The 122827-nt window shown below is 32.9% G+C and overlaps 4 protein-coding genes, 2 long non-coding RNA genes and 2 pseudogenes across 12 annotated transcripts; 6 read left to right on the top strand and 2 right to left on the bottom strand.

Moving 5' to 3' along the window:
• Positions 1 to 13674: 13674 nt before the first annotated feature.
• LOC137828690 (putative U6 snRNA-associated Sm-like protein LSm4) lies at positions 13675 to 16025 on the top strand. Its single transcript, XM_068635370.2, has 7 exons — positions 13675 to 13829; positions 14054 to 14095; positions 14195 to 14293; positions 14387 to 14464; positions 14577 to 14616; positions 15081 to 15248; positions 15800 to 16025. Exons 1-7 carry the CDS (start codon positions 13827 to 13829, stop codon positions 15820 to 15822), a joined length of 453 nt encoding a protein of 150 aa, XP_068491471.1. The 5' UTR covers positions 13675 to 13826; the 3' UTR covers positions 15823 to 16025.
• Positions 16026 to 18537: 2512 nt separating this feature from the next.
• Positions 18538 to 26913, top strand: LOC150025929 (uncharacterized). Its single transcript, XR_016522926.1, has 3 exons — positions 18538 to 18833; positions 20288 to 20530; positions 26539 to 26913. It is a non-coding gene; the product is annotated as an uncharacterized LOC150025929 (long non-coding RNA).
• Positions 26914 to 63725: 36812 nt separating this feature from the next.
• On the top strand, positions 63726 to 72469 carry LOC137828685 (ABC transporter C family member 4). Of its 3 annotated transcripts, none has more exons than XM_068635362.2 (12): positions 63726 to 64211; positions 64344 to 66528; positions 66620 to 66940; positions 67200 to 67286; positions 67393 to 68022; positions 68180 to 68344; positions 68609 to 68903; positions 70615 to 70829; positions 71277 to 71582; positions 71699 to 71762; positions 71861 to 72100; positions 72179 to 72469. In XM_068635362.2, exons 2-12 carry the CDS (start codon positions 64450 to 64452, stop codon positions 72277 to 72279), a joined length of 4503 nt encoding a protein of 1500 aa, XP_068491463.1. In that variant the 5' UTR covers positions 63726 to 64211; positions 64344 to 64449; the 3' UTR covers positions 72280 to 72469. The 3 variants fall into 3 exon arrangements, with proteins under 3 accessions (XP_068491463.1, XP_068491461.1, XP_068491462.1); XM_068635360.2 differs by having other exon boundaries at positions 64295 to 66528; XM_068635361.2 differs by having other exon boundaries at positions 63773 to 64211; positions 64336 to 66528.
• A 14033-nt stretch (positions 72470 to 86502) lies between these two features.
• On the top strand, positions 86503 to 87889 carry LOC137829757 (uncharacterized). The gene is made up of 2 exons (XR_011084079.2): positions 86503 to 87388; positions 87504 to 87889. It is a non-coding gene; the product is annotated as an uncharacterized LOC137829757 (long non-coding RNA).
• An 8187-nt stretch (positions 87890 to 96076) lies between these two features.
• On the top strand, positions 96077 to 97167 carry LOC137828679 (nucleolar-like protein). The gene is made up of 3 exons (XM_068635352.1): positions 96077 to 96489; positions 96645 to 96766; positions 96850 to 97167. The coding sequence occupies exons 1-3, from the start codon at positions 96225 to 96227 to the stop codon at positions 96964 to 96966; spliced, it is 504 nt and encodes a 167-aa protein (XP_068491453.1). The 5' UTR covers positions 96077 to 96224; the 3' UTR covers positions 96967 to 97167.
• A 1891-nt stretch (positions 97168 to 99058) lies between these two features.
• Positions 99059 to 100419, bottom strand: LOC137829280 (uncharacterized; annotated as a pseudogene).
• A 1309-nt stretch (positions 100420 to 101728) lies between these two features.
• On the top strand, positions 101729 to 103449 carry LOC137830008 (uncharacterized; annotated as a pseudogene).
• An 8415-nt stretch (positions 103450 to 111864) lies between these two features.
• On the bottom strand, positions 111865 to 119458 carry LOC137829557 (E3 ubiquitin-protein ligase NLA). 5 transcript variants are annotated; one of them, XM_068636383.2, is made up of 7 exons: positions 119370 to 119458; positions 119048 to 119228; positions 118459 to 118703; positions 118084 to 118338; positions 113199 to 113336; positions 112483 to 112541; positions 111865 to 112180 (listed from the first exon to the last, which is right to left on the bottom strand). In XM_068636383.2, the coding sequence occupies exons 2-7, from the start codon at positions 119184 to 119186 to the stop codon at positions 112075 to 112077; spliced, it is 942 nt and encodes a 313-aa protein (XP_068492484.1). In that variant the 5' UTR covers positions 119187 to 119228; positions 119370 to 119458; the 3' UTR covers positions 111865 to 112074. The 5 variants fall into 5 exon arrangements, with proteins under 5 accessions (XP_068492484.1, XP_068492485.1, XP_068492483.1 ...); XM_068636384.1 differs by lacking the exon at positions 119370 to 119458 and having other exon boundaries at positions 113183 to 113336; positions 119048 to 119355; XM_068636382.1 differs by lacking the exon at positions 119370 to 119458 and having other exon boundaries at positions 119048 to 119355.
• Between the last annotated feature and the right edge of the window lie 3369 nt (positions 119459 to 122827).

Below are 122827 nucleotides of genomic sequence, written 5' to 3'. Positions count from 1 at the left end.
GTTCTGCAACTTTCGCCTGAGCTAAAATGGGCTAGCTTGAGCTAGAGCAAATATGTTGCTCTCGGCAAAACTTTAGCCTGAGCTAAAATGGGCTAGCTTGAGCTAGAGCAAATATGTTGCTCTCGGCCAAACTTTAGCCTGAGCTAAAATGACCAAGAGCAAATCTGTTGCTCTCTGCCAAACTTTAGCCTGAGCTAAACTGATCTAGCTTGAGCTAAACAAATCTATTGCTCTCTGCCAAACTTTAGCTTGAGCTAAAACGGTCTAGCCTGAGCTAAACAAATATGTTGCTCTCTGCCAAACTTTAGCCTGAGCTAAAAAAATCTAGCCTAAGCTAGTGGGATTTCTAAAAAAAACGTAAAAAAAAGTAAAAAAAAGTAAAAAAAAATAAAAAAACTACAGCATTTATAAAAGTCACATTTTGAAAACCCTGCACCCTAACTCAGTTTCAGAAGCGCTCTCTGTTCTAAAAAAAATCCCAAAGCTTTCATCTACATAACCATTCTCAAACATTTCATCTACTTTGTCATTATCAAGGTAAGTAATCACTCATCTCCATAATCATTTTCATTGTCATTTCCATTCAACCAAGTCCAATCATTTGTGTTTCTACTTCCATTTCACAGTTTCGTTTTTAAATTGAAAGATTCAATTTTTTTGAAATTTCAATGTCTTGATGTTGAATAGGATTGTGGAATAGGATAATTAAAGTTCAATACGGTTTCCATGGATTAATACCAAAACAAAAAGTACTCATTCAATTTCATTTTATACATTGCATATCAAGTGTTTGTTGAAATGCCAATCAAATAAAACACTTTGATTTTGAGAAATGTTTATTTTTGTATGTGCAGAAAAATGGGTCGTACCAAAGCTACACCGGCTATTAACCCAACACGACCTAACAAAGGCAAAAGAGCTAGAGTTGAGTCACCTAGCCCACCAAGAAATATTAAGCCAACCAAAGACAAGAAGCAAAGATATGAAGAGCTGAAAAGTTGGGCCTTTATTTCAGAAAGGAAGGTAATATTTTTGCCTAAACAATTTGATTCCTTTTTTAATGGACTACTCAAAGAAATTGGACAAAGTTGGCAGACTCGTGTCCAAAGTATGATCCAAACATAATTCTGGAATTTTATAAAAATGCTTGGGTTGAAGATCAAAATGATTTGAGGGCCAAAGTCAAGGGTAAATGGATTTACTATGACAGGAACGCAATCAACCATTTTTTAGGAAATCCATTACCAGATAATGCGGAATGTGCTTATCAAGCAATCAAAGATTCAAGAGATGAATGGTTCAACGAGAGAGATATTGTAGAAAAATTGTGCATTCCAAAAAAATCATTTCAGACAGGATCCACTAGGCACTCATTAAGGATCAAAAGAAAAGACATGAAGACTCTAGCTTAGGTTTGGATGACTTTTCTGTTGGCTAATATTATACCTTTAGGACATGTTTCGGATATGAATTTACCTAGATGCCAATTGCTATATTCTATCATGAGAGATGACTATAAGGTTAATGTGGCTCAAATCATATCTCATCATATCTATAAAACTGCAAGGCTGGAAATAAATAAAAATAATGAAAAAGCTAAAGGTTCATTGGGGTTTCCAACACTCATTACAACTCTATGTGAAAGTCAAGGGGTGGCAGTGAATCCAACAATAAAAATTAGACCTGCCATTGACAAAAAATTCATTGATCATAATTGTATCAATCTTGAAGAAGCTCATCAACAACCACATCCTCCGCATCCAGCTCAACATTCTGCAACTCCAATCACAATGGAGCATATCATGGAATATATCAGAGCCTCAACAGAGCACATCAAACTAAAGAATGCCTCCAACCATAAGGGCATTTTGTACATTCAACAAGGCCTTTATCATGGTTCATCTCAAGGTCAAAATAATCCATGGATGACACCCGCTGAATTTAATAATTATTTTTCTTGGCCTGGGGACAAGCACAATTTTTCAGGGGAAGTAGAAGCGTCTGGAGTTGGGAATAGAGTTGGAGGTGAATCTGAAATGAGAGCTGGAGGTGAATCTGAAATGAGAGCTGGAGAGGAAGATGTTACTGGTTTCTATGCAAAGGATGCACAAGAAATGAGAGTTGGACCATCTAGAGCAACAGGAGATGAAGATCCAAACCAAGTTCAGAATGATGATGTTGGCACAGAGCGGAACAAAGTCATAAGAGGAGATTGATACTTCTCATGCACAATGATCAGAAAACTGGTTTTATTTTTTCTTTTGTTTAACCTTAATTTCAGTATTAATTTAGTTTAAGTAGTTTAGTTTAGTAAGTTGACTTTAGCAGTTTAGTTTAATATTTCTTACTTTAGCTTTTGTTGATGGCAAGCTTAAGTTAGTATAATGGTTGATGTTTGCATATTTTGTGAAGTGAAATCTTGTATATAGATAGATGATGGTATAATTTTTTGGAAAAAAGAAATCAAACCATAGTTCTAAATTAGAACAACTAAATGGATTGATCGGGGACTTAATTTGAAAAGGAATTTGTGGCTGAAACCATCACTCAAATTGAGAAAGGATAGTAATTTGTAAAAGTTGGAACAAGGTAAACGGTTGAAAGCAATGACTGAGAACAAATGAGAAATTGAAATTAGTCAACCACAAGGTAGGACAATATATGTATATCAGAAGTTAGGGTGCAATAAAAAAAATTTAAGCTCAAAAAGAGTTATTTTTCTACACATTTCATCATATATTGCAAAGGTTAGTTGTTTGGCTCTGAGTTTGCTCACCTCCAACTCTATTAAACATGCCTCAATCATCTCCATGTTTGGTTTTGTGATGCAATTGACTAGAAAATTAGGCAACCTCAATTAACTCTTCACTTAGTGAAAGTCTCTCAAACTGTTTAAAGGTTTCATACTCTCACTTGGTTGGCTAATTTCAATTCCTCATTTGTTCTCAATCATTGCTTTCAACCGTTTACCTTGTTCCAAATTTTACACATTACTATCCTTTCTCAATTTGAGTGATGGTTTCAGCCACAAATTCTTTTTCAAATTAAGTCCCCGATCAATCCATTTAGTTGTTCTAATTTAGAACTATGGTTTGATTTCTTTTTTCCAAAAAATTATACCATCATCTATCTATATACAAGATTTCACTTCACAAAATATGCAAACATCAACCATTATACTAACTTAAGCTTGCCATCAAAAAAAGCTAAAGTAAGAAATATTAAACAAAACTGCTAAAGTCAACTTACTAAACTAAACTACTTAAACTAAATTAATACTGAAATTAAAGTTAAACAAAAGAAAAAATAAAACCAATTTTCTGATCATTGTGCATGAGAAGTATCAATCTCCTCTTATGACTTTGTTCCGCTCTGTGCCAACATCATCATTCTGAACTTGGTTTGGATCTTCATCTTCTGTTGCTCCAGATGGTCCAGCTCTCATTTCTTGTGCATCCTTTGCATAGAAACCAGTAACATCTTCCACTCTAGCTCTTATTTCAGATTCACCTCCAACTCTATTCCCAACTCCAGACGCTCCTGCTTCCCCTGAAAAATTGTGCCTGTCCCCAGGCCAAGAAAAATGATTATTAAATTCAACGGGTGTCATCCATGGATTATTTTGACCTTGAGATGAACCATGATAAAGGCCTTGTTGAATGTACAAAATGCCCTTATGGTTGGAGGCATTCTGTAGTTGGATGTGCTCTGTTGAGGCTCTGATATATTCCATGATATGCTCCATTGTGATTGGAGTTGCAGAATGTTGAGCTGGATGCAGAGGATGTGGTTGTTGATGAGTTTCTTCAAGATTGATACCATTCTGATCAATGAATTTTTTGTCAATGGCAGGTCTGATTTTTATTTTTGGATTCACTGCCACCCCTTGACTTTCACATAGAGCTGTAATGAGTGTTGGAAACCCCAATGAACCTTTAGCTTTTTCATTATTTTTATTTATTTCCAGCCTTGCAGTTTTATAGATATGATCAGATATGATTTGAGCCACATCAACCTTATAGTCATCTCTCATGATAGAATATAGCAATTGGCATTTAGGTAAATTCAAATCCGAAACATGTCCTAAAGGTATAATATTAGCCAACAGAAAAGTCATCCAAGCCTGAGCTAGAGTCTTCATGTCTTTTTTTTTATCCTTAATGAGTTCCTAGTGGATCCTGTCTGAAATGATTTATTTGGAATGCACAATTTTTCTACAATATCTCTCTCGTTGAACCATTCATCTCTTGAATCTTTGATTGCTTGATAAGCACATTTCGCATTATCTGGTAATGGATTTGCTAAAAAATGGTTGATTGCGTTCCTGTCATAGTAAATCCATTTACCCTTGACTTTGGCCCTCAAATCATTCTGATCTTCAACCCAAGCATTTGTATAAAATTTCAGAATTATGTTTGGATCATACTTTGGATACGGGTCTACCCACTTTGTCCAATTTCTTTGCAGTAGTCCATTAAAAAAGGAATCAAATTGTTCAGGCAAAAGTATTACCTTCCTTTCTGAAATAAAGGCCAATTAGAAATTGAATTACAAATATGCTAATCTTTTGTTAAGTGTGCATTTTGTTATCCTGGAAAAACCAAATTTTCTTTGTATCCCAGCCTCATTACAACTTGAAAAGACCTCAATATCTATGTTTGTGAAAGTGTTTGTAATCAACTGGAAATGAAGGGCAACCTTAAATTAGCTTGGAAATCAGTGAAAAGAGAGGGAAAACACTCACCAGTGAGGAATGAAGAGAGAAATTTCTTAGTTTGATTCTCAATGAAGAGTAACAATTGTTTACCTTGGAAATTGAATACATTCTTATCCTATCTTGGTTTGAATTGATAAGAAACACCATAATTTTTTTGAATTATCTTGTGCTGTTTCCATGAAGTTGTTTCCTCCTCATACATATTGAAGCAGAACAAAACATCTTAACCAAAAATTCATAAACTAAACCCCCTAATTAAACCTACCCAATTGGCCCAGATCATCCACAACACTAAACAACCCACTAGGAACTAAACTCATTCTGCTTGGAAATAAAAATTATGACATTACTAACAAAATGTACAGCTTGCAAAAGTCCTCTATGGAACATTGGTTGCGATGTTTAACAATTTCATCATAAATCATTTTCACAGATACATCAGTTGTTTGGAAAAAACTCATACTCTTACAATTCTTTTCTATTTTTGCTAAGTTTAATTTCTCTCCTACAACTCTAAGACCTATACCTAAACAAACATCTAATACAGTGAACAAGAAAAGTGTAGACCTGACTACAAAACCATCACTCCTCTCCATCCACCTATTACATAATGTTGAAAAAGAGCATTGATGATTCCAAATCTCCATGGATTGCTTGAAGGCTGTTTTTAGCTTAGTTGGGTGTGTTTTGGGGTAGTTTGAATTTGTTAAATCACTCTTAGTTTGAATCCAAAGTTGGTTTAATTCAAATCTTTTTAAAAAGAGTGTTTTATGAAGAAGTAGAAAAACAAGCAGTTGTTTTATTGTTTCAATTAGTTGTTTCATACTTAAGATTATTTAAATTGGTTTTGACAGATTTAAATTTGGTTGACTTTGCTATCAAACCAATTCAATCGGTTATTTCGACAAAACAACCGACTTTTTTTTAACTGCCTTAACAGAATTTTGTTAAATCTACTTTAAATGATTTGAAAGTGATTTGTCTTTTATAATAAATGTTTTCAACTACTAATTGGACTATAAATGTTCTATTATACGCTCCTAGCAAATTACTGATAAATGCCAATGTGTAGTTTCTTTGATTGAGAAAATTGAACACTTTGGAACTTAATTGTTGCTTAATGTAAGAAAATTACCTAAATCTGAGAATTATTGAATCTGATTATTGATTTTGAACCAAGAAACAAATGAAGAAATTTAATCTCAATTTTTGTGTAAATTGCAGATGAATATGAAGCATTGAAAGAAAGAAAGCAAAAACTTAATTGGATCACAAGAGGATTTAGCTCAAGCTAGAAGATTTAGCTCAAGCTAAATCTGTCCAGAGTTGATTAAAGGTGCAGTATTAATCTAGCCCAGGCTAGAATTGCTAGCTCAAGCTAAAACTGTCCAGAGTTGATTAAAGGTGCAGTACTGATCTAGCCCAGGCTAGAATCGTTAGCTCAAGCTAAAAATGCACCGAAAGATCTAGCTTAAGCTAAATTGGCTAGCTTGAGCTAAAGTTGATTATATAAATTTTGAAACACAACTCAAAAGAAAGTGGTGGGAGAAAGATTGGACTTTTATAGAGAGATATTAGTGAGAGAAAAAGAAGAAACCTTTGTTCTTAGGAGAAGAACGTGCTCAGATCAGCCCTTCTTATGCAATCTAGATCAAGAATGAAGATTGGAGGAGTAGTCATGAGTGGCTAAGTTCTTTCTAACTTGTGATTGAATGTAATTTACTTTGATCAAATGTATTCTTGGTGATATATATATATATATATATATATATATAATATTCTCTTTTCTACTTGTTCTTGGTATTTTCGTTTCATGCTTATTGCTTGATTCTATCTTTCAATGGAGTCTTGATTTTGATCCTTAAATTTAACTGGAAAGTACCTTTAAGGATTTGAAATAGACAAAAATATTTGATAACTTGTAATGCTAGGAATAGATTCCAGGTTATTGATTGCATCATAATTTTATTCCTAAAGTTGGATGATTTGTTAAATATCTAAGGAATCAGTGTTTGAGAAATTATCTTATGAATTTCATCTGTGAGGAATCAAGGTGAATGACTTTAAATTAAGCATCAAGAATAAGTAGTTTTGAGTATTATGTATTGTATTATTCCAAAATACAGATGATTGAGATAAACGCAATTCAATCCTAAGTATCTTTTTATATAATTGATAAGTTAGTTTTGTTTTGGTTGAATCAAACCCTAAATCTTTGAGTTACTTGTAGAATCTTTAATTTGGTTATGTTCTCAAAATTATTTTCTATACTTAATGAGTTTTATAACAAATTATCTTAATTAGAATTGTTCCTTGTGGGTTCGACATTCGTACATTAAAGAGTACTATATTATAGTTGATTCGGTACACTTGCCGAGAAAAATATCAACAATCACTTACAAGATCAGTTTTTGAAATCAAGTTTTTCCAATATTGCTTAAGGCTTTGGATATTTCTCTAAGAGTCAAGTATGACTTGTTGTGTACTTTGATTTGATTTGTACCCGGTGTGATCAATACTATTTTTTCTTGATTTTTAATTCTGTAAAGTACTGGTGTTCATATAGTCAGAGGGTGTTCTGATCTGTGGTGTGTTTGTGGTGTGCCAAAGGAAATGTGTGTTCTTGAGGGGATCAAGATCACTTCTTTGGTGGTTGTGTGTTTGTAATTTGGTTTTTGATTACTTAGTGGATACCCAGAGGTTTCTGGGAACTGGATGTAGCTCTTGGTATAAGAGTGAACCAATATAAAATTGCTTGTGTGATTCTTTCTCTCCCTTAACTCTTATATATCCGTGTTTTAGTTATTTTTACGCTCTGTTGATAAAAACAACCGGTTGAATTTTTGGAATTCAACTAAAACTGTTTTCTATGTTGTGTTCTTTGAATTCTTTGGTTGTGATTCTTCTTTGACTTTCTTCATACCTTCAAAACTTTTGAAAAACTTTTGAAAACAATTCCCCCTCCCTCCCACTTGTTTAAAGCCTTCAATTTTTAATAGGCAGCGACTCAATTTCAACTTCTCATCCAACACAATCAGCCAACCAAAGGGGGTTAACTAAATAACACATTTTTCTTCAGCACTTAAGGTTTTGTTTAAACTTCCCAAAAACTTTGGTCTGCAATAATGCCTAAACACCTGCATTCATAAAAACATATACAGTTTACTAAGTATGTGATGTTATAGTCTACCTTAAAAAATTAATCATCTTCTAAATCAAACCTTATCATCCACAACTGATTTCGCATGATTACTTTCCTCAGTTTTCATATCCTAAAAAACATATTAATTTAACAATGAATACGTCATTCAAAACCCAATAAGAATGAAACAACATAAATGATACAACCCAAGTCGCTACGAAGATGACCAAGGAAGAAAAAGACAAAGCACATGGTGAACAGTCATCTCACCGAACAATTCATAACCCCACCAAAAAACCCAACAAGAATGAAACAACATAAATGATACAACCCAAGTCGCTACGAAGATGACCAAGGAAGCAAAAGACAAAGCACATGGTGAACAATCATCTCAACGAACAATTCATAACCCCACCAAGGATCACATGGACCTCACCAGAGGAGCTGAGCATAACCAGCACACCAACTATTCTTCCTTTTGGTCTTCTTATAAGATACAAATATGTTGTAAATAATTTGGGTTCTCTTCGGGGGACAAATAGCAAAGATAGGTTAGAATAAGGTACCTTTAACATAATAGGGGGTGTAGCTAGCATTTTAGCTTGTTCCTAGCCCTTTAGGAAGGGATTTTGACCTAGTTTCTAGAAAGGCAAGCTTAGGGTGCGGGTTTGACTTAGTCAAACCCTAAGGCTTCCCCCTTTTTCCCTTTTCCCATCCTTCCCCTCTTGCTTGTTTTCCAAGGCTTCTTCACTTATAAATAGGAGGCCTACTCGTTGTATTTTACAAGTTGAATTTGAATGAAGTAAAGAAACTCCACACAAAGTGTGTGAGCTCTTAGTGAGCCTTATGTCCTCTTAAGTTTGAGGTCTTATCTTAAGTGATTTGGGAAGCTCTCAAGTGGCGGCCAACACACACATCTTGGAGCAAAACCACCCTCCAAGTGGCGTGACATTTCTCACCCACCACCATATGTTTTCTCATTCCATTTGTCCTTCCATTTCTCTATTCCATTTATGTTTTTGTCTCTTAGTCTCTTATTTTTTGCTTTTTGGTTTCACTCTTAATCATGAGTATGGTGCATCATTTGGGAGGCTATGACCATCATTGATGTTTACCTTGTGCCCATTTCAATTCCGCAATTGCATCTCATCCTCACCATATCTTGTTTTTCATCTTTGCCTCTATGAAGTGAACCTTCACACTTACTTAACCACTTGGTTAAGTTTGTGTCCAGTGGGAATCTTCCTTAGGTCCTCACTCATAATTGTTAAAATCCCAACCTTAAGTAAAAGTGTCACCATAAATGAAAACATCTAAAAAATCAACTCACATCAATAAATCTTTAAAAAACAAAATAATTCAGAGAAAATGTATTCTATAAATGTGGTTATGCAACACAAGGCAGATAACAGAAAAAAAAATAGATTATTCCCCACCCTAACCAATAACAACACAGACTTAAGATTTTTAGAAAACGTTTTCCTGGGTCTGTGCAAGAAAAGTAATGTGGATCACCACATACCGTCACTCTCTAAGTTGAGTGAATTTTGTGGTTACTCCACACTGCCATACACTCATTGATGTGAGTTTATTTTACGATTGTTCATTTAGGTGACACTTTAGTTTTAGGATTGATATTTTTAGGCAAATATGAGTGAAAACCTAAGGAAAATCCCCATTGGACATTAACTTAACCAAGTGGTTAAGTTAATGTGAAGGTTCATTTTACAAAGGCAAAAGGAAAAAGACAATTATAAAGTGACAATGATGCCAAGATAAGGTGCGGAATTAAGCATGAAAAGCAATTACAAAGACAATAACCGAATGGACAAAAGGAAACCAAAAGAAGAACATATTTATGAATTTAATGGAATAACAATGGAAGGAAAAAAATGAAGGAAAATGAAGCTTATGAGAGTGAAGTTTGAGATGATGAGCACGCCACTTGGAGGATGAAATTACTCCAAGATAAGTGTTGGAAGCCGCCACTTGAGAGCTCTCAAATTCTCACAAGATAAGACTAAAGACTAAGAGGAACAAGCCTCACTAGCATCTCACAAAAAAGGTGCAGAGTAACTTTTCTTCTATTCAATTCAACTTCTAAATACAATGAGGGAGACCTCCTATTTATAAGAAGAGGAGGCTTGGAGAACAAGGAAGATGGCATGATGGGAAAAAGGCACATATGGTGCGGCTAGGGTATTGACCTTGGTCAATGTCGCACCATCCTACATTTTAGAAGGTAGGTTTAGCTTCCTTCTCTAATGGACTTCTCATAGGCCCAATTTGATAAGTACACCTCCTATTTATGCTATATGGACCTACTCTTTCTTATTCTACTATTTGGACCCCTTAAGTGAGCCCAACTTATTTACAACATTGTCTAATCATTAAGAACACCAGTGGGAATAACTTTAGATGCTCTGGTCTATGTCCAATTCTCCCTCTGGTGAGGTCTCCACTTTGAGATGACTTCTCATTGTGTAAATTAGCATCCTTGGGCATCTTCTTGTTGACTTGATTTGCATCACTCATGGCCTCTAAACACCTCATTTAACTCACTTTCTTCCCACCATGACCCATCCCAACCAACTAGAACCCTCACTTGACATTTCTAGAAAAAGTTTCATTGGGTTTGTGCAGGAAGTGTAATGTGGGTCACCAAATATTCCTACTAGGGTCACCACTTACTGCCACACTCTAAGTTGAGGGAATTTTGTGGTTAATTGATACTGCCCTACACTCATGGCCTCTAAAACCCTCATTTAACTCAATTTTGCCCCACCTCATGCCCCACCCTAACCAACTAGAACACTCACTTGACATTTCCATTAAACGTTTCATTGGGTTTGTGTAGGAAGTGTAATGTGGGTCACCACATATTCCCACTAAGATCACCACATATTCTTACTAGGTGACCACCACATATTGTCACTCTCTAAGTTGAGTGAATTTTGTGGTTACTTGACCTTTCCTTACACTCATGGTCTCTAAACACCTCATTTAACTCACTTTCTCCCCACCTCATGCCCCGCCCCAACCAACCCGAAAACTCACTTGACATTTTTAGAAAAAGTTTCACTGGGTCTGTGTAGGAAGTGTAATGTGGGTCACCTCATATTCCTACTAGGGTCACCACATACTACCACTCTCTAAGTTGAGTGAATTTTGCGGTTACTTCACATTGTCATACATTTATGGCCTCCAAACACCTGATTTTACTTATTTTCTCTCCACCTCATGCCCCACCCCAACCAACAGGAACACTCACTTGACATTTCCATAAAATGTTTCACTGGGTGCAGGAAGTGTAATGCGGGTCACCACATATTCCTACTAGGACACCACATACTGCCACTCTCTAAGTTGAGTGAAATTTGTGGTTACTTCACATTGCCCTACACTCATGGCCTCTAAAAAACTTGATTTAACTCACTTTCTCCCCACCTCATGCCCCACCCCAACCAACACGAACACTCACTTGAATTTTTAGAAAAAGTTTCTCTAGGTCTGTGTAGGAAGAGTAATGTTGGTCATCACATATTCCTACTAAGGTTACCACATACGACCACTCTCTAAGTTCACAGTCATACCTTCATGGCCTCCAAAACACTTAATTAACTGACTTTCTCCCTACCTCATGCCCACCCCAACCAACCGGAACACTAACTTCAAAATTCCATAATAATAATTATTACATTTGTTTACCTAACTATGAATATTTTTTAATCGTTTTGCTGCTAACACTCTCTTTTTACCTCTCTTATCCATGTCAAGATTAAACAATTTCCTTAAAAATTTTGGTACCTGGTCAACCTAACACTCCAAAGAAAGACTCTGCATTATTTATACACCAAAACACATATATGCAATAATCACTCACAAGATTATCTATCCAAAGAAAGACTTTGCATTATTTATATACCAAGACACATATATGCAATAATCACTCACATGATTATCTATCTACAATATGAGTATGTAGTGACCTCTCTCTTTGTCTATATACTCAATAGTGACAAAATTCACAATATCATAACTCAAAAATGTCCTTTTTTGGAGAAAAAAAATACTAAAAACCATACATACTTACATAAACTAAGTACACAAAAATATATATTGTTAACAATATATTCCACAAAAAATCAAGTCATACTAAAAAAAAAAAAGCAAATAGTAAACACAGACAACTATAATCACATCAGATGTAGTTCTTTGTATATTATAATTCTAACCAATTCATCTTCTTTGTGTATCCTAACATACTACTATCAAATAAAATACCACAATAACACTGAAATGTAGACCTACCAAGTAACCCCTAACATGAAATACGAAAATATATTGTCTTAAGTGTGTGTGCAAGAAATTGCAAGAAATTGATTTTCGGTCATACAAGAGTCACCACAAGAAAAATAACAGGGATCACCCAACAAAAATCACACAAGATCAATGTTTCACTTAATAAACCAATGAATAGAAAATGTATTACCTTTGGTCACCAATAACGCCACCTAACCACCATGAAAAGAGATGCACAAGTCCCCTTACAAACACCCATGACAAGAAGGTGGAAGAGAAAGCTTGAGGAGAAGGTGGAAGAGGATGCTGGAGGAGAAGACCACGACAGTGGAGAAATGAGGAAGAACCGAGAAGAACGGTGCAAGAGAACGTATTAAGCCACAAGTTCTTTTAACCTAAATTCACAATGTAACTTAAACACCCAAATTTTAAATTCTTTTAGAATATTTTCGTAAACCCCACAATAAAAATAAAATATTATTATTTTAGCAACGTGGGCAGTTGTATGATGGAGCAATTCATTTGGAGTTGTCCAAATATCGAAACTCTTTAACATTTATGCTAAAATAATGGTTTGAAACTCTAAAGAGTAAAAAATTCACTTTACAATCCTTTATAATAATATTTTAAATTAAAAAATAAAATAAATACATTTAAAATATTGATTTGTTAAATTGTTAAGTGAATTTTATATTAAAAAAATTGTGTAAGGAGAACAATAATTGGTACCTAACTTCACGTATTTTAGTCTTATTCTATTAAAACAAGACAAAAGAAGAAAGAAGGGAATATGCCTCAAGCTTCTATGCAACTATTTTGAAAGTTTGTTCCTATCGATAAGTTCTTACTTATATAAAAATGTATTGCATACGTTAACACACACAAAAGTAACTAATTAAAACGACTAATTTATTATTTTCTCAATAGTAATAATTGTATTTCCCATAAGCTTTCTTCTCCTACAATTTCTCACCATTTTTTTGAAAAGAAAACAGGATTTGTGTGAATATTTATCATATATAATACAAAAGTTAAAATACTAATTTAATAATTTTCACTCAGTACTTTATCTCTTTTATAGAATCTTTTTCAATTTATATAACATTGTAATTTATAATATATTCTGTCGAGATTTGTCTTAATTTTTAATATAATGATATAAATCAATCGAGGTCAACTTAAATAAAATCAAGTATAATTTTGTTAAAGTTAAAATAACACGAGCGTGGTTAAAAAACAGAATTGTTGGTGCTAAAACAGATAAACTGTATCTTTTTAAGATTTTATCTTCTAAAATGAATCTTGGATAAAAAAATTGAAAATTGAAAATTGAAAATTGAAAATTGAAAAATCAAATATCAATTTCTTTTTCGATTTGTTAACTAATTCAAATTTTGACGTGAATTTCACCCTCGGTGTATTTTTCAACCAATAATTATGTTTCATATGAATTTAATGGAATAAATTTGATTTCTTTTAAGATATAAGATCAAAATAGATATTAAAAATAGATAAATAGGAATAAAAGAGAGTATAAAGAAACTAACCTGTTCATACAAACGAGAGCACTGATTCAAAGTTTTGTGTGAAATCGCAAAGAAACCAAAACAAGTGGCGAGACGAGGCACTGACTGAAACACACCATCTTCAACCACCGATTCCGCCATGGTATTTTTCTCTCTTAAAGTTTCTTGCTTTCAAGAACTAACACTGATAGTGAATGGATACCTAGATCTCGTCAAGTTCATTCCTTTTACTCCGATATATTATTTTTAACCTAAAACCTTAAAACCCAATAGGTTTCAACTCCCCTCAGTCTGTAATCATGGAGACCAATTCCCAATTGGTTACTATTAGGGTTGCATTGTCTCACGATTTTCACTTTCTTGCAGTTGCCCCTTTCCCTTCTCAAGACTGCTCAAGGCCACCCAATGGTGAGTCAATCCCTTTGTTTTATTTTACCCTTTACTTTTAGGGTTATTAACACTTGTGTTAATACTGTTTTATTTGTAACTTGTGACATATTGTAACAGTTGGTGGAACTGAAAAATGGTGAGACTTATAACGGCCATCTGGTTAATTGCGATACATGGATGAACATCCATCTCAGAGAAGTCATCTGCACATCTAAAGTATTCTTCTATTTCCTTTCATTCTCAGTTATCATTTTCTCATCAGTGAATGTCGTTGCATCTTACAATGTTTCTTTGAAATTGGTAACTTAGGATGGAGATAGATTTTGGCGTATGCCCGAGTGCTACATTCGTGGTAATACCATTAAGTACCTTCGGGTTCCTGATGAGGTAAGTTGGGGTGGTTCAATGTTTTTTGTTTATAACTTGTTAGTGAACGTCTGAAGCTCTTAGCCATGCTTACATCTATCCACTAATCTTGCTTCATTGATTGTTGATTTAGGTTATTGACAAAGTCCAGGAAGAAACAAAGAGCCGTACTGGTAAGCCTTGTTTTTTGCAACTATTTGCATGTTCATGTTGGTATTTAAATTGACTGGGTGATCCAAGAGTTTGAGAAAAAGACATGCCGTTATGCTTAAACTAGCTGTTAAGGTTTTCGCGATTACAAGTGTTAGAAATACACGTATAATAATTTTCTTCAGTTGTACATTTAATTTTTCCACCAAATTACCATTTCATTTCATCAACCCCCAAAGCACAATTCAAAAATTGGCTAGTGGTTATGAAGTACCTCAGCGGCTGAATAGTTCTTTTCCTTTGATTATATTTACGGTGCATATGATTTGTCCTTAAGCCTAACAGTTTAAATGTATACTTGTTTCTTTTATAAATCAGGTAACAAATGTTTCATCACTGTGGATAATCTATTGTTGTGCAAATACCATTACTTATTCAGTTAACCAAAAACTAGAAAGTTCTGTGATTGATGTGATGATTTTTTCAGATCGCAAACCCCCTGGTGTGGGACGTGGGAGGGGAAGAGGTAGGGAGGATATCCCCGGAGGACGTCAACCAAAAGGAATTGGGCGTGGCCTTGATGAAGGTGGACCAAAAGGACAAGGAGGAGGTCGAGGCAGGGGTGGTCCGGGTGGAAAGCCAGGTGGAAACAGAGGTAAATCATTCTTTACATTTTGAAATGCAAGTATTCATCTATACCAATTATTCATTGTTTATAACTGTCTATCTCTCAAATTCACCTTGAAATATATTATTGCTTTTGTGCTTTTATTTTCACTTGGATGATCTTCTGTTGGAGCAAACATTTTTTTTAAATGTAAAAAGTAAGTTATTATTGAAGGAGCTTGGAGAGTCTTATTCCTCCTTATTTCTATATGGAAAAGGAATTTGGTGTTACATATTTCAGAGAGGTGTTATAGTTCAATAACTTAAATTTCTAAATTCTGATATATTCCATGTTGTAATTTTGTATGAGACATAGGGCATTACTTTTTTTCTAATGGTTACCCCCCTATTCAAATCTGAGGGGAAGCAGTGACTTCCCTTCATGTTTTTAAAATTATTCCCGAAACAGTGTTTTAATGTGCGTCTTCATCTTTAGGCCACTTTTTCATTTGCATCTGTCTTTACCTTCCATCCAACACATATCCTGTAACAAAGAAACTGTGATTGAATCTCATCCATTGCTTTTTCTTCTTGTTGTAGGTGCAGGGCGAGGTAGAGGTTAATTGGGTAATGATATGGAGAATACAGAAGGACCAGTTGCTGCTTTTAGAGGCAATGGTGCCCATTCTGAACACTTACTGTTTGTGATTTGTGTCCTGTGCATTATTTAATTTTAGGTTTCCAATTATTTTGCTGCATTTATAACAACAAAAATGGTGATATTATAGACCTCACCAAAGCTTCTAATGCAAACATTGTTTTCTAATGCCTTTCTGTTAAAATTGCCTTATATCTAGTGATGAGTAAAATTACAGTCTGTTCTCACATGCCCGTAGCAGTTTAGGCTGCTGATCTTACGTTGCTTTTACAGCAAAACAGGGATGTGATGGAAAATATACAGCATGATTTACTGTTATGTTTGTCTGCATTTCATCACTTATCTCGTATTCGAATCCTCGACTCTTATTTATGTGATTGGTTTGTGTTTTACAATAAACACTGAAAATTAAGCGATCAATAAAATATAAAAGGAAAAAGTTAATAAAAAGAAATGATTGTCAAAGTAATGAAGATTTTTTTATTGGCAATGAAGTAATCCATGACATTGATATTATGATGATTTTTCATAAGTGTTTTTTGCACCATATTGTCACCTCCAAAGTATTATTTAGTTCAAAATACTTTTGGATAGGACTCATCTTGCCCAGGAAGTCACTAAAATAGGCCTTGTTTATTTTATCGCTTAAAATTATTCAAACGTTTTTAATAAAAAAAAAATAGATATATAAATGTACTACCTCAATGATCTTATTTATGAAAAATCAATTTTTTATTAAACATAAATAAATTTTAACTAGTTTTTTTAAATATTTGGACTTTAATTAATGTTTGAGATTAATGTTTTAGTATATTTTTATTTTACGAACAGTTTGGAAAAAATATTTTAAAAAATTATTATTTAAATTTAATAGAGGTAATTGGTTTTCTTACATGAGTTTTTTCCTTAATAGAGGTTGTAATTCCAAAATTGATTCAAATCCTTTCATCATTTTCCCCACTCATGTCTGACGTCTGCCACCCCCCAACAATTCTCTCTTCATATACACTTCCCACTTTCTTCCAAATTACATCAAACTAATACATAACAATTCATAGTTTCTCACTTTCAAGAAAATGTCCTTTTTTGTCATAATTGTTTTTATTTCAAGATATCATATTGTTTTAAAAAAATCGAATTCTATAATATTATTTTCTATATATTTGATACAAAACAAATTGAACTTGATTTTCAGAGATAGAAAATATTCATTATTTTTATCATATTTACTGTGAAAGGTAAGTTTCTTACATTCTCGTAAAAGTGGAAGTTACTTCCTACAATAACTACTTAAGTCCGTTTGGTTCTTCAATAGTTCCATATTCATTTTCTAATTAAATAAGTTTTAATTTTCTTTCTGAAATTCCTAAGGGCTAACTAATATGTTCACGAGAATAATATTTTTGAAAATTTGATTTTTGAGAGTGTAATTTATTCTTTTAACAAACACTCTAAATAAAAAAAGTCAATACAGGATTGACTAGCTAATAAGATGACAAATGAATATGTGAGTAATGTCCGAATCTGTATTTATTTTGAATAAAAAAAATCCACATTGATTGACTATGGGCATTAATATGAGTATTAGTAGCAGAGAATCTCTCTAATACCCTATTTTTAATTTTTAATTAACTATATGGACGAATGAATATCTACCTATTCTTATATTTATCTTAATATTCATCGTTCTTGTTTTAAATTATTAAAATATTTTTAATTTAGGTAACTTAAAAAACTTACATAATTTTTTCTTTTATTCTTAGCTGGGTATCTTCTTTTTGTTTCTGTAGATAATACATTTACACTTTTGCTCTTTTCTATAATTATTTGATCTTTATTCAACAATTATTTAATATTTTTATTTGATATTTATCAATTATAATTTATATTTTCATGTTTGATATTAAAAATAGTATATGTCTTTTTTTATATTAAATACTTGATAATATCAAAATTTTTATTAATATTTTTATTTTTTATAAAAAAATATTTAATTAATATTGAAATAAATAGAAAATCAGTTACATATACATGTATACAGAAATGGGAATGAGACAAAAAAGTTGAAATGCAACTAGATGAAGATGAGAATAAAATTTATTTTAAGGATGAGATAATCAGTCCGACATCCATCCATTGTCATCCCCAAAGAAATGTAAAAAAAAAAAAAAAAAAAAAAAAAAAAAAAAAAAAAGTTAGCCTAATGGATAATCCAAATAAAATTTGCATCATTAACACAATACACATAAAATTAATCCCATAAAAATTAAATTGAAATAAGTTATATTACAGAAATATAAGTTGAAATAATTTTTTTTAATTCCATAAATTTGAATAGAGAACATAAATATTTAAAATCAATATTCTAAATAATTTTTCAATTATTGATGATTAAAATCAATATTCTAAATAATTTTTCAATAATTCTTCATCATTAACTATTATTTTTAAAAAAAATATTAAAATATTTTTAAGAAAAATTGAAATTAAATTCTAAAGAATAAAATTTTGAAATTTGATATGATATGTATGCTATAAAAAGTCTCTACAAATATAAATATTATATGATATTCAAAATACTCATCTATTATCCACATGTATCTATCAAAATACTGCATTTATATAAAGAGTGTGATAGTTGACACCGTTTGACAAGTCATTCCCACTTAACAAAAGTTGATGTGGCAAAAATATGGCAAGTTTAATAATTTAATATTTTGGTGTGGGATTGTGTATTTTTTGGAAGAAAATCGATTTTGAATTTCAATTTTTTCATTCCTGCTCTGTTTCACTTTCTTTCTTCCTGTTGCCTCATTTGTAGGTTTTCTATTTTATCGTTCTTCTATTTGTTGCTTTTCGTTGTCTTTGTTGCCATTTGTGTGTGGTGTGGTTCGTTTGAAGGTTGGTATTGGAAGGATTGTTGGCTGAGACGGTGGAGGCAATAAAATCGTGGAAGACTTGTTCGTTAAAATCAAGGTAAATTTTTTGGTTGAAATGAAGGTTGATATTAGGTTTTTTTTTTTCGTTTTAGGGTGGTGAACTTCGTTGGTGGATTTGGAAGAGTTGTGTGTGTTTAGTTGGGGTGGAAATTCTAGTGTGAATTTGTTGAAGCAATGGTTCTATTTTTTGAGTGATTTTGGATTGGTGACTGTTTTTGGGAGTGGTTGTGGATTGGAGAGTGATTATGGGTTCGTGATTGGTTCTGGTTTCGTCTAGGTTTTGTGTTGATGAATGATTGTAGATTTGTCAGCAAAATACCCTTTTCCATAGTGTTGTCAAACGAACATAATTCTTATATCAATAACAAATTTTATCCACAGAATCTGCTCTCAATCGAGAATCAAATAAAACTATCAATAGTCAAAACCTACATTTTTATAAAATCAACTTTGACACTCAATCAATTTTTCTCACTTCTATCATCCAACCAAACACTCTTGATCAAGTCATTTTTCTTAAGCTCTATGTGAGCTTGATTGAGTTGAGATCCCCAAGTAAACTCTACAACCAAAGTACAAGCAGATAAAATGATCGAAAACTTGAAGTCATTGAAAAGATTATGGAAAGAAACAAGCCTTTAGATTCACCCCCAGGATTAACTATTTTTTAACTCATATAATTAATAATTTCCCATCATATAAATAGAACAATGTCAATTATAAACATGTAGCTTATGATATTAATATAGATTTAAACAACAATTTCACCGTATAATTTTAAAGTAACTCCGAATGCAACTGAAGTTGATAAAAATATAGAAAGAGTATTCATTTGATGTTTAAATGACACGGGGTAATGTTTCCACACACAAAAGAAGAACAATATAAATAATGTCTCCATTTAAACAACTTTCAGCTGACTTCATAATCTGACCGAAAATATCACTGCGCATTTGTAAGGCTTCTGAGTTCAAGATTTTGATGTGTGCAAGGATATTACGTGCTAGCTGCAACTTTCTCTCTGGTGTTATTGCCAGCATCTTCTCCTTCAACAGTAGAAGCTCCCTCCTTATTGTTAATATCTTGTTTTCCAGGCTCTCATAGTTCTATCCCTTTACAATTAGCAAATTTATAACTGGAGGCTCTATCAATAAGACTAATATTGATTCTGAGTAGTTTAATGGATGCATTATTGCTAGTAAATTTTATTCCTCCATCACTTATCACGCATTTTGTTATATTACTTGTGTAAGTCAAAATTCTCTAATTCCATAGCATATGCCACTCTTACAGCAATGACCACAAGCCCAATAGACATAAGGCCCAACCAACGTGGATGAAAGATTATAGGTTGATTCTCCTGCACCCAATTAATTTAGACTGACACCTAATTGTGTATCCGAAAATAGTAAAATGTCCTTAATAAAATTGAAATTAAGTTAAGTGAAATCTGCACCCAATCACAGCACTCAACCCCCTTCATTTTCACAGGCAATGCAGTAGCCGCCACCGCCTCCTTCGTTTTTGTTTTCGCAGCACTCTACCCAGGAGCCACCGTCGTTTTCTCATTCTCCTGTTCGCATTTCTCCTCTGAGGCAGCGAAAACTTCACTTGAATGAGCCCTTCAACAAACACAAACCTAGGAGCGAAGGACGTCCATTGTTGTGGTCACTGAGGCATCGTCTGTGAGGGAGTTTGAAAGCGACAGAGAACAAAGCCACCAAAGAAGACAAGGTGAGTTTTAACATGTCCTGTGCGTTCCGCATACTTTTATGCGGAAGTGATTTATGTGCTTCGGATGGTTTCATCCGTAAGGTTGTGTGTATACTTTCACATCCCCATATTCAAAAACACATTTAACTCTTTTGGATATGTACATCCGAAATACAAAACCCTATTCCGGATGATGATATCCGTAAGCCATTTTCCTTCTACGGACATGGGCGTCCGAAAGCTTCAACTGCAAATGTTAAATAAGACAAAGGCAAAATGGGGTTTTAAAATGTTTGTCGGGTGCAGGAAGCAATTGATTGGGTGCAGGAAGTAATTTATATTGTGTAATAGGTCATGCTAGTTTTCGTAATTTAAGTTTGTAATAGGGAATCGGGGCCCATCTACGTGTATCAGCCCAAAACATCACCTATTTAGGTGATGCCAACCATGAATAAATTAGGAATGAAGTATTCTCTAACCCTAGATAGTGTCCTTTCTTGAGAATTTAGTACCATAAGCCTAACATTGGTGCTTTCGTTTGGCGTCCTCCATGCCTCCCAAACCTTAATCTAAAGACCTTGAGGAAATCCTCCAAGTCATCCAGCAACGTCTCTCAACTATACAAGCTCAAATGGAGGTCACTGAAACCAGACAGACGAATATAGAAGTCAGGAATGAATTTCTGCAATCATCACTCACATCTGTAATAGACCAGGTTTCCTTTCTCCCACCTCCTAATTTTTTCCAGCATATTTTTACACAGGATTAATCCCACACTCATCCCCTGCCATTACCCATCTTAAGACCATCTAAACTACAACTTACATTTTTTGAAGTCACGAACCTTTTGGACCGGTTATTTCAAGTTGACCGATATTTCACGTTCTACCAAATTCCCTTAGAACAAAGATTATCCAAGGCTCCCTTTCACATGAAAGGGGAGACTCTTAGCTGGTTTAAGTGGATGCATCAAAACAACCTCCTCACTGGTTGACCTTCTTTTACCCGTGCCTTAGAACTCCGTTTTTTGTCCATCTTCCTACACCAATCATCAAGCATAACTATTCAAATTGCAGCAACACTCTTCGATTGCAGAATATTAGGCCAGATTCGAAAAAATATGTAATTGTGTTAAAGGCTTGTCTGCTGAACCATATTAAATTGTTTCACCTCAAGCCTCCACCCAAAGATTCGTAGGGAACTAGCTATACTTAACCCTTACTCCATATCCCACGTCATTGGCCTAGCCAAACTCATTGAGGACAAAATAAAGGACTCCAAAACCCAAATCCTTTTGTTCCACCAACTTTACCATGTCTCAGAACCACACCACTAATACCATTCGCCATTTTGCCAACCCTCCAACGGTCATAGCTACACAAAACAATAGTGATAGTTCCATTACCCACCACGTACCACATCCCACTCTGATTCCTTCCACAACCCCTAAACTACCCATTAAACTCCTCACAATTGAACAACTTCGGGAAAGGAGAGCATTGGGGTTATGTTATAACTGTGATGAGAAATTCTATCTAGGCCACAAATGCTCCACCTCCAAATTTTTGCTACTCCTTGACAACCTAGATTATCCTCTAGAATCCTTTGATGACACGATGACACCATCGAACCAACCCACATTGAGGGCATGATCCATTTCCATCACTCGCCAGAAACCCTTAATGACAACCTTTTACCACAAACCCTAAGATTCACTAGTCTAATTCAAAGCCTCTCAGTCACAATATTAATCGATTCAGGTAGCTCCCACAATATTCTACAATCCTTATTGTCCACTTCCACCATCTACCCATTTCTCCCAACCCCCCTTTTACAGTCATGGTAGGAAACAAAGTCGTTATCAAATGCCAAGGCATCTGCCCCTCAATAGATATAACTCCCCAAAACACTACGTTCACAATTCCCCTATACCTTCTCCCAATTGAAGGCGCATATGTTGTTTTAGGAATTGAATGGTTACACACCTAGGGCCCTGTTATAGCTGACTTCTCTATTTCCAGCATAGCCTTCAACCACCTAAATCAACCGATCATCGTAAAAGCCACCACAACCACCACACCAACCCAAGCCACCTATCATCTATTCTGCCAACTCATCTCCATAAAATCCATGGCATCCCTCCATGTATTATCCATTGGCACACCCTCCCACTCCTCCATTCCTTTAGAAATCAGCTTACAAACGTCATCCTCTCCTTTATACTCTTTTCCATTCTCAATCCAATCCATTCTACTCCAACATCCAACCATCTTCCACAATCGCTGAGGTCTACCACCTCCTCGCCCACACGACCACCACATTCCCCTTTTCCCTAACACTTCCCCCATCATTGTTAAGCCCTATTGGTACCCTCATTCACAAAAGAACACCATATTTATCCTCATTCAAGAAATGCTCCAAGAAGGAATTATTGAACCCTGCACAAGCCCATTCTCCTCTCCATCCTCTTAATAGAAAAAAAGATGGTACATGGAGGTTTTTGCATAGATTACAGAGTCTTAAATACAATCATCATTCGTGACCGCTTTTCCATACGTACCATTGATGAATTGCTAGATGAATTAGGCTCAACTACTATTTTCACTAAGATTGATGTATACTCTGGATACCACCAATTCGGCTCACCCCACAAGACACACACAAAACAACTTTTGGAACCATGGATGGACACTACGAATTTCTAGTGATTCCATCTGGATTGACAAAAATGCACCATCAACATTTCAAACAACTATAAATGATCTTATAATACCAAAGTCATTCAGAGCTTATTTTGGATTTATTAGAAAAACATCAATTTTTTGCTAAGTTGTTTAAATGCAGTTTTGCTACCACACAAGTTAGCTATTTGGGTCACCTAATTTCACCTACAGGTATGACACTTGATTCACAAAAAAATCGAAGTAATAACAGAATGGTTGCAGCTACGTTCTCCCACAAATTTTAGAGCTTTTCTCGGCGTCATCGAATTTTACAGAAAATTCGTACAACGTTATACCACTCTTGCCTCTCCACTCACCAATTTTCTACAAAACAAATAGTTTACATGGACACCAACGACACAACAGGCCTTTAGAACATTACAAATAAAAATAGTAAAAATAACTACACTACGACTTCCAACAATCCTTCACAATGGAGACAGATGCCTTTGTTGTCGCTGTAGGGACTATCCTCAACCAGACCAACCTCCCCATCCCCTTCTTCAACAAAAAGATGTCTCCTCACCTCCAAGCAACATCAATTTATGTTCAAGAAATGTATGTCATTACAAAAGTAATTAAAGTGGCGTCAGTATTTATTAGGCACTACATTTACCATTTATACTGACCAAAAAAAGTCTCAACATCCTTTTATCTCAAACAATTCAAACCCCAAAACAACAAAAATGATCTGTTAAACTACAAGGGTGTGACTTTCAAATAGTGTACAAACCTGGCAAAACCAATGTAGTGGTTGATGCCCTTTCCCAACATGAATCGTTGTCCAAGTCGTGTTATTCGTCATCTCTTCCCCCATACCCACAATCCTCCAAGAGCTCAAATAGTATTTTCCCACCATTGACGACCTCCACATAATTCAGCAGTACACCCATAACCAGCCAACACCATCATTATTCCATATGCGTAAAGGACTATTGTTCTTTCATAATCAAATTTTTCTCCAGATGCTAAGGGTTTTTGAAAACAAATTCTCCGCGAATGTCATGAATCCTCCACAACAGGGCACTCACGTTTAAAACCCACCATGGCAAGAGTCGCAACCTCATTTTATTGTCCAGGATGGACCCGTGACGTTAAAACCTTTGTTTAACATTGCTTCACGTGCCAACGAAGCAAATACCTTCCAAAAAAACCCAACAAATTACTCCAACCGTTGCCAACACCAACACAAGTTTGGGAAGATTTAACCATGGATTTCATCACCCAGTTACCTTCTTTAGCAGAGCACACAATGATCTGGGTCATATGTGACCGCCTAAAAAAATATGCACATTTCCTCACGCTTCCAACTCACTACAAAGCTCAGGGCATTGTTCGTAGATTCTCCAGTGAGATCTTCCGCCTTCATGGACTCCCAAATTCTCTAATCTCCTACCACGATCCCATCTTCATTAGCAATTTTTAGTGAAACCTGTTTCAAGCCTAAGGAGCCACTCTCAAATTCAATTCATCATATCACCTAGACAAATGGTCAGACAAAAGTTTTAAATAGGGGATTAGAATCATGCCTTCATTGTTTTACCAGTGAGCAACCCAACTCCTGGTATCAGTTCCTCCACCTCAAAGAACTATGGTACAATACATCACACCACTCTGCCATTGGAACATCCCCATTCACGGCGCTCTACAGTCGTCTACCACCATCCACCTTAGGCTTACTCCACACCCTGCAGTTAGGGATTAGTTTTTTATATGCTCAACCAAGACAACCACATTTTGCACGAACTAAAGCGACACCTCCAACGCACGCAAAAATGAATGCGCGATCAAGCATATCACCACCGCTTTAACGTGTCATTCAACACCCACTGGGTGTGGCTCCGCCTCCAGCTGTATCACCAACACTTTGTTGAACGACGATCATTCCCTAAGCTCGCGACACTACTCCGAACTTTATCAAATCCTCTGCCGTATAGACATGATAGTATACAAACTACGACTGCTAGTGACTTCAAAAATCCACCCCGTTTTTCATGTTTCTTTGTTGCGACTCTTCAAAGGCTCACCACCCTTCACACCTTTCCAGCTCAAACTCCAACTCTCTGCCCATCAAAAAGCAACCAAACCCCTCTCACCAAACTCCCTAACAACACCTCCCTAATCCACCAATACACACCAGCCACATCAAAAGGCTCATGTTCCTCACTCCCTCGAGCCACTCAATCCACCAATGTTCCAGAACACTCCTTCCACACAATTCACTAACCCTAATATTCTCAATGAGGACCCACAAACCACAAGCCTAACCCAAGTCCATCAATCTCCCCACTTTGATGACAAAGTATCTTCCCAAGAGGATGGTGTTGTTACAACAAGGACCAACAATGACCATAGGCCCAATAGACATAAGGCCCAACCAGCATGGATGAAATATTATATTGTGTACTTTATTTTCCTCAATAACACTTATTTGTGTCATGGTGAGATTAATTATGTGGTGAATGAATTCTCAGCATGACACAAATCAATGTTATTAAGGGAAATAAAGTTAAAAAAGTGTTACTATGAGAAATAATACCCCAATTATTGCTATCGAGAAAAAAAGTCCCAACTTAACCTCATAGAGGTTGTCATGAGCACCAACATTATTAGAAAGATGAAAAACGCCATCAGGGGTAAGGTAAACTTTTGCGTTTGTCGAATCTGGCAACTAAACCGTGAGATAGACCTCATCTAACCTCTAAACCCACTTTACCTTAGGATGACAATTGTGTCATAGTGAAGTTAATAAATACATATATAACATTAACATTGTTATTTTAAAAAATGAATGTGCCACACAGAACAAACAATGTGAACATTAAGCAGTGACACGTGATTGATAAAAGAAAAAAAAATGAGGAATAACGAATTGTCTAGTACCTTATGTTTGGTTGAGAGAAGTGGATTTGGACCCTAGATGTCTTCCTCGTTTCCAACTGTCTACTCCCAAATCCAACCATAGTTATTCTTTTTTTCGGATTTTGAATTTGAGGATATTTGTTTAAGAACTTTCTTTTTTAATTCTTTTTCTTTGTTTTAGGAGCCACACAAATGTTACACAAGTTTCCCAAAAAAGTTGTTCTCACTATACTTACAAATTTTGGAGTTTCTTCTTACACCTCTATGTTTTTCTTTCTGCACCCACACAATGTTTTGCAAAGACAAAATTATCCTTATTATTTTCTAAAACCATAAAATACATTATCCACGCTCTTTCTTCTTCTTCCTTACACACACCACAAACCTACATTTCCTACACTTCTTGGCCTTTATTTATGCACGACGAATCATCTCATTGCACAGGAATCATGAGGAATATTTTGCTTGGTGGTGGTTCAATAGTGTCTTCGGCGACTTGGTGGTGTCTCTTCTTCTCCTTCCTATTATTTTTGTTTTCCAGAATCGTAATTTCGTAACATAGTCCTAGATTGAGTCATCCAAAAATTTCCTGGATGAGTATGTCCAGAAGTTATCCAGATTAAAATGCATTTTGAACCAATTCGTAAGCCAAAAATTGCATTCCGGTTCCACCAATTCGCAACTGAAAAATTGCTTCCGGACACAACAATTTATAAGTCAAAAAATTGCTTATGGAACACCCCCTCATCAAGAAAACATAAAGTTTTACTTACGAAATGACCAATCCATAGATTATATTTTCACTTCCAAATTGATCCATCCATAGCTCAATCTCAAATCCCAATTTTCAAAAATCTAAAAATACCATAAATATCCAACCTCTTAAAAAAAACTCAGTTGTTACCTCTAAAAGCTATCTAATAGTTTGGCAACGCTATCCACTCCTCTATCTTGCTCCGTGCAACTAAAATGAGTCTCCACCGACGTCACTGATGAACGAAGAAGAAGAACAGTGACAAAGAAACTCAAATAAAAGGACACAACTAGTTTAAGAATTTTAAAAATTGTAAGGATGCAGGAAGAAAAACGTAAGATACATTAAAAAAAACTCTCTACAAATTGAAGCACATAAGTCACAGCATGGCCCGGATATTAAACTGTCAATGAAAGACTCTTATTTAATATTTTTTTTAAAATAAAGCTTTCATGTGACTCTTATCTTATATATCCATAAGGAATTTAACCATTTATCATTTCAAATATTTTGTTGTTCTAAAATGATAAATTAAAAATATTGAAGAGATCATTTAAAATAAATTTAATTTTTTTTTCAATTCTTTAATTTTTTTTAAATATTTTATTTGAACAAACAGTTTTCGTTTACTGAATTTTCGTTTTTTTATTTATTTAGATAAAGTATTTTAATTACTATTAAATATAAAAAATATTTAAATATTAAAAAACTATTAATAATTACAAATAAAGTATTAATAATTATTTTAACCAATATTGGTTTATATTCACATCAATCGGAATTGTTTTTAATTAATATTAACTATAATTATTTAAGCTAATATAAATTAAAATTATTTTAATAGTATTTTTTGTTGAGAAATTTTTGCCAACTTTAATAAAAAAAATTAATTTTCTTTTTAGTTAGAAAAAAAATCACAAAAAACTATTGTAAAAGAAATAACATTGACGTTGATGACAAATTTTGTTTAATAATTGCATATATCAGGGGGAAAAATCCATAAGAGATGTCAATTGAAAAAAAATTATTTACATTCCTCAAAAACTAGTCTTCCTCACATTGGTAAAAAAAAACTCTAGCTAATATAAAAAAATAAAAATTACTAGCACAAAATGTATAAACACTAAAAAAAAGAGTTTTATTATCGTGGACAAAAAACGGAGGCTAAGTATGAAAAACCTACACAAAAGGGTGATTATCGTTGGCATAGCGTTAATAAGAATTTTGAAGCTAATATACTTGACGTAAAGATATATTGACGGGTGTGGGCGACACATGGCGGGTGTTTTTTGCGTACGTGAAGCGTGGGCTTAGCCTATAAGGAGTTTAGAAATTTATAAAAAATTGTGAGTTTGACCCACGCTAAGCCCACACAAAATTATATTAACGTGGACCAAACCTTCAAAATGTCCAAGTAGTTATAAAAAATTGTGAGTTTGACCCACGTTAAGCCTTAAAATGTTCAAGTAGAGTGAGTTTAGGTACGAGGGACACACAATAAGCGTATGCTAAGCCTTCATGTTGGCCACAAATTAGCGTGGACTTAGCCTTCAAAATATTCAAAATATTTTTTATATTTTTTATTTGAAAAAGTGTAGGCTTAGCCTACAAGCACACAAAGAATTTCAATTTGAAATATATTTTTATTAGAATAAATCAATTTTAAAAAGAAAACTATTTTTTTATTAAAATAAATCAAATTTATATTACTCTACTTCTCTTTTTCTTATTGAATTTATCCTATTTTTTACCTATTTCATTTTTTTCAATATAATTATTCAAGATAAAATTATTTTAGGAAGCAATCTAATATGAAGAAATGTTTTTCTTACTAAACAAATTTTATTTATAACTTTTTCTTTATACTTTTTACTTGTCTTGAAAATTGAATATTGTTTTTAAAATGAGCAAGAAAAAATATTTTTTTAATAGGAACAAGGAAAAGAACAAGAAAAATTATTTTCTAATACAATGCCCACGATAATAAACTTGGAATTTTGTACAAAAATACAAAGGTAGAAACGTGATATTTGTGGTTTTTGATTGAAGATATTTTGATTGAAATTGAACTAAAGTTACTTTAATTAACTAAGGTTGAGCTGGTAGATACCAAGACAAGCTTACTTTCACTCTCTTCAAAATACCAAGAAAAACAGAAAACACGCTTTAAAAAACAGAAGTTGAGTTATATAAGGTTCCAAGAAACTTCTACTTTCTGATCATGTCAACCTAGAGAAGTTAAATCTTAAACAGTTTGAAACCTTTCTTGTTTTAACATAACAAGAAAGAGCCTAAAACTAAAAAGATCATCTACATAACAGATGACTACAAACATTCCCAAAGAACAAGGACACACACTCAAACAAACTATGCTTAACACCCTGCTACTAAACCTAAAAACAACAGTGCCCAGGCTCCAAAAAGAACATCAAAAACACTTTAACTGCAGCAAAAACAGCATCAAAACAGCACCAAAACTGCAGCATAAACCAACATTTATACAGCATAAAACCAGCTAAAAACAGTACTAAAACTGTAGCAGAAAACCAGCATTTGCACATCATAAAACCAACACCAAAACTGCAGTAGAAAACCAACATTTATACAACATAAAACCAACAAAAAAGCAGTACCAAACATCGACCTCTACTCTTGCCAGAAACTGTAATTAATTTAGCTAACTAAACAAAATTTTCCTCCTCACATAAGCATTTCTAAGAAAGTTTATGTTCCATCAGCCCCCAATAAACACTAGTTTCCTTACAGACATCACCAGTAAAAAATGTGGTCATGGGCAACACAACCACTCCCCCAACTTCTAAAGTTCACTTATAACACTAGATTTATCTCCACTACATCTTGTAAATTTTCTTTTCATCTTTCCTACCAGTATTACCCAACTGAAAACATAAAAATAGGTTGAAAGAGTTGCTTGTCAATTTTGACCTTTCCCAAGACATAATCATTGTTAACCGTGCAAAGCATTTCTTATCCTCAAAGGGAGGAACTAAGTTAGAAAGCAATAAAATATGAGAAACTATATGTAATTTTAATGGAAGAGTAATTTTGTCATTTGAACATAATTTCTATCATATCTTACCATTATTTGGTCCATGTTGAATACAGGAAAAGGTAACATAATTTAGTTATCTAATTATCTAAGGTGCACCAAACATTTGACTAGCTTAAGCTTATCAAGCTTGGATTCTATCATATTCATATCGTAAGTTGTTTTTATCCCAGTATCATCCTATCATATCTTGAACACCAAACAAACCTTAACAACATTATACCACATGTAGATAATTAATAATCCACAAAAAATATGTAACAGGAGACCAACAAAAAGTTACCTTGGAGAACAAGGTATCCCGTGCTTTAGCAGACACTCGTTTCATTGAGGTAACCTTTGAAACTGGGATTTTCCCATGTGAGCATTGGACAAACAAGTTTTCAAGAGGACTGCATATACCTTGCAAAGTAAGCTTCCTATAAAATACTAATACATCAATTAACCTGACTTTAATAATTGTTTGAAAGGAAAAGCACTAACACTGGAATAATGTTGTCAGCCCACTGGCGAAGCCATTCGCTAGAAATCCAATAAAATGGTTTTTCCAGTGGTTGAACAGGAGCTTCAGCTAAAACAGATCGAACCTCCTGTCTCCTTCCAGTAATACGACCCAATTCCAACTCTTTCTTGTTATTGTACTCTTGACAGGCTTCATCATATGAGGCATTGAAATTTTGAATCTCATTACAAAGATGAGATGCAAAAGAAGCACCATTTTGCAAAGCAACTTCCACACCCTCTCTTTCATCATGCTTAGCACCACAAATTACACTCCCAATTTCACCAACATTTTTTGTATGTTTAAGATGGTACATCAACATGTACGCATCACTAGACAAAAATGTCTCCACAAGTGAAGATTTTGAATGAAAGGCATGCAAACCATTTCCATTACTGTCAGCTACTATCACTTGAGAACAATTAGAATGAATTGCATCAGTCTTGATGGATTTAGAGGTAGAATTTGAAACCCTTCGCCAAATGGATGACAACCCAAATTAGTAACATGCTCATCATCAAATTCCCACCATTGCCTAATGTTTACATCCTTAATATGAGCAATTTAATGACCACTATTAGCACCAGTTCCCTTGTGAATCAGTACAGCTGACAAGTCATACACCAAGTCGAACTGAGACAGCTCAGACATTCTATGTCGCATATCAAGTTCAGCAGGAAACGAGAAAGCATAAGAAATTTTCTTCTTTGTTGTAGTTTGTCAACACAAATAATACACAAATATACTATCAGAACACAAATGAATGGTAAAGAAAATCAAACATTGCAACATATATAGGGAAACACCATTAAAAAACCACTATTTTAAGAAAGAAACATGACAAATGATGCTCCATTTCTTGAGAGATGAAGATGTGTTATGCTTCATCCGAATGTAAATGGATCTCTTGGCAATTTTGAGCAACTATGAATGACCCTCCCAAGGATATATTTTTCTCTCAAAATATGCATGCGCCACTAAACTATTTTTATAATACCTTCAACTTAAAAATTACAGAAGATAAAATAAGCTTTGAACTATGAAGCAAAGACACCTCTCCTTCTTGAAGTGCCATATTGGCAAATACATTTTCAACAGTTAGTCCTCGCTAGCACCTCCACTTTGAAGGACATCAAACTACTAATGTCTTCTCACCTCTTCTAGTAAAGCTCATTATCATAGGAAAAAAATAGTTGATTTGGAAAGGTGAATATACCTTTTCTTCTAAGTTATAATTTCATCTTATTGAGATTCTTTTATAAAGAGACAGTTCTTTCATTGCAAAATAATGAGTACTCACTAATATTCTTTTGAGGCTTACTATTATAAGAAGATGAATATACAAGGAGTAAGTATTGATTATCACTTTAGATTCTATGTACATTATTCATTTCATTTGAGTCTATCTCTCTCTATATATATACATACATGGGGATATATATATATATATATATATATATATATATATATATATATATATATATATATATATGCAGTGTCTCAGTGTCATTTTATAAATTAGCCTATTCAATGTGTCTGTCAAAGTCTGTTTCGTAGGTTTTGAAAATCCTTTAGGCTTTGGAACATGATCAAATTAAAATGGAAAGAGAGTAGCTCATCAAGGGATGAGGACATATGATAGAACAAGACAACCTTCTATTAAATATGTGTAATGAATTGTTTGCTAAGTCTCCTTGAAGGATCAAGTCGTTCATACATCCATCTTCGATCCATATTTCTGCATAGAATATATGTATATAGTAGTGATGAAATTATTAGCCAATATTGTTGGGTCTATTAGTGTCTAAGTTCAAGAGGGGAGGGGTGAATTGAGCTTATAAAATTTTCGCAAGAACACACAATTTTCAGTATATCAGAGGCAAAAGAACAGATTGTTTTTACATGAAACAGATTGATTCTTCAGAGCAGTCTAACACAACTTGAATTTGTTCAAATTAAAATTGTGATCAACAAAGGGTTATAACAGAATCAGATTAATTGGATATTATGAGTATGAAGAATACAGCTATGCTAAGCAATCAATCAAATTCATTCAACACAAGATTTTAAGGAGAATGACTCTTTCTCTGGTTTTAATGAATAGACTATTTGTTCACAGATCAATTAAAACATCATATACCACTGCCTTGTTTGTGATCAGAGAGCTTTAACAAATCAGGAAGAACAGTTTTTATTAAACCCAGAATTAACAGATTCAATTTCAAAAGAACAGATTTAGTTCTTGACAGAATTAAGCAAAACCAGAAATGAGTACAGGGATGAGAAGAAAAGGCACGCAAGTTTTTATACTGGTTCACTCATACAGAGCTACATCTAGTTTCACCTTACCCCAAGGTGGAATTCACTAAAAATAGTACCAATCAGTTACAAACACAGCAATTCTTGAACACTACAAGAACAATACAACCAATGCTGAAAAACCCTATTTCAGCACACCTTGCACTCCAAGAAACCCTATCAAGGAGTGACTAACACTTACACCTTTACAAACCAGAATAAAGGAAAGATTACACCTGAAAAGAAGATGCAAGAACTCAAAACCAGTAGTTCAATTTGCTGCAGAACTGCACCAGCACCTTCACCAAGATCAAAGGTTTCCTAGAACAAGCACACTTGAAAATTCCTTTGGAAAACCTTTCAAAAACCTTTCAATCCTTCTTCTCACATAGAAATTGTTTGATCTTTATCAAAAACGTAATTGCTCAACATCCTTTCATGTGAGAGAGGCTTTTCTTTATATAGAAAACAGTTTCTAACTTCTTTTCAAAAAATAGTTGAAAAGCTGTTATGAGAACAACAGATTCAGTTTTGAACTTAACAGATTTATTTCGTGAAAACTGCCAACTCAGCTAACTGAAATAACTGTCTGAGTTGTACCTTTGGTGCCCTAACTAACTTTCGAAAATTCTTTCAGCAGACCAAAGAATAAACCTGTTCTTTTACAGAGAAACAAATTCATTTTTGTGCAGTATCCTGATTTTAGGAGAAAACTCTAAAAAGCTTTTGGAAAAACTTTTAACCACTTCATGTGCTTATTCTAGGCTTGGTTAGGCATCTAGACTAGATCATGTAGCAAAAGGCAACCTTACACATACACAAGCCTATGTACAAGATCATCTAAACCTATTACAAACTTTACAACAAACTAGTTATTTTCTACATCAAACACAAACTAACACTAGGTAGAGAAGAGGCTTCATCCATCTTCAACAAAACTATCACCGCTCTATGGGTAGTGATATATAAAAATTATCAAACAAAACTATCATACCATATCAGAATGGTGTGAAATCAGTTTTGACTTGTAAAGTGATTTTCAACTCAAAATATTTGTGATCACAAAGTACCTACGAAGCTTAAAGGAAAGTTTTAGACCAGTTGTACTCTATGGAAGTGATTGTGATTATATTGCTTAATGACCACTTGTACTCTATAGAAGTGAGTGTTATCACATTGCTCTATGACTTGTTATATACTCTATGGAAGAGAATATTGGAGTTTAAAGCCTCAAAGAGAAAACTATGGAATGACAGTATAAGAGTTAATAAAAAATGACAAAAAATTGATTAACAATTAGGCGAATTTAATGATTAATGTAAACTAAATACACTTTAGATTTTCTCAAATTTTCAATTAAATTCTCAGCAGAAAAAAGTACCAGTTCAATAACACTGAAAGTCCCCTTTCCATGATCATTGACAAAGAAAACAAAACCCAAAAAGCAAGGCATCGCTGGTTGCTGGAACGGGAGTCACTCTCCATTGCACGAACAGAAACAAACCTGAAAAAAAAAATTAGGAACACATACATCATCATATTTACGAGTACTGATAGCAACTACTTACAATGGACAAATAAAGTTAAACGGAGGCCTGCACGTGCAAGAAAAACAAAACAGACACAAACGTAAGACAATAAGAACTAAGAAAACTGAAACAGAAAGGTTACATTTGGTTTATCATAGCTAAATTTTGAAATAACTGGCAATGCAGAAAAGAGAAAGTGTTGCAAAAATTTACTCCAAGAAAAATCATCATTATATAAATATTCCTAAGTGCATACATTTGCCATCGCATATTAAAAAAAAGACAAATGCATGCATAGGTCTGAATTAGTTAAGCACATATCCTAAGTGAGGACATGAACACACCAGACACATCAACTCTACAAATACAAACAATGCTCACTCTTCCACCACTTGTATAATAACTACAAACTAAATTATTTCACACCATGTCTTTTTTCAACTCTCGTTCTAGCTTAACTATCTATCTAATGCATAAGTAACTGTTGCCTTAAAAAAAAGGCTGATATAACAATTATCTTAATCTTTGGTCGGTCGGTCACTTTTCTCTCTTATTTTCTTCACTAAGCAATCATCACTCCTTGACAATCTGCCTATACAAACATCTTGACAATTTTAAATCTTCAATGTACTATCAAACTTTAGAAGGTATATTAAAATAGCATAAATCATTTTCGAAAGGTGTTGAGGGGAATTTGATTCTTGCTGCCTACCACAGACAATTAGAATAACGCAAAGGACCATTGTTACTCCTAACTCCCTCGGTAATCCAATGTGTATTCACTTATACCCTTTTTACACAAATTATTCGTAACATGTCAGGTAAAGGACTATTTGTATTCGGGTGGTCAATAATATAATGACATTAGAGATTCAACTATGCATCCACTACTAGAAAACTAAGGACCATCCTGCTAAAATCCACTTAAAGGACAATCCTGCTAAAATCCAACCTCACAAAGCTAAGATATTCACAGTCCTCTATCAATGACCTACAAGGAACTTAGCATCAAAATCATTCGAGAACTTAGCATCCTCTTAAATCAACATGTAAGAAGAAAAATCATCCTAGGGTTACACAAATCAACATCATAATTGTAAGAAAAAGCAAGTATATGGGAAACCTACATCAAGAACCTAGGGTTACTCATTAACGGTCGTCAAAGAAGAAGAAGGAATGGAGGAAGAAATGCGAAACTCACTGTTCACGGTCGTATGTTCACGGTCTAAGCACGGTCATGGTCAAAGAAGAGGAAGGAGTGGAGGATGAATGTTCATGATCGCACTTTCACGGTCGAAGCACGGTCACCGTCACGAAGATTTGTGGAGTGGAGGAAGAAGAAGAAGAAGGATTGGAGGAAGAAATGTTTGCTCAACAGTTTTGTGGGCTCTCTGACTCATATTCGAGTTCAACACCTTTCAACAACTAGAAGTTTTGAAATAAATTAATTATAATTTTATTATTTTTAATTTTAAAATCATAGCGTGGGCTGAACCTTCAAAACGTTTAAGTAGCGGGGACTTAGCTTCAAAGGCATAGTGGGGACTTAGCTTCAAAAGCATAGCGTGGGCTAAACCTTCAAAAATTTAAAATTTTATTATTATAATTTTTATTTTAAGTTTGCATCCATTTTGTGTGGGTTTGGTCGACGAAAAATGCGTCCACATTTGGCCTCCACAAATATGTGGAAACTAATTAATTTTTTTCTTGTAGTGTGTGGATTTTTCGTGTGTTTGACGGACTCTATTTATTTTATTTTTTTTCTTCTTCATTTTGTGTAGGCTTAACCTATGCAAATAGTGTGACCCACGCTTTTTATTGCAGCTAAATCTTATTATTCTTGTAGTGAAACAACGACTATTTATTTAATGTGGTTTTAGGGTCAGTCGTTGTCATTCAAAACGCGGTGACATTTTTTAAATTAACTTCATTTAAGAATGCGATTATTATAAATAGTCACATTCTTAAATTATTTTTACCCTAATTCTGAAACGCGTCGCTTACGCTTTCATGTTTTCAAAACGTTTCTGCTCTGGTGTTCCTCTCTTCTTCTGCGAGTTTCATTGTGTTCTCGTGTCATTGTAAGTGTTCGTTTCGATATGCTCTCTTTCTTCTTCACCAATGGTTTATAAATTTTTTCGTTTCACTTATTTGTTTGTTTTCTTGCACTGGTGATGGGTTATCTGGTGCTTCATTTTCTCTTTTGTTTCTGCTCTCGTGCTTCCTCTCATTTTCTGCGAGCCTTCATTGTCTTCTTTGTGTCATTGTAAGTTTTTTTGAGTTCTATTTCTTCTTTACCATTGGTTTATATATTTTTTTTTTCGTTTCTCTTATCTCTTTGTTTTCTTGTATTGGCGAAGGTCACCACTGCTTCATTGTTTGTTGTTTGGGTTTTTGATATGTCGTATTTGCTCCGTCGTTGTTGTCGCCTCCATTGCTGCCTCGTTGCTACCTTAGGGTTTAGGATTTTAAATTTTTTTTTTTAAAAAAATTTAAATAAGAATGTGGTTATTTACCATAGCCACATTTATAAATCTCATTTACAAATGTGGCTAAATAACCGCATTTTTATCTCTTCGATTTAAGACTACATGTACAACAAATGCGGCTAAATAGCCGTCGTTGTAAATATAAAATAGCCGTCATTGTAAATCCTTCCGCACTAGTGAATATTGGTCTAATTTTTTTTTAATAATATAAATAAATAAAAACTTTTATTAACATAAAAAAAACATAGTAGACATTAACTAAAAAGTATTCATCCATGTTAATAAAAAAAAAATCATACCTAACATTGATAGAGAAATAATATTGATTCATGTTAAAAAAAAAAAAAAAAAACTCAAATTGATATCTATTGAATAAAACTCGACTAACATCAACTAAAAAAAACTCAATGAACATAAATTTGAAAAAAAAAAGTTTGATATAAGTTAAAAAACATAATTAATATTAACTAAGAAAATTATGATTAATCTTGGTTAGGAAATAACGCTGGCTTAAAAAGATTAATAAAATAAATCCAATTCTGCCGGTAGAAAAATGAACATGATAAACTTTAGTCTGAAAGAAACATCAACCAAATTTAATATTATGACACCAAAACCTAGACTAATTTTGAGATTATGAATAAAACCACCAATAATATCTTGGTCTTAGTCAAATCCACCATACCTTAACCAAAATCATGTTTAGGAGAGAATAAAAAAAATATCATATTCTTAAATTCATGTTTTTTTTCATATTCTTTTTGTTGGATTTTATAATGGAAGTTTCCAAAATTAAGGTTACATTAAAGTAAAAAATATAGATATTATCACTTAATATTAATATTTTTACGAATATATTTTAATTTCAAGTCCTTTAAGACAATCATTGAGGTAAATATTATCACATTATTGATTTTGGAGTTTGATTGCTTCATTACATTTTTGTACTTAAAAAGGGTTTCTTAATGAATTGTGAAAAGAAAATATTTATCACTAGCTATTATCTTGATTCTTAAATGGTGTAGGATTTTTAGACATACCTAAACAAATTCTAGAGTAATTAAGCTCCTAATATAAATTTATGCAAAGATTTTAACACAATAAGAAGCAATTAAGTATAAATTGTTGCACAACTTTAACTACAAGCAAGTAAACTATTAATATAAATTTTTGTACAATATAACGTAAAGTGATTAAAATCTTAATATAAATCTTTTAAACCTTTTTAATACAATTTAGAGCAATTAAACTCTTCATAAAAATTATTCTACATCATTTAGTATAACTTAGAACAATTAAACTTTTGATATAAATGGTTGTACAAATATAAATTAGATCATTCTCTTTTAGTGATTAAATTCTTGATATAAATCATTGTACAAATTTTAATACATGATATAAATCATTGTACAATTTTTAATATAAGTTAAAGTGATTCAACTCTTAATATAAATTGTTTCTACCTTTTAATACAATTTACAATGATTAAAATCTTAATGTGATTTGGTTTACAACTTTTAATATAAACTTATTACAATTAATTTTTTCTTTGGATGATGTATCAATCTTTCACAATTTCTTATATAATTTTTTTTTCAAGGCAATAAGTCAAGTTAATAATATTTAAGGTATGGGAATTGGGTAAATAGTTAGGGGCTACATGTGGGTTGAAGGAAATGTCATGGTTAGCCTAGAAGAAATAGAAAAAAGGGATAGGAGTATGAAACTCCAAAGGGAAGTGAGGGAGGTTACAGGTTATCAATGAGAACTCTTACGTTAAATGTGAGAGGGTTTGGGAGTCCTGTGAAGTAGAGGCATAACAAGGATTTGATCAGAAATGAAGATGTTAGAATGTTGTGCTTGCAAGAAGTAAGATTGTCAAATTTTAGTTTAAATAATTGTTGTCAGTTATGGGGAGATAACGACATTGATTATTTTTATAGCAATCCAACTAACGGGTCAGGGGGTATTCTTACGATTTGGCATAAAAAAAATTTCAGTGTTCCAATCACATCATAAACAGACGGTTCATAGTGTTCTCAGGGTTCTTTAAGGAGAAAACTATTCCTGTTGTTATCGTAAACGTATACTCTTCTTGCAATCTGCAAGAGAAAATGTAAATGTGGGTCGACTTATTAGAGATTAGGCAAAGGGAACCGTGTAACTCTTGGTGCATTTTGGGGGATTTCAACTCTATAAGGAATGAAAGGGAGCGTAGGGGGATAAATAGTTCCAATGGTAATGGTAACAAGAGAGAAATACAAGAGTTTAATAATTTCATTGATAATATGGAGTTGGTGGATATACCCTGTATTGGAAGAAAATACTTGGTATAGACCTAATGGTAAAGCTAAGAGCAGGCTTGATAGATTTTTAATTTCCTTTGAATGGTTACAACAATGGCCAGGAAGTAAGCAATATGTTTTAGATAGACAAATATCTGACCACTGTGCTTTAGTGCTAAAATCAAATGTGGTAGATTGGGGTCCAAAACCTTTTAGGTTTCTTGACATATGGCAGGAAGATAAGGAGTTTGAAAATTTTATTAAAAGTAAATGGGAAAGTTATTTGGTCCAGGGCAACGAAATCATTGTGTTAAAAGAGAAACTGAAGATGTTAAAGAGTGATCTGTAAGGATGGAATAAAGATGTATTCGGGCATGTTGATAAGATCAAACTTGATATCTTGAGGAATATACAAGAGTTAGATATGAGAGATGATGTAGATGGCTTGGACGAAAACAAGATCAGGGAAAGAAGAGAACTTTTGAGCCAGCTACAGGACATAAATGAGAGGAACGAATCTTTATTACAACAAACGTCAAGAGCATTATGGATTAAACAAGGGGATTCCAACTCAAAATTCTTCCATGCTTCCATCAAATGGAGGAGGATGAGAAATGAGATAAAAGGAGCACACTGTAATTTCTCTGGTATTTGGGTGGAAGAAGGAAGAACCAAATAGGGTAAAGGAGGTGGTTAAAGAGTTTTACAAGAACAAGATGTCGGCCATCGAAGATATTGGAGTTAGGTTGGACAATGTGGAATTTAAGGAGATTTTTGAATCTGATAATAGACTCTTGACAGAATCGTTCGATGAAAAGGAAATAAAGGAAGCCATTTGGAATTGTGATAGTCATAAAAGCCCTGGACCTGACGGAATAACTTTTAGTTTCATTAAAAATAATTGGTGTCTACTAGAAAAGGATGTGTTGGGAGCAGTAAAATTCTTTCACAAAGAGGGGAAGATTCTGAAAGGCTGTAATGCTTCATTCTTAACGTTGATCCCGAAGTCTGAGAACCCTCAATCCCTTGAAGAATACAGACCTATTTCACTCGTCAGTTGTTTGTATAAGATTTTGACAAAGGTGTTGTCTAATAGGATTAAAAAAGTAATTGAGAAGGTAATTGATGGTTCACAGTCAGCTTTTTTTTTCAATAGAGGATTGTTAGATAGTGTTCTTGTTATGAATGAGGTTGTGGATGACTTGAAAAGAAGGAAGAAAAGGGGGATGATTGTGAAACTTGATTTTGAGAAGGCATACGATTCGGTAAGTTGGGAGTTCTTATTTTATATGATGGGAAGACTAGGGTTTTGTGGAAAATGGGTTCAGTGGATTAGAGCTTGCCTTGAATCGGCTACAGTCTCGATTTTGGTAAATGGTAGTCCGACAAAAGAATTCAAACCAACTAGAGGTCTTAGACAGGGGGATCCGGTGGCACCGTTTTTGTTTCTGATTGTCGCACAAGGTTTATCTGGACTTGTAAAACAAGCGACAAGAAAAAACTTGCTATCAAGAATTAAAATAGGGGATAAAAACGTGGAGGTGGATCTACTCCAATTTGCAGACGATACCCTCTTCTTATGTGAATCAAACGTGCAAAATATTAGGTGTATTAAGGCTATATTAAGATGTTTTGAATTAAGCTCGGGCCTCAGGGTAAACTTCTTTAAGAGTAAGATAAGCGCAATTGGAGTAGATAGTTATGAGGTGAAATTGTATTCAGAAATACTCCATTGCAACATAATGGAGATATCTTTCTCCTACTTAGGTTTAACTATAGGTGGTAATCCATCTAGGTGTTCTTTTTGGGAGCTTATGGTATCAAAGATAAGGAAGAAACTTTTTGTATGGAAGGGGAGGAACCTGTCATTCGCGGGAAGAGTGTGCCTTATAAAATCGGTTATCAACGCTATTCCACTATTCTACCTATCCTTTTTTAAAGCACCAATTGGAGTGTGCAAGGAGATTACAAAATTACAGAGGAAGTTTATGTGGGGGTGGGGAACGGAAGGAAGGAAAATTGCTTGGACTAGTTGGGATAATATTTGTAAAGAGAAAGAGGAGGGAGGTCTTGGTATTAGGCGTATTGAGCAGTTCAATAAGGCACTTTTGGCCAAATGGCTATGGAGACTGGGTTTTACAGAATATGGTCTTTGGAAGGAGGTCTTAGAATCTAAGTATGGTTTGAGGTGGTTGTCAAATTCATATGTACCGAAACAAAACAGGTTTACGTTTAGATGGTGGTTAGATTTATTCAAAGCTAGTATTTCAGACCAAGGAGTTAATTGGTTCAATCAGAATATGGTCTGGAAAGTTGGATCAGGGACGAAAGTCAAATTCTGGGAAGATGAATGGCTAACCAATGGTCAACTCAGAGTAAGATATGAAAGAATATACAATAACTCTGAGCTTAAAGACAAGACTATCGATAATTTTGGTAGTTGGAATGTAGATGGGTGGGAGTGGAAATTTAGTTGGAGAAGAGATTGGTTTGAATGGGAAAAAACTATGGTAGAGGAGTTGATGTCAATAATATCACAGGTGTTACTACAACCTGATAAAGAGGACTCAAGGATATGGAATGATCCTCCATCTTACACTTTTTCGGTAAAATCCGCTTATAATAAGTTAGCTAACCACGAGTTTGGGGGGGGGTATCAGTGTTTGGTTCTCTTTGGAATTTAAAGGTTATGCCCTCAGCCATGTTTTATGTGTGGAGGGCTTTCTCGAATAGGTTAGCAACAAAACAGAATCAGCACAAAAGGGGAGTGTTATTAGGAGATACTTTATGCGCATTATGTGGAACCGAAGAGGAGACAATAGCACACATCCTTCTTTCATGTAGGGAATCAAGTAAAGTTTGGAACATGTGCTTTAGTTGGTTGGGAATTAGTTATGTGAACCACAAAGAATTGATTTTTCATTTTGAACAATTCTCTTGTATGTGCTCTAACAAAGAAGGCAATAGGTTATGGAAAAGCCTTTGGATCTCCATAGTATGAAGCATTTGGAAGCATAGAAACAAGGTTATCTTTAACCAAGCAAAGGTAGATGCAGAGGAGATTTTCACTATGGCGCAAGTACAATCTTGGGTTTGGATGAAACACAAAGAAAAGAAAGTTATATTTTCCTTCTCTGATTGGATCTTATCACCATTAACCTGTGTTAATATGGTAACTAGGTAAGGGATTAAAAGTGTTTTTATTTTTTCATATGTTGATGCATGTATTTTACAGGAGCTATCTTAACCCTCTTCATATCCTGAATGACTAGTTTGGGTGTGGTAATAAATATGATATAATTCTTTCAAGAGCAAGGTTATGGTTTCGTTTTGCTTGTTTAAGCCAGTTTGAGAGGTGGGAAAGGTTGTGTTGATGGTGCAGGTATAGCTGAAGGGGATCAGAGTATTAATATTATAAAAGAAGATTGAAGTGTGAAAATATGGTGGTTCGAATATGCTTTTGTTTGATGAAGGTGGAGATTTAAACATGCTCTAAATCCCTATGGAGCGTGGTCTCACGTATGGTTCTTTTGTTGCTACTGATGGTGTTGTTCAAATAGGTGGTTTGATAGGTCTTGGTTATATATGGAAATTTTGGAGAATATGTTCTACTGCACAAAGCATGTCTTGTTGGAGTAAGTAAGAGATAGAGCATATAGTAAATTACTTTTTGGATTTTGAAAGCAAGTTATAGCTGTTGGGTTGTGAAGGTTTTTTGGGATACTGTTTTAGAGTTTAGTTATTTTGCTGTCATGATTAGATTGTGTTTAGAAGCTAGACTTTGTAAGGGGTTTTAAACAGGTTTTTTTACATGATGCCATAAGGGGTATGTTTTTTACAGGCATCTTAGCCCAACTTGGATGGGTTTGTATAAGGGTTGGGACACCCCTAAAGTGTCCCATTTATTTTAATTCTTTAATTCTTTGCCGAAAAAAATAAAAATAAAATAAAATTTAAGGTGTAAGGTTGAGCTAAATATCTTTAAATTTTAGAAAAGAGTTAGAGATGATTAGGGATGGCAAAGCGGGTCAGTCCGTCCCGCATAGGTCCGCCCCGCACTTGGCCTGCCCCACAAAGTGAGTGCAGACTAGACTTTCCGTTCCGCCCCGACCAACCCGCATTCAATTTTATTTTTTTTTAGAAATTCAATGATTTTTTTTTATACTTTTTTTCTTGAAAAATTGTCATAAAAAACAAAGGCATTAGGATTAATACAACAATAAACATTAATTGAATGTTACATAATCTAAGTATTAACCTTCCAATATTCTTGACTTACCCTCTACCTAACATATCCACTATTATTTATTCCAAATTACATGAAAAATATCATATTTGTATTTTCATCCCCAAAATTAAACCAAAAAAGAGTCTTATAAGGAAATTATAACTCCAATGACCCTTGTAATTTTCTACCCCAAATGAAAATGAAGAAAAATAAAACATTTACTCCACTGCTGCCAAAGTCAATTTTTATTTTTTGGTTTGCGGGCTTACGGGCCGCGGATTATGCAGGGCGAGCTAATGCGGGTTAGCAGGTTGAAAAGGTGAGTCTGCCCCACTTTGTCATCCCTAAAGATGATCAAGGCGTGAAGTTGAACTAAACATACTTTCATATTTGTAAATATAAAATTGCTCTAAGACATGAGATGAAACTAAAGATACTCAAGATTTGAAATTGAGCTAAAGATACTTAATTTCTATAGTCAAGCCAATGATGCACATCATTGAGTTAGAAATGATCAATGTGTTTGTCAAGCTACAAGACCTGAAGTTAAGGTAGAGATGCTCAAGACAAGAAATTGAGCTAACAATGCTCTAGATGTGCAGTGTGTATTAGTCTTCAATTGTTTTCAAATTTTGTTCCAACTTATTTTCTTTATGAAATAACTCAGGTGTGATTGCACTCACATGAGTGTAAAAAGTGCCTTGTAAATAAAATTATACTAAAAGTTCAATCATACGAGTATGGTTGTGTCCATATACGTGGAGAAATATTTATACAGAAATTTGTTCCAAAAGTTTGAACATAGGGTGTGACTGCATCCATGAGCGTGGAAGGTTGCTCATGTAAAAAAATACTCCATATGCTGACTATAAGGATATGAGTGCATTCACCTAGTTGCAAGAGATACACTTGTAAAAAGTAGCACCAATGATTTGACTATTAGGTTGTGGATGTGTCATGCGGGTACAGAAGAAGTGTTCACATAAAAAATTTCATCAAGTTCAAAGACACGAGACATGCACATAATTGTAAAACAGATGCTAGTATAAAAAATTATACTATAAATTTATTCTCAAATATACAATTGAACCCACATAAATATAAAAGACAAACTCATACATAAAATTGTTTTTCTAATTAATAAAAATTAAATATTTACTTTGATAAATAATCTAAAAGAAAGTAAATACTATTTTTTTAATTATAAAATTTACGAAAATCATGAAATAAAAATCAATTTTAAAGACAAAAAATAATTAGTTGCTATAGTAAATAAATTAGAAATATTTTAAAAATTAAAAAATAATTAATTTCTAAATTAGTTTCTATTATTATTAAATAGTTTCTAAATTACTATTTAATTAGTTACCAAAGTTTTAATACTAATTATTTAAATTTTAAATTTGATAACAAAAACTTTATTTGTTAATTAGATACCAATTTAAAAACCATTTAATAATAATAATAACTAATTTAGTTAATATATCAATTAATTATTTTTTTATCCCTATAATCTATTCTGGTATCAATTAATTTTAGTATATATTATGAAGAATTGGAATAAAATATTATTTGTATAAGGTATGTTATTTTTTTAATATGAAATCATATTATATTTTTTATCAGGAAATAGTTCTATGAACAAAACTAAAAAAGTAATATTTAAATTATAAATTACTTTTTACTATATTTTAAACTCTTTGAAATAATTTATACTATCTCAAAAAGAAAAAAATGTGGTGCAGACACCTTCGTCCACACCTCCTAAAGTGGATTGATCCCTAAGTCATTACCCAAATCAGAAAAGATAAAATATATTCAAGGCTTAAAAGAAACTCAAGCTTACAGTGGAATTCAAACTCAATAATACTACTCATTCAAAATTTGAAGCACATATGATGAAAAACATTCGGTTTATAAGGATAATGAAAATTAACTTATTGTAATTATCATTAAAAAAATCATGAAATAAAAATCAATTTGTAGAGACCAAAATAATTAAATACAATTGTTGGAGATCCCACATCGACTAGAGTCTTTCATTGTATATAAGTGGGTGCAAACCTCATCCCAATGAGCCGGTTTTATGGGGTTGAGTTAGGCTTAAAGTCCACTTTGTAATATGGTATCAGAGCCATTTCGAGTCTATCCTAGCGAGTGTTTGTGTTGGGCCTATCGTGTCACCCGCTATCGGACCATCCAAAATATATAGTTACAACCTTAGTTGTTAATTAGATACCACTCTAAAAACTATTTAACAATAATAGAAACTAATTTAAAAATTAATTTTTTTTTATTTAGAAGATGTTTTCTAGTTACTATTACAACTAATTATTTTATTCTTTAAAGATTGATTTTTATTTCATGATTTTGTTGTAGTGTATATTTGTTGTTTATTTTTTTATTTTTTTATTTGTTAAGCGCAGAACAAAAACTCTGCAAAAAAAGTTACAAGATTGAACATAACAGTTAAAAAAATTAAAAATTACAAAAGAACAAGGCTCATATCAAGTGTAAATTAGGAAAACTGTCATTGAAGGAAAAACCCAATTCAATTTGCTAAGATGAGATACCAAAGCCGAAACCTTTGAACCAAAGGAGATGGCGGCACCTTCTTCAAGAATGAAATTAGGGTTTTCCCTCTCAAGCCTCTCTCTTTATAATCACAGCCCCAATTAGACTTCAGCAGAACAGCTGCACCCTCTTATTTATTTCTTATTTAGTCATATTTCCAATATTTTAAACTCTTCGCTGTAAACATAGGTTTGCATTACTTTTAAAATTCCAAATTTCCTACATCTGTATTATTTTAAATTTATAATACAGATAAAATGAAATTTCCAGTTGAAATAAAATATAAATAAAGTATTGGTATGTAGGACCTACAAAAACTTAAGTAATAACTCATTTTAGTTGCTTAAAATTAAAGCATAGGTTTCTTGACATTTGAATTAATACAGAAGTGAGAATATAAAATATTGAGAAAAGAGAGAAGATACATATGTTGAAAACATCTTATTAATAGAATTTTTTAGAATAAAATAATTAAATTATTTAAAATTAAGTTGATTTGTTTAGGTAAAAAAATTATTGGACGGCTTTTAGAATGATTTGGCTCTAGATTAAATGTATTTGAGAAAGTAAATTTAGGAGTTGGACACATTTCTAGTTTTAGAAAGAGTTTTAAGATAATGTTTGAGACTTTTTAACATGATTGTTATCTAGAAAATTGACATTCTAGTGTTTTGTTTAACTTTTACTTCTACCATTATTAAGAGGAGATTTGTGGGGGTGTAGGGAAGAGATTTGTGAGGATAAGAGAGGATGTGTGCGGATATGTGAGGTTGATATAGTGAATTTGTGAAAATGATTTATTGAAATTTATGAGTGATCTAATAGTTGAGAAAAAATTTAAAAATTATTTTAAAGATGTAAAATGTAAGTTTACAAATTTATCTTTATTATTAAAAAAATATTTGAATTCTAATATATTTTTTTTTAGGTTTAAATTAATTATTTTTTTAAAATATATAATATCCATAATTACTTGTATTTTTCAATAAAAAAATTAAAAAATATAATAGAAAATATTTTGTGTTAAATTGAAATAAATTTAGTAAATATATTAAAAAATATAAAAAATAATATTTATTATTATATATATTTGTTATATAACTATATATGTTGTTGATATTATAAATTTTTTTTTTTATTTTCATTATTCATAATTATATGTTGTTATTAGTAGTATAATTAAATATTTTGAAATTGTTAAATAAATTTATGTAATATTCAATTTTGTATATTGTATATTATAATAAAATACATGCACAAGAATATTTGGATAAAATACAATAATCTTACATGAATTCAGCACAAATTTCTTCATTTGTGTGAAATTGAAAAGACACCCTCATCCTCTTCGCTCTCCCCATCTACTTCCCCACTCTTAAAACCGCCACCGAAACAAAGAAGCACCTCCTCCGTCCTCCGTCCTCCCTACTTCATCTTCCCTCCTTATATCTATAAACAAACACAACATTAGAGACAAGTGTGTTATTGCTAATTATAAAAATAATGTACTTTTTCATTAAATTAAAAATGTCTCAATCATTTTACATGGAATGGAGTGATAGTTATTATAATTTTTTTCTACCTCCCATTACTCACACTGTCCATTTAATAAAAATGTTTTCACTAACATTATAGATGTAATAGTAAAGTAAGAAAATGTATTGTAAATAAATAATGTATGAATAATGATATAAATGATTTGATGTAAAAAGAAAATATATAAATATGTATGTAATTTATCTTAACTTTTATCTTAGGAAATAAATATGTAATTTTTTAATATTTTTACTTCTTCATATATCAAAATATAACTAAATTAGTAATCATAAAATATTAAAAGAAGATATTATTATTTTTGTCTTCCCAATCCCAAGTGAATTTGATCAACTTAAAACACAAAGCAAATCTATGGTCCTAAATCTTGTATCTTATATATGTCACATAAATCAATTAATAACAGTTCAATACTCGCTTCCACAATTTATTTAATAAATAAGTAATAGTATATTATTGGATAACTTATTTTATCTTACACAATTATAAAATCTACATCTGTTGGAAAAAAAAAAAACTATTTTAGTTGGCACTTTTCTGTGTGTATTGATTTCATTTCTCTACTTTAAATAGTAGTCTGTGAAAGACATGTTGGATGTCCAAAAATTTAAAATTACTAACTCGTCATCTCACAGACAACCCGCGTTTATCTTATAGATTTTCTTATTTGTGAAATTTTTTCACTATCTGCTAAACACGAAGATGAAAGCAAAGTTGAAGACGAATTGGTTAAATATATTTTTTCCTCTCTACTATATGAAATTAATTTTTATTTCTATTTAAATTTTAGACCATCTAATTATATATATTTAATAAAAAAATAATTGTAACTAATTTTTTATGAAATAATTATTAATTTTTTAAAAATTATTAGTGTTTTTAAAAATTTTATTTATTTTTAAATAAAATTATTGTTTTAATTAGAGACTGGTGCCCAATTAAAATAATACTACAACTATCTGAATATTTTAAAGTTTAGACAGAAATAAAAATTAATTTCGTATTATAATAAAAAAAACATATTTAATTTTAAAAAATTTAAAAGTTGATAGTTGATATTATCAAACCTAAATGATAAGCCATTTCTATTTTAAAGTATAAAAACATTTTAATAATAATAATATATTTTTTAAAATAAACTAAAAAATAATTAAAGTATTTTTTTAATTTAATAAAGTAATGTGAAAAGAATATAGATACGGATTTTAAAGTAGTATTATCTTAAAAATAAGAAGAGCGAAGATTCCGCTTTGTACTGTGAAAAGTAGTAGAGATTCGTCAGGCATGATGTCAACAGTTTGATATATGAGTATACCGAAATCTAAGGGTAGACATTAAGTATTGTTTTATTTTTTAGTCAAATTCATTGAATTTGTCTGTACCTTAACGTGGTGTGATATTGTACTCATCTTCTGGCTCTACTACGAAAAGGATTCCCTCCAACAAAGAAATAATTCTGCAGTCATAATCTATTTTTTTGTTCGGATTGAGAAAAGTAGATTTTCCCATGCAGCAGATTGATTCTTGATATTGCTACCACAGTTTCCATAATCTATTTTGGGGATGCAAATGGAGTGAAGGGAATCTAGATATTGGTACCACACTTTCCACTCGTACTTGTTTATGCACTATTTCAATTAATTAAATTATTTTTATACGTAAAAAAATTGCAATATGATAAATGTTAAAAGAATATATTTTCATTATAAATTTTAAAAAAATATAATTACAAAAATCTTAACATAGAATATCAGATAACGATAGTATAAAGTAATTATAAAAAAAATTATAGATAATTGAAATTTCATGATACCAACAATATTATTTTTTAAATATTGAGAAAAAATACCTATAGAATTTGGATGAGCTTGAAAAATATTAAATAAGTTGAACATTGAGAGAAAATTAAATTTTTTATAATAAAAAAAAAACTCTCCAAACAAAATGAAACTAAAATAAAAAAAGAAATGAAAATATAAGTTTTTAATGTTACCTAATAAAAAAATGTTTACACGATTAAATACTTGTAATTGATAGTCAAACTTTCATTTAAAATATAAATAAAAAATAAATAAAAAATATTAAAATGAGCATAAATAATTACCCTAGAAATTATTTAATTTGATAAAAGTGAGACATACATTTCCTGAAATGTTATACATTTTTTTGAACGTAACTATCTAAAGGAACAAATGTGTAATTGAGAGAAAAAGTACTTTAAGAATTTAAGTTAACTTGATAAATATTAAATGAGTGGAACAATTGAGAGAAATATTTTATTTTTTACCCAATCTACAAATGAAACAAAACAAATGACTAAAGAGAATAGTGAAAATATGTCTTTTAGGTTACCTAACAAACTAAGTGTGTTTTAGTAATTTAAAATGACGACATGTATAGGGACACAGATGAGACAAATATATACATGCTCATTTTTATCCCTATACTTGTGCATAATTAATTTGAAATTTTTTCAACAAAATCGAGATAGGTTTGAACAAAACTTATAGGTGCAAATTTATTTGTCATCCCTAATCTATTTCTTTAATATTATGTGAAATCTCCAAAAATTATGTGTGAGAAAAATTGTTCTTTAAACTAATTTCAAGCATAGACTATTGCTCAAGTGATGTCCAAGTAGTGAGTTATCATTGCACACATTGCTCATATCACTCCAGCATCAACATGTGTAACATCCCTATTTTATTATAACTAATAACCATAATTTGTATGAAATATCAAAATAAATATACAAACATAATACAAATATGTTTACCATTCTTTCATATAGTGTTTCAAAATATATCCCTCTTCATAGGGACTTTAAATATTTACATAAAATTAAAACAAATATTCAAAAGAAATAAACATTTCCACCATACAGTTTCTCACTGAGGAGCTCTATCACCTATAACATCATCTGCTCCAGTGTAAATACATGATCATCACAGATTAAAGAAAACAAAACACAACAAACAACATGGTAAACTAGCTATTTTTAAAACTTCTAATATAAATATAACTTAATATCCAGATAAATCCATTAATTCTCATGCATTTCCACATAACCATCAAGTGTCTATCTCAATTCACAATTCATCTTTCTCATGTCAGACTTCTACTGACTCAACACACTTGACTATACTTTCGGAAGACTCCTGTATTGAAATTAGCATCCTGAGACTTGCACATGTCATATTACTCATTGTGAATGCACACAGTCATGTGCATAAACATTTCAATATCTCATAATCTCATATGACAGGGTAAATTCATATGACCTGAAAGATCATATTATATTTCAAACCACAGACAAAGTCATATGAACTTCCTTCGACTCTCACCAACTAAATAACTTCATCTATGTGATTCCATTATATCAATAGAGTCAGGATCGTCTAAAAAACGAAACCTAACAAATCAATACAGCCTAATAACAATCTCAACACGGTATTTCCTTTCCTAAAAATACTATGTTTTGATCACACTTTCACATCATTGCATACTTCATTTAACACATCAATACACCATTCAATCATATTATATTTTAAACTTTCTAAATAATGAAAATATATCTCAAAATTCACTTAAACACATAACTAAGTTCCTTTAATCGTATTTTTAAATAAAATTTAGAATTTTTCAAGAACAATAATAAACTTTTCAAAAGAAAAAATAAATTATTTTTTGGCTTGAGCAAATTTTTTTCGTTTAAACGAAAATGGACTAGTGGGCACTCCAGAATTTCCTCATTTTTGCTTGAACGAAATTTCATCTCGTTTGAGCGAAAATAGACCAGAAAGTACCTTAGAACTTACCCCATTTTCGCTTGAACGAGATCTCATCTTGTTTGAGCGAAAATGGACCAGAGAGCACCTCATATTTTCATTCAAATTGTTATTTTATCAAATATACTAAACCAAAGTAACAATTTCCTTGCTAGAATTGGATAATACCCTAAATCAAAATCACACAACCAATACTCAGTAACATTATCCTTTAAGTAATTTATCAAACTATTTAAATACATACATTTACTTATTCAAATAAAAAAAAGTATAACTTTATAACATCTACCATATTTATAATTCACATTCTAATCTCAATCAAATTCTAATATACTCAAAACAACCAATCTTACAAGAATTTTGAGACTGGTGATCACGTTACCCCCACATCCAAATCTTCTAGCCTAGGGTTCTATTGAAAATTTAAAACTAGCTTTCCTTACCTGAATTTGAGGAAATGCTCACTAAGAGCTCCAAATCCTATAATTGTTCAAGGGTAGCTTAACTTGCACACAGAGTCTTGATAAACAAATTTAACTATATCACTAGGACCCTGGACTAAGAGAGACTAATTCTGAAGATAAAAGCATCACATGCAAGCTTAAACTAAAGACAAATCTAACTAGATCAAAACTAACTCAAAGGAAAAAGAGCCAAAATGAACTTACTCTATCTGAGATTTTGATCGGGCAATCTTGTTGAGTTCACTACCAGAAGTTCAATGACAGACTCCGATCGTTGATCTGATGAGCAAGGAGGTTAGAATCTTAGAGAGAATGCAGAGTAAAGGAGAAATGAGTGTTTAAAGAGATGATGGTTATTTTAAAATGAAACCCGAATAACTGAATTTCTATTTATATAGAATTTTAATTTTAATAATCAAATATTTAGGTGTCATTTTAATTGTACCACTTATACTCTAAGACTAATTTTATCGGTCCTTACAACATGAACACTCAAGTGATGTAGCATATAGCTCAAGTGATGACTTGAAGCTTGAGTGAAAGAGATCATGGTATTTTCTCTCTTTCAGAGTGAGTGATGCTCACAGAACAAAAGGTTGCTAAAATTTTGAGATGTAACAATGAAACATACAATTCTAGAATGTGTTAGATAATGCATTTACTTGTCTACATTCAAACTATAATATGATCACTTAAGCATTGATGATGTTGTAAGATTAATGTTTCTGAAACTTGTTGGGAGATACAATAAGTAGTATCACTAAAGTGTTGGAATAATGTTCAAGTGATGGTCATTCAAGTGTTGTGTGAGCCTTTGAGTGAAAGAGAGGCATAAGAAATTCTATCTATTATCTAAAGTTGTATTGTTCAAGTAATGTGAGGTCGTTCAAATGAGAATGTTTTCCATAGTTTTAGGAAGTAAGATTGCTCAACCGATACCTATCTAATGATGATGATGTCAATCATGAATATGTGATGTTATATACTTATATATGTCATTGATGGGTTGAGATTCATTTATGATATGATTATTTGTTAATATTTTCTTATATCAGAGTCCACCTTAGAGATCCTGGTGGAGAATAAAACATTTTTATTCGATCAAATAAGGACGGATATTGAACCCACAAGGAAATTTGAATAATCAAATATCGATTACTCGCATATATTTATAAAAACAACTTATCCTTAAAATCAGACATTGATAGCAATTAACTTTTCAAATCTATTCTTAGCATTCAAATATGTTAAGCATTATCATTTAGGTCAGAACCTTAAAAGTACTTTCAAGTCAAATCTAAGATTCTAGATCATGGTAAACCAAATGTTACAAACAAAACAATAATACCAATCATCAATCAAGAATACAATATTATGTTTAGATATCACCTCGATACATAAGAGTTTGAACAGATTACTCTCAATCCCAAAGGGTAGAATTAACCACACATGATGACTCTATTACAAGGGAGAGCATGAAAATAAGATGCATGATGTTTCCCTATCTCCTATAATGTTTCTCACACATCCTATTCTCCCAATTGGATTACAAGTCACTCAATGGTGTTTTCCTCTCAATCTTGCACACTAGGGTTGTGTCTCAAGCCCCCTATTTAACCTAAATTGTTTGGGCTTAAGTGACTTCTCGCTTGGGCGCTAATGGGCTCGTTTGGGCAAGTAAAACGTAGTCTGTGGTACGAAAAATAACAGTATTTGGTAGGTCATAAAGATTTATACCCTATTGTATAGGGGTGACAATGTGGGACCGACCATGTTGGTTAGCCCGCGGACCACTACCAAAAAGTGCGGGGCGGACTCACTAATCTAGCCCGCTGACCCGCTTTGGCCCGCCCTGCATAACCCGCAGCCCGAGTGGGTCAACAGCGGGGCAGGGCGGGTTGGCCTATTGGCCCGCATAAATAAAAAATAATAATTATTTAACTTTTTTGTAAAAAAAAAATCACACTTCATTCACCCATTATTATAGTGTGACCTTTTTTTTGTTTTATATTAAAAAAATTGAATTTAATGTACTAAGAAAAGAAATGTTTTATTTTAGTCATCTAAAGGAGTTAATATTAAAAGTGACAGTAGATTTAGTTTTAAGAAAAGTCTTATATTTAAAATTTGTTAATAAAAAAAAATATAAAGAAGAGATTCCAATAGGATAGTTAAAAAATTAGTCATCTTCATGAAAATATTTTGTAGCAAAACTTTGGTAAAATACTCTTATACATTTACATACATATATAGGAAAAAATAGATGCAAAACAAAACTTTAATTATTTTTAATCAAGCCTTCTAACAACCCTCATATAAATGAATTGAAATACGGATAAAATTTTAATTTTTCAGTAGTAGGAATAAGTTTTTTTATAATTAATTAAATTTTATTTTTTGAAAAAAACATTTATGGCCCACGACTTACTTCTTATGCGGGGCAGACCACTAAAATGAGTCCGCACTCTTAGAGCAGGACGGACTAACCCGACCCTTATTTTGTGGGCCAAACACGGGACGGACCAACCCGCATTGTCACCCCTACTAGTGTAAAAGTGAATTGTGTTCCTATTATGTAGCTTTGTTGTGGTGACAACTTAGTGAAAGTAGTATGACAAGTGTGAATCTCTGAGTTTAATGTAATGTGTGTCTTTCAAAAGTAGATATTGTTGTAAATGATTTTGTAGGAGGACAAATTCAACAAAGATAAGTGGAGAAAAAAATGTTATATATTTTATTTTATTTAATTAAGTGATGTAATTGTTGTAATTCCCTGTAAAAAAGAAAAATTATTTGAAGTGAAATATATATAATGTTTGATCATATGGTAAAGTGTACTAGTAATATAACTATAATGGGATGTCAGAAAGCACATGAAATAATATATTATTTGCTATATACAAAATATACTTTACTAAAAATAATCATTTAATTTTTTTCATCAACATTAATTATGAATTGAAGTTACATACTTCATGTCATGCTTAATTATGTATTTTTTATCACTTAATTATCAATATTTTGTAAATTTTATTACTATTACGGTTAAGTTTTTAGTTTTCACATATTTTATCCTTTAACCGTTATTTTACATTTCACCATGATATATTTAAGTTTCTACATATTTTATCATCATATTATAAACAAAATGATGAAGTTTTTTGAAGAATTAATGATAAAAAGACATAATTTTTTAGAGAAGTGTAAGTACCTTATTGTTTAAATAACTGATTAATAAAATGTGTGAAAATTAAAACGGTTTAATCATAAAATGTACACATAAAAAATTACACGATAACATTTATATAATAATAATGCAATTGAGTCTAAAAATAATTCACAACGAAAGCTGAGAAAATTAATTTCTAAAGATTGATAGCTTAATATCGTAGGGAATGGTATTCTTTGGTGTTTTGTCAATGACATCCATTACGTGGAATCTTTCCCAATTCAAAATTACATAAAATAGACTGATTCATACTTGCATTTATTGTATTTTATATGAATTATGTTCAACAATTATGAAGTGAATAATGGGCAGGGAAAGTGGAAAATGATGGCGTAAGAATGTCACAGCCACAAATCTTCTTAAAGAAAGAAACAAAGAATAAACACAGAAATGCCAAAGTTTTTCATCACAAGAGAGTCGTGAATGCTTCTTTCATTTCTCATCACATCAAAACTTGCGTACTTTGATTCCTCACCTTTCTATACAACTCAATACTTCTAAATAGTTTTTTTTTTTTTTTCTTTTTTGAAAGTTATGGTTTTGGTTACTTCCCTTTCTCTTTGTTTTATTTCAGTGTTTTCATGTGCAAAAGTATAGAATTCCACGACTTACGTGCGTAGGCGAAATTGCCCTTTCTCTTCTCCAATGGAACCCGTGATTTCATGTTGCAATAAAAAAAATGTTATGCCATATTTTTGTGCTTCCATATGCAAGCTTGGCAAAGATTGATGAATATGTGTTGGAAATAATGATTGTTTTTAAAGACTTCTTTTTAGTTTGTGTCGTGCTGTATTTTGCATTTGAATATGCATGATGATATTTGGATTGTGCACATTGTCTTATTAATTATGATTACATAATTGAGTATGGATTTATGTAGTATTTTATCACTACTTTAGTTAGGGTAATCATGTTGTTTAAAGTAAATTTACTTTTTATTTATTTTAAAACAAAAAATGAAAAAGTAGAAATAAAACAAATGGAATTTCCATTATATATAATCACTTTCTTTCCTTTTTCTATACTTTTCAACCAAAGACAACCTTTTCCTTTTGTCTCTTTCATTTATTCTATCCTTTTACTTTATTTAATTTCAACCAAAAAATTAATTTCTTATTTATTTATCTCCTCCTTTTTTTTTTCTTTTTTTTTTACTTTGTTTACCCAACGAAACAAAAACTAGCTATTTTTTTAGATAAGATAATTATAATTATAATGATTACATTAAAAAACTACATCCAAAACATAAAATCTAATGCATCAAACTCTCATGATAACAAAATGATTGACTATTATATTCACAAGTTTCCTGCATATTTTTTTTTTAAGATAGTAATAAAATACAAGAAAATAGAGTGTTTTGCGATATTTTCTTGCAAAAAAATTTCTGATTTACTAGTTTAAGGTGATAAATTGCTTAAATATAAAATAAATACAAATCATATGTCGGGGAAACCTGTTTAATAATCTCATGTAAAAGTGTAAACAAATGAAGTATTTGGATGAAGATGATCTAATTCCTGGAATTACAATTATTATTATTATTTTAGCAATTATTTTATAAAGGATTTGTTTTCTGTTTCTTATAATATTTTATTCATTTTAACCTTCATTATATTAATATCAATGAAAAATTCGTAGTAAAAAACATTAAACAAAACTAAAGTATGCTGAAATAAAAATAACAAACTAAAATAAATGGCCAGTGGTCAAATTAATGTGAAATTACATGGAGTGTACTTTTTTAGAAATTCAAGGTATTCAGTGACAATTATTTATAAATGTAATAACTTTAAAAATTCTTATAATGGTATGAGTAGGAAAGTTACTATCACATTATAAGATAACGTCTTATGATACGAAACATACTCATCTTTAATAGATGAGAAGTTAAATGAAACACGATAGTGTCAATTTTCTAAAGAACAATAATGTCCAAAAGCCTCAAATATTCTCTTCAAACTAATTCTAAAAATAGGTAAGTGTCGGATTCCTGAATTTATTTTCCTCAAAATAACTTTCTAAAACACAAACAACTAATTCACGTACATTTAAAGCATAGCCTAAGCATTCTAAAAGCCTTTCCAATAGTTTTTTTTACCTAAGCCAATCAACTTAATTTTAAATAATTTAATTATTTTTATTCTAAAAAATTCTATTTATGAGATGTTTTCAACATAAACATATATTCTCTCTTTCTCAATATTTTATATTCTCACTTATATATTAATTCAAATGGTAAGAAACATATGCTTTAATTTAGACAACTAAAATGAGTTATTTCTCAATTTTTGTAGGTTCTCTAAGGACTGAGAAAAATAGTCTTAGAGTAGAACAATTAAAATGACACATGAATATTTTATTATTAAAGTGAAAAGAGTAAATACCTAGGTTTCAATTGAAAGGAACTATCATCTCTCTAAGAACTCATTTTTTTCTTTCCTTTGACTTCTCTCTAAGATTTTGACCTCCTCGCTCATCAGTTTGATGATCGGAGTCCGTCATTAGACTTTTGGCGGTGAAGACTACAAGACTGTTCGATCAGAATTTCTAATAGAGTAAGTTCATTTTTGTTCTTATTTATGAGTTAAATTTTGAACTTGTTAGGTTTGTTTCAATCTAGGTTTTTTCATGTAATTCTTTTAGATTCATGATTAGTCTTTGTTAGCTTAGAGTCCTAGTGATATGGTTAGATTTTTTGTCAGGACTCTATGGTGGTGCAGGTTAAGCTACCCTTGAGCTTTTGGTAGGTTTGGAGCTCTTAGTGAGCATATACTCAAGTTCAGGTAAGGGAAGCTATTTTTAATTTCCAATAGAATCCTAGGCTAGAAGATCTGGATGTGAGGGTTATGTGGTCACCAATCTCAAGTTCAGGTAGATTTGAATTTTATTGAGATTGAAATGTGAAATTGTAGATATGGTAGATGTTGTAGAATGTATATGAGTTTGGAATTGAATGAGTTAATGAATGTATTTGAATAGTTTGTTAAATCAATTTAAATGTAATGTTTGATGAGAATTGGTTGTTTGATTTTAGTTGGTTTTGGTTTAGAAATCATATGTATGTATAAATTGACATAATAGATCAATGACTCGATGAAAGTGCTTGAATAATTTTGAACAAGAACTGTCAATGAAATGTATAAATTTATAAAATTATGAGTTGAATGGAATGTTGGTTTAGAAATATAACAGGTTTATGAATATTTTTCTGCATATCTCGCTTAGGCGAGATAATTCTCACTCAAGTGAGAATATAATGAAAAATGAGGTGCTCTTGGATCCATTTTCGCCCAAGCAAGAAGAAATCTCACTCAAGCGAGATCTGAGATGAAATTATGGGTGCTCTCGGGTTCAATCTTGCTCAAGCAAGAGAATTTTCGCTTGGGCGAGACACATTCTCGCTTAAGCAAAATGATTTTCGCTCAAGCTAGACTCATAACTAAGTTCCTTTAACTATATTTTTAAATAAAATTTATAATTTTCACTTAAAAACAATAGGCAATAATAAACTAGGCTTTAAAAATAAAAAAATAAATTTTGATTTGTTTTATAGAGAGTCTAGCTTGAGCGAAAATTTACTCGTTTGAGCGAGGATGTGTCTCGTCGAAGAGAAAATTCTCTTGCTTGATTGAGAGTTAACCCAAAAGCACCTCCAGAATTTATCCCATTTTCGCTTAAGCGAGATTTATTCTCGCTTGAGCGAGAATGGATCCAAGAACACCCTATCTTTCCATTCTATTCTTGCTTGAGCGAGAATTAGCTCGCCTGAGCAAGATATGTAGAAAAATCTGCATAATTATGCCTAATTTCATCATTCATATTCAAACAAATAATTTCAATAACTCATTTCACTTCAAAAGTAACTTACACTATATCAACTATACAAATCAAACAATTTTTCAGATTAAAAGCATCTACCATAAATCATCCATATCAAAATCAACATATTCACATTTTGTTTCAAATAATATTCTGCATTACTCATACACAATCAATCTTGCAAATAAAATTTGGAATTGGTTACCACGTCACCCCCACATCTAGATCTTCTAGTCTAGGGTTCTATTGAAAATTTAAACTAGCTTCCTTTACTTGACTTGAGCAGATGCTTACTAAGAACTCCAAACTTATCAAAAGTTAAAGGTAGCTTAATCTGCACCATAGAGTCCTGATACAAAATCTAACTATACCACTTGGACCCTGAGCTAATGGAGATTAACCTTGAATCTAAAAGAGTCACATGCAAAGTCTATGCAGAGACAAACCTAATCATAAGTGTCTAATTTCAGTAATATTTCATATTAAAATATAGGCACTTATGAGGATTTATTGCTAATTTACATATAAAATAATCCCTAATTTATGAATTTATACCTTTTTACATTTTTTATGATCTTTATTTGAATAAGAGTATTTTATTCCCAAATTTGGTGTTAATTGCAGATTTCTAAGGAAGATTGGAGATTTGGATTAAAGATGAATGATTTGAGCTAAAAAGATAAAGATAGAAGGTCCCAGAATGGAAAAAGATGCAAAGAAATATTGGGCCTTTTTTATGTTTTATCATTTAGCCCATTAGCGCGACACAATAAACAACCTAACCCTAGAAAACTAGGATAAATAGAGGGCTAGAGACTCAACCTTAGTGTGCCAGATTGAGAGGAAAACACCATAGAGTGAATTGTAACCCAATTGGGAGAATGGAAGGTGCTAGAAGTATGCGTGACTAATTCTACCCTTTGGGATTGGGAGTAATCTGCTCAAACTCTTATGTATTGAGGTGATATCTTATATATTAATATTTAGTTCTTGATTGATTATTGGTATTGTTGTTTTACTTTTAACTTTCCGTGATAAATTGAGAATCTTAAATCTGACCGAGAGGTATTTTTAGGGTTTGGACCTAAACATCAATACTTAACATATTTGAGTGTTAGGGATAGACTTGAAATGTTAATTGCCATTAAGGTCTGAGTGTGATTCTAAGTTGTTTTTATAAATATGCGAGGGAACGATATTTAGGAAACATTCTTAAGGATTTTATATGCGAGAGATCGATATAAATGAATTTTCTACGGGCATCAATTTCAATCAAAAAACTTAATATTAACATGCTAATCAAAATACATGAGAGTGGAAGAGATGAAACCTAATCCTATTTTTCCAATTGAAGTAACTAATTCTTTGTTTGTTTTCTTATTGATCAGTGCCAACATCATCACTTCAAACTCTTTTTATTGTTATATTTAGCGAATATTGTACTCGATAATTCACTGTTCCTTGTGGGATCGATATCTGTCCTTAGGGACAATTATTACTTCTAACAAACGCGGTGCACTTGTCTATTAAAGATTCTTATTGGGCAATCTTGTAATATTTACTGCTAGGAGTCTGATGGCGGACTCCGATTGTCAAACTGATGAGTAAGAAATCATAATCTTAAAGAAAAGGCAGAGGAAAGAGAAAAAGAGTTTTTAGAAAGATGATAGTTCTTTTTAAATGAAACCCAAATAACTGAATTTCTATTTATATAACCTTTTTCACTTTAATAATAAAATATTCATGTGTAATTTTAATTGTACCATTTCTACTTTAAGATTAAGTTTCTCGATCCTTACATTTTTAACTGAAATTGTGATTGAAAACACAAATTTTTATTTTTTTAAACTCAAATTGTGCTTAGAAACAATATTTTTTGTTTTTTTTTCATTCAAGTTTTTGGTTTTTTAATTTTATTATTAAATATTTATTTAAATTAAAATAATAATTTAATTAATTACTTAAACTAATTAAATATTTGTTTAAATGATCTAAATTCTATTCAATTACAAATAATTAAATAAAAATTTTCAAAAATAAATTAGTTAATTATTTAAACTTATAAATATTTATTTAAATTATAATAATAAACTATCAAAGTTATATTTAATTATATAATTAAATATAGAAAATTTAAAAATAAATAACATAAAAAATTCAAGATGCATTTGCTTCATAAGTTTAATTTATATACCATTGTTATATATTTAGTGACATTTTATTATAAAAAAATATTATTATTATTTAAATAAATATTTAGTTAGTTGAAGTAATTAATTAATTAGTTTTTTAATTTTGTATTTAACTATTTGTAAATATATTTATTTAAATAATAATAGTAATTTTTTTATAATAAGAGAAAAATAAAATGTTATTGAATATATAATAATGGTATATAAATTAAACTTAAGAAGCAAATGCAGGTTGGAGTTGGATTTGTTATGTTATTTATTTTTAACATTTTATATTTAATTATTTATAATTTATATATTTAATTATTATAATTTAAATTAATATTTAATAAGTGTAATTAATTAATTAATTAATTTTTAAAATTGTGTATTTAACTATTTGTAATTGAATATAATTTAGATATTTTATTATTATAATTTAAAAAATATTTAATTAGTTTAAGTAATTAATTAACCCATTATAATTTGAAAACTATTTAAGAATAAAATAATAAAATTTGAAAACCAAAATAATTTTTAAAATTTATTAAGACGAAAAAAATTAAAAAATTAAAGAAAATCAGAAATCGTGTTTCTAATCACTTTAAGTTAAAAAAGAATTAAAAGAATCAAAAGTTATAATTTAAAATTGTCTTCGAATACATGACTTATCAATTTTTATAATCTTATAAAAAAAATATCAATTTTTATATAAAAAAAAAAATCTATAAATTTACCGAGAGATGAACCATGACTATATTTTAAAAAACAAAAAAAGTGATAGATAGAAATTTACGTAATCAATTATATTATGTCGATATTATTTTATTAATAGTTAGATTTTTTAATATAACAATAAAATAGTAATAAAATATTAAAATAATATAAACTAAACTAAATATTAATAAATATTTTTTTTTAGCTTTGAACTCATTTTTTTATCTAGATCAAATAATTTTACTTCTCACTTATTTTTATTCCTTTATTTAATTTTTGGCATTAAACTCATTCTTATTTTATTTTATCTATATCAAATAATTTTACTTTTCACTTATTTTTATTCTTTTATTTAATTTTTGCCTATGTAAATCTCAACCCATTAAAAATAGAGTAAAGTTGTGTTTGGATTGAAGAGTGGAAGTGTGAGGATTTGAGAGAAAATTATAAAAATAATGTGTTTAGATTGAGTTATGTTAAAGTGGATTTGTGATAAAAAATATATATTAAAGTTGGTGAGTGATGTGATATTGTAAATGTACTTTTATATTGCTTTAGAATTCAAAATGTAAGATTATAAATTTATCACTGTCTTTAAAAAAAAAGAATAATCAAATATAAGGTATTTTTATGTAGATGAATTTAAATTATTAGTATTATAATCAGATATTTTGTATTAAATATAAATAATATTATTATATTTATATTTATAATTATAATTATATAATTTATTTATTATAAATAACTATATATTTTTATATTAATTTTATTTTATTATAAATTATTATTGTTTTATTTTCTTAAAATATTTGTGTTAATTAAATTTATTAATAATTAATATTTGTAATGAAGTTTATTTTTTATTAATGAAAATATAAAAATATGTGAACTTTAAAATAAAAAAAAAAATTCAATGATGAGTGTGATTCTTTTGATCTCATTCTAAAAGAAAAAGAGATATACTGGTCATATTTTTATCCTTGCTTACTCTTCTCCATAAAACCAAATAAATAATATATCTTCACAAACAAAGAAATTTTTTTGATAATCGACACAAATAGTAAGATAATTAGGACCACAAATTGAATTTGGACAAAACCATCACCTAACCTTGTTAAAAAAAATGAGAAATTAAGTGGGATGTTTGCATTAAAAACTTGTACAAAACTCACACGCAAGCAAGAAATTAATTTAATTGAGTTTATTGAAATAATAAAAGATAATTTAATGTGCATGTGTTGGTGAGAATAAGCTACTTAATCATCACATCCAATCAAGACATACAATCCAGGGGACAGTGATACCATGAAATTTAAGACTCATTAACTTTTTTGTTTGAAATACATAAAAGTATGTTTTGCATTAATTATTGTTTAATTTGATTTAAAAGAAAACTTTTATTTGACAACTACACAAGACATTAGTATATAATTTTTCCAAATTTTGTCAACTCGTCGTAAATAAATTTATATTTTAATAAAAATTCTATTTTTAACAATTATAGTCTAAAACAATTTAGTATTAGATTTTAAAGATATCATATCTCTTAATTAAAATAACTTTTGCCTGAGAGGGTTGATTTTGGAGCATGCTTTCAAAACCCATGCTGCTGTCTTTTATATACCTAAACGGCCACCGCAAATTGTTTTCTGCGCAAGTCAAGATTGCGCATCACATGTTTTGATTTTGAATTCTTCGACACTTTCTTCTTAACGTTTCTTATCTTAATAATTGAATTGATCAAAAATATTAAATATAGAAAAAGAGTACTTCTAGCCTTCTTCGTATTTATTTAATCAACTTCTATATGTGAGACTTTTGTTTTTATTTGATGATCTTTTTATTTTGTAGTAATAGGGGTGGAAGTATAGGTTATTTTATAGATTATACGAAAGTGGACTATATATTTTGGTGGTCCGATAGCAGTCGATAGCGGGTGGCACGATAGGCCCAACACAAACACTTATTAGGATAGATTCGAAATGACTCTGATACCATATTACGAAAGTGAACTTTAAGTCTAACTCAATCCCATAAAACCGGCTCATAGGTTGAGGTTTGCACCCACTTATATACAATGAAAGACTTTAATTTCTAGTCGATGTGAAATCTCCATCATATATCGGTATAAAATCTGGTGAGTAGAATATTACATTCAAGTTGTGATTCTACTATTACATATTGCTGTTTATAGTCTTGCTACTGGTTATTCCATAGACAATTCTCTTTCTGCTTGTTGACTTGTCAAACCATCTTCTTGGACTTGACTTGTAACATCTGGGAACCTTGCACGCTGTTTCCTCATAATGACAGTGATTTTTTTTTTCATGTTGACCAAGCTGCCAAGTATTTTCTTTTATGAAAAAGTTAAAATCTTTCCATGAATGTCTATTTTTATTCCGGAGATCCCATAGTTAAGAAGATTACAAGAAATTGAAATTTGTTTTATTGTTGCAAAAACTGAGAAGGGAGCTTGCGAAACTGGTTTTTTTGTTTTCATTACGTATCCGTAGTAGAAACGTAAGCGTATCCTGTTTGAACACATCAATAGTCCCGAAGTCCAGAGCAACTTAGTGTTGCTCAGGACTACCTTTGCTTTTTTCTATCAGTTTTCTGGATTGAGGGTCGTTAAAACTCTTGAAGGTAAGCGTAGTTAGAGTTATATTTTGGAGTTTTTCTTTTACTTTCAAAGCGTTTTTACCGTACTTACTGTGGCGTATTATCAGTTTCCAGCCTGTCAAATATCGACTCATAAAAGGCAGCACAGTTTTTCAGGCTTTCTTGTTTCAGGGATGGAGGGAAAAAGAAGGTGGACGGGAATCCAGTTGTGAGGTTGGACTAAGTGTGACGAAGTTTCTTGTTGGAGTGGCTGCAAACAAACATGTCTTTTACAGCTTCAACATGGCTCACGTCCCTCTCGTGTTCATTCAATGAAACTCCAAATCTGCCTCACTGGCTGAGATTCATTTTCCTTTCTCCATGCCCTCAGAGGGTTCTTTTGTCTGGTGTTGACGTTCTACTTTTGTTGACCCTCTTTGTGTTTGCGCTTGTAAAGCTCTATTCTAGGTTCACTTCCAATGGCAACGCTAACTCACAACTTGATAAACCACTTATCAGAAACAACAGAGTTTCTGTTAGGACAACCGCATGGTTTAAGTTAACTCTAACTGCAACTGCTGTTTTGACAATATTGTACACGGTGGCTTGCATTCTAGTGTTTGTCAGTTCCACCAAGGAGCCCTGGAAGCAAACTGATGGGTTGTTTTGGTTACTTCAGGCCATAACACAACTAGTCCTTGTAGTCTTGATCATCCATGAGAAAAGATTTGAAGCCGTTGCTCACCCTTTGTCCCTCAGAATATACTGGATTGCCAATTTCATTGTGGTTTCTCTGTTCACTGCTTCCGGGATTATTCGTTTGGTCTCTGTGGGAGTGGAAGATGGGAAACACTTCAGCTTCATGGTTGATGACACGGTTTCTTTCATTTCTTTACCTTTGTCGCTTTTTCTGCTCTTTGTTGCGGTTAAAGGGTTCACCGGGATTGTGTCTGGCGAAGAAACACAACCCCTTGTTGATGAGGAATCAAAACTATATGAGAAGTCCTACGTTACTGGCTTTGCTTCAGCTTCTGCAATATCCAAGGCCTTTTGGATTTGGATAAACCCGTTGTTGAGCAAAGGGTACAAGTCACCTTTGAAGATTGATGAAATTCCATCCCTTTCATCTCAGCATAGAGCTGAGAGGATGTCCGTAATCTTTGAATCAAAGTGGCCTAAATCAGATGAGAGGTCGAAGCACCCGGTTCGAACAACGTTGCTTCGGTGTTTCTGGAAGGAGATAGCCTTCACAGCCTTCCTTGCTGTTGTTAGGCTATCTGTGATGTTCGTAGGGCCGGTTCTCATTCAAAGTTTTGTTGATTTTACAGCAGGAAAAAGTAGCTCTGTGTACGAAGGGTACTACCTCGTGTTGATTCTCCTGTGTGCCAAATTTGTAGAAGTTTTGACAACTCACCACTTCAACTTCAACTCTCAGAAGCTTGGGATGCTTATTAGATGTACCCTCATCACTTCTTTGTACAAGAAGGGGCTCAGGCTAACGGGTTCCGCGAGGCAGGATCATGGTGTTGGGCCTATTGTCAATTACATGGCTGTTGATGCTCAACAACTCTCTGATATGATGCTCCAGTTACATGCTGTGTGGATGATGCCATTTCAAGTTGGCATTGGTCTGTTTTTGCTGTACAATTGTCTGGGAGCCTCGGTGATTACGGCTATGGTTGGACTTCTTGGTGTCATTGCATTTGCTGTGGTGGCTACTAGAAAGAACAAGCGTTACCAGTTTAATTCCATGATGTGTCGTGATTCAAGGATGAAGGCAGTGAATGAGTTGCTTAATTACATGCGTGTCATCAAGTTCCAAGCATGGGAAGAGCATTTCAATGGGAGAATTTTGGATTTCCGCAAGTCTGAGTTTGACTGGCTTTCCAAGTTTATGAACTCAATCTGTAGCGTTATTATTGTGTTGTGGAGCACCCCATTGTTGATATCAACTGTCACGTTTGGTACCGCGCTCTTTCTTGGAGTTCGACTTGATGCAGGCACGGTTTTCACCACCACAACTGTCTTTAAGATCCTGCAGGAACCTATTCGGACCTTTCCTCAGAGTATGATATCTCTTTCACAAGCGCTAGTATCTCTTGGGAGGTTAGATAGGTACATGTCTAGCAGGGAATTGTTAGATGATTCGGTTGAGAGAGAGGAAGGGTGTGGTGGACGCACTGCTGTGCAGGTCAGAGACGGAACCTTTAGCTGGGATGATGATGGCCAGCTGCAAGACTTGAAAAATATTAATTTGGAGATTAATAAGGGGGAGCTTACAGCAATTGTTGGGACTGTGGGGTCGGGGAAATCTTCACTCCTTGCTTCAATTCTTGGTGAGATGCACAAAAATTCTGGGAAGGTATGTATTTTTTTTTGTTTAGAAATGAGGAGTTTGTTTTATTTACCATGCACTCACTATGTTCGGTTCTGATTATATGTTTTGGTGGCAGATTCAAGTTAGTGGGAGTATTGCTTATGTTGCACAAACATCTTGGATTCAAAATGGGACCATCGAGGAAAACATTCTCTTTGGCTTACCAATGAACAGGCAGAAGTACAATGAAGTGATCAGAGTTTGTAGCTTGGAGAAAGATTTGGAAATGATGGAGTACGGTGACCAGACAGAGATTGGAGAGCGTGGCATCAACCTAAGTGGGGGTCAGAAGCAGCGCATACAGCTTGCCAGGGCTGTATATCAAGATTCTGATATATATCTGCTTGATGATGTGTTCAGTGCTGTGGATGCACATACTGGCACTGAAATATTCAAGGTGATTAATCTAATATCTGTTACTGTTTCCTACTCCCAGCATTCTATAACTTAGACTAATTCATGTTTTCTGGACCATTGCCAAGTGCTAGTTTGTTGCTGCTACAAGTCAATTTTGTGAATCGTATAATAAAAAAAAAATGTGCTATTCAGTTTGTTGTTATTGATTTTTGGTGGTTTGAAATTAGCTCCTAGCCAAATGTTTTTGAGACAATATACTGAAAATGACGCCATATTTACAATAATATAATTTTATACAGGAATGTGTGAGGGGGTCTCTTAAAGGCAAGACCATTATTCTTGTAACACACCAAGTAGACTTCCTACATAATGTGGATCTTATAGTGGTAAGTCTTTTTTGTAATCCTTTAATGTTTTGTCCCATTCAATTTCCAATTTAACTTAGTGAGTGCGATTCTAAAGTTCTAATACACATGTTTGCTGGGTCAAAAGGTGATGAGGGATGGAACGATAGTACAATCAGGGAAGTACAGTGATCTACTTGCTTCTGGAATGGATTTTAGTGCTCTTGTTGCAGCACATGAGGCATCTATGGAACTAGTGGAGCAAGGTGCGGACGTGTCTGAGGAAAATATGAACCAACCAATGAAATCACCAAATACAGCTTCTAATAATGGACAGGCCAACGGTGAAAGCAATTCGCTTGACCAGCCCAAGTCAGAGAATGAAGGTTCTAAACTCATCAAAGAAGAGGAAAGAGAAACTGGGAAAGTTAGCTTTCGTATCTATAAACTCTACTGCACTGAGGCTTTTGGTTGGTGGGGCATTGGAGGAGTAATCTTTCTTTCTGTGTTGTGGCAAGCATCTATGATGGCGAGTGATTATTGGCTGGCTTATGAAACATCAGAAGAGCGTGCTCAGTTCTTCAATCCTTCTGTGTTTATTTCTATCTACGCAATTATTGCTGTAGTTTCAGTTTTTTTGATTGTGCTAAGATCCTACTCTGTCATGGTCCTCGGGTTAAAGACAGCACAGATTTTCTTCTCTCAAATTCTCCACAGCATCCTGCATGCTCCCATGTCTTTCTTTGACACTACTCCATCCGGGAGAATTCTAAGCAGAGTAAGAATTCGAAGCCTCAAGCATTCTAAAGAAAAAAATTAACTTCTCAGTGAATTAAAATTAGTTTATGCATAAAATAATTTGCAGACATTATTATATCATATTACTGTCACGTTCACATATGTATAACGAGTTGTATTTTCTTAAACTTTGACAGGCATCCACTGATCAGACCAATGTTGATGTCTTTATCCCCTTGTTCCTGAATTTTGTGGTAGCCATGTACATCACAGTGATCAGCATCTTCATAATCACGTGTCAAAATTCTTGGCCAACAGCCTTCTTGTTAATTCCTCTTGCTTGGTTAAACGTTTGGTACCGGGTATGTGTATGGTGTTTCTTTCTGTTCGTCCAAAGTATTGCTGTCATTTTACTATTTAAAGAATGAAGCGTCGAATGCATGTTAGATATCAATCAATGTGGATATTCTAAACTTTGTGCCTGGAAACAAAAGTAAATGTGCTTGCTATGAATGAGTTCTCAATGCAACTATTAAAGTAATTGAGTATTTCTCAGAGCTAAACACATGTCATGGAATATATGTTAACAATTGATGTGTTTGATTTTTCCATTTTTGGTTTTGCAGGGATATTTTCTTGCTTCATCTCGTGAGTTAACTCGTCTGGATTCAATTACAAAAGCGCCTGTCATTCACCATTTCTCTGAAAGCATTTCGGGGGTCATGACAATCCGCGCATTCAGAAAGCAGCAGGAGTTTTGCGTAGAAAACATTAAACGGGTGAATTCCAATTTGCGAATGGATTTCCACAACTTCAGTTCCAATGCGTGGTTGGGTTTCCGCTTAGAATTGCTTGGAAGCATAGTTTTTTGCTTCTCCGCCATGTTCATGATCATGTTACCCAGCAACATCATAAAGCCAGGTAAACAAACTCACTATAAAATGATTCGTACACAAGGTTAGATTCTAGAGCAAACGTGGAGTTACATAGAGGGAGTAGATGAAAGTGTTGTTGCTTTCCGTTTACTTGGAAACCGTGTAGTGGATTGGTTATACGTAAAATAAGGAAAATAACAACATCTCTGTCCGCATACGACAGAAACACATCCAACTAAATATATGAAGAAAACACCAGAAGTTACAACTTTTTTTAAAGAAAAAGAATTTGGCCGTCACCCTATCCCACTTCCATACCTGCTAAATTTGTATTTTAAGCTCAAATTATTTAGTCTATTTAGCAATCACAACATACCCTTCGAGCACGTCTCTAGCAGAATATTCTATTTGTGCAAAGTGTCTAAAAGGTAAGACAAAATATAGAGACAAGATGATTTCAAGATGGTGCTCCTTTGAATTTAAAACTCCTCTTTGCCTCAATAATTGAAGACATCTAATTTATTTCTTAAAGCTTTAAATTTAACTTTTGTTAAAATATATACGATTTGACTTTATCTTTTTCTTCCTTTACCTCCATTTCAAAACGAGTACATTAAATCAGGATTTGTCATCTCAAAAATTTGGAGCATTTCACCTTTGAACTCCATCATTAATTTTTCATTAGTGCCAAGTCTTTGGAGCCTATTTAAGACCATAGAAGGCGTTCTTTAGCTTGTAAACCTTGTCTTCTTGTCCCTTGATTTGAAATCCGTTTGGTTGCCTTCACAAATATCTCCTCTTACAAATAACCATTTAAAAATGCTGATTTTACATCTAAATGATAAATTTTTCAACCTTTGTGTGCATCCAAAGCAAGCACCATTCTGATTGTATCAAGGCATGCAACAAGAACAAATGTTTCTCAAAAATTTACTACAAACACTTAAGCATAACCTTTCACCACCAATCTAACATTGTGTTAATTTATAGAACCATTTGCATTTAGTTTAGTTCTATAAACCCATTTCACTCCTATGGATTGTGTGTTGAGTTCATCCACTAGCTCCTATGTGTCATTTTTTTTTCAATCATCTTTAGTTTTCCCTTCATATCATTAATCCAATTTTCATCATTTTCAACTTCTATAAATTCAGCAGGTTCAAAACAGCCACATTACATTTTTGATAAATATCAATAGAGATCTTGTCCTGTGATAAATTTCATCAACTTCATCATCAAAGAGTTGTGGATTCTGGAAGTTGCTTTCTTAGTAGTTCCTTCCAATTCTGTTGCTGATCTTTACATCTCTACTTAAAAGATTTTTTTCAATGTGGTTGGATTGGAAAATTCTATAAGCTTTAGACATGCTAGTGTATCTAATGAAAACTCCTAGTTGAGCCCTTTTTGTCAAGCTTTTTAACCGGTGGAACATAAGAAAAACAAACACTTTTTTTAAAGAAAACGAATTCCACCTGTTACCCAACAAAAAGAATTTGGCCGTCACCCTATCCCACTTCCATACCTTGCTAAGTTCAAATTATTTAGTCTATTTAGCAATCACAGCATACCCTTCCAACAAGTCTCTCCTTTGAATTATTATTCAACTATTGTTACATGCATTGTGTTTCGTAGTTACATTACATGTCGTACGTTACGTGTTGGACTAGAATATGTTGAAAAGCAAAGCAATGGTATTTATACTGCAGTCAAATTTGTATTGTGATAAACAAGTGATTGGGTTGTTGTGATTGATGCAGAGAATGTTGGTTTGTCGCTCTCATATGGGTTATCATTAAACTCCGTGATGTTCTGGGCCATATACATGAGCTGTTTCATTGAAAACAAATTGGTATCTGTTGAGAGGATCAAACAGTTCACAAATATTCCATCGGAAGCAACATGGAGAAATAAGGATCGCGTGCCTCCTGCAAATTGGCCCGGTCAAGGCAATGTTGATATCAAAGACTTGCAGGTATCTACAATAAAACCAAATTCATTCTGATTATTTCATGTGGTAAAATTATTTATGCATTACAGTTGCAATGATAAGTTTAACTAAAAGTATCTGGAAATGACATAATGATTATAAAGGTATTTATTTTGTCTCATTTAAAAGTTTATCCAGAGTGAACTTTACTGATACTTCTATGAATCTGCTAAAGCCTAGAATGTAAAAAATAGAGGCGTTCGTATATTTAAAGCTTAATAGATATTTGCAAAACAAGTTATTGGTGTAAAAGTCTATGTAACATTGCAACTATCCTTGACAATAGTCACAGTGATGTATTTTGCATTATCTATGTATGCTTTGAGCCAAATGATGTTGAACAATTCTTGAATAATCTGATATTGTTATTGTAATATGCTTTGAGCAACAAATTATTTCCTTAAGGTAATCACTTAAACTTGTGGGAAACAGGTCAGATATCGTCCAAACACCCCTTTGGTTCTTAAAGGCATTACCTTAAGCATCAATGGAGGAGAAAAAGTTGGTGTTGTTGGTCGAACAGGAAGTGGAAAATCAACTTTGATTCAAGTTTTCTTCAGGCTGGTGGAACCTACAGGAGGAAAAATAATCATTGACGGCATTGACATATCTATCTTGGGACTTCATGATCTTAGATCACGGTTTGGTATCATCCCTCAAGAGCCTGTTCTTTTTGAAGGAACAGTTAGAAGTAACATTGATCCGACTGGACAATATACAGACGAAGAGATATGGAAGGTAAAAATAAAAATACCCTCAAACCCATTTAATTTTATGCTTTGCTTAATTGATTTAATAGATAAAGTTTGTGCCATCGTTAGCCTACTCTCATCACTTCTTATTTACTGTTGCAGAGTTTGGAACGTTGTCAACTAAAAGAAACAGTGGCTTCCAAGCCTGAGAAGCTTGACTCTTCAGGTTTTAAACATTCCTACGCCAGTTTCATTAAGCTATTTCTTTTTCACTTGCATACCATTTTTTCCCCTTACTAATGACAATGCTACTTGACTTTATAGTGGTTGATAATGGAGATAACTGGAGTGTGGGGCAGAGGCAGTTGCTTTGTTTGGGAAGGGTTATGCTTAAGCAAAGTAGATTGTTGTTTATGGATGAGGCAACAGCTTCTGTTGATTCTCAAACCGATGCTGTGATTCAAAAGATCATCCGAGAGGACTTTGCAGCACGTACCATCATCAGCATTGCTCATAGAATACCAACAGTAATGGACTGTGATAGAATTCTAGTTGTAGATGCAGGTATGATACATATTCTCATGTTTCTTCTCTTATCTACACTATTTGTAGGCTAAGTTATGCTTATTTTTGCATTAATAGGGAAGGCAAAAGAATTTGACTCACCAGCCAACTTGCTCCAAAGGCCATCACTCTTTGTGGCTTTAGTTCAAGAGTATGCCAATCGCTCAAGTGGCCTATAAGAAACTTTCAATGGTCACTGCTACAAGACAATAGCAGAAAACCATACATAGCCGAAGCCTATTAATTTTGATTGATATTCCTATCTATGTGAAAGAACAGAAGGCATTTGCCGTGGACGTAGAAAACAAAGTGTTGATACACAATTACCGTCTCGAATAATTTATATTATGACAAGTGGAGTTGCCTAAAGTAGATCTAATGTTGTATACAACCATTGTAGCAGTGTCTATAATAATAAATACACAAATAAAGCGGGAGTGTAATGAGAAACATGGTTTAAAGCATAGTTTACATACATAAGTACAACTATTATATAAATATTCAGTGATAATGTGAAAATAGAATGATCATTTATAACACTCAAATTTCAAAGGTCCACTACACGATAAATACCTATAGTATTTCTTCATTGGTGTATTACTCAACATTCTCTACATAAAGCTAGATTAAAAAGAGATATATTAAGGAATTAATATATCTCTAAGACAGTGTGATTGGGTTAAGACTGTATGTTGTTATATTATTACAAATAAAATGAATTCATTTTATAAGTTTATCATACATGTGAGTATCGTACCTTAACGTAAGGAGAATATGACATTTTTGTGCTTTTCAGAAATTGAGTTCTTAAAATCAAGCTCTGAGTTTACTTAAGCAAATGTGATTACATGATTGAGAACTAAATTTTGGATGTGTAAAACATGATCATTGTTTTACTGACTTTTATGGGTTCTTAGCCATGCTTAGTCACGATCTAATACTGTTTCCATCTTATACAGTTTGTATAAGGAACTGATTTAACCAATCTATCTATTGATTTAACCAAAATATCAAACCTTGTTAAACAATGTATTATATTTCTAGTAAACATGAAGTTTTCAACTTTCACTGGCACATACAAGCATGACCTTTGGATTACTTTCATGTGTCAACCTCAACCCATGACTCTCCAATAATACTTAGTTTAACTAAGATTTAACCTTACTATACCAAATCTAATTACATGATTGAACACTAAATTTTGGATGTGTAAAACACGACCTTTGTTTTACTAACTTCTAAGGATCCTTGGTCATGTCCAATCATGCTTTTATATTGTTCTCATCTGAAACCATTAGTAGTATCATAGTGAACTAGTTTCACCAACCTCTCTATTGAGTTAACAAAAATCTTCAACCTTGTTAACAAATATTTTCTATTTTTGATAAACATAATTGTTTATAATTGAATCATTATTCTTTGGCACACACATACACGACCTTTGCATTATTGTCATATGTCAATTCAACTCATGTGACTCTCTAATCCCAGTTTAACCAATGACTGAGCTTACTTAACCAAATGTTATTACATGATTAAGAACTAAAATTTGGACGCTTAAAACATAACATTTGCTTTACTAACCTTTATGGGTCCTTAGCCATGTCTAGTCATGTTCTTATATCGTTCTCATATGATACAATTCGTAGTGTCATAAGCTTAACCAACCAGTATACTGATTTAATCACAATCTTCAACAATGTTAACCAATGTATTCTATTTCTGATAAACATGAAGTTTTCTACTTTCACCATTCTTCCTGGACACATACAAGCATGACCTTTGCATTAGTACCATGTGTCAATCCCAACCTATGTGGCTCCCCAATACCAGTTTAACCAAACTCTGACCTTACTACATCAAATCTAATTACAAGATTGAGCCATAAATTTTGGGCATGTAAAACATGACCTTTGCTTTACTGACATCTGAAAATTCTTAGCCATGCCTAACTATGCTCTGATATTGTTCCCATCTAACAATTTCCAATATCATAGAAAATTGGTTTAACCAACCTCTCTACTAAGTTAACCAAAATCTTCAACCTTGTTAACCAATATTTTATATTTTTGATAAACATGAAGTTTTCTTCTTGAACCATTCTCGAACCTATATGGCTCTAAGCTTACTTAACCAAATCTAGTTACATGATCGAGCACTAAATCTTGGACGTGTAAAACATGACATTTGCTTTATTGACTTCCTTGGGTCATTAGCCATGCCTAGTTATGATCTTATATTGTTCCAATTTTATATAATTTGTAGTATCATAGTTGTACCGGTACGAGGAGAGGTCGGGAACCACCCGACTGCCCGATGCCGTGTCAGCCTGACCGAGACCAAGGGAACCTAGCCAAAACCTTAGAAGACTTGGCCGACCGGCCGGTGGCCGAAACCTTTGGAGACTTGGCCGGATGGCCGAGACCCCTTGAAGACTTAGCCGAGCAACCGAGACCGTTGAAGACTCAACTGAGACGGCCGAAGGACACGAGTATTTGGCCAATGGCCGGCCCTCACCATGAGGATTTGGCCGATGGCCGAACCCCATTACAATTAACGCTCAAACCGAGATCAGTGAAGCTAATCCATCATCAAGGATTAGGTAATGCAACCCTAAGCGGTATCCACCTCGATAAACGGGCCCAACAAGGTAGGCCCACTAGAATAATATAAATAGCACGCATTTCAAGGAGTAAGGTATGTCATTATTACTGTTCACCTACCTGAGAGCTAACCACCCGCTTTACTGACTTGAGCGTCGGAGTGCCTTCGCAGGTACCCCCACCATCCGGTGTTCACCCGACGACCGAGTCCCGAGTGCCGAAAGATAAGCAGAAGGAAGAGAAGGATCCCAATTCATCACTCAGCCACCTGCCCGACCGAAGGAAGGAGAAGAAGACTTCAACAGTTCTCTAGGTCCCATCTCCCTAGCAGGAACAATAGTGACTTTCTAAAAGAAACCTCTCAATTGATTTAACCAAGAGCTCAACCTTGTTAACCATATTTTATTTATTTATTATAAACATAAAGTTTTCTACTTTCACCATTCTTTTTTGGCACATACACGCAAGACCTTTGCATTATTGTCATGTCAACCCTAACCCATTTGGTTCTCCAATACTAGTTAACCAAACTCTAAGCTTACTTAACCAAATATATAATTGACCACTAAATTTTGGACATGTAAAACATGAGCTTTTTTAATGACCACTATAAGAAAACTTGTAAGTAGCTGCAAAAAAAAGCGACGGCGAAGTAAGGAACACTAGTAGCGTCCCCAAGCCCTACACAACTGAGACACAAAAGTAAATATTAATTACAGTGTGAGCCAAGAAATTCTAAACCCCCGCTAAAATCATACAAAAACAAATATAATAATAAATTAGTATCCCCAAAAGGAACACAAGTTATGTATTTGTTAAAATAAAAAATAAAAGTGTAGATTTAGCCTACACTATAATTTTTTAAAATTTTAAAATTATATTTTATTTGGATTAGTGTCGCATAACCAACACAATATTAAAGTGCACATTTCTATAGGTATAAGGAACAATAACTTATTTAATGTGAATTTTATTTAAAAAAAGGCGCGGTGCGATAAAACGAATCAACTAATTTTGTGTTCTCTTGTGCGGATGTTCATCTCTCATTTTCCATCTTTGTTCTCTTGTGCGCGATTTCATTTTCATCTCTCGTTTTTCATCTCCGTTCTCAAAATTCTTCATCTCTCGTTCTTCATTCTCATGTGTGCTAAATTTAGGATTCCTGCATTGAGTTTAAAGTTCTTCTCCCATGCATTCTTCTCTGTTAAGGGTACCCATGTGTTACCCTGTGTATAAATTGCTTTTTTATCAACACACAGTAATACATATCAGTTTATATAAGAACCTTTCCTTGCCTCTCTCTCATCATAATAACATGGTATCATGAGCTAGAGAGTTTTTTTTTTCGTTTTTCTTTCTTGGCTTCCGCTCCTTCTTTTTTTTTTTTCTTCTTCTACATCATCATCTTCGTCCACCCAGGTTCTCTCCACCAAGAATTCCTCATTCGTCTCCCTACATCACCTTACTACTCCTATTCCGCTCAAACTGGATGACAAAAATTTTCTGTTGTGGAAACAACAGGTTCTGGCCACTGTTGATGGGTTGTCGCTTTCCTCATTTCTTGACGGAAGTAACGTTCCTCCGCACTGTCTTTCTGCTGCTGATGGCACCCTCAGTCACAATCTTGCATTCATCTCTTACAAGCAACAAGATAATTTGTTGGTTGCATGGCTTTTGGCGTCCATGACCACTCTAATTTTAATCCAAATGGTGGGTCTTACCTCTGCAACACAGACCTGGAAGATGCTAAACACGTATTTTTCTTCTCATACTCGAGCCCAGATCAAGAAATTGAAACTCCTTTTAAAGAATCCAAAGAAAGATCGTTCTATCTCCGCATACGTTTTGGATATCAAACGTATGGTGGATGCGCTGGTTGCATTTGGTGCCCCTATATTTGTTGAAGATCACATTGAAACCATTCTTGATGGTCTTCCTCCTGATTTTGATCCCTTTGTTGCTTCCATTCTGTCTAGAACTGATCCTTACAAAAGTTAAAGAGATTGAAGCTCTGCTTCTGGTACAAGAAGAACGTCATGACCGCCATCATCAAATCGGTCCTCTCAGTTTTCCTGCAATTGCCGCTCTCACAACTTGGACGCCTTCGAATCCCACCAATGACAAAGTCGATCTCAAGTTCCATAGCAATCGTGGTGGTCGTGGGTTTTCTCGCTCTCAAAGTTTCGCACGTGGTTCTCGCATCTCCTGTTCTCAAGCCCGTGGTTCTTGGACCTCTTCCAAACCAACGTGTCAAGTTTGTGGCAAATATGGTTATGCTGCTCTCCAGTGCTGGCAATGGTATGACCACAAACCCAATCCACCTCCTCGTGCTAATTTTTCTCAGTTTTCGATCTCAGACACTGAACCCAACGATGCGTCTCTTCTGGGCATTCATTCCACTACAGAGAATCCGCTTTGGTACCCAGACAGTGGTGCTACACATCATGTAACGAAAGATCCCATTGTCTAGTCAACCAAGCAACCTTACCAAGGCACTAAAACTGTTAAAATGGGTAATGGCTCAGGTTTGTTTATTGCTAATACTGGATCTGCAATTTTTTGTTCTTCCCTCACGGATAAACCCTTACTGTTGCGCACTCTATTACATGTTCCGCTAATAACCAAGAACTTACTTAGTGTTTCTCAGTTTGCTCGTGACAATCATGTGTATTTTCAATTCCATGATAACCATTGTTGATCAGGCTACGAACAAAGTTCTTCTTCGCGGCATTCTTAAGGATGGTCTCTACACTTTTCCAACCATGCACACTCCTCATATGTCCACTGTTTTTCATACTTCATTTGTAGATAATAAAATCACAACCAATGTTTGGCATGAACGCTTTGGTCACTGTCATTCTGGCACATTAAAACAAATTTTACAGAATTGTAATATACGTTGTTCCTCTGATATCAAATTTTGCTTTGCTTGTATGCTTGGTAAAAATAAACAGCTTCCTTTTACTTCTTCTGCTACCATTTACTCTCGTCCGTTGGAACTTGTGTTTGTTGATGTAAGGGGACCTGCTCCTATACTTGCTTCAAATGGTGCAAGGTATTACATCTCTTTTCTTGATGCTTACACAAAATATACATGGATATACGTTTGATAGTTGTTGTTTTGCTGTCAAATTAATATGATTCTAATGTAGACTTGTCTAACACCAGAGAGATGATAGTATAATTGTGGTCAAATGACCCCAAGTCATCTCCCAACGAATCCAATAGTAAAATCAGTAAATCAGTGTTTAAAATCTTTCTGCAAGCAATAAAGGTTAACAATAAAAATAATAAAAAGGGGGTTAAGATAGTTATGCAGAAAATATAAAAGAGATTGAAATAACAAATAAAAAGCGGTTGATCCCAGTTCTTCCACCATTGAATTCTTCACAGGTTCTCTAAAGATTAATCTTTTCTCAATCCTCCAACCGAGTTAAACCAGATTGAACATGCGCCGATCTAATTCAACTGAAACTCACCAGTAAAACATGCGTCTACTGGTTTAATCAATACCCACTTTGTTCCATGTGTATACTCCATGGGAATGCTTACCTCCTCTCTCTTGAATCATGCGCCCAAGAAATTAATTAGAACGATGCGAACTAATTAAGAAACCAAAGTTTAAGACAAGGAAGACTCTCAATCATGCGTTCAAGTACAACCTCTCACAAAAACTAGTTTTCCAAGAGATTAGACAATAAAAACAACTGTTATAGAGAATTAAAAACTGAAACTTTTATTGAACAAAACTCTAGAACTCAATGGGAAATTACAAAAGAATCAACCAAAAAGGTTTAGCCTTCCATGCGGAGGCAAAACAAAAGAATTACTATGAAGAAAATAAACTAAGAAAACCCTACGAAGCTCCCCCATTTTCTCCTTGATGCTTTTGTCCTTTTATATAGGCTTTTCTGCTCCAAGGATCTTGAGAGAATATTGTAGTTTATATTTTGTTAACCGTTTCCAAGTTTCCATCTTTCCAGAATTCTTGTATTTTGCAGAAGATTTGCTTCCAATTCTGTTTCTGAGATATTGTATATTTTATTTTCTCTTTCTTCTCCTCAAAATTTGTTTCCTGTTTTGGTTCAAAAAGCAACTTGGACTTTTGCATATTTTGCCCATTCACAAAGGTAGAAGCTTCCTCCGGATAATTTACTCTAAAAACACAAAATTAACAATAATAATAGTTAAGGCCCAAATAAACACAATTATAAGAATATTAATTAAAACAATGGATTTATTTATTATTATAGTCCAATAATCTATGAATAAGGCTAGTGAGTGTGAATAAATATATGCTCATTAAATACCCTCACACTTATCCTTTTGCACTCCCGGGCAAAACACTCTAAGGTTTAAAAAGAACAGTGCAAATAACAAATAGAAAATTCTAAGAATTCATAATGAAAGACATGATATAATTTCAAGAAATCAAGGAATCAAGAATGTGAATGGAAATTCCTATATTTTAATATACAAGCAGGCAATTGAAATCGAAGGTTGAATCAAAATTGACAAAACTTCACTGGACACTCTCCTACTCTCAAGTGTTTAGGGTTTGTATTTACACTCAGCACCCATGCAGACAAACACTACCATATGCTTAGCAAGACTCTAATATTCACAACAATCCAAAAAAATGCAATCAAAGATTAAGAGGACTTCATAAAGGATGTAATGAGGCTAAGGTAAAGGTAGGTAAAATGGGGAAATTAGGCTTAAAAACCATAGAATAACAAAGGAGCAATGGGGAATAGGTCTAAAAACAAGTGTAAGTATTATGACAATTCAACTCCTCTTTTTATTTCAAGATATAATTTTTTTTCATATAGTAGACAGTCAATCCAGTGTATTAGAGGATCCACTCTTATTTTCTTTATTTTGCTTTGTTTTTCTTTTTCTTGTTGTATACCTTTTTTTCTATCCATTTTTTTTCTTTTTTTCTTCTTTAAAATTGAAGAGGTAAACTATGAAAATGAGATACACCCCCACACTTATTATTCAGAAACCTATTCCCAAATAATTTCAAAGCTCCTTTATCTTCTAAGGTAGGGACAAACATGGTTTTTCTGTTTTGAGGCTTGTAATGAGGGTTAAAAATAAGAAAAAGGCTATAGGCTCAAGGGGCTAACAAATGGATTATCATAAAGGTAGGCTAATATGGCTAGTGGGTTAATTTAAACAAAGAATGCCTCTATCATATCAGTTCATGCACGTAAATCACAGTTGTAAAACAAAGAATCAAGCTAAGTTCTAGAGTATAAGCAAACATGAGTGAAAACACACTAAAAAGAAGTATTAAATGATATATCAATTAAGGCTCAAAACTCACTAGGGACATTCTATCAAAAGATTCAACCCAAAATTTCTCATAACCAACTTATTTATCAATTTTTAAGAAAATCCAAACAACAAAGATCAAGAAACCAAGATTTTTAAGAATTATAAAACATGTCAACCATTAGACATCCTAAAAAACTTATTTATTTTAACGGAAAAAAGAAATTCAAATAAATAAAAGAAAAACAAAAAATACAAAAGATAAATCCTAAACTATGATTCTCGTCCCCCACACTATCACACATTTTCCGCAATGTAAAATCAATAAATAAATGTGTACGATAAAAGTGTGAGAAGAAGTACTCCCTCATTCAGCTTGAGGGAAGTGGTAGTTGCCACTGTTTCAACCATCCCCTCTACAGTACAAGCCAAGACTCTTCATCCACAGTGGTGTAGAAACACTATCAGCTGGAGCGTTGGACCAAAGCATGCAGTACCCTAGTAAACTATGTAACAAACCTATTATGATGTAGAAGCCTTGAAATAGTTGATGAAACTAGGGTAGGTCTGGAGGGCGTGTGAAATGGTACAGTTTCTTCCATGGATGGATGATGGTATTGTCCAGAGTATATGTGGAAGATGTAAATTTATTCAATGTAGACAATCTAATATGGTTAACTGTTTGGGAATCGTCTAAGGGTGGTGATCTAAGGCTAGACAGTCTAGCTAGGGTAGACGGTCTAGTTGGGGTGGGAGATGGAATGAAATGTAAGTTAGGAGGTGGTGGTGGCTGGTAAAGGTTGCTTTCAAACGTTCCAATTATGGTAGAAGGTGTAGCAAGTGGAGATGATGGAATGAGCGATATGGGCTTCACCTTAAATAGTGGAGGTTGTACTCTTTGAAGCTTTAAGGATGGAAGAATAATATCATCTTCTTCTCCACTAGCAGTGTCTACTTGAATGATGGGTAACATCTGCTCTTCCTCTTCTTGTATTACTTCCAAAACTATGTCAGAGCCATCTGCTAGTGTGCAATCTTTTTCAGTAGATTCGGCAAGTATATCCTCTTCTTGTATTACCTCCAAAACTATGTCAGAGCCATCTGCTAGTGTGCAATCTTTTTCAGTAGATTCAGCAAGTATAGCAACATCAACAACTTCTCTATCAAGACCTGTATCACAAGAGTTAGTGCATTCTAAGAAATCATATATCTCATCATCTGTACATTTAATTGGATTGGAGAAGTTAAAATCTCTTAGAAACTCAGACACATTTTCATCCTCAGTGTTTATGTGATGCACTAAATGATCTTCACATGTCACAACTTTTAATCCCTCATGATTTAACAATGATTTCTCCTCCATCAGTAGAGGTTGGACAGTAGCATTCAATGGTGTAGCAATATTAGGTTCAACCAGCTCAGCTTCATGCAAATCATTCGGATTAACTTTAAAAACAGTTGATATGCCCCACTTCTTTTCGAGAGTGTCTATGGCAGAGGTAGGTGCTTCAAGGTTAGACATTCCATCAGTGCCTGGATCAAGAGTTATATCTGGATCATGAGGTGATTTCATCTCTTGAACATAATCTGCAATCTCTCCAATCATTTGAACAATTTTCTCTCTTCTTGCTACAACACCAACCTCCTTTTGCATTAGAATTTTTTTAGCCTCCCATTCTTGATCATATTTCATGTTCATCTCCTCCATTCGCCTCACCAACTCCTCTAAAGTTGGTTCTTCCTTTTGAATTGCAATTTTGCTAGCCGCCCATTTTTGATCATATTTCATGTTGATCTCCTTCATTTGCCTTGGTTCTTCCTTTTGAATTGGATATTTTTCAGCCGCCCATTCTTGAAATTTTGTGTTAATGTCTGTCATTTTCCTCATCAACTCCTCTAAAGTTGGTTCTTCAAGATTACGAGGACTATTATCAGTTTGCACAAATGGTTGAAAAGATGGTTGCCTTTCATCAAAATAGTTTTGCTAATAATATGGTTTTTGTTGAGGTTGCTCATAAGACTGTTGACAATATGGTTTTTGTTGAGGTTCACATTGCTGCAGAGGTTGTTCATATTGCTGATAATATGAATTATAATGTTGAGGTGGTTGAAAGTAGGATTCACATTGCTGCAAAGGCTGCTTATAAAACTGTGAAGATTGCTGCAAATATGGCTCATAATGACTATCATAATTGTAAATTTCTTTAGCTAATTTCTCTTCCATTTTGGAATTGAAAACATGGATATGTAACAAACACCAATACCTACGCCTCAGGGCAAACTCTTTTTTTTTTTTAATTGAAAAGCAAACCAAGTAAACTCCCAGGAGAGAGAGGTGAGTCACAAGCAGACAAACTTAAAAACCAAGTCTTTCCTAGCCAGAGTCTTCCCTAAATTGCTTTCAGTTTAAAAACTTAAAGAGTATCTACCCTAAATGCAAAATCCTATAAAAATAAAAACTAATGCAAATGCTACACTTAATGCTTTAAAAAAATAGTTAGAGAAAAAAAATAATGCAAAAATAAATAAATAAATAAGATATAATAATAATAATAAAAATTAAACCAAAAACATAAATAAAAAAATGGCAGAAAAAAGAAGAAAAAAAAATATAAAATAAAGACAATACAAAATAAGATAAAGATAAAAGATATAAAAGAATAAAATAAAATAAAAAAATCAAAACAAAATAAAGACAAGAGATATAGGAGATAAAATAAAATCAAAACAAAATAAAGATAAAAGATATAGGAGATAAAATAAAATAAAAACAAAATAAAGATACAAGATATAAAGAAAGAAAATATAAAACAAATCTAAACAAAATAAAGATAGGAGATATAAGAGATAAAATAAAATAAAAAATAAAAAGATATCCTGAATATTATATTTTTTAATTTTTAATTTTTCGTTTTTTTTTAATTTTTTTAGTTTATAAAAAAAAAGAAAAAAGAAATGTTGAATATTAGATTTTTTTACTTTTTTCGTTTTTTAGGGTATACTAAATAAATAAAAACTAATAAGAAGAAAAATAAATTTAAATATGCAGAAAATAAAATTAGGAAAATAAAAAAAATTATGCAGATAAAAAGAAAAACCTAATAACCAAAATCAAATTGAATTCCCCGGCAACGGCGCCAAATTTGATAACTGTCGTTTTGCTGTCAAATTAATATAATTCTAGCGTAGACTTGTCCAATACTAGAGAGATGATAGTATACTTGTGGTCAGAAGACCCCAAGTCGTCTCCCAATGAATCCAATAGTAAAATCAGTAAATCAGTGTTTAGAATCTTTCTGCAAGCAATAAAGGTTAACAATAACAATAATAAAAAGGGGTTAAGATAGTTATGCAGAAAATATAAAAGAGATTGAAATAACAAATAAAAAGCGGTTGATCCCAGTTCTTCCACCATTGAATTCTTCACAGGTTCTCTAAAGATTAATCTTTTCTCAATCCTCCAATAGAGTTAAACCAGATTGAACATGCGCCGATCTAATTCAACTGAAACTCACCAGTAAAACATGTGTCTACTGGTTTAATCAATACCCACTTTGTTCCATGCGTATACTCCATGGGAATGCTTACCTCCTCTCTCTTGAATCATGCGCCATTAGAACGATGCGAACTAACTAAGAAACCAAAGTTTAAGACAAGGAAGACTCTCAATCATGCGTTCAAGTACAACCTCTCACAAAAACTAGTTTTCCAAGAGATTAGACAATAAAAACAACTGTTATAGAGAATTAAAAACTGAAACTTTTATTGAACAAAACTCTAGAACTCAATGGGAAATTACAAAAGAATCAACCAAAAAGGTTTAGCCTTCCATGCGGAGGCAAAACAAAAGAATTACTATGAAGAAAATAAACTAAGAAAACCCTACGAAGCTCCCCCATTTTCTCCTTGATGCTTTTGTCCTTTTATATAGGCTTTTCTGCTCCAAGGATCTTGAGAGAATATTGTAGTTTATATTTTGTTAACCGTTTCCAAGTTTCCATCTTTCCAGAATTCTTGTATTTTGCAGAAGATTTGCTTCCAATTCTGTTTCTGAGATATTGTATATTTTATTTTCTCTTTCTTCTCCTCAGAATTTGTTTCCTATTTAGGTTCAAGAAGCAACTTGAACTTTTGCATATTTGGCCCATTCACAAAGGTAGATGCTTCCTCCGGATAATTTACTCTAAAAATACGAAATTAACAATAATAATAGTTAAGGCCCAAATAAACACAATTATAAGAATATTAATTAAAACAATGGATTTATTTATTATTATAGTCCAATAATCTATGAATAAGGCTTGTGAGTGTGAATAAATATATGCTCATCAATGTTCTTCATACTAAATCTCATGTTTTCCCCACATTATCAATGCTCTTCCCACCCCTGTGTTGAATGGTGATAATCCTTATGCTAGTTTGTTTAAACGCAAATCTGATTATAATGTTTTCAAAGTGTTTCGTTGTGCTTGTTATCCAAATTTACGCCCTTATAATAGTCGTAAGTTTGATTTTAGATCATAGTGTTCTCTCTTTCTTGGATATAGTCCAACTAATAGAGGCTATATATGTCTCATGCCCACTGGTAAGACTATTGTTTCTCGTCATGTTCGTTTTGATGAAACTACTTTTCCATATAATGAGAACTCAAATAGTTTTGCTATGCCTACTGTTTCTCATAAGCACACACATGATATTTCACCCACTTTGACTGTTGTTCATACAAATACTAATTCTGTTAATGAGCATGTTGTTTCTGATAGCAATTCTACTACTGACATTGGTGCTTCTACAACTGGTAATATTGAATGTCTTCCTTCTATTCCTGCTCCTACTAACACTCATCCCATGACCACTTGTGCCAAGGTAGGCATCATTAAACCCAAAATTTATATTGTTGTTTCTACTATTCCTTCTCCTCCTTCTTTTGTCAAGGGAGCTATGGCTTCTCTCGTATGGTCCCAAGCAATGACTGATGAGTATCAACCTCTCCTCAAAAACAAGACGTGGACTCTCACTTCTCTCCCATCCAATGCCTCTCTGGTAGGTTGTAAATGGATTTTTAAAACCAAATTGCACGCAGATGGCTCTTTTCAACGTTGCAAGGCACGCCTTGTTGCCAAAGGCTTCAATCAAACTGAGGGACTTGACTACAGTGAGACCTTCAGTCCTGTAGTCAAACCCACCACGATTCGCATTGTTCTTTCGCATGTTGTTACAAATAACTGACCTATTCGTCAAGTGGACATTGATAATGCTTTCCTCCATGGTGATCTCAATGAACGTATGTATATGCAACAACCACCAGGTTTTATCTCCCATGATCCCACTCTTGTATGTCAATTACACAAGGTTATTATGGCCTCAAGCAAGCACCCAGGTCCTGGTTTTCTAAACTTAGCACAACTTTACGTGATCTTGGTTTTTATCCTACAATAAGTGATACCTCTATATTTACTAAATTTACTTCGTCTTATACTATGTTTGTGCTGGTTTATGTTGATGATATAATCATCACTGCATCTTCACCTACTGAAATTACTAACCTCATTACCACTTTGAGTTCTTTTTTTTGCATTAAAAGATTTAGGTAGTCTTTATCATTTTTTAGGAATTCAAGTTTCTCGAACATCTACTGGTGACATGCATATCTCTCAGGACCAATACATATGTGAGCTGTTACAGAAAAAAATATGTTCCATGCTAAACCCCAACCCATGCCTATGACATCCTCTTCGCGTCTCCAACAAAATTCTTCCAAATCATTCAATGATCCTTCACTGTATAGGTTAGTTGTTGGTACACTTCAATATCTTCTTATAACTAGGCTTGAACTCTCTTACTCTGTTAATCGTGTTTGTCAATTTATGCATGATTCAAAACTTCACCACTAGCAAGTTGTGAAGAGAATTCTTTGTTATCTAGCTGGCACCATTACACATGGATTGCTCCTTCGCCACAACTCGACGACCTCTCTTATTGGCTTTGCGAATGCAGATTGGGGTGCTGACGTTGATGACCGCAAATCCACCACTGGCTATTATATTTACATGGGCTCTAATCTTGTTTCATGGTCATCCCACAAATAGAAAACGGTTTCCAGAAGTAGTACGAAAGCAGGATATTGGGCAGTTGTAGCTCTCCTTGCTGAAATTGTGTGGATTCAGTCTCTTTTTTCTTAGCTGCACATTCAAGTTTCAAAACCAAAGTTGTATTCTGATAATCTCGGTGCTATTATGCTCAGTGCAAATCCTGTTATGCACTCTAAAACGAAACACTTTGAACTGGACTTACACTTTGATCGTGATCAAGTTCGTAATCAGAAAATTCAACTTCTTCATCTTCCTGCACGCTTTCAAATTGTTGATCCCCTTACCAAGCCTATGTCTAGCATATTGTTTCTTTATGTACAGGATAAACTCATGATTATGGCTAATCCAACCATGAGTTTAAGGGGGTGTTTAAGGTACTCATATGTTACCCTATGTTTCTTTTATCAACACACTAATACATATCAGTTTATATCATAACCTTTCCTTGCCTCTCTCTCATCATAACAACATTCTTCCCGTGTGTATTCTTCCCTTTTGTGCATTTTTCTCCCTAGCTTCTTCCATTATAGCTTGTAAGATCTCGACCACGCAGCTAATCCAGCCAGTTTCGAACGGAGCTCTGGTACTGCGAAATTGTCGATTTATTTGGCGAATTCGTTGAACAGTTTGCGGCTGGAGGGGCACAAAACCGTGACGATTGAGATTCTACACCAGTTCAGCTGGGAGGTTCCGGATTGGGTGATTGTTCCCGGGGGCAATCTGGGAAACATTTATGCGTTCTACAAGGGATTCAAGATGTGCAAGGATTTGGGGCTTGTGGAGAAGGTTCCGAGACCTGTGTGCGCTCAGGCTGCGAATGCGAACCCTTTGTATTTTGTACTACAATAATGGGTGGAATGACTTTAAGGTTGTTAAGCCAACACTACTTTTACTTCTGCGATTCAGATCGGCGACCTCGTTTCCATCGACAGGGCGGTCCATGCTCTGAGGAATTAGGAGGGGATTGTGGAGGAGGCCACAGAGGAGGAACTCATGGATGCCATGAAGCAGGCTGATTCTACTGGAATGTTTAATGTTCGCACACTGGGTTGCTCTCACAGTTCTCATCAAGCTCAGGAATGTTGGCCTTATCGGAGCTGTGGAGAGGGTTGTGGTGGTCAGCACTGCGCATCGCTTGAAGTTTGCGCAGAGTAAGATTGATTATCTCTTTGGGGTCATTCCTGGAATGGGGCGTTTTGCCAACCCTCCCGTTTCTGTTGAGGCGGATTTTGGGTCGTCATGGATGTTCTTAAGGATTTCTTGCATGCCAATTCCCCCAACTATAACAACTCTAGACCCACTCCTGCTGCCAAGTAAGTTAAGCTTGGTTCGGCTTTCTCTGCTTACACTGTTTTAGCATCTTTCCGTTCTTCTCTTTTGATCCTTGTTGAATTTCCAAGATTAAGATTTCGTTCAAGTATATTCCAGGGCTTTCATTTCATCAATATGCTTCTGAATTCCGGTCTCACACATTGCATATTTGCATGCATGAAGACCAGGGCAAGTGAAGAATAGGAAAAATAGTACTCTCCCCTGTATATAGTAGCAGTTGCCGGGTACTTTTACAAGAGACTTTAGATGTTTGTTGCAACTGTAATCACCTCAAATGAATCTTGAATTTAAGCTATTGATAGTAGCTTAGCTATTGAGTTTTAGATTTTATACCATGGATTTTGCCTTTATATGTATGGATAGTTTTGTTGTTTTTTTATTTATTTTTCCAGAAACAATATCCCCTGAAAAGCCTAATTCCATGTGTTATAATTGAAATACATGTGTACGTAATTGAAATTTTGATTGACTCTTGGAAAATATTGCAATTCTTGCAAATGAAATCACATATATATATATATATATATATTAATTTGAAAATTGGATAATTATGATAGTTTTATAAATTTTAATAAATTAGTAGGTGATATTATTTAGTAAGTGATATTAATTAGTAGGTGATATTAATTTAATACTTTCAAATTAAATAATAAAATATTTTTCTACAAAAATCTATAAAAATAGATGGTCATTTTATTTATTACTTTAATATATGTGTGGGCTAAGCTGCCTCTAAATATTTATTTTTCTATTATTTCGTAGTGTCCCCATATGCGACACTAAGTTTAATTATTTAATTTTATATTTATTATAGTGTTTCCCAAAGTGACACTAACTTTATATTTTTAATAACCTTGTGTTAGCTAAACCCACATTATAGTTTAAATAATAAATAATTTAGTTTACTTTATGTAGGCTAGAAGGACACTAACTTGCAAATAGTTGTGTCCCCTCATGTTCCCCCCTAATGTATTAGCAACCATTGAATTAGAGTTATTTTCTAATGTGACACTAAACTCACGCTAATTATCATTTAGTGTCTCCCTTTTAGTCTTTATGTGGGTTTTTTTTGGGAGGCTAAGATCATTATTTCTTGTAGTGGACATGTGTCCAAGTTCAGTTAGACCACTGACACTGACTTCTATGTTATATAGTCGGACCATCAACCTCTCTTATTTTATTTTCTCTCACAACATCAAGTGAAACCTGTGCACTCGTTAAAGTTCGTTAAAGTCAAATCTTCAATAGCCTTTAATTGACATAACAAACAATTCATTAATATGGTTACACATAATAAACATCATTAATTACAAATAATACTTGCCAAATTATCCTTAAAAAGAACCTAAAAATGTTCTCTTTCAAATGATCACATCAATCCACTTTAGCGGTCGAGTAAATGCATGGTCTGAATCATAACATTATGTATGATATTTTCAATACATGTTTTATAGCCCACACATGTAATTACAATACACATAATTAAATAAAATAATCAAATTATTATCAAAATGTTGATTAATAATATACCTGTAATACAAATAGACATCCTAAAAAATGCAATTATGATGAATTCCTTTCTTGCAAAAAAATATTAGACGTTTGATAAAAGGCTTTCAACCAAATTATATTCTCAATCATTCATGTATCATCTTCTACGTTGAAAAACCTCAAATACAGGATTTATTATTTGTACCATTAAGTTCTTCAAGTTTGTGAAAAATATCTTATAACACAACAGGATTGTTAGAAAACAATTTTCTTGTCTTGCATTCATTATCTCCTTCAAAATTAATTTTCTCACTTCCCATAGGAAGACCTAAAGCCAATCAAACATATAACACGATAAAACTTATTATTTTGTTATGAATCCTAAACTCCTATATTCCCATCACATCTGCTACATAATTCAAACATCAATGGGAGAAAAATATTTAACTTTCCCCCAAACTCAGACACAAATCAAAAGTAGTTTCTATAATGCCACTCTTATGGATGGTTGACATAATTTGACTAACTTTTCCAATCCATTTTATTTTACATACATGTCTGGTAAGAAGCAGAAAAAAATTGAAAAAGTTCCATTATGTTTAAGATATCATGCTTATCTCACTACACATTTGGAAAACTGAATTTATGTTAATACCTTTGTGTAAAGGATACGGATACCAGAGTTATAGAAGGATTATTCTAATATTAATTGTGTGTCTTTTCTAATTATCAGTTGTTTATCTTTATAGAGAAGAATAATTGAATGTCTTTTATAATTATCAGTTGTTTCTCTTTATAGAGGTGAATAACCTTTATTTTGTTTTTGTGTGTCATGATTCTAGTATTTAATTATTGATTTTTTTCCTCTTTAGTTCAACCTAGAATGAGTGTACTACTTGTATATATTCAGACCATTTATTTTGATTTCAATAACAAAAAAAGAGAGATATTCATTCTCATATCTTTTACCTTGCTTTTACTCTTTTGTTCTCTTTTATTCATCTTTGTTCTATTTGGTAATATGGTATCAGAGCTCTGGTTGCTACATTTATCTATGAGTGAAGTTGTTGATCCCTCACAAGATCTTTGTTCACCTTACCATGTTAGTTCATTAGATAATTCATCCTTGAATAGAGTTTACTCTCTCATTACACAACAAGAGAGGCAAGTTTTTGGTGATCAATCCAAGGCAATGATTGCTACTAGCAAAGGAGGTTATAATAACAATGCTACGACCTATGGCATGGGAGGTGGATATGGAAGAGGAAGCTATGGAGGAGGATATACTTCCAAAATTTGCAGTTATTGTGGAAAGACAAGGCATACCATTGATACATACTATAAAAAGCGTGGTTTTCCACCTCATTTCAAATTTAAAAATCAGAACCATCATCAGAGTCATGCAGCCTTTCACAATACAAATTTTAACAATAATGAGCAGAATCATGAAGGTTCAAAGTTAGAAGTGGAGTCTCAACAAATTGGTTTTACTCCTGAGCAGTATCAAACATTGTTAACTCTTTTACAACAGGTTAAATCCAATGAGAATGTTTCTAGTCAAGTCTCTGCTATTCCTTCCAACATGACAACACAAACTGGTAATAACTTTATTTCTTCTTTTAGTTCTTGGATTATTGATAGTGGTGTTACTGATCACATTTGTTCATCCTTAACTTAGTTCACTTCGTATCATCAAATTGATCCTATTTATGTCAAATTACCAAATGGAAATCAAGTCATTGCCAATTATTATGGAAGTGTTTTTCTCAATCAAAATCATGTCATAAACAATGTTTTGTATATTCCTTGTTTCACTTTTAATCTTCTTTCAGTAACAAAATTGATTGATAGACTATCTTGTGTTCTTACCTTTGATTCTAATGGTTGTCACATTCAAGACAAAAACTCCTTGAAAATAATTGGTTCTGCTGAGATGCAAGATAGACTTTATATACTCAGGATCCCATCTTACAAGAAATTTCAAATTAAACCCCTTGAATCTACACACATCATCAATATTGTTAAAGTCAGTGCTAGTGATCTAGAAACCCTTTAGCATTTTCGATTAGGTCATATTTCAAATAAATTTATTGATGTTATCAAGAATAAATTTCCTTATGTTAAATATAACAAATCTTTTGTTTGTGATGTTTGTCATTTTGCAAAGCAAAAAAAGACTTTCTTTTCCTATTAGTACATCTAAATCAAAAAAAATGTTTTGATTTGATTCATGTAGATATTTGGGGACCATACTCAATACCATCAATTCATGGTCATAAATATTTCTTGACCATAGTTGATGACTATTTGAGGTACACATGGATTTTTCTTTTGAAACAAAAATCTGAAGTTGTTAAGGTTTTGGATCATTTTGTTATTTTTGTTTAAACATAGTTTGAGACAATAATAAAAATAATAAGAAGTGATAATAGAACTGAGTTTGTCATGACTAATTTTTTAGTCAGTAAAGGAATAATATATCAAACATCATGTGTCAATACTCCACAACAAAATAGTATAGTTGAAAGGAAACATGGTCATTTATTAGATGTAGCAAGAGCTCTTATGATACAATCTCATTTACCCAAAATTTATAGGTCATATTCTATGATACATGTTGCGCATATTATAAACATGCTTCCCACACCTATTTTAAACTATTCTTCTACTCATGAAATGCTTTTCAAAACTGATGTAGATTTTAATGGATTAAAGGTGTTTGGTTCTTTATATTATGCTAGCACTTTGTCAACAAATAGAAGAAAATTTGATCCAAGAGCATCAAAATGTGTTTTTATTGGTTTTCAAAGGGGGACAAAAAGATATATTTTGTTGAATATTCAATAAAGAGAAATTTTTGTGTCAAGGGATGTTGTCTTTTATGAACATGTTTTTCCATACCAAAGGGTTCAAGATACTAACAATGAAACTAATAGTTCTGACATTAATGATCAAATTTTGTTTGTTGAAGATCAATCTGTCTTAAGTTAGCCATCACAAGCCATTCTTGCACCTTGTGATAATACACCTTGTGATAATGTTGAAAATAGCAGTGATAATAATTGTGAGTCAGAAATTGAGGTTTCAGAAGAAGATTGTTCCCATATAGATCAAAACCTCAATGAAAATTATGATATAGAACAAAGTTCTAAATCAGATTCATCTGTTCGAATGAGCACAAGAATAAAAAGACCACCTGAGTATTTAAAGGATTATCATTGTAATCTTAATGTTTCCAGTGCATCTTCAAGAGTTAAATATCCTTTGAATTCTGTTTTGTCTTATAGCAATTTATCACCTTCTTACAAATCTTTTGTTATGTCTCTTTCTTCACATGTTGAGTCAAACACTTATTCTGAAGCTGTGAAACATGACTGTTGGAGAAAAGCTATACAATGTGAGATATCTGCTTTAGAGTCAAATCAAACTTGGGAGACTGCTATTCTGCCTAAGAACAAAGCTGCCATAGGTTGCAAATGGGTATTCAAAATAAAATATAAGGCTGATGGGACAATTGAAAGGTATAAAGCAAGGTTAGTGGTAAAGGGATATACACAAACATAAGGCATTGACTACCTTGATACTTTCTCTCCAGTAGCAAAGATGACCACCATAAGGTTGCTTCTTTCTTTAGCTTCTATTTATAATTGGAAATTGAAACAATTAGACATAAACAATGCCTTTTTACATGGAGATTTGAAAGAAGATGCATACATGGTTGCTCCTCCTGGATTGACTTCTATTCCACCAGGAAAAGTTTGTAAACTAAAAAAGGTTTTATATGGCCTTAAGCAAGCCAACAGAGAATGGTTTGCCAAACTGTCATCATTTTTGCTTTCTATGGGATATACTCAATCTATGAATGATCATTCCTTGTTCATTAATTCTTCTGAAGGATCTTTTACAACATTATTGGTATATGTGGATGATATAATATTGGCAGGAAATGATAAAGAAGAGATTGCATGAATCAAACAAGCCTTGAATCAGACATTCAAGATTAAAGATCTTGGGAATTTAAGATATTTTCTTGGTTTAGAACCTGCAAGAAGTAAGACGAGAATAATGGTAAATCAAAGGAAATATGCATTGGAATTATTAACAAATGCAGGTCTTTTAGCCTGCAAACCTGCACCCACTCCTATTGATAATCATGAGAAATTCTCTTCTACTGGAAGTGTTCCTTTCACAGATATTCAAGCCTACAGAAGATTGATTGGAAGACTTATGTATCTCACTAATACCCGACCTGACATAACATTTTTTGTACAACAACTTTCTCAGTTTCTTGCTAAGCCTACAATTGCTCACTATAATGCAGCGATTAGAATTCTCAGATATATCAAGGGGACTCCAAGTCTTGGTCTTTTTTCTCTTCCACTACCTCTGTTCATTTGAAAGCCTTTTGTGATAGTGATTGGGGCACCTGTAGTGATTCAAGACAATCAATGACTGGTTTTAGTGTGTATCTTGGGAATTCTCTCATATCTTGGAAATCAAAGAAGCAAGGAACAATATCAAAGAGTTCTTGTGAAGCTGAATACAGGGCAATGACCACTGTTACATGTGAAATTCAATGGCTAACTTATCTTTTTCAAGATTTCAAAGTTCCTTTTGAGCAACCATCTCTTTTATACTGTGACAATGACTCATCAAGATACATTGCAGCAAATCCAGTATTTCACGACGAGCGTACAAAACATATAGAAATAGATTGTCACGTGGTCCGAGAAAAATTAAAGAAGGGTCTCGTTCATTTGCTTCCCATTTCCACCACAGAGCAACTGACTGATATTTATACCAAAGCTTTAAGTCCTCAATCTTTTAAGAATATTTGTACCAAGCTGGGTCTCATCAATATTTGTTCCCCAACTTGTGGCGGGTATTAAAGGATACAAATACCAGAGTTATAGAAGGATCCTAATATTAATTGTGTGTCTTTTCTAATTATCAATTGTTTATCTTTATAGAGGAGAATAAGTGGGTGTCTTTTCTAATTATCAGTTGTTTCTCTTTATAGAGGTGAATAACCTTTATTTTGTCTTTGTGTGTCATGATTCTAGTAGTTAATTATTGATTCTTTTCCTCTTTAGTTCAACCTAGAATGAGTGTACTACTGGTATATATTCAGACCATTTGTTTCGATTTCAATAACAAAAAAAGAGAGATATTCATTCTCATATATTTTACCTTCCTTCCTTTTACTCTTTTGTTCATCTTTTGTTATCTTTTATTCATCTTTGTTCTATTTTGTAATACATTGACCGTCCATTCCTTTGTTAGACTTTTATGCACTATTTGACAATTCGTTATGTTACCAATACATGTAACATTCGTATTCACAACACAAGACATGGAAATATAAATACATGATAGATGTTCTTTTCTTCCTATATTTACTTTATTAAATTGAGATCAAAACTAAAAAAACAATATCTAATCAATTAACATTAACCATTCTCATAATATGTTAGTGATATTTTTTTTAAATATAAACACATGGGAAAATCTAACCTTTTATCTCAAAGAAGCTATAAAATAAATCTACCATAAAATTGAAATTCACTGTCATTCTCTTCTACATTGGATGGAATCAGCAAATACCTATATTTATCTCTTATTTCTATACTTTGTTATATTTGGTATTTTGATAAATTGTTTTTCTACTTTGGGTTTGGTTTGGCTTGTCTACAGATTGGAGGAGTTTGTACAAAACATTCTAATAATAATATTTTAAACTAGGAATTGATCATAAAACATTATAATCATAAGTGTATGAAACAAAATTGTAGACATAAATTGAATATTACTATACAATATTAACTTAACCTAGTTCTAGTCTAAATTTATAAGTTTATACCTTTTGTTATGTGTGTTTTTTCTATTTATCTTCACATTCAATGGAAAAAGACATATATGAAGAAATAGATAAATAAAGCCGTCTTTTATGTCATTAAGGAATAATCATATTTGACAAAAAATCCTTCAATAAGAATTAGTGAGATATAAATTACTCTGTTGTTATTGTAGCTTTTGTTTTTTTTTTTTTGTTGTAAATTGGGGTCTTGAAGACCACACCCATTAAGCTTTCAAAAGTAAGTTTTTTTTGTTGTGTTTTTGTTTCTAATAAGTTGTAAGTAATCATTATAGTTCCAATTGATTCTAGAAGTATATATAAACATTGGACATGCTTTCAGTGGTTAGATATCAAAATACCAAAAATTTCACAATACTCTGAACTTTCTCATGGATTCCAACAATAAGTAGGAGTTTGGATATTTCGAAAAGTCTTTATGATTCATTAGATATCGATCTTAAATCTTCTCTCTTCAATGCCATTTATTTTTATAGTTATTGGAATCTTGGCTATTACTTTTCCTGGTTGGAATGGTCAAGAGAAAATAAAGAGATCAATGGACATATTTATAGGGGTGCCTACACTATTTATTGGGGGTGCCTACACCAAAATGCCACAAATTCGAGGAGGAAAAATATGTCTTATCAACAAAGCGCAAGGAGACCACCACTATAAAAGAAGTTGGAAAGCAAAGACAATGAAAAAGAAAATTAAAGATATCACGTTAGGAAAAAAAAAAAAGAAAATCAAACCGCGTCACACGAAAAAATGAAATTTGGTGTACTTTTATCATTTTACACATCAAGATATCAAGTTGTGGTATGTTACATAATATATACACTCATAATTTTTCTTGCATAATTAATACTGACAATTTAAAATGTTGTATTTAATACTATCTTTTCATAAACAAAAAAGAGACACACAACATATTGATGTTAACAATTTTAAAAGATAAGTTATTTATCTCACTTTATCAATCAATTTGTGATACTGTATTATAAACACCTTTTTTCCTTATATATTTTTAAATACGTTATTTCTGAATTTTAGTTCTTAAAAATATTTTTTTAATTACTTTATATAAATATTTTTTTTAATTTAGTCCTTGATATATTATTTTTAATTCTTATAAATATTTTCTATTTTATTTTAACTTTTATAAATATATTATTTTGTTTTGGTTTCATAGGTTGATATGACATTTATAATTGAACCACCATTACCAAAAATTTAAAAATATAATAAAATAAAATAAAATAAAATACTCGTATTTTACGGCACGAGTATGTTATTTAAGTCGTTAAAATTTGAAAGGCACGTTGAATGTGGGTAATGGCAGTGTAGAAGCGAAAGAAAACGACGTCGCTTGGGGTGTGGTGAAATAAGGGACATTTTGTGCCCTACGCTAAGCAAATTTAAAACCCTGGTTTTGTTGTGGCGGCAGTGAGAGACGCGGAGCAAGGAGAATGGGAAGGTCGCGAAGAAAATACAAGCAATCGAGAACGAAGGTCCAAGTGGGTCTCCCGAAGAAAAACCCTAGGCTTTTCAAACCCTCTTTCTCTGTTCCACCGAAGCTCTTGCAATCCCTCGCCGATGAGCCCCAATGGGACGACCAAGGCACCGTTAACCACAACTACCACTCCTTCGGCGTTCTCTCCGACCCCAACTCCCTCTCCGAACCTTCTCCCGCTTCCCAATCCATCGATTCCGGCAGCGATCTCGAAGAAGACGGTCTCTTATTGCTCTCTCGCTCCTTTCCTCATCATATATGCATTGAATAAAACAATTCATTTTTTATTTGACGTTTTCGCACTTGCTAGTGTCACGAATTGTGTTGTTATTTTGATATCCGAATGATTATTTAGAGTTCTGTTTGGTTGGTGTAGACTTGAAATCAGCTCTAGGAAAGAAGCGAAGAGACGGGAGGAGTGCGCCTCCTCAGCCTCTCACTGCAATGCAACGGAATCATATTGGACGCCTCGTCAATAAATACGGAGATGATTATCAGGTTTGATATTATATTGTAATTATTCGATAATTTTGCTTTTTTTGTTATAGTTTCAGGTCTTGAGGTTGTTGTTCTGTTTGCAGAGTATGTTGATGGATAAAAAGCTGAATCCGATGCAGCATTCGATTGGAACTTTGCAGAAGCTATGCATTAGGTATCATATGTATCAACACAAGAACCCGCTCATTTTGGCCAAATGAAATGGTTGCATTCGACCCTTTCGCCAAATTTTTGCGACTGAGGTGTGATCTTTGAGAAATTTTGTTAGTGTTTTAGAATTTATAAATTATATGTGGATTTATGTTGTGCTGCTAACCTGTACCACTAAGATTATACTGCACATCTTTTGTGAAATTCAACTTGAAGTGGTTAAATATGATTTAGACTTGTGTTTAAATTAATTTAAGCTACAATACAGCAGAGTACGTGAATTTGGTTGAATTTCTAACAATATTTCTACGTGAAAAAATAAGGAAGAAAATTAAATGAGGGTATTCAATTAATTTAGTTGATGTAGAACCAATTCATATAAAAGTTTCATCTTAACTTATGTAAAGTACGATAAATTTATAATCAGGATAAAATATTTTTCGTGTTTTGACAATTTAGTATTATAAAAAAACTGAATTTTTTTTGTAAAAAATGACTATTTATATGTAAGATGTATTTTCGTTTGAGTTTTACTCAAATATGTTAACCAGTGAGGTAAATGCTTATCCGTATATTTTCATGTCAAAAAGATAAATAGCATGTTAGTTATTTACGTGTACAATGAATCAAGTAACTCTTTTCTCGAATTTTCTTAACTAAAATGATTTCTTTGAATGTAAAATGATCTCTTTGTTTAAAATTCAAACTCATAACTATTGACCAAAGACATTCTTCTATCCAGTGGCAAAAAAATTGCCAATCTTTGACCACACATATTTGTGTGTTGGTATCATTTAGGATTGGACATCTTTTTACCTAATTCTATGATCCATCAAGAGGAGGGCTTAACAGTTTTTAGGTCTAAAGAAAGACTGCAAAAATTTAATTGAATATAATATTTGTGTTTAAAGAAATTATATAAATAATATAAAACTCATGTAACATTAATTATCTTAGACTCTTCCTTCACCTCCTCCCCTGTCTTAACAGTTTATGACCGTTTAGGTTGGTGGTGATATTTGCTGTTGTGGGTGGCAGAGGTTGTCGTCAATGAGGATGGAAGAGGAAAAAAAACTCGTAACTCGAGGATTGTAACTCAATTCGAAAGAGTTACTATCTGACTTACTATATATAAGATAATTAAAAGTAGACTCATAATTCATGAAATGGTCCAAATACATAACATAATTAAAAGTAGATTTAACATAATGTTTAATACAAATAAACTATCCAATTAAATCATTCACACTAATCATAATAAGATAAATCATCTTGGTGCTCCAAAAAATCTTCATTTTCATTATCATCAATTGGAGGAACTTCCAAATCATCATCAATTGGAGGAACCTCCAAATCAATTGTTGCTCCTCTACTAGCATCATCTTCTCCAACTTCAAGTAATATATCTTCATCTAAACCATATAATGTTTCATTTTTCTCCAGAGTCCATACATCATCAGAAGAAAGATCATCAATAATATATTTTTTTGTTTTTCTAACATCTTTCTTCTTCGTCAATCTTGAATTAGTCATCACAAACACCACATCATTCATAGTCATTTTGTGTAAACGATTTCTTTTCTTAGTGTGGACCTAAATAATTATAAAACTAGTTAACACATCATATGATCATCTAAAAATAATTATGAAATCACTCTGAATAATTTAAATTCTTACCCTTTCAAAAGCATTCCAATTACGTTCACAGCCAGATGAACTACAAGTCAAACTCAATACTCTAATTGTAAATCTTTATAGTTCTGGATGTTGATCACCATATGATTCCCACCATTGTGATGGAGTTTTGGTCTTGAGTCCAAGCTGAGCTAGTGGAGTACCATACAATTGGTCTTGAAACTCTCTAATTGAAGATCAATTTTACCCATCACATCAAGGTCTCCCACCAACCTCTCCAAACATTCATATAGCCACGTTTCACCTCATAATCAACTTTAAAGTCAGGATGATAGTGTAACATGGATTAAGATAATAGCTTGCAGCATGCAACAACCTATGCAATTGGTTGTCCAATCGATGATCAATGATTTCCCAAAGGGGAGTGTAGCTAAATAAGATAAAAATAAATAAATTAATCTCCAAAACAAGTCTATATATCTAATTGAGAAATCAAATATAGGTAAATTACCTTTTACTAACTCCATTGAAGAGATTTTGTAACTTCTCTTTTGCAATATCCATCTCCTCATAAATAAATCCCATGGCTGGTTTCTCATCTGAATCAACCATGCGCAACACTTTAATCAGGGGAAGAGCACCCCTCAAACAATTTAAAATGTTTTTCCAAAATCCCTTGTCTAATATAAAATTTTCCACCAACCCTCCATCTCTAGTTTTTGCAAACTGACTGGATTGCCACTCCGAGGATTTGAACATCTTAATAAGTGATCCTCTATTATCATTCAAGCATCCTAAAGTCAGATAAGAGGTGGCAAAACGAGTATTAGCTGCTCTTATCAAATCTTTTCCTTCACTATATTTGTGCAACAAGGAGATAAGACCAATTCTTAAGTAAATGTAGGTTGTAATTTTCTTACCATTGGCGATTGTGTCATGATGGAGTGGTATTTTCTTTTCAAAATCTTCCAGATCAATGCGAGCTGCACAAGGGTTCCAATACAACTTTTTCCTCTTTTGCATTAACAACTCCTCAACTGCTTTATAATTTGCTGCATTATCTGTTATAATTTGGATGACATTATTGTGTTCCACCTCTTCAACAATATCATCTACCATTTTGAAGATTTTTCAGCGGTCTTACATACATCAGATGCATCAATAGATTTCAAAAAGACAGTTCCTCTTGGACTGTTTACCAAAAAATTAAGTATAATCCTTCTCTTCCTATTCGTCCATCCATTTGTCATTATTGTACATCCAGTTTTTTTCCAAACAAGTTTATGTTCTTCTATAATCTGCTTTGTCTTCCCAACCTCTTGCTTGAAATACTTCACTATTATTTCATGATATGATGGTGGCTTTAATCCGGGACCATGTCTACCAATTAACTCAACCATCCTTTTAAATTCTTCATTGTTTGCTACATTAAAAGGAATAACATTATTGTAGAAAAACCTAGCCATCTCTTGAGATGCATCCTCTCTGTCATTCTTCTTGAAAATTGCATTAATTGTACTTTGAGTTCCCTTTCTTTTAAAGATATTTGATGAGTCCCTAATCTCTTCTCCACTTGATCTTTTCCTAGAACTTTCTTCTGACTGTCCAATATTACTCTCTTCTATAGAGGTTGATTTCCTTAACAAACTCAGTTGCAGATTAAGAACAATATCCAACATTGATTTTTTAACATCTTCCGACACCGATACACAAGCTCCCACATCCTTTGAAGTCCCTGCTAGAAGGTGCTTTAATCTGTAAACCCCTTCTGTCAAAACTTTTTCACAGTACTTACATTTTAATTTCCATGTTTTTCCATCAACAGACACACAATGTTTCCATGCTGGATCAGTTCTTCCATTTGCCATTATAAGTTATAACTTATAACCCGTGAACAGTGGCGGAGCAGAGCAGATCTCGCGATTTCTGGTGGAGGTTGTGCAACGGTCGTGGCAGAGGTAGTGCGACGCACGAGTATTGGCGAAGACGACCACGATCGACGAAGGCGAATGGCGAAGGCGCGAATGGAAAAGGCGGCGGCGACACGTAGCGCGGACGGCTGCGACGAAACAGCGACCACGATCGACGGCCAAACGGCGCGACATATGCACAAGTTCTTCAAATTAGGGTTGCGTTTTGGGATTATAGCGCTTGCTCAAAAGGTCTGGGGTTATACTGGTTATTAATACGAGCCTGGAATTTCTGGGAAAAGGTATACTACGCAAGAAGAGCTCCTCCCCTCTAGATCTTAGCTTAGGAAAAAAAAGTAGACGTAATTCGAAAAAAAATGAAGGTGGGGCTGGGCAGTAGCACCGAGATCTCATAGAGGAGGCATTTTTCTCGCGGGCTCCCTTTTAGATGTCTGAGAATCAAATTAGGGTTTTTAGGGTTTTTGTTTTGCCCGCGTCATGGATCGCGGAGGCCCATGGATCGCTCGATCCAACCCCTGGATCGTCGGATCGCTCTGATCCGCTGAGAAACCGATCCAGCCATTGATCCAACCCGTTTTCTGCATAAAAGATCGTAAAATCGCGAGTTTTACGATGTAAATCGCGATTTTAACAACATTGCTAAGGAGCAATTCTATGTTTTGGATGCTTGTAGTGATTATGTGGTTGTTAGCTAGATGGAGAGGCGGAGAGGTTGGAGACTTTTCTATTATGATTGGGACACCCGTGAAATGTTCTCTTTTAATTTAATTATTTTATTCTTTGCTAAAATAATGCATGAAGAGTTTATTTTGTCTTTTGTACATGTATTTTCTTCTTTCTCTGTCATATTGTATCAGAATACCTTTTCATAATATACATGAACAATTTACATTTTATCTTGGTGTGTTTTTGTTTTTAAACGAATGTTAGATGACATACTAACACTCTCTCGTTTCCGTCATCACCATCCTTTGCTCCGCCACACATCCAAACCCCACCACGCTCTTCCTCTATCATCATTGTTTCTCTGGCATCCTCCCCCGATGTTGTTAAAATCGCGATTTATAACGTAAAACTCATGATTTTACGATCTTTTATGCAGAAAACAGGTTGGATCGGTGGCTGGATCAGTTTCTCAGCAGATCAGAGCGATCCGACGATCCAGGGGTTGGATCGGGCGATCCATGGGCCTCCGTGATCCATGATGCGGGCCAGAAAAAACCCTAAAAACTTAAATAAACCCTGAAAACCCTAATTCGAGTCTCAGAAACCTTAATCCCAAAACGCAACCCTAATTTGAAGAACATGTGCCTTTGTCGTGCCGTTTGGCCGCCGATCGTGGTCACCGTTTTGTCGTCACCGCCGTCCGCGCTACGTGTCGCCACCGCTAGTGCCGCCGCCTTTGCCAATCATTCCTTCGCCATTCACCTTCGTCGATTGTGGTTGCCTTCACTAGTACTCGCGCGTCGCACTACCTCCGCCACGACCGTTGCACTGCCTTCGCCAGTACTCGCACGATCTGCTCTGCTCCGCCACTGTTCACGCACGATTTGCTCTGCTCCACCAGTGTTCATGGGTTATAAGTTATAACTTATAATGGCAAGTGGAAGAACTGATCCAGCATGGAAACATTGTGTGTCTGTTGATGGAAAAACATGGAAATTAAAATGTAAGTACTGTGAAAAAGTTTTGACAGAAGGGGTTTATAGATTAAAGCACCATCTAGCAGGGACTTCAAAGGATGTGGGAGCTTGTGTATCGGTGCCGGAAGATGTTAGAAAACCAATGTTGGATACTGTTCTTAATCTGCAACGAAGTTTGTTAAGGAAATCAACCTCTATAGAAGAGAGTAATATTGGACAGACAGAAGAAAGTTCTAGAAAAAGATCAAGTGGAGAAGAGATTAGGGACTCATCAAATATCTTTAAAAGAAAGGGAACTCAAAGTACAATTAATGCAATTTTCAAGAAGAATGACAAAGAGGATGCATGTCAAGAGATGGCTAGGTTTTTCTACAATAATGTTATTCCTTTTAATGTAGGAAACAATGAAGAATTTAAGAGGATGGTTGAGTTAATTGGTAGACATGGTCTCAGATTAAAGCCACCATCATATCATGAAATAAGAGTGAAGTATTTGAAGCAAGAGGTTGAGAAGAAAGAGTAGATTGTAGAAGAACATAAACTTGTTTGGAAAAAAACTGGATGTACCATAATGACAAATGGATGGACGGATAGGAAGAGGAGGACTATACTTAATTTTTTGGTAAATAGTCTAAGAGGATCTGTCTTTTTGAAATCTATTGATGCATCTAATGTATGCAAGATCGCTGAAAAAATCTTCAAAACGATAGATGATATTGTTGAAGAGGTGGGGGAAAATAATGTAATCCAAGTTGTAATAGATATTGTAGCAATTTATAAAGCAGTTGGGGAGTTGTTAATGCAAAAGAGGAAAAAGTTGTATTGGAACCCTTGTGCAGCTCATTGCATTGATCTGATGTGGGAAGATTTTGAAAAGAAAATACCACTCCATCACGACACAATCGCCATTGGTAAGAAAATTACAACCTACATTTACTCAAGAACTGGTCTTATCTCCTTGTTGCACAAATATAGTGAAGGAAAAGATTTGATAAGAGCAGCCAATACTCGTTTTGCCACCTCTTATCTGACTTTAGGATGCTTGAATTATAATAGAGGATCACTTATTAAGATGTTCACATCCTCGGAGTGACAATCCAGTCAGTTTGCAAAAACTAGAGATGGAGGGTTGGTGAAAAATTTGATATTGGACAAGGGATTATGGAAAAACATTTTAAATTGTTTGAGGGATGCTCTTCCCTTGATTAAAGTGTTGCGCATGGTTGATTCAGATGAGAAACCAGCCATGGGATTTATTTATGAGGAGATGGATATTGCAAAAGAGAAGTTACAAAATCTCTTCAATGGAGTTAGTAAAAGGTAATTTACCTATATTTGATTTCTCAATTAGATATATAGACTTGTTTTGGAGATTAATTTATTTATTTTTATCTTATTTAGCTACACTCCCCTTTGGGAAATCATTGATCATCGATGGGACAACCAATTGCATAGGTCATTGCATGCTGCAGGCTATTATCTTAATCCCGTGTTACACTATCATCCTTACTTTAAAGTTGATTATGAGGTGAAACGTGGACTGTATGAATGTTTGGAGAGGTTGGTGGGAGACCTTGATGTGATGGGTAAAATTGATCTTCAATTAGAGAGTTTCAAGACCAATTGTATGGTACTCCATTAGCTCAGCTTGGACTCAAGACCAAAACTCCATCACAATGGTGGGAATCATATGGTGATCAACATCCAGAACTACAAAGATTTGCAATTAGAGTATTGAGTTTGACTTGTAGTTCATCTGGCTGTGAGCGTAATTGGAATGCTTTTGAAAGTGTAAGAATTTAAATTATTGAAAGTGATTTCATAATTATTTTTTAGATGATGTGCTAACTAGTTTTATAATTATTTAGGTCCACACTAAGAAAAGAAATCGTTTATACCAAATGACTATGAATGATGTTGTGTTTGTGATGACTAATTCAAGATTGACGAAGAAGAAAGATGTTAGAAAAACAAAAGAATATACTATTGATGATCTTTCTTCTGATGATGAATGGACTGTGGAGGAAAATGAAACATTATATGGTTTAGATGATGACATATTACTTGAAGTTGGAGAAGATGATGTTAGTAGAGGAGCAACAAATGATTTGGAGGTTCCTCCAATTGATGGTGATTTGGAAGTTCCTCCAATTGATGATAATGAAAATGAAGATCTTTTGGAGGACCAAGATGATTATTCTATGATTAGTGTGAATGATTTAATTGGATAGTTTATCTGTATTACACATTATGTTGAATCTACTTTTAATTATGTTATGTATTTGGACCATTTAGTTATGTTATATATTTGGACCATTTCATGAATTATGAGCCTATTTTTAATTATCTTATGTATAGTAACTCAGATAGTAACTCTTCCGAGTCGAGTTACGATCCCCGAGTTACGAGTTTTTTTTTCCTCTCTGATCCGCCTACGAGTTACGATTTTAACAACATTGCTCCCTACACTATAATACAACAATTTGTAATAGCTAAAACTTCATAAATATGCAGTGTACAACAACGTAAACACAAGATTAGTTTGCTTCCACCCTTCATTGGTTGTCCTATTGTTTGGTGCTTGTAAACCCTTGTGACATCAACTCCAAAACTCTCTGCAAGTTATGCTTCAATTGCTGCATAATTAAGCAGTAAATATAACAAGTTTGGTTTGTTAAGCTGTTGTTACGCTCTTGTAGACCCTTAACAGACCAGATGATTTTGCAATATCTACATAATACAATTTGGGCCTTCTATACCGCCTTAGATAGCATAAGATAAAGCATAATTTAGCGCATAATATTAAAGCAAAACATTATTGACAATAGTAACCTATACAATGGGATTAAATTCAAAACCACAAAAAACAAACAGTGAATGATCAAACAGAATTTCACATGAGGCTTGTATACCAAACAAATTATTTTATTTCCATGTTAATGCAAATAAAGGGAGATAAAATTCAATCAAATAAAGAGAACTTAGCTTTCCTTACCTTGTGTTTCATCCATGCCCATGATTGGATTTGTGCCATGGTAAGAATTTCCTCAGCATCTATCTTTGCTTGATTGAAAATAGCCATGTTTTTATGTTTCCAAATACACCATAACATTGAAACCCATAGGCTTTTCCTAAAACTATTACCTTCCTTATTAAAGCAGATGCAGAAAAATTGCTCAAAATGATTAATTAGTTCATTGTGATACACCAAGCTAATCTCAAGCCACCTATTGCACATATTCCAAACTACAAAAGATACCTTACATGAAATTAGAATGTGTGATGTCGACTCCTCTTCCCTCCCGCATAGGGTGCGCAATGTATCCCTCAAGATAACACCCATTTTGTACAAGTTCTACTTAGTTGCTATCCTATTCAAAAAAGCCCTTCACACATAAAATTGAGTCGATGGCATAACCTTTAATTTCCAAAGATATACAAGTGACGCTGATACACCCCCGGTTCCATGATTTGCTAACTTTTTATAAGCGGATTTATCGAGAAATTATATGATGGGGCTCATTCCATAACCATAAATCCTCCTTATCTGGATGTAGGGGAACCTGTGAAAGACTTGCCAAAAACTCATCTACCAAAGGCTTTTCCTACTCGAACCACTCCTTTCTCCAACAAAAAGTCCACTCCCACCCCTCTGCAAACCATCTTCTGAATCTACCAATAGGTTCATTTTTAAGCAAGGAATTAGTGTAGATTCTGGGATATTTTCCTTTGAGCTAACAATTGACTAACTAGTCATCTTCCCAAAATTGGAACTTGGCCCCTGATCCTACTTGCCAAACCACATTTGAATTGAACCAACTACTACCTTGATCTGATAGGCTTAGTTTGGATAAATCAACCCACCATCTAAATTTATACTTATTACAAGCCTGTGTAACTGAGTTTACCTCCCTCCACGATCCATACTTCGATTCTAAGACCTCCTTCCAAAGGCCAGTCTCAGTGGATCTCATTCTCCATAACCATTTTTCCAACAATGCCTTATTAAACAATTCAATGCGTCTAATGCCAAGGCCATCCTCCTCTTTTGGTTTATAGATGTTCTTCCAGCTAGACCAACCTATTTTCCTTCCTTCGCACCCCAACCCATAAGAAGTTCCTCAATAATTTTGTGATTTCCTTGCACATTCTTATAGGGGCTTTAAAAAAGGATAAGAAGAACACAGGTATGGTATTAATAACCGATTTTATAAGACATACTCTTCCCGCGAAGGATAAGTTCCTCCCTTTCCACACCGAAATATTCTTTCTAATCTTGGATATTACGTAACATCTCCCCTTATAATTATGGGAGGACTAAAAACAACCATAAGTTTACTCTTGAATTTGTAAAAAACAGCATCAGAAAGTGGTTTAGTTAGTAAATCTACTACTTGAAAGTGTGAAGAAGGATGAACCATAAGAAGCCTCTTTTGTTGGACATGATCTTGCACAAAATAAAGGGTCAAGTTCTAAATACTCCTTGGATGCATGACAAGATTGACTGAAAGAAGAACCATATTAAGATTGTTTGAGTACAACTTTGGTGTAGAAGAAGAGATGTTGAGCTCATTGAACAAATATTAGATCTAGATAATCTAAGCAAGAGCACCAATTACACTATGATATTTAACCTCCGTACTGTATCGAGAAACTACATTTTGTTTACAAGAAGACCAGTACACAAGGTTTCTACCAACATATATGTAGTAGCTTCTAGTGGATTTGCGATTGTCCAAGTATGGACCCTAGTCAGAGTTGCCAAAACCAACTATGGAGAAATCTAAACATGAATAAAGTTGAAGACCATGATGAGGAGTTCTAGCTAAGTAGCAAAGAATTCTTTTCATTGCTTTCTAGTGATGAACTTGTTGATGATACATATATTGACACACTTTATTGACACAAAAGGCAAGCTCAGGTGGTGTAATAATGACATACTATAGAAATTCAATTATAGACCAGTAGAAAGTAGGATCATTAACAACGGTAGACCCATCATGAGTTAAACGAGAAGATGAAATTGTGGGTGTTGGTTAAGGATTAAAATGTAACATTTGCGGGCGATATAGAAGATCTTTTATATATTTCTCCTGAGACAAATGAAGATTGTCATCATTAAGCCAACTGCTTTTGTTCCCATACAACAATATAGGTGGCCTAAGTCTTTCAAGGAAAACTTGTCACTTAACTGTTGGACAAAATTTTAAACAAGCATGGATGAACTACCAATAATCAAGATATCATCAACGTAGATAACAAAAAAGATGGTGTCATTATTGCAAAACCTAGTGAAAGAGAAGTGCCACTTTTAGATGGCAAAAACCCATAGCAAGGGGCGTGTGTATGACTTTTTAAAACCATGAACACAGGGCCTGCTTTAAGCCATAGATGACTTTGTTGAGTTTGCAAACAAGATTGGAGTTACTAGAGGTAAAACCCAACGATTGTTTCTTATAACATTTTATTTTATAATTCAGTATGCAAAAAGACATTGTAAAGGCCAATTTGAAGACACAACTTTGGTTAGAACAACACATATTGTAGTTGGTTTGATAACAGGACTATATGTATCACTGTAATCACAACCTTCAATTTGAAAGAAGACGAGACTTTTTTTTAGAACAACACATATTGCAATTGGTTTGATAATACGGCTAAATGTATCAGTGTAATCACAACCTTCAGTTTGAGGGTCCCTTGACAACCAAGCGAGCCTTGTAGAGTTGTAGACTGCCATCAACATTGTATTTTCTCTTGAAAACTCATTTGCATCCAATTAAATTTGCATTAGTAGGTAAAAGAGTAAGATTCCTAGAAGAGCTTCATATTCAAATTTCATTACATTGATCCATTTAGGTTTTGACTTGGCTTGTTTATATGTGGTAGGATTAGAAAGATCACCGAAAGAAGTATTAAAAAATTTAGGCTTAAATATCATGTGATATAGTATTGTGAATATCAGTATTAGCATTATGTGATGAATTATTAGCAAAAGTAGTATGTAGTGAAGAAATAACAGTTAGGGAAACAATGTGTGATGTTGACAACATATGTTGCGATACAATAGAAATAAAAGGATTATCCAACATATAATAAGGAAACAAATATTCATTAAAATTAACATGTCTTGAGATAATAGTTTTCCATATAGAGATAGACATATGTAACCTTTATGTCTTAAGCTATATCCTAGAAATAAACAAAGAGTTGAGCAAAAATCAAACTTATGTTGATTATAAGAACGTAGGAGAGGATAGTATGCACATCCAAATATCTCACAACATTTATAATCATGTTTCTTGGAAAACATATTTTCATAAGGATTGAGATTGTTTAAAATAGACCTTGGCAAAGAATTAATAATATGCACAATGGTTATGAAGGATTCATCTCATAACTATAGAGGTAAAGAAGAATCAACCATAAGAGATCAAGTAGTGTCACTAATGTGACGATGTTTACGCTTGATAGACCCATTTTGTTCATGTGTAGACATATTAAGTGGTGATTAATTCATTAGCAGTAAGATAAAGAGTGATAGTTAAAAATTCCTTTGCACTATTAGTTTGTAAACATTTTAATACATGATTGGTTTGTTTTTCAGAGAAAAGCTTGAAGCACATAAAGATAGACATGGCTTGTGATTTAGAGTGAATAACATATAAACCATTATTAATTTTTCTTTAAGGATTGAGTTCTTGGTATCTTGAGTTTTAACAAAACAAATGGTTAGGATAAAACTCAAAATATATATTACTATCCTTAGCAAAATTTGAAACACTCAAAAGATTTTCTTATATCAGAGATGTGTAATAGACTGTGTAAATGAAAGATTTATTCATATAAAGACTAGTATAAGTGGTTAAGCCAATGTGTTTCATATTCATACCTGAGTCATTACCTAGTTTAACATCAATGCCATAGTATGGAGTCTTTGTAACATTTTTTTCATGAGTTATATAATGTGTTGCATCACAATTTGGGTACCACAGTGGATCACTAATAGTACAAGGAGTTCTTAGTAACGATGGTTCACTATCTTCATTGGTTATAAAAAAGAATTAAGGATAAGTTGAAACATTATGAGAAGTATCATTGTCATACCTGTGCCAACAATCCACGACAATTTGACCCATTCTTGTTACAAATTTGATACTAAACTTTGATAGTATGTAAAGAAGCAACCCATTGATTCTTGTTATTACTTATGAAACCTTGATTTTGTTTATTAGCAAAATTGTTTTTGAAAATTTCCATGCCCTTTCTGGTTTGATGACCACTGTGTCGTGGTCCATTTCTTGATTGAGTAGTAGAACTCATTGTGTAGAAGTAAGGTTAGCTTGAAACAGATGTTGTTCAACCAACATATGTTTCTCAAAACGCTCTTCTTGAATAAGAAACAAAGCCTTTATATCCTCAACAATGTAAGGATTGATCCGAGATATAATAGAGATGATAAAAGCATCATAATCATCAAATAATCCATCGAGAATTGCTTTCATATGATCCACAATTATATGTGAACCTACAGTAAGTCTATGGTCCTTCTTGTTATAAAAAAGATATGTAGTTATAGAATGATCTTGCTTAGGATTTTGCATGGTTATCAAACTCGCGAGTTAACTTGTAAACTCGTCTGACTTTATGTTCCCACCCTAAGCGAGTTGACTCGAAAGCAAACTTATTTTTGGAGCAAACTCAATAAAATCACAATGAGCTCGGTTGAATCCATGAGTCTGGAACTAAGTTGGCGAGTTTAGAGGGTTTTTTTATTTAAACCCAAAATGACCTATTTCTAAACCCAAAATCAAACAAACTCAACTTGCTCATGTTAGGGTTCGTTTGCATTCCTGTTGTTGTGCATCTCGTGGTGCGTTGTTGCGATCTTGGTCGCGTTGGTGGTCGGGTTCGTGGTCACGTTCTTTCTTCCATGGTCGTCTCTTCTTGCAATTCTGTTCTGATTGTAATGGTGCATCATCATATGTGATCTTCGTTCATTGTGGTCGTGTCGTGCCATGTTCATCTGGTGCGTCTATGTTCTAATTGGGTTTAGGGTTTGCTTAGCCAAAAGAACATTGGGAATTTGGGACTGCACCTGCTGCAGAGTTTTTTTTAAGTTTGTCCATACATGTAGAGAGAATATTGGAAGTGCACCTGCATAGTCCTTTTTTAATTGAGAATGTTGGGATTTTTTTTAATTGAATTCTATTTTTATTTAAAAAAATCTATTTTTTAAATTCATGTTATTTTTGAAGGTATGTCTTGGAGTGGATCAAAATCAACTATGACAACTCAAATGCATCCTCATGTACTATAAATAAGTAAAAATGTTCCAGGACATAATGTTTGTTCTGGACCCAATTATATAATGTTTTATAATATTTGTATGAACTTATTTATTTGGGGTACTTTGAACTTATATAATTTTCATTCACTACTAATTGTAGTTATTTGATTAGTATTGCGGACTTTTGTTTTAAGTATTATGATTAATTGTATTATTGAAATATTTTTTTATATAAAATAAACTCATACAAGTTTACGAGTCAAGTTTACAAAACTCCCACGAATCTACGTAGATTCTTGAGTTTGATAACCTAGGGATTTCGTAACTGGAGTTTAAGTTTCTTCGCCTTAGCACAAGTTTGTGTAGCATAATAAACACACAACTTGTTCAATATTTGGGAGGCAAATTCAAGACCCACCATCTATGTAAGGATTTGGTGTAGTCATGGAAGCAAGAAGCCAAGTAACAAGAAGTTGATCTTGTTGTTCATAAAGAATAAACACAGGGTTGACAGAGACCACATCTTCTAGTGTAAGGAATTTCACAGGTGGAGGAGAATCATCCAAGAAATGAAGAAGCTTCAACCACGAATTTGTGAAATGACTTGTTGCCATATAAGGTAGTTATCGTTGTCTAGTTTTAGAGAAATATGAGTTGTGAAGGTATGCAAATGTGAGGAGGAAGCAGTCAAGACCGATTCTTCATGTAAGGCATTGGAAGATGATGAAGACATATTGAGAGAAAGAGAAGAAAAAAGAAGGCTCGTGATACTATGTAACGATATCAAAGAGAGGAAGATATTAAGAAAAGGTATTCTAGTACAAGTAAAGCATAGAAGAAGAATATATATATATATATATATATATATATATATATATATATATATATATATATATAAAAGACAAACTAAGTGTTCATACATGCATGCACACACATTACGTAACAGTCTCAAAAAAAATTCTAAAATATTTTTGTAGTGTTATGATTTAAGATCGATTTCAATTACCTCTCTTTTGGGTCATTAGTCGGTCTAAAAGAAGTTGATAAGCTATTAAATATATTTAATAGGAGAATCTAGATAATATATATATTTAATAAGCAAATCTCGATAATATTGTTGAGAGATTTAAACTATGGTAATTAACAAGACACATAAATCATGAGATTAAATAGACATATCTAGTAATAAATGTAGTAAATTGAGGTTGTAAACGAGATCTCGTTCGAACCAAATAGGAAGACACTGAATGTTCTTACCGAGGGCCTTCATACTCCTTGGCTAAATATCTTTTTATTAATTATTTCAGTAACTTCGGGAGGAATAACATGAATCACACAAGTTTTCTTAGTAAGTAAACTGCCATTAATAATAATTCCTAAAATAAAATGTATTATTTACATTGAGTAGAGTCAAATACATAGGCTATCTGTGACAACTTCTTAGAAGTGTTAAGATACAAAATCAAAGAAATGCTTTAGTTTTGATCCACCAAATAAATGGTCATAGTAGTAATTCCTAAACTAGAGAGGCCTTTATTTACATTGAACAGAGTTAGGTAGGAAAAAAAATAGGATATGTGATCAGTGATATAAGAAGGTACAGGGAAATGAGTTGAATAAGGAGATGGAAGAGAAGGTGGAGAGTTGTTTATATTTATCTTAGATGCCTACGAACACCCTACACTGTGTTTCCCAGTGCTCCTTTACTTGCTTAACCCTCTCTGTTCTTTCCATCTGAAGCCTTTCCTCCCAATAGTCTTTGCACCTGTAAAAGTATTGAAATTTGTTAGATTAAGAGAAATGTATTCTTGAGCTTTTATTCTTTCACTTTGATAAACACTAAATTCAATTTATTTCAAAAAATTAATTGAATATTTAATTGCTACATAATTAAAAGATTATAGTTGTTGATTAATAGCAGTTCACAATAATTTTGTAACAATTTCTTCTAAATAGTGTTAATCAATAATTAAAATATGAATCATTAACACTAAAACTAGAATGACATAATAAATCTAAGTCTCTAACACTACAAGATAATCTCTGGTTTTAAGAATAACCTCGTACCTTCGACCTAGCAGAATATTCAATTCTTCCAAGTGCACAGCATCTTCGTAAATTCCTTGCTGCCGTCAACAATATAAAAAGTGTAAGTTGCTAGCCATTCTAACAGGTTAAAAAATTGGTCAGTATTTAATTGTCTAAAACAAGTGAACACTTAATCCTCTAAGTTGCAATTTATCAATAGTCAGAATATTAAAATAAAGAAGTTGAGGAATCGCAGAAGAGCTACTTAGATTATTCTGGTTCTAAAGTTTCCATTGTAGAAGAAGACAACTATAAAGCTATGAATCCAAGTGTAACTTTGAATATAGAACTTAGAATCATATAAGGAAGAAAACCAACAAACCGTTGTCTTAAAGTTTTGGTTTAAAAGTAGTGGAATAATCTTTTATTTGGAGACGAATCTCTTCAATGTATCCCTCTTAAATGACCCAATAGATTGAGGTACTCGTTGTTAAAATGTATCCACTTGAGAAAGAATGTACCAAAGTGAAAAGGACTCATTAGCAGCTGATATGGTTATTAAAAACGACTGCTTTGACATTGTAATTTTGTTGGTCATTGAGTGATGATTAAATAAAACCTCAGTCACAAATGAGGGAATTTACAAGTTATTATGCTTCAATTAATAGAGGTTGATCAGATCAATCATCTTCGCTATAGTACATTCCTATAACAAGTTGTGGGAGAGCTTAATGCTTACCAATCCGGTTGCTTACCTGTCGGCATAGAGCACATTTTGCTCTGGACTTTGCTGCCTTAAGTCCATCAACAATGGTAACTGATGCAGCTGAGCAAGCGCAGGAGTAGCAGAATATGTGACCACACGTCAGAGAAACCGGATCAAACACTGTATCCTGTCAATCAAGAGTCATATGAAAATTTTCAAGAGAAACACTGAAGGACTGGATAACCAAACAAGAGAATCTTTCATGCAGAGAAAGTATATTGATATGGAAGAAACTAAGGTGATGTTGTCAAAGCAATCCTAAACCAGAGTCAAGTGCATTATAACAATTTGCTAGGAAAATATTGAACAATATGTGGAGCTCTCTGTTGGTCATGTGACGTTGCAGAAGAAAAGCATATATGAAGAGAAAAATAAGTTTCAGCAGCGAGTACTAGAGATATACGGAAGCGAGAGATATTATTGACCCCTAAAATAAGAGATATTAATTGATTCAAAACGTACATATAAGGCCAATAAAATAATTGGCCACTAACAGCAAATTTTCTAAAGAGGCAACAATTAAACAAACTTAAAAGAAAAAAATTGAAACCTATCCAACCCCTCAACTCAAAATTAGCAAACTGACTTTGACTTGTTCAAAACATAAATAAATTGATCACTGTGAAGCTTTAGAGACAAACACTAAGTTTCATTTACAGAATTTAAAACTTGTTTGCAGGTATATCAGCCATTTGCTCTTCTATTTTGCAATAGACAAGAGTTGCAATACCATCCCTACCCTATGCACTTTTCAAAAAGAAAAAACTTTAGTTTTTCATGAAATACTCGATTGTGAGAAATAGCTATTGCAGCAGCTTGATTGTCAACAAGGATAGTAGTGTCTAGCTTCTGCTCAAGATTAAGATCACTCAATTTCTTCCTCAACCACAAGGCTTTATTAATAGCAGTAGTTGAAACAATAAACTCTGCTCCAGCAGTGGATTGAGCTACTATTTATTGTTTCTTTGAACTCCATACAAAAACTTCATATCCAAGACTAAAGCAATATCCCGAGGTGCTTTTCATGTCATCACTGTTAAAGAAGCCTGACAACTTGAAATCCTGGCTTTTCTTGAACTTAATGCCAAAATTAGTTGTACCCTTGAGTTTCACTTGCACAATGCATGAACCGAGATAAATTATTTATAACAGTCAAGAAGTCAGGTCTTGTTGTCGTAAGGTGCATCAGGCACCCAATCAAACTCCTAAAGTATGCCTCATCCACTTTTTCAGTTCCATCTTCTTTGCTAAACTTATCCTTTACATTCATAGGAGTACTCATTGACTTGCAATCTCCCATATGAAACTTCTTGAGAATTTGCTTAGCTGGCAAACAAAAACTTCATCTTGACTTTGCTTGATCTCCATTCCAAGAAAACAATCCAAGGTCAAGGCATCACAAAAATTTTCATCAATACCATCTTAAATTCATCAATTAAGGCTGCACTATTTCTAGTATCAAACTCGATGTAAAGAGTGGTATTAGAGAAGCATTTTACAAAGAATATACTCAGTCGTTGATTATCAATTCTATTGTATTAAGCTCTTGGAGTTTGCTTTAATCCATAGAGTTCCTTCTTTAGAAGATAGACTTTGCCTTCTTCTCCTTTCTTCTCAAATCCTTCGAGTTGCTCAACATAAATTTCTTCCTGTAAGAAACCATTCAAAAAAGTTGATTTAATTTAACATCCAACTATTAACTTTCTAGCCCATTTGTGTTCCAACAACAAGTAGCAACCTAATGGTATCTAGCCTAGCAACCAATGCACATATTTAGCTTGGTTCGAAACGTTCACTTGACCCCAATGACTTTTCTATCTCGAGGTTTATCTGCAAGTTACAATGTATTGTTTTTTGTCGATCATGTAAAGCTCATCCTCCACTGCAACCATCTAGTTTTGATCATGCTTTGCTTCAAAACTTGTAGGCTTAAAAAGTGAAACGTTACAAGATTGATAGACATGTGAAAGCATTCTAGTGCCTCTAATTGGAATGTCATCCACCATCTCATTTTTTCAATCTTCACTTCTTTTTTCTTCAACATTTGTGACAGGAAAATTTGGCTTGATTTGAGGATTGATTTCTGTGCTCCCAGTTCCATTATTCATTTCCCACAAAGTACCTACTTATGACAATAAACCTGTTTATGACTAAAAAAAATTGTAAGCCTTGGATATTGTGTTATAACCTACAAAGATTCCTTCTATTGTCTTCTTGTGTAGTTTATTGCGCTTAACCTAAGGAAAATAGGTGAAGCACAAACAACGAAACACCTTTAAAAAGTTTAGAGACTTATATATCCATACCATACTTCAAATGGGGTCAGATTCTTCATTACCTTTGAAGGAAGTTTATTAAGAAAAATAAAGCTAGAGTATTTTCTGCTTCAACCTAAAATTGTTTTGTCATTTTTTTCTCTCGTAACATGCATCTCGAGACTCCCATAATGTATTTGTTTATTCTCTGACTAACTTCATTTTTATTGTGGAGTGTAGAGGGAAATGACCTGGTTTTCTCTGCTAGCATCCTCACATAATGAATTAAATTCTCTCTAGGTGTACTCTTTTCCATTATCTGATTGTAAAACTTAAATGGTGCAACCACTTTTATTTTTCACCATATTCTTGGATTTTTTAAACACTCTAGCCACTTCTGACTTGAATTTAAGAAAAAGAATAAAGTAAAATCATCAATGGAGACAATAAAGTAAAGACTACTTTTGAGAGATAGTGTTCTTTATGGTCCACATAAATCAGTGTGGATCAATTGAAATATTTGTGTTGTCCTCCAAGTTGTTTCCAGAAAAGGTTTCCTATGTTGTTTTCCAAATTGACATTCTTGGGAACGAGGAAGATGATCTTCTAAATTAGGTAGAGCCTTCACTAATTGTTTTGTTTGAAGCAATAACAATCCTCGATGATGATAGTGACCAAGCCTTTTGTGCCATATCTCTATGATATTTTCTTAGAAAGGAAAAACATGTTCTTCTTCCAATAGATTAAATGTGAATCTCTTTACTCTCGTCTTGACCTTGAACATTTCTTTACTTGGTGCATCTTTTATCAAAGAGTTTTATCTTCAAAAAATAAACTTTGTAACCCTTCTCCATCAATTGGCCAAAGCTCAATAGATTTTGGTTAGTTTCTTGAACATAAAGAACATCAGAGATAAATTTTGTTTCAAGAAAACTTTCAATTGCAATCATACCTTTTCCCTTGACTGCACTATGTTGCCCATTTCCAATTCTAACTTTTGAAGTTTTTTGTGCTTTTTAATTCCTTCAACAACTCCTTGTCACGAGTCATGTGGTTAGTGCAGCCACTATCAATTAACAAACTTCTTGAATCACTACTTGAGAAACACGTAGCAACAAAGAGTTGATCCTCCTTCTCTTGATTAACACTTGAGGGTCTTCTTGAAGTTTTGCTTTACATATCACCAATTCATGACCAAGTTGGTTACACTTTCTGCATTTTGCATCGGGCCTTTGCATCGGACCAAGTTGGGTGACCCATTGTACTCTACAATGCTAACAAGGTGGGCATTTTTTCTTTTTTACTGTGATATTTTCAATTGCTCGTTACCTGAAAACTTATTCTTCTTCTAATTTTTCTTTTCATTTGTTCCAACTTCTTGGCTCTTGGTTTGTAAAGCACCTTCAACTGTACGGTCTAGCCTCATAAGTCATGTATTACTTCTGCCAAAGTGATCTTGGAAAAATCCCTTGTATTCTACGATGTGATTATTGATGCTTCATATTTCTCGGGCACTGTAACCAAAAGTTTTTCAACTACTCTGGAATAAAAAAACTTGGTGCCAAACAATTTAACCTTGTTAGCAATGCTTAGTGGTTTGTCTGAGAAACCCTTAATCATCTCGGACTCTTTCAATTTTTGCAGTCCAAATTCATGCATCAAATTCATAACTTGTATACCTGAAATCCTCTCATCCCTTGCATACTCTTTCTTCAAGTAATCCCAAATTGACTTTGGCATCTTGTGGGTTATGGTTTGAGAAACACCAACAAATAGGCATGACTTTGCCTTCATAGTTTTTCTCTATGGTTCTTTATTTGGGCCATGGACGGATTTTAGATAGCGAATGTATTTCATAATCCTCTTCCTTGCTTTCCCAAAAATCCATAGCTTCTAGGTAGGACTCCATCCTTACTGTCCAAATGTCATAGTTCTCCCCATCAAAGATAGTAGGAGTAACTTATGAGAAACTCGATTCAACATCCATTTCACGAATCCCTTGAGCAGAGAGCACATACCAATTTGTTGGTTATGTGAAGTTGAAAGATAATACAATGGAAGGGAAAAATAAGTTTCAGCAGATAGTAATAAAGATATGTAGAAGTGAGAGAGATATTCTTTTCATTGATTCAAAAAGTACATGTAAAGCCAATAAAATAACTGACCACTGACATTAAATTCTCTGAAGAGGCCACAATTGAACAAACGTAAAAGAAAAAAAAACTGAAACCTATCAAACTCCTAAAAATTAGGAAACTGGTCTTGACTTCTTCAAAACATAAATAAATGAATAATTGTAAAGTGGCAGCAGTCCTAAACACAACAACTAACAGTCTGAATTCTGCAAACCATTGGCAGACCTAAAAATATTTGAATTCATATATAAAGGTAAGATAGATTGCAAGTAAGCATCATGTTTGGTGGAAACAAAAAGCTATGTTCTGTCCAGATATTCATGCACATCCTTTAAATTGATTAGGTCCTACTTGCATCTGAGTGGCAGTAATGTTCAAATAGACAACCTCGATATACGTATGCAATCCGAGTGAAATCGTACAATATGGGTGTAAAGCAGATAAAATGAGAAATTCATCGAACAAATGAAAGTAAATAACTTACCAAGCATATGGAGCATGTTAGGTTAATGTCCATTTTGAAGGAATCAAAGAGCTCACAAGTAAGTGATGGTTTTCCATCTTTGAATCTTAGATAACATCCTTGAAACAATGCAGATACCTCCCTTGGCTTGGCTTTTGTTTCCCTCAAGTTAATGTGTAAGGCAATAAGCTCAGAAAGCCAAGGACTCTGAAGAATTTCCTTGTGCATGGTCTGGACTTTTGACTTGAATAATTGGCCTTGCTTGGAATAATGAATCTGCAGTCATAGTAGTAGTGAGAATATAAATTAAACACCCCCTTAGCATGGATTGTCAAAAATAGAAACTTAAACTAGCCGGGGAAAGAAACAGGGAAAAAACTTGATATCTAGACGCACCTTGTCATATTTCTTTAATATTTTTCGAATTGCAATGGCATTTATGAGTGCATATATGACTAGATCTTTTCCTTCTTCGATTTGACCAATATGATTCCTAATCCCTTTTCCTTTCAACATGAGAAAGTACTTTCTGAAGCCAGAAGCAAGATGCACTTCCAGCAATTTCTGCGCTCGCTGGTTAAAGCATCCTACTATGTCTGACATCTCATTGAGAAGGGAAGGGAAAAAGGTCCCATCGCACACTGAATAATTAGATTAATCAAGTTAGCATACACGTTGTTGGTTGTTGAAGACATGGAAATGTTTAAACTCTCCCCGAAGAGACGTCTTTCCTTAAATACATTGCTATCATTTTATAACGCACAAATTCTATACATGATCATCCACCTACACAATTCAGTTCTTGAATCCAAATTAAGAACGTATTTCTTAGACGTTACTCAACAAAATCATAAATTATAAAATAAACCGTCACAAATTATTCCCCATTGCCTATAAATATAATAATATTCTGGAGATAATCAATGTTGCACATAACTAATAGATTTCATGCAAAATAACGGTTGAACATTATATGAAAGATGACCTGGGCAATGATCAGGACAGGTGGTTGTGGAGGCTCTCCTGCACCTTTTCATGATCTTTTTGAGCTTCTTGAAGCCAACAGCAGGGAGCTTGTGGTCATGCCCTTGCATGTATCGCTGGTAGGTCTTGCAGAACTTCATGCTTTCTTACAAACATCTATGGATTGATCAATCAGCTAATCTCTGACAATATTTTAATTATTATAATTAATTAATCATTACAAAACAAAGAAAGAAACAGAGAAAACAGAAAAAGTGAAAGAAAAAACGAAGCCAATGTTGAATCGCAACCAACGAGTGGCTCCTTCTTGTTTCCGTAATCACCTGCCCGCCATTTTATAGACGGTTTGACCGCGTACCAGAGGAAGGTGTTCCGTAACAGACCAATTCTATATGTGATGTTTTTTGGTATAGAAAGAAAAAAACCAACGATGAGAAATAACTAGGAAATTATTTTTAAAAAAATAGAAAAGTTAAATTTATTTATTGTTCATAATTTTATTTATGAATATTATTATGACAAAAAAAAAATCTATTAGAAGGAAATACTTATTTTTTAAAATTTATTTTAATAATATAATTAATTATATTTCCAATATTGTAATGAGTGGCTATTTTTTAATAATTCTTCTTACTTTTATGAAGAAAGTTTATTTTATCTCTCATCTCCTCCTTTTTTTTTCTTTTATTTGCATATCCAAACTACCAACTATCTTTTGTTCTTCTTTTCACTCATTCATGTTTTCTCTTTTCAAATCTTAACCTTAATTCTGTTCCAAATTTTGATACCATTTATTTTGTTAACTTTTCAATCTATATCTGAAAATCTGATAAAAATTTAAAACAGAATTAGTTTTCTTCGCTAATTAAACATAATTAAGCTAAACCAACTCCTTAATATAAAATACTTATTTTGACATTGTATTATCATTGTTTGGTATATTAAAGAAATATATAATTACACATAATACTTTGTGATATATTTTTAAACAAATGATTCAATATAAATAAAATATTATATTAGATAATATTTCTCTAAATGATTCAATATATATTTTTAAATAAATAATTTAATAAATTCTCTATTTTTTCTTCTCGAATTTTATTTTCTATTTTGATTTGAGGAAGTAACTTGAGATTTTGCATTATTTGGCCCATTCAAAAGTAACATCCAAGAAAACTCAATTAAATAAATGTTAATTAAAATAGTAAATTTATTTATGATTATAATCTAAAAATTTATGATTAAAATTATTAAGTGTGAATAAAATTGACACACTGATCAACATATGGGTCAAATTTCAGAAATATGATACACTAGTAAGGAATAATGTCTCATTCAATGGGTTGAATCTAGTTTATTTATGAAAGCATGTGATCCAGGTCTTTGCTTTTAGGTGTTACACTTATCAAGGATCTAGGTCAAGGTTAAGAAATGTGACAGTGAACAGTGGTGGTAAATAGTATCTTGTTCTTGTGGTTGAATCTAGTGTATTCATTTCGCAAAATATGATATAGGTCATTGTTTTTTATGGCACAATGATCAATGATCTAGGTCATGGGTTAGGAATTTGGTAGTGAACAATGATTATTTTTATGAACACCTCGTTGTTCAAAGTGAGTTGTGCATATGTAAATTGAAGAAAATTGAATTTAAAATTTGTGTCATGCAACCAAGAAATACATAATATAATACATAATATTATTTGATGTATTAGGCATAACAAACTATATGAAATTTGGTAATTTGTTTAAAAAATTTGCATATGAACAATAAAATGACACAAAGTTAGAATATGTCTTCTTTTAATCTACCTCTCTTAAAGTTTGTATAATCCTTTATGTCTACTTGTTAGTAAATTTGAAGCAAAGGGTTCAAACTTCTTTGTGCCTTCATGATGGCACAGAACTCAACAAGCTCTATATGTATATCATAGGAATCTAAGTATGAGTTCAAAATCCCGTAAAATTGAAAAAGGGAGTAACATAAAAAAAATCATACAGACATGTTGTCTGGTTTAATTATATCATAACATCTCCATACAATTAAACAAACAATGCAATCTATTCAATATATAACATGAATAAATTTAATTTAATTAACTCATGTTATTAAGAGGTAGTGATATTTCCCTTTCAAAGAAAAAAAGTGAGAGTTCAGTCAATGCTAGAAAAATGTTAACTCATTTGGAATAATTTAAAGAAAACGTAGAGCAACAATTTTATAAAAATATTAAATTCTTGCGAAAATAAAATAAAATCTAGTGAGAGGTTTACCAAATATTTATTAGAAAACTCATCTTCTCCGTGAAGCCTTTCAAGAGGGAAGCAGTTGAAGAATTCTTTTAAACCCAAAAACTTGTTTCCACTTCACCACCTCTCGAATTTCTTCAATGCACGAGAGTTTTTCCAATATTTTATATATAAATATTAATATTAAAATTAATAATTTTATTTATATATATATATATAAATTATAAAGTTATCAATGAAATTAAATATAGTGCAGTAGCATAAGTTTACATACATTTTTGTATATTAATGAATTTAATATAACATAACATAAATAAGTAAAAACTAATGAATAAATTTTTGCCATGATAAATACATTACAATATAATAACAATACAGTACAATAATTTGAAAAAATACATTATATTAACAATTATATTCTCATAATGTATTTATAGTGAAAATGAAGTCCTCTTCACCAACCTCGTATTATCTTCATGCTGTAAGTTAATCTGCAAAAAAAAAACTCTTAGAAAAATTATTGCAATTAAAAAAATAATTCATTATATTATATCAAGTACAATTATTGCAAAAAACTATCAGTAAATGTGTATTTCTTCCAAAAACATATTGTATGCAAAATCATATTAAATTATGAAGTCACCTTTTATCACATAAATTAAATTAAAATGTAATATAATACAAATAAAGCATGATGAAATATAAATACAATGAAATACTATTTATATAAATAACTAAAGATCTTAAAAACCATCAAACAATAATAAACATATATGCATCACCAGGTCTCTAGATAAAAACAACAACCATTAATACTTCAATGACTAATTAATAATAAACAATATACAAAGAATAAAATGAATATAAGCATTCTATAATATTAACACAAAACATATAAATAAAAAATATGATCAAAGATTTTTATGACTTTAATATACTGGCAATTGTTATAGTGTTAAGCATATGTAATAATGCCAACCTATTATAAATATACCAGATAATGAAACAAAATTGTAATAATTTATGTATTCACATTGCAAGAAATACATGAACAAATAGAATATGAATACTACTAAACAGAAACATATAGTGAATGTAATATAAACATAAAGAGCACCTAACTGTTCAGGTTTCCAAAAAGTCCAAGTAGAAAAATAAATATGTCTGAGTTTTCTTAAGCACTGGTAACTATTATCCTAAGAGAATAATAAAAGAAATTATCCAGGATAGCTTAAACTATGAATAGAAGTAGGTAACAAAACCCTGATATGAGAAGAAGGATTTCTCGTATCACATTCAAAGATAATTTTATCTCCTTCACGAAAAGAATGAAGACGACATAAATTCTTCCACCCTTTGTCAAGTTTAATTCGTCTAGAAGGAAACTTTCATTTCAACACCTTGCATTCCACATCCATTAGTAGACCATGCTGAGTAACCTTATTGAATCTCCCTTGTCGAATATATTGTGAAAATGGAGCAGGAAGATCCTACAACAATATCGAAATAATAAGTAAATAGAAATGAAG

This window comes from Phaseolus vulgaris, chromosome 7 (genome assembly GCF_051622355.1).
Source record: "Phaseolus vulgaris cultivar YP4 chromosome 7, ASM5162235v1, whole genome shotgun sequence".
NCBI classification, from domain to species: Eukaryota; Viridiplantae; Streptophyta; class Magnoliopsida; order Fabales; family Fabaceae; genus Phaseolus; species Phaseolus vulgaris.
This window is presented reverse-complemented; position numbering and strand designations above follow the sequence as displayed.

Excerpts from the sequence above, each read along its gene's own strand:
- LOC137828690 (XM_068635370.2), top strand. Across the intron at positions 14,294-14,386 it reads AAGTCATCTGCACATCTAAA|GATGGAGATAGATTTTGGCG; the intron begins GTATTCTTCTAT and ends TTGGTAACTTAG. Across the intron at positions 15,249-15,799 it reads AAAGCCAGGTGGAAACAGAG|GTGCAGGGCGAGGTAGAGGT; the intron begins GTAAATCATTCT and ends TTCTTGTTGTAG.
- LOC137828685 (XM_068635362.2), top strand. The coding sequence starts at position 64,450 with ATGTCTTTTACAGCTTCAACATGGCTCACGTCCCTCTCGTGTTCATTC. Across the intron at positions 70,830-71,276 it reads TTGATATCAAAGACTTGCAG|GTCAGATATCGTCCAAACAC; the intron begins GTATCTACAATA and ends TGTGGGAAACAG. Across the intron at positions 72,101-72,178 it reads AATTCTAGTTGTAGATGCAG|GGAAGGCAAAAGAATTTGAC; the intron begins GTATGATACATA and ends TTGCATTAATAG.
- LOC137828679 (XM_068635352.1), top strand. The coding sequence starts at position 96,225 with ATGGGAAGGTCGCGAAGAAAATACAAGCAATCGAGAACGAAGGTCCAA. Across the intron at positions 96,490-96,644 it reads CAGCGATCTCGAAGAAGACG|ACTTGAAATCAGCTCTAGGA; the intron begins GTCTCTTATTGC and ends TGGTTGGTGTAG. Across the intron at positions 96,767-96,849 it reads AATACGGAGATGATTATCAG|AGTATGTTGATGGATAAAAA; the intron begins GTTTGATATTAT and ends TTCTGTTTGCAG.
- LOC137829557 (XM_068636383.2), bottom strand. The coding sequence starts at position 119,186 with ATGAAGTTCTGCAAGACCTACCAGCGATACATGCAAGGGCATGACCAC. Across the intron at positions 118,704-119,047 it reads CTGTCCTGATCATTGCCCAG|TGTGCGATGGGACCTTTTTC; the intron begins GTCATCTTTCAT and ends CTAATTATTCAG. Across the intron at positions 112,542-113,198 it reads AATGTGCTCTATGCCGACAG|CAAGGAATTTACGAAGATGC; the intron begins GTAAGCAACCGG and ends TGTTGACGGCAG.